Here is a 117,108-nt window from a genome sequence, read left to right as displayed (position 1 = left end):
TTTTTCTTAAGTATAAATAATTAACTTATAATTTAATATTTTATTTACTTTTAAAAATAATTTTTATTCTTAAATAAAATTTATTAAAAATTATAATAGTAAAGTTTTAGGATTTAGGGTATTAAAAATTATAATATTAAATAATGTCATTAAAAAAAAAATAATTTAATTAAAATAAAAATTTTATTCAAAATATTATTTTATTATACTAATATTTAGAAATATTAAGTCAAATTTACATATTTAAATAAATAAATAAATAGAATAATATTTGATATATTTATTTATTTTTAAAAAATATAGTTATTATTCTTTAGGTATAAATAATTTAAGCATTAACATTATTATCTAAAATAATATACTTATTATTTAAATATTTTAATTAATTTTTAAAAATTATCTAAAATAATTTACTTATTATTTAATTATTTTAATTATTTTTTAAAAATATAATTATTATTGTTTTCTAAAAATATTATTTATTATTTATTATCTTAAATATATCAAATAAATTTTAAAAAATATTTAAAATTAATAATAATATTATTTTTATTTATTTTTAAATAATATAAAAATATAAACATAATTCAAATAATAAAACTTATTTTATTATATATAACTAATAAAATATTTATAAATATTTATTAGAATAACATATTATAAATATTTATTTTAATAAAATATAAATATAATTTAAATAATAATATTTATTTTATTATATAAAAACACAAAATAAAAAAAAAAGACAACTTATAATTCAGTTCCTAGGAACCAAATTTTGGTGGCCAAATTTCATCTATGGGTCTATTTGGGTTTTTTTTTTTAATTTTACTGTAAAAATATCTCACAAAAGACTTTATTCTTTCCCTTCTCTAAGAGAAATTTCTCTATCATTTACGAGAAATCTTTATAAAAAAAATTGTATTTATGTTGTATTAGTGAAAAAATCAAAAAGTAAAAATAAATTTGTCGAATTGCTTAAGTAATATTGCTGTAAAAGGGTATACTGCTAGTTGCTTAACCTGTGTCATAAGGGAGTATTCATTATTCATTTGTCTATGACACATATCTCAATCATTATAGTCAAACTTTTGACACTCCTGTTATGAGAATACACGTTTAATATTGGTCACATGTTAAATTTTAGGTCTATGTCAGTAATTATGAGATGATAGTATATTAAAATAATAATAAAAATATATTATTAGTAATATAAGTAATAGTAGAATAATAATCAATTAAAATAATAAAAAAGATATACTAATGTACATGTGCACATTATTATTTGTATAGAAAAAAATTTGAAATTATTAACCTTATTTTTAAAAATGTATTATTTAAAAAAATTTTAAATTAACGTTTTTAATTATGATATAAAGAAAATGATGAAAAATAGTAAAAAAAGAGAGAAAACAATATGTAAATTTACGATCACTTTCACAAAAAAGATAAATGTAAAATAATAATAATAAAAAAGACTATAAACAATAAATTTCATTAATATTACAATTATTTCATAATTTTTTTACTCTTTTGATTCTTTATTTTTGCTAGAAACACAAAAAAAAAAAAAAATTTATATTTCATGGTGTATTTTAGAAGAAAAAAAATGAAACCAGCCCCATCTTTATTCTTATATTTTTACTTTCAATAAAAAACAAACAAATAAAAAAGTTCTTAGGTTTTTCTCTTGTTTCCAGGATTTTACAATATGATCCAAAATTCTCCCCCATTTCTATTTGTTTTGTTCTCAAATGTGATCATATAAAAACCAAGGAACACAAATTTCTTTAAACATTTGAGTCATCCAAATAAACTTTTGGAGGTAAAAGTTTCCTCCCTCGTAATATATTTTGAACAATCAATTATATATATCTGATCTCCTTAAAGGTTGAACCTTTTGATCAAATAAACATGTCTCGAAATACCTGTTTACTATATTGGCTGTGTTGTTGCTTTCTCCACCAGTGTCCAGTACGGTGATTCGTTCTGCATTGTTCTCCTTGCAATCAATGGTCACCTCCTTACGCCATCTCTTTCTCAAAAGAAGCTTTTATGCGTTTATAGTAAAATAAATATTTCATTAAATTCTTAAATTGTTCTTTTAACTATTTGTAAATAAATAAACATAATTTTCATTTGTTGACGTTAAAGACGTAGCTCTCTCTCCCCTCCCTTCCCCTCTCTCTGTATATAGTGTGGGGACCACTTACCAATTAAATGTCAACATTTTTTAAATAATACGTTATATCATTAATTCCACATCATCCATGAGGTGGATTCTATAAATAATAAATTTATTGTTTATTAATTCTCATAAAAAGAGTATCAACACCTCTTCAAACACATTGGTACCATAAAGATTATCGTGTTAATGCTTGCATTAAATGGTAAATACGACTAATAAAATTTAACATAATTAACAAATAATTACATTATTTAAGTACATTGATTAATATTTAATTTTTAATTGTGTGTATAAATATATATTTTAATGAGAAGGGTAGAATTCATTTCAGTAATCCTATACTGTAAAATATCAACCATTTATTTTATTCTAGTTTGCTCACAATGTACAGATTAAATCCATTAAAACCCATCTTAATACCTGCTTAATTTTGATCACACTGTATACTGTAAATTGTTTTGCACCTAATCTTACCGCGTTTATAAAAATAAATACAGTACGATGAATCAAGTAATAATTAAATGAAACGGCCTTTGAAATGAAATGAAAACTCACACCGAGTGCCTTTGAAATGACACATTTATTTTATTTTCACTATTCAAAATTTTTATTTAATTCTGTGTTGTATATTTTAAAACTACACATTAATTAATTACATATAGTTTTTAGTTTTTATTTGTTTAAAATTATATGAATATAAACTATTCGTGAAATACATAAAATATTTACTCCTCCCGTCTTTAAAAAATGGTCGTCTAAAACTGTGACATAGTTATTAAATATATATATATATATTTATTTATTTATTTATTTACTTTTATTATAACTTTCTTATTGTATTTGTTTTTGGAATTTGCTTATACAGTGAATGAATAAATAATAAAAATGGAAATTAAAATTTAAAAATGATAATCATCTTAATATTAAAATTATATATTTTTTTAAGTTCACCTTAAAATTATAAAGTAATGTTTATTAAAAAAAAAATTTCCCTGAAGAATTTTAAAATAATAAATAGAGGGAGACCTAATTTTCTTACAGGTTCCAATTAAGGTCATTATAAGGCATCTTATTACATACCTTACTTTGATCACATTACACACAGGATGCTGTTTGTCATCCTATCTTACCAAAAATAGATTATTTATTACTTAAAAGACACAATTAGAATTTAGAAAAAAATTATTAATAATTATATAATATTATTAAATTTAATATATTGATAATGTTAATTGTTATGAATTTTAATAAAAAAATTTATTATGTACACATATTAAAAATACTAAATTTTAAATCATTATATATAGAGTTTAAATTTAAGTTCTTTTGATATATATATATATATATATATATATATATTCAATTATTATGCATGTTAATATAATATTATATTATGATTATAATATTAAAAATATTTATTTTTTATTGTAATATACAAATTTTATTATATCAATAATTATAATATTTTATTATAAATTTTTAAAATATAATATTTCGTGATGATTTTAAAAATTAAATAATTTATAAATATGATTATAATGTATTCATAATATATATGTTTTATGTTATCAGTCAATTGAAAATAAATCCCTAATATATTAATCTGTAACTAGACAATAATATAAAAATATTTGATTTTATCAATAAATTTTAATTAAATTTATAATTAATGAATTAAAAATATTTTGAAATATAATAGAGTGTGGAAACGAAACATAGTAATAATAACAACTGAAGGTTTTGTGTGCAATACTGATATTGGTTTGATTTTCACGGGAAAAAGAGAACGTAAGAAGAGAAAAGCGGGAAGATGCGCCACGTGTATGCCACTTGGAGTATCCGTGGAGGCCGTAATTCATTCATTCATTCATTCACATCATCATATCATTTCTCTTTTGTTTTTCTCTCTCACACCATTTGCAAATACCAAATACAAAATAGAGAACACAAACTTTCTACTTCTCAATCTCAATCTCAATCTACCGTTTCGTTTCACATGGCGAAGAAGAGAAAGTCCGTGGCCACGCGCCTCGACGAAGTGGACCGTACCATGTACTCCACCTTCTGCAGCACCGCTAACTCCCTCTCTCACCTCTACACCCACGCCATGAATCAACAAAAACTCTCCTTCCAAGCCGGTGAACGTCACGCTCTGGTCTCTTTCCTTTCCCTTCATCCACGCCCTCCTCTCTTTTCCCCTTCCTCTTTTCCCAATTTTCATTTTTTTGATTAAATACCCTTTTGTTTTTTGTTTTCATTTTTTTTGTTCCGTTTTTGTTCTGTTTGCTCTACCGTTTTAGGGTTACCGCTTACGATTACCACTCAGAAATAAACAATTTCTGATTTTCTTTTCCGTCAATCTATGACTTTACTAATTCATTATTGAAGTAACTTGGCCACTTTTCAAATTGCGATTTCAACTCTCTAATTTGTTGATTTATTTGTACATCAAAAAAATTATATATCACTCATTTGTGTGTTTGAACTTTGGATGTGTTCCTTAACGCAGGAGAAATTGTATCAATGGATTCTTAGACAACAGCAAGAAGGATCAAGGGTGACGACGATTGATATAGTTTCCCATTTGCAGGTTTGGTTTTGTTGTTTCTGCAATGTTTTCTGATTTTTCTTTTGGGCTCTTTTTCGTTTTTATTTGTTATGCTGTATTATTAGTATTACTTGTTTCAATGGTAATACTCTCTTCCTTCTCCCTTTTCCATCCAAATTGTTACTGAGCTATTTTACTCCCTTTTGCATTTTCTTTTAGCTTATAGGTTCCTTTGTCAATTGCTTTGAATGTGAAACTGCAATTTAATAGACATCATCCTTAAACCATTGGTCTTATAAGTACTCATGTGTGTAACAGAAACCCTTTTAACTTGTCTCTCTGATTATTATGGACACCGAATACTATTAGTGTCTGCCTTTTTTCCCTGTTCATGATTTTTATTCTTATGCCTTTTGCCATGTGTCAATCGGTTTTTTATTGTTGAATTACGGCCAGAGAATGATTTTTTTTTATTGGGTCTTACTAACCGGACCGATGCCCTCGTTGGAGATGCATTAGAAATCACCGTGAAAGTGCATTAATAACACTATTTAATAATTTTTTTTTAATTTTTGATTTCTTAGCTAGTCTCCTTAGAGTCCTTAGATTGCTGGTTCGGATTTGCCTTTTCTTTCTTCAGGTCACTTGGAAATAATTTCCTTTATATATATGTGTGTCTGACTATTATATTATTTCAGGATATGCATCACAATCAATAAATCCGTTTTTTGATGTATCTTAATAGTTGAATATAGATATAACCATGAGCTATGTGTGTGCATGTAGAATGAACTTGAATATGGAGGAGAGGAGTCACCAATGTCCCCAAGGCAGAACACCCAGACTGCAATGCACCCTAACTTTGGTGCGTCCATACCCTCTAATGCATTTGGCACAACCATTGTAGGGCAGGGAATACGTACTGGGCAACCTGATCAACAAGCAAAGAACTCTGTGTTCTCAAATGCACTTTCTAGCCCCATTCGTCGCAGCCTTCAGCCTTATCATTTGGCACAGGGAAGCTTTCCTTCAAGTAATCTCATGTCTTCTGGGAATGGAACCCGGAACAGTGAGACGTCTTATACCAGTGGACAGAACAGGGACACAAATTCTTCTAACTCAAGTGATTGCATGGAATACTGATGCTGTCATAGTTAGAATAGGGAACAGATTAGGGGGGGGAGGTTCATTTCTGCAATTTGTGGTCATAAATGTGTGGTGAAAATTGTCAAAATTTATTGTGGATAGACTTCAATTTATTTGTGTAGCATTATCATCCAGTTTGAACCTTGAACATCATCTTACATATTAGCTGATAGTTCTGAAAAAGTGTTGGCCATTTCCCAAGCATATATATGTAGTCATTCTAGAGTGTGATATTTGCATGGGATTTTGCGAAGTTAACAACTAAAACAAATATTCTGATTAGTAACGCGATGCTTGTATGCATAATATTATTGTAGTGTTTTTAAGTTATATATGAAAGGGTTTGAGATGAGCAGTTGAAGCTCTGCATTTTGCAACTTTAGGTCCTTGACTTTTACTGCAAAATCTTGCAAGGCAAACCAAAAACAAAATGGATGCATTTCGGTCTATAAGTTTAGTGTGTTTGGAAAACAAGCCAAAAAATTTATAAATATGGATGCAATACAGACCTTACTAGTTACAACTAGGGTTGGTGTAGAAATTGTGGATCTATCACTATTCGTAAATTCAAATGCTCACTTAAAAGATGTTATTAAAATTAATTTCAGTGATAATTATATGGAATCTGGTCTACTATTTTAAAGTTGTCAACTAATACCAGTGATTAGATAGATTCTTTCAATTAAAACCTCTTTGTGTGTGCTTTTAATTTTGTAATTAATGTGTGCATAATTGACCTTATTTCAGCAATAGTTATTATTATTTTTTTAAGAGAGCTTTTAAATGGAGATAATCATTTTTCAAAAAGGAAATGGTTATCGAGCATGACATTAATGTAGACAAATATTTTCTTTTGGGATCCACTATTCTCAGTTTTTTCTTCTGTGGAGTCATTCATTGGCCAAATCTAGGTGAAAACAAAATTTAAAGAAAACTCCTGTATACTTTAATCGTAATATCTTAAATATGATGCAACCTGAAAGATTTTAATAATTTTGCGAGTCTTGGAATTTATAGTGCCGGTTATTACAGTTAAAAAAAATTATTTTTCACATTTATAATAAAAAAAATATGATTTAAATTACTTTTGATATATTTTAAATATATTTAGTTGTTTAAAATTAATTTTATCAAACTTATTAAATTAATTCTATTCAGTTTAAAAATAGTCAATAACACTTACAATGAAAAATGTTAAATAAAGAGAATATTACAGTAATGCATAATATATATATACAAAAAAGTTTACTTATTCTATTCATATATAAATTAATGAGTTTTGTTAACCTTAATACTAAAGGTGGATGATAAATAGCTAATAATAATAAAATTTTATTAAAAATAGAATTATTTATTTATTTTTATAATTTCAATACAATAATTATGTATTTTTTTCATAATTTTTTTTTATTTGTAGACTTTATTCAGCCTTAATAACTAAAGTTAACAAAATCTTAAATTAATTTAGCATTCTTAAAACTTTAAAATTCAAAAATAAAAACTAAATTCACATTCTACCTTAAAAAAAAGGCTTTCTTCCTTTTGTTGTTTGGTCCAAAGGCTTTCTTTGTTTTAAGAAGTTATTCAAAACATGGGATCGAGAATTGGGGCATAGTTGTCTGAGGCCCATATATAAAAGTCTAGAAGCAGAACAGAAGGAAACGTAAATGAAAGTGTCCCTTGACCAAGAAAAGAAAAAAAAAAAAAAGTGATTGGCGCCTTGGCCTTGAAATTTTGGTGCTCGTTTCTTTTCCCTCTATTTACTAACTTTCAACATTCATTCATTGATTCATTCCCGCGCGCACTGTTACTGTTCCTGTCTTCCGCACTCTCCCTCCGATTCCATTCATTCAGATCAGTTACCCCTCAGAGCCTTCTCGAAGGTTCTCAACTCAACCCTCCTTCTCACCTTTTCCTTCAACTTTTCCTATACTCTATTCATCATTCTCCGCCGATCAAACTTACGTATCCCTCGCTTTCGCCTTCTTTCCACTCTACGCCGCCATGTAATACAATTCTTCGTTTTGTTTTTATTGCATGTTCTGTTTCGATTTTTCTGTTTACTTTGTAATCCTAATCACCTAATAAATAAATTAGGGTTTTGGTGCGCATGGACATGTTATTTAGTGTTAGGGATTGTGATTCTAATCTCAATTGGAGCTGCGTGATTGACTATTAGATCTTTCAATCGCCTCCAACAAATCGATGATTGTGTAAATAAGGATGAAAAGTGAAACTGCATTTTTTTATAATTCTAGTGAAATACAGAAATATTGTTGCTTATGGTGATTTTCGTTCTCAATTGCAAGTTTAGAGTTTGTACGAATTTTGAATCTGATTTACTGATTTGTAGTGGATATAATGTCCGCATAATTATTCTTATAGATTTTACAACGTTGTTGGGTCTGTTGGTTCCCATATATGAAATTTAGTTGCGGTAATATGATCTGATAAACGCTCATCTAATGTTATCTGTTTGGTTTTTTTTATGTCAGAACAGTAGGTGCTGAAAGTAAGCCTGGATTATTTTTATTTGATGAATTTTCAGGTACTTCAAATTACCCTTTAGTCCTTAAATCCTTTTTACCTTATTGTTGTTTTAGATTTTGGTGCCTTCTTTTTTGTTTTTGGCCATTCTTTGGTGCTCTCTCGAGAAGGATAACAACAGAGATTATGTTTTTATCATCATTTTCAGGAAGCTTAAACTATAATGAAAACTGGTAGATCACTAGACAGCAAAGCTGTAAAGGCTTCTGGAAAGTGCAGTCTGAAGACAGGCTCTATTGGAGTGAAAAATTCTCCCAAGAGAACAAATAAATGGGATCACAGAGCAAGAGGTTATATTTTCCTCAATCTGTTGTCTGTATTAATTTAATAGTGTTTAGTTTCTTATTGTCCTCTCTCTTGATGACTTAATTTGCTGTGTCTTAGAAGAAATGCATCTTTTTATTTTCTTGGATGAGGTGACACTAGGTTTGTAATGTACAAAAATGTTCATTTGCCATTATGTTATACATTTTGTCAAATATAGTTAAATGCTTTTCTATTTAGGATGTGAGGGGTTGTTGACCGATAAAGAGAATCAGCATTTCCCATCTAAGGAACATGTGAGAATGTGCCCAGAACTTCCCAATGAAGGTACTTTTCTTACAGAAAAGAGAGAGGCTATTGAACTTCATTCTGGACAAGCGCTCACTTCTTCTGCAAAGATTAAGTTACAACTTTTTCCAATCAATGAAGGAACTCGGATAGGACTTGAAAAGGTCACATGGTGCTTTGTGTATCATTTGAAAAATTGGATATACTTTATATCTGTCCTAGCTTGCATTCTGTTAGTCTTAATGCTTGGACTACTTTCCTTTTCAGGATGGGCATAATCCTTATTTAGAACTTACACTTGGAGGTCGAAAGAAAATATCTTCAGTTCTTAAACACCTTGGAAAGAAATGGGGAAGTTCAAGGATAGCCAAAGGGGAGCCTGTACTCTTTCCATATAAGATAACTGGAAACCTATCTGACTGCAGAAGGTGGACAACTAATGATAGTGACACAACAGCCTCAGCTGTCCATGCTGCTGTTGGAAGCCCTGCAATTTTCCGGTTGAAGTATTATATCCAATCATCTATTATATGTATCCTTTTCTTTGTGAATATTGGTTGGTTTATAAGTACATAGTTTTGTAACTTGTTCTCTCTTTCAAGGTATGGCTGGTTCTACATACATGAACTTAGGTCTTTTGGCATAGCTTCCACACCAACTCCCCATGAACCTGGTGTACTTGGAGGAACAGAGGGAGGTAGTGATGCTAATTTAGAGGAGACTTTATGTGTTGAACGGGACAAGGTTGAGGTAACAAGCAAAGAATATAAAACAATTGATGTGGGCAATGCATCAAGTGAAATTGTGGCTCAGAAAATGGATAATGAAGCTACTGATCCTACGGTAAACTGTTATGTAGATATTTTGGTGTGCAATATTATAACTTACAGATAGTTTCATAAATTGCAGGCCAATTTTGTATTAGGAGACCTGGGTCTTGCTGATGGATCTGGTTACAAATATTAGTTTAATGTGTAATTCAAGAACATTAAAGTTATTTTTATGATGCTTTGCTTTATTGACTGATAGAATTATGGGAAATGTTTTGGAATATATGTTATAGAAATTTATAAGAGAAGTTCAAAAAGTGATGAATTAATTTTATTTATGATAGCATAAGCATAAAAGCACTTGGGCTCTTTTCATGCAAATAAATGTCTATATTTTTCTCGTCTATTACATGTTTGAGAAATTTTTGTTGGTTGGTCCTCAATTTTATGAATTTTGAATGCCAGTCCTCTGACAAATTTTGATATGTTAAATGCCTGTTATAACTAGGATAATGAGCCAAGAGTAAGTAGTAGCCTTCAACAGTCATCATTTCCATGGATTGATAATCTAAGCAATATAAGCATTGGGGGCCTTCTGTCTGAAGCATCATTACTTGGTGGACTTGATACAAAATCATTTGGCTGCAATTCTGCCATACAATCTGACTCGCTGGATGCTTTTATTGCTGCCCATCTTAATCATCCTCCTGTTCCAAGACTACCAGCTGAAAACTTGCGTACATCTATATTGGATGCTGAAGAAACATGTCATGCATTTCCTCTTCAAAAGTTATCTTCCTCAGCAGACGTGCAGACAGCTCGTGGAAAGGATTTTTTTGTGGCATGTAGTCAGGATGTTTCTTCAAACTCATTAAAGTTGCCAAAAATAGACAAGGTTAGTTTCTCTCAGTCTTCAATGAGAATCCAGTATTGAAATGCAAAAAAGTTTCATGTGGATGTTGTGTATGATGTAAAAACTGAGTATGGAACAAGTACTTTTGGTTTTGATGAGGAACATCTACTTTTGATCCCTATATCTTGGTCTTTAACTTTTCTGGAAAAATATGGAGGCTTCTGTGAAAGGAATATCTGAAGTTTCAACTGCACAAAAAAGCCTTGCTAATGCGTGTTTCTTTCATATCAATTGTATTTCTGCTTAGAATTTTTTACCTGTGCATATGCACGGGGCACTGTTACTAGTAATTAATACAATGACTTATAATATAACGTAGCATTGGGACGGAAATTGGGGTTCAAATTGATGTTGGATTAATATTATGTTTCTTTTAGAATACCATGGAGTTGTATGGAATGTTATCCATTATTACTCTGCCCTTAATTGTCTCTCGTGGTGTTGTAAAGGGTAATGGTGGACTTCCACAAAATCCTCCATCTGGGAAGTCTCAGACAGACCTGTCGCTTTCTTCACGCTCATATGATGATGAAAGAAGTCTTGGGTTAACAGACATCAAATGGGTATTTAATTTTTACTATTGAGATATTCAGTTTTTGTTATCCATTATCATTATTTCTGATTTAAGTATCTGAATGCAGAATGACTCTTTGGGACCTTTTGATCTTGGCATGCCAACTAAGAAGTGTATTGGCGGAGATGGTGTTAGCATTGGTGGATTTGTTAAATAGCCTGTAGCAGCTTAGATGCATAATTTGTTGACCAAATGACTCCATTTTAAAGATACGTTCTTAGGAAAGAAGAAAAAGGAAATTGTACATAATAGAAATACTTGCCGAAGAGACAAGGATTAGAAAAGGAAAGAAAGAAACGAGCCTGACAGAATACTGAGTTGTTCTAGTTTAAGAATCAGAGTTATTGAGGGGACTAATATTTAGCACTTTAGCATTCGTTTAGTTCCGTGTCAACTATCTTCAGTTGCTAATGTGCTGAAATGTAATTAAAATGATCTATGCTTTTTAACCTTTCATCTTACTCTGCAATAAGCTATGTTATGTGGTGCGAATGGGAAGAAAGATAAGTGTTAAGAAAATCATTGCTATTGAAAATAGAATTAGTTTCTTGCATTTGTAAATTCAACAATTTGAATGTCTGCTGTTTTTACGATTAGCTTGCATCATGTATCGCTTATTATATCCTGCAATTATTTGTTCTAAACATCCGCAAGCACGATGCAAATAAACTTGTGGGTTTCTTCATATATTTTCGTGAAATTTGACTATAATAATATTAATGAAAAACTTTTGAAAGAATAATGTGTTTACTAACGTTGATTTAAAAGTAGATTGTAAAAACAAATGTTTGAAAAAAATATTAAATTGGTATTATGAGGTAAGATTTTTATATTTTAAAAGAAAAAGTCAAGTTTTTACTATTATTAACTTACAAACTTCATTCAAAATTTATTTTATTTTTAAAATATAACAGTTAATTTTATGAGTTTAAAAGTAGCTACAACTAAGAATTATAGACATGAAAAAGTTAATCATCTCTCAAATAACGAAATATGACCAACATGATGTGTGCAGTACAAATGTTCTAATTTGTATACTTTTTTTTTTTTTTCATTTTTTATTATATTCATTATTTTTAACCTTCTTATTAATATGCGGAGTGTAATTTTCTTAAAAAATATATAGTGGTCACACACACACACACACACACACCATAAAATGGCCAAAAAAAGAACAATTATTTGGATTATAGCATTGTAGTGTAGCTAGGGTCTTGTGATGATGCCGCTTCGTCAAGAACATAGTTCCTATATTGTAATTGCTGATGAAAATAGTAATCCAAACATTGGTTTTCTAGTCTCATAATTATCGTTGACGGAGAAAGCCGAAGTTTAGTGATCCATAATTCCAAACATTTGAATTCTCAATCGTGCCGGCTATGGGAATAATATCCCTTTATTTATTTGATGATGTATGATACTTTTTTATATATCCTCAATAGCCAAGGTTCCATGCAGCTTCTTTTCTCCATCAAACGCTTCTATATTTTCTTTAACCACGTTTTTTTTGTTGTTTGGGTCTTCCTAAAGTACTGAAAAAGAATCATATAATTATTTTCTATCTTTAACCTAAAATAACATTTTCACTGTTCATATCTATAGACATAGTACATGCTGTGTTGATACCGAAACAGAGATAATTTGGAGTTTAGAGTGGCCATATGGGATGCGTTAACAGCACATACACTCCCCCTCGAAGCCTAAACGGCAACTTTGAGAGGTTGAAACGAAGCAAGGAACATACAAAGAAGGAATACTATTCAAAGACACATTCATCAAATTATGTGCACGCTGGAGTGAGGTTGGAAAAGGTGAGAGTGGTGAGTGAGAAGGGCCATAATAATATTAAGGCTTCAGCTGGTGGTATTGTTGAAGGAAAAGAAAGAGACAATAATAAGGTAAAGGGTGGCAAGAGTGAGATTGGAAATGTGTCAGAGAGATCTGAAGAAAAGAAGAACATTGCAAGCTATGAACTTGTCGAAGGATGGCCAAAATGGCTCGTTGATAATATCCCACAAAGCGTTTTGGCTAGTTTGGTTCCCAAGAGTGCCGATTCATATGAAAAACTTGGAAAGGTAAATAATAATATCTATATATTATCGATTAAGTAGACACTCTTTATATAGATTTTTACATATGCAAAACCTGGAAAGGTAAATTTATTGATTGATTCATTTTGTTAGACATCATCTAAAAATGTAAAAAAATTATAGCAATAAATTATTAATGATATTTTGAATAAAAAAAAATCGTATTTTTAATTTCTTAGTCAATGTAGTTGTGGAGTTATTGTACTAAATAGCATTCTTTTTTCATTCACTAAACATGAATAAATTAAAGTTGTGCATGTCCGCTTAGTTAAAGATAATGATTAAAAAAATAATAAACAAAAAAGTTTTATAAAAAATAGATATATTAACAACATTGAATATTATATTTTTGAGTAATCTTTAAAATTTGTATTCCTCAATATTATGAATTTAGTATCATAGGAATACTCACGTTTAATTTTATCTTAAATTTGCTCTAACACCAACACACAGGATTTCACATGCATGTGAGTTGAGAAAGGGGTTTTAGTTGGAGTTATTGTAATTAACTTGTTTATTTGGGTTACAGGTAGGACGTGGAACATATAGCAATGTATATAAAGCCCGAGATAAGGACAATGGGAAGATTGTTGCTTTGAAGAAGGTACGGTTTGACACATCGGATTCTGAAAGCATAAAGTTTATGGCAAGAGAGATTATGATACTTCAAACGCTTGATCATCCCAATGTCATCAAACTTGAAGGATTAGCAACATCAAGGATGCAATATAGTCTTTATCTTGTTTTTGATTACATGAAATGTGACCTTACAAGAATTATCTACCACAGTGGGGAAAGACTCACCGAACCACAGGTTTCAATTCTTTCCAAAAATTTATTTTGAGATGTTTGTGACATTGTGATTTGTTGCTGCTACGAGAGGCTATAGATTGTTACATGATAGATTCTTGTTGACGAAACACCCATTTTAAAAGTTATGCTCTATGTCAGTGATTTGTCTTTTAATTACTTTTGATTTAGTTAAGCACTTTATGATAAATGGTGATGATTATGGAGTGGTTTGGTTGTAAATTGTAATTTATGCAGATAAAGTGTTATATGCGACAACTACTTTTGGGGCTGGAGCATTGTCATGAGAGGGGAATTATGCATAGAGATATTAAACCTTCTAACCTGTTAATAGATAAAAGAGGGGTGCTAAAAATTGCTGATTTTGGGTTAGCAAATTCTTTGGCAATAAAACCTGAAGGGCCTTTCACAAATCGAGTGGTGACACTTTGGTATAGAGCTCCTGAACTTCTTTTAGGTTCAACCCATTATGGATATGCAATTGATCTTTGGAGCATAGGATGCCTGTTAGCTGAGATGTTTCTTGGAAGACCAATTATGCCCGGAAGGACAGAGGTAAAATTTCATTTTATTTGTATAAAATTCAATAAATATTTTAGTTTGGACACCATTCAAAATGATGATTGATTTGATCATTTTAGGAACTTATATTTTAAGTCATGTAACATTCATGTTCTAGTATTTTATGTATTTTTTTATGTTTTGTTTAATTAAAATTAGAGTTTAATTTCAATAACTCGTGATCACTTTAAATGCAAACATTTTATTAAAGTAAACTTTTAATTTTAATCAAATATAAAAAATTTGCTTATAAATTTTATTCTTTATAAAAAAAATAAAGAGAAAGAAAATATTTCATTCCATTCTATCCCAATGTCACATTGTATTTAAATGTTATTTTCTTGACATTGCGAGCATGCCCTTCTCTGGAAGGTATCTATCAATTAAAGCTACCAGTGGCAATTTTTTGAGTCTGATTAGCTACCAAGCATTTTGTGTATATAGGTTGAGCAGCTTCATATGATTTTGAAACTTTGTGGTTCACCTTCAGAGGATTATTGGAAAAAAATGAAGCTAGTAACAAGCTTTCGTCCACCACAACATTATAAAGCTAAGTATGAAGAACATTTTCGCTATTTTCCTTCCTCTGCACGTGCCCTCTTAGCTACACTACTTGATCTAGACTCTGAACGTCGTGGCAGTGCTTCCTCTGCTCTTGAAAGTGAAGTGAGTTTTTCTTATTGCTAGTCAACTATAATGACCCTTCTTGTTGCTTAATGTGCAGTTTCATTGGTTCCTCCATTTTGCAAAATTAAAATCTCTTTTAGAAACTTTCTAGATAAATTTCTATAAAAGAAAAAGAATAATATAAAAATAAATAAAACTTTCCTCATAGAAAAACTCTCTCTCTCATAACTATTGTTTTGTAGTATTAAAATAAAGTATCACAAATTTGCTTTCCAAGCAACCTGGTATTTGTATTTTTGTTACTAAATTTTCAAGTTTCACATTCAAACATTACATGAAGAGACATAAACTTGCTTAAATTTAGTGAGAATTTCATAAATTTTTTTGAATTTCATTAATTTTGTGAGTCCTAAAAACAAAATTTCAAATAACAAATTGCTCACTGTTTACAGTTCTTCAAATCTAGTCCATTAGTTTGTGACATTTCAGCGTTACCAATAATAATCTACAAAGACGAGGATGAACGGTCACAAACTAAGAGACTCAAAAGGTATGCTATGAGTTGAGTGTTGAGAAATGTAAGAGCTTTCTTTATCTTTAGCACATGTGCACTACTTTTAGAGATGGAAGTGGAGATAACACATTTCAACATTGCGGCTTTCATATATGACATTTCTATGTAACTAATGACCAATGTGGACTAATTATTTGTTTCTTTCCACAATAAAGGCGCAAGAGATTGAAAAATAAAGGACAAATATATCGAACAAGTACTAGCAATCCAAGCTTGTTAGGAAAGAACCAAACTGTTGAACAAAGTAGGAGAGATTCACAATCATCAAAGGAGGTGAGTTTCATATTTCATTAAATATATCCTTCCAAAAACCTTTTAAAAAAATTGAATTTTACTTGTATCTTAACATGATAAAGTCATAATCCAGTTGAGTCATCATTGACGAAATATTTTATTCAATCAATATTTTAATAATAAGTCATCAAGATACCTATATCTTCTCATGTTTTACATCACCTTGTTTCTCAAAACAAAATTGTGTTTGTCTCTCTTCGTAATAGAATATTAAAAAGAGAGTTTAAGTATACAAATAACTAATGTGTATAGGTTATGTGGTTTTTGGTTTTGACAGGAAAAGAGTGTGGCACAAAACATGAAAGTTCTAAAAACAGGGAATAGTGGAAACAGCATATCGTCACTGTTTATGAACGAGAGGAGCATGAGTATGAGCATGAATGGATCAATATCCCCAGTTTTTGTCTCTAGTATGAGAAAATCCCCCAAAACTGAGGGCCATCCTAATGCTCTTAAGAACATAAAAAACTATACCCTTTTGCAAGCTTCCATAATTGATATGATCAATCACAACGAAGGCAATGAATTGGGCCATTTGCGTAGGTCCTTTTCTACGTTGGATTTTCGGCTTGATCCAGACAAGCTATCAAGTCTCTGGATCAAATAGGAAGTTTGGCCATGAAATGCGATTTTCTCTGCTTCATTCTGTTCTGTAGTTCTTGTGGTTAGAAGTAACGTTTTAATACGAGACATTCTCGGAAGCTATGTGATGAAATAAATGCTCCTTATTTTGGAGTTTGGACATAATGATAATATAACTTACCATTTATCAAATGTTTCGAAAAAAAAAATTATAATATTGTATGAAAATGTATTTTTTATACGAACTTAAATTAAAGCTCTTTATACTTGAATTTTTAGTAAGTGACGTAGTAGTCTAATTCATTAACGTTTGACCTTATATAATTATAGAATAGTTCTAAATTTGTGTACCTTTTTCAAACAAACTCATAATTACTAAATACTTTTTTTTCAAGATAATGAATACATGCACTTACTACATAATATAATTTTAACATACAAATGCTGAATGGTAACATTCCGTATGAAATGTTTTACTAAACATTGGGACTGTTCATTTATTAATTTATAATCTAATGAAAATCGTAAAAACAGAACTAAAAAAAAATTAAATAAGATGAAAACTTCAAAAGTTAAGACCAAAATTTTTTATTGAAATATAAGTTTTGGTTAAAATGTGTAATAGAGAAAATATTTGTTTATTATCTAACAAAAGAAAATCAAAACCGATATAATACAAACTGCTTTAGATTATATTAAAATTAGTTGCAAAACTATACCAATTGAATAAAAGAATTAATGAGATAAATTAGATGATTTTTCTACTCAAGACCAATCCAATCTACCAATATTCCTATAAAACATATTAGCACATGCGTATGTTGACACCCTTTCTTCAAAACGATTTACATACTCGACCAAAAAAAAGCGATTTACATACAATGACAAAGCTCTCTAAGATTAACGCTCAAAGAAATCAGCACCATTCTCGACGTCATCTGTTCTAATGCTTCCGCTTTGCGCCATTAGAATTCTATAAACCCGCTTTGAACAGACCTCACCTAATCTTCTGTCACCACCAAGCAAACCTTCTGTCATCAAGTCCTTTAGTAAAAATTCCTTCTCATGTACCTGCGGCGATAAAAGTAGTCTTATTTTTTATATTGCACCTTCTATCAGTAAGGATAATAAAAATTTCTGGCCATTCTTTTTTTAATTCAGCAGATTATTTGTGACTAAAGCAACTAAAAGATGTCAAAATGCATTTTTACTGTCCTAATTTACTGCAATCAATAAGTAAGGTCAAAACAAAGAAAGTCAATCTTAACAATACGCACCGATTTACTTGGATCCATATAAGAACTCAACAGGGACTTCATGGTTGGGTATTTCTTCCAAATAGCTATGGCAAATCGTGGCTGTACCTTAGGGATAGCCACCAAAGCTTTTAACCTAGTCACGAAAACCAAGGTGAGGAACACAATGCAATGATTGCAAAGCATAACTGAGTGAAATATTGAGTATATATTTACTTCACAATCAAGTCAAACTATACTGATTAAATTGTTAGCATCTTGGAAGGCATAGCATTTAATACCACTTTCAATCTGTGTAATCAGCATTAAAAATGAAAAATAAAAATCAATGGGTGTTAATTCAGGTATCTAGATAATCAAAGTATTAAACATACAAGTGCAAAAGACAAAACAAATTTGAAAAGTACACAACTAGATAAGAACAAGATAAAACAAATGAAGCAAGGTAAACAGAACTTATGCAGTAGAGCCAGGTATTGTTTCAAAGAGCTTATGCAGTAGAAAAATATAAATCCTTCAAACGAGTTTGCCTAATAAATCTCTAAATTACCAAAAAAAAAAAAAAAAAACCTACGAAATGCTTTTTGGTTTGCAAGAACTCAAATGCTTCTGTATTTTCTTATAATACTTTTAAGAGGATGCTATCATTTCTCCGAGCAATATATTCATATAACAATGTAAAATCACTCACCACGAAGATTTCTTTATTAAATTCCGGTCAACACTGTCCTTTGGGATAAGGGATCCATTTGCACTTACAGATAATCGGGTTAACTTCTTTCTGCAGTTTAAATGAACAAAAATGGCATATTATTTTAAAATAAATAAATTATATAACACAGAAAAACAGGTGTTGGGTCTTCCAAATGACACCAATTTTAGTACATGTAACTTCTTGCAAACAGAAAAAAATAAATGCTTCAAGATAAATTTTGAAGAAACAGATTATATGCATGAAAAATGATGAAAACAGGGGGGAAGGGGGGTTGTACCCTTTACTGTTTTCCTTCAAAGATTGACAGGACTCTAATTCAATATAAAAAATAGAGGCACCAAGTACCTAAACTGACAAGAAGCTAGACTGCTAGTCAAACCAACAACATGTTCAGCCAGTTCAGCCTCATCCACGCACTGCCTGGAGTGTACTTTGTTGAAATTAGTTGTTAGTTTTGCCAGAACCTACATAACAATGTAGAACAAAAAAGATACACAAGTTTAAACAAGATAATAATTTAAAGCATGACTTGTTCCTTGTAATTTTGAAAATGAAAGGCCAGTTATTCAACCTCCTCAACAGGTGGACGTCTCCAACAATTATTGTTTTCAGGGTGCTTATATTTCTCTTGTTCCCTGACGGATCATAAAAATCAAAGTTTCAACAAAATAATATTGGGAAATGAAGAGAATAGAGGTTATCAATAAATTGTCCAATGTATCAGAAATCATTGATAGACATTTAAATAAAAATATATCAAGAAGGAAAAACTAGTATGCATGGATTTTTATGGTCAAGAAGATAGTATACACTATGAAGCATCCTCTTGGAAAATTTTCATTACAAACTAGATGCAGAATGAGTGATGATTAGTATTTCTTTTAATAGATTTACAAGTAACAAATATGAATATGAGTTTGCAAGTTAAGGTTTATTCAAATACATATATAATGTAAAAAAGTTATTGAGTAATTCTAATACTTTTTATTATATTATATTCCTTTAATTTGTTTTGGGAGAGTGATAGAAACTCTATAATGCTGTGGTGGAGATGAACTAGCTAACATTCACACACAGATATGTGTATGTACATACAATAGCAACATATCACAATACGCAAAAACATAAATGTGGCTAATTGCTAGTAGAATTGATGTACTAAGAAATTTGTAATATATTACTCACCTTTTATTTATGTAAGCCAATAGCCTATTGGTGATGTAGCAAACTGTATAAGCTGGATAATGACTTCGAATGCTAGAGAGTTGGTAAAAAAGAGAATCATTCATGGTGAGGTTACAAAATTGTTCAGCCTCATAAACAAGCAAGATATATGGAATATCAATTCTTTCAGCAGAATGCTGCAAATAATAAATGAAATTGATATCAGTGAAAAAAATAGAATCCTCAGAAAAATATTCATCTAATTGTATGGTTACTGAGACATGATGTTGGTGTCATGAAAACTCTCTAGGCATGTCCATAAATACATGTGTGCATAATTGAAACTTTAAACTTCCATTTCAACACTTTGAATTGAAAAGTGCTGATGAAGAAACATATAAGATTACTCCTGAGGAAAAAAAAATTATGTACAGACAACCAATTATGAGATTATAACCAACAAAGCAAAAGCAGGCAAGGCAGCATAGAACCCATGTAACAACGTGCTCTCCACTCCTCCCTGAATTTAGCTTCATTTTTTCATTGCTATTCATTAGACTTCCCACCATAACACTTTTAAGCTTTAAAATAAAATCTATTGAATGTCACAGAAAATAACTAAAGGATACTGTGTCAGTTAACCCAAATAAAAACAGTATAAAAGAACAAATCAATGTAGAAATTTCACCAAAAAATAATTAATATTGTAAATAGCAAGCAACTGATGTGGATAAGGAATAGACCAAAAAATATAAGAAAACATTTAAAAAGATTACAGACAGAAATGCTTAATGAGTTCAGTGCTTAAAGACAATAATATATATACAGGCATTTCTTACCTGTGAAATATGTTCTGGAACTTTCATAGACCATAAAATTGACCCTGTGATTGGATTTGATGTTATGTGGTATGCAAGCCCTTTTTCAGCAAACCTAGAAAGCAGATGTCCTGAAGCATGGAATAGAAGGACATAGAAATTAAGATACTAAAAAGTTTTATGAGAAAACAATCATAACTACATAGAAATTATCAAGTAGTTATGGATTCATATATCAATAACCTACCTCCAATTGAACCTGATTCAACTACCTTTGCATCAATTTCTGCCACAATAGATTTTATTGCAAACTTGCCTTTTTCCCACTTTTGCTTTTCTTTCTCAATTTTTTTCATTTCTGCAGCTTCAGCCTTCAGAGCTGCTTTTCTTAACTTTTCTTGCTGAAGAACAGATTTTCACGAGCTATTATTTCTGAATCATGATTGATATAAAGTATAAACAATTATCAGAGATGTAAACTGAAACATACTTCCTTCTGTAATTTCTTTTCCTCCATCAGGCGACTTCTTTCTTCTTTAGTCATTTTTGTTTTTCCCATTGCCTTGGCTGTGCCCTTAGCAGAAACTTTGGATCTTTTCATATTTTCCACGCTCTCCTCCTGCTCTATGCTCATATTTTCCTAATCAGGATGACCATAAAACTCATAAAATAGCAAAAGAGATTCTCTCCAATTCATGGAGCAAAATACAAGCACAGGAAAGTCAACGCAATCCACTTTTTCATTTGAAGCAAACACAATAGAAAAAACTAACTTTATATTATCAATGAAAATCAAATAGAGAATAAATAATTAAATACATGTGACACAACACAATAAACAACTAACCACTTGTGAAGAGGTTGGATTTGAAGGATTGTCGCCAGACATTTCAGTTCGTGCAGCATTTCCACCTGAAACATGCCTTGCTGTAATTATCAACCAGATAAACAAATCATTTCAGATGGTAAAGAACAAGTGTAACTTGTCAGCAAGCATATACCAGGAGAACTTCCAGACGCTAATGAATTTGAAGACCATCTTGAATCTCCAGCAATATCCATAGACAATCCTCTTGTTTCATTCTCGTCCAATTTTCCCGTTCCACAATTTTCTGACTCGTTATCTGATTCCAACAATATCATTTGACTAATTCCTGAATAACAAACAGACAATTCAATGCCGTTCAGTGAAATTCTCTCTTCTCGAGTTATAATGAACATTTCAAAATGAATAATAATAATAATAATAATAAGTAATTCCGGGAATGCTAGGGTTCGATCAGGAAAAAAACAAAAGAACTATGGAAAATGATGCATCCACAAGCATTTTTGAAAAATAAGACATGAAAACAAAAGCAAACACAAGGAATATATAAAGTACGATAGACAGAGTGAGAAAATGTAGTGACCGGAGAACTTCTTCGGGGAAACCCTAACGCTGTGATGGGAAGGAGAGGAAGGATATGTGCATTTGACGATAGCGACATCGGAATCCAGTAGCGCCGACATTGGAGTTTCGGGAACGATAGAAGGTGTGGATGACTTCTGTGGGGTTGGGTCATCGTCGAGGATGAGGACGGTGGGGTTTTGGTTTGGGTTGGATTGGGTTCGGCGTTTCTTGGAATGGAGGGGGAATGGTGTTGAAAGGTCTTCCTCGTCGGAGAGGATGATGGGATCCATCATTGGGAGGAGAGAGGAGAGAGCTTCAACTTCTGCTATGCTATGGTGTCCACTGGAGTGAAGTCTGCTTCTTTCCGTCTTCGAATTAGCGCGGGATCGTTCTCGCCGGGGTCTGTTTGGTCACCTCCATATCATATCCTCGTTTTCTCATAACATCAACCCCAAACTCAACAGAATTCTCTCGGCATTTAATGTAACACAAACTTTAAACTTGAGAGTATCAATTGAAAAAATTGTTAACATTAATCTTATTAATTATTAATAATAATATTTTATTTTAAAAAATTATCATATTTTTATAAATTTTAATATGATTAATTTATTATTTAGTAATATAAAAATATATTGCTTTTATATACCTAAACTCAATTCAAGTTAAGGAAATTTTTAATTAAATTGAAATAATCCAGTGGTGATTAATTTATGTGTTTAATGGTTGAATTTACATTTTTTAATTGAAAACAAAAATAATAGAAGAATTAAGAAACAAAGCCTATACTATCTATGAGCAGTAACGTGTCAATTTGCAAACTCTTATTTTGACGAACACCAAGGTTGGCAAAGTGATGTGCTGCAAAATTAGTTTCTCAATGCATGTAAAACAAAGGTAACAGGCCATTGTTTGAGCCTTAAAATTCAAATACAAACGATAGCAGAACAACATATTTGTGCATATGAGAAACAGTCTTGAAACGCAACGAAGTAACTATTTAAGGCTCAAAGATTATGTTAGATAGCTTTTTCAAAGATTAAGTTGAAAAAATAAAGCTTACATATGCAAAGTGTCTACTGCATTTGAGGCAGCCATTGATTCCAAGCTTGAGTTGCCATGATTCAGGCTGGGATTTTATAATAAATTCATTTGTTGGTGGTGTAGGTTTCACCCTGAATCACTGGCCACTCTTTGAACATTACTTTTAAAAGGTAATCTTAATTTTACATAATTTAAATTACCTTATACTGATTGATTTGAATTATTCTATATTAATCTTGATTTTTAAAATGATTAATAACAATTATTATAGATCAAAAGAAAAATATTACTAAACATGTTTATAATGCTAATAATTTATCATATAATAAAACATCCACTAAAAAAATAGTTAATAACTTTGAATTTTGTAAGGAGATTAATTTTTATAACACTTTCTCACAGCTTTTGAAATTTAATTTTTGAAAGTATGTTTAATACATTTTAAAAGCTAAAGTTTAATATAAATAAATTTTAAAAATTATTTTTCAGAAGTGAATTTATATATTTCAAAAACTAAATTTTAAAAGTCATTTGTAAATAGCTTTCAAAATTTAATTTTTGGAAGTACAATTATACATTCCCGAAACAAAATTTTAAATGTAATAATAAAATATTTTTAAAATAAAATTTGAAAGCATTTTTGCAGCTTTCAGCAATTAAATTTGGAAAGTGATTTATAAATCAATTATACAAATTAAATTTTAGAAATAATTTTATATGTTTAGGAAGGTATTGTTTTCAAAAATTAAATTTTAAAATTTATAAAATAAATATTTAATTAATTATCTGATAATAAGCAAATTTAAACGAGTGCTTTTATTTTTATTATTTTATTAATATTATACTGCATATTCTTTTTTGGCTACTTAACAGAATTCAATTAGTTGAATAATTAATTTTATTTACTTACTCTAATTTAATCAATTAGCTATATAAGTACAGGCTTTCAATTAATTTTACAATTACAAGTTATGAACTTGTAACTTTTAGTTACTCTTACTAAACAGATTCTTCATTCTCCTTATTTTTTTATAGCTTAATTCCCCTATTTTGATTATTCCAAGTGAGATTTAAACTAATTTGTTTTCTATTTCTCCTTTTGGTACACAAGTTCTTTGGCTTTTTGCACCGGTACCAACAATTAGTTATAGTCTATTCAGTTTAAAATATCTGTTGTTGTAGAAAATTGTTTTAATTTAATTTATTCTCTTGAATATATATATATATATATATATATATATATTGTGGTATTCTATATTTTAATTTGATTATTTTAGTAGATAATTTGAAATTATACAATAAAAAAGTTATGACAATTGTAATAATATAATATGTTTTTAAATAGAATTTATTTAATAATCTTATATCACACCATGCATGTATGATGCCTAAATATGAATATTTAGCCAAAATATCTAGGTGATTATCTCAATTCTGCCATTAGTCAAGATCGACGTAGAACCGAATTAAAACCCGTAAGATTGAACCAATTCAAATATTATTATTAAGTCAAATCAAACCTAATCTAATAATCTTATGAACACCTTGTATATATAAAATTAACGTCCTAAAAACATCTTCTTGTGAACTTTTTTTTTATTTTTAAAAGGACCATTACTAGTAATATTATAGTATTGCAGTAGGGGTAATAATTAATAAATTGCAATGGCAAATGGGAAAAAATTACTGGTTGGGAGGTAATTCAATGTTTTTAGAGGATATTTAGTTGCTTAACTCGAGACCATATTAAGTTAGATCAATTCTCAATCAATTGATTTGTGTATTTAGTGTTTGTATACAATCGATTTTAATTACGTTTGGACTGAAGATTCAGTGAGTTTAATTAAGAAAAATTAGACCACACCATAGTGAAAGTTATCTGTTCGATTTCGTGTTCATTTAGCTCATGACACTGAGGAGTTATAACGATAGAACGTTCTCTTTCTTATGATATGCCATTCATTATAAAAATTCATACTACAGGTATCCTTTAAAATTTGTTACATGAATATAAAATGTTCAAAAATAAATGTGAAGAATAATAACAACAATTATAATTTATGGTATTATTTTTTTTTCTTTTATCAAACAGCTTAAAAGAAATAATGTTTTCTTTTTTTCCTTTCATTTTATTTCTCAACCAAAACATCATGTAAGGGTAAATTCTACAGCAGTTGTCACTGGGTGCAAGTGTTGGAAGTTTCAAAGAAAAAGGCTTAGTAATTCATCAACTGGTTCAACATGTATTTCTTAAAAAAATTTCTTTTGTTTTTCTTTCCATCAAAACAAACAAACTGTGGTGTCTACCATGAATAGAAACCAAGACAACTTTTGACCCAAAAAAAAATAAAAATAAAAACAAGTGCTATAGTACATATTATGCAGTCAGATCCACTTTTCGTTTAGAGGGCACTTGGAATCATATACATCTCTCGTTAAGGCCTTATAGCTATAGAGAGGAAGTTGGAGTGGAACATCGTGTTCATGGGTACACCTCTGTCGTACATATCTTTGCAGGATTCTTGACAAATGCAAGTCTTGGTTGAATTAATTTGTAGCAAAACATTATCTAATTTTTTTTCCCCAAGCATTTGGTTTTATGTTAGAATAAATTGCGATAGCAATGATAATTTTTTGCAGGATTTAATGTATGGTATTGACACATCATTGAGGTTTATAATTGCGGGAAATGTTAAGTTGGTCGACGTCACGGTCACGTTGACGTAGCGTAGATGATGAGTGGACGGCCAACAAAAGCACGTGAGCTTGTACCCTGCGTCGCTACTCCAAGCAATGAAGCAAAAGCAATTATGCACTCTGATAAGTGATTCATATCATATAAGATGTGATTACCTTTTCCTAATCCTCTTAACCACACACTAATGTGTGAATAATGATAAGCACAGCAATTAGCACCAAAGGCGCTGAGAAAGCACGTGACGGCTCAGAGGGCCCAAAAGCGCGGTTGATGCCGGGCCACGCCAAGGTTCGTCATCGACCACACCCTTTTTAGAAAAATAAATTTGTAACGTAATATATTTTTAGTTATTAATTAAAATTTGTGTGAAATTTAATTTTATAATTTTTTATATTTTTATAATTTATAATTAAAGAAATGTTAAAAAAATTATTAACCTTGGTCCAAAGTTCAATAATCAATTCTTTCCATTAGAGAAAAGGGATGTGACCACTGGCCCCTACCCTAAAACCCGGATGCAAAACATGCTCACATTCTATACCAACAATTTGTTGCTCAAATTACTTCATTAGTAACGGGGCTTCCCTTCCCGTGGCACTACCAATCATGTACAACTTGGACCATCACCTCACCTATTTTATTCTATATATATATACATACATCATAAGTACAAAATAAATACTTAAAAGCAATTTTGGTTTATTGGCGTATGTGTTGTCATATGATAGAACGAACTATTGTTCATCAAGGTATTGTGATTACTCAGGACTTAAAGGATAGACTTATCATTAACTTAATACGTATGCTTAATTATTTTTGTATATAATTTTTAATTAATTAATTTATCCTCTTTTTTAACTGAACAAAATATTTCTTCCTTTCATTACTTTTTTATTCTTCCTTCTCTTTCATTGAATTTTTTTTCTTGTCTTTTTTTATTTAAAATAAACAGTGAACGTAACAAAATAGAAATTGGGAACCGTTGGGAGAAGGGTGATGTTGAAAAAAGGAGATCCTGTCCATTCCTTAAAAATATGGAGTAAAGTGATATTTTAAAGTTATAATGATTGGATAAGGAGATTCGGAACTTAGGTGACGTAAAATCTGGTTAACTTGAGTCTTGAATGGGAACGGATCCTGTTACCACTACATGAAATCCTGTCCATCCAATATTTCAAGCGCATTTGCATGGTTTATTTTAAATTTAAGAATTAAAAGAATTAGAGGTCAATTTTTAACATTATAAATTTATAATATGCCAAGCTTTTCGTTTTTTTTTAATAATCGAGAGAATATGTTCCCGTTGACTCGAGTCACATTTTAGAAAGCAAAATTTATTATATAATATTATACTAAGATTGAGGAGAAAGCAGAGATAATTACGGTAACAAAAGTTTGAAAGGGAGAACTCAATTAGAGCTGGTAAAATAAACATACAATATATTCATTAAAATGTATGGTTTAAATTATTAAATTTAGGATATAAATAAATTTAAATTTTTTTAACGTAGTTTAATTAAGTTTGTATAACAAGTCTAATTTAGCCTAATTCATGTAAACTCATTTTTCCGATGATAATAGTAATAATAATACAATTTATATATTTTTTAATTCTTATAAATTTATAAATTTTAATTTTAGTTATTATTTTTTTTGTTCTGATATTTCTTTTTTTTTGAAAAATTAGTCCTTTTAACATGTAATACTTAAATGATAACATAATTAATTAAAATTTTATTACATGTCAATTTTTATATCACTTATTAGTTTTTTTTGTTAAATCAAATTAGTGAGAGAGATTAAAATTAATAGTTTAGATAAATGTCAGGACTAAAATTAATAGAAGGAAAAATATTTTTTTGTTAAAATATGGAGATTAATATTTATTTAAGCCTTATTATTATTTTTGTAATTAGTACATCTTATTCTTTAGAATTTAGTCCTTTGTATAGATAATTTTTTGTTGAAGTTATTTGTTGTTTGTTCTCTAGTCTGAGTCAAATAACTCGATTGACACTCAGAACTTCACACACATATAAACAAGTGTTAATCACAGTTCAATTAGGTGAGGAAAAAGTGTTTATTTTCAAAGAAGTCAGCATGGCTTTTTGTGACGGTGATAAAAATAAATGAGCATCTCTCTTTCAAGATTGAGAACTTAATTTTACAATATAGAAGTCAATTATTGCATGATACAATTCTTTTTTTTTTTTTTTTTGAAGTGATTGTATAAAATGTTTCATGGAAATTGCTTATGTATATCGTTAGCTTTCTTAATTTACTTATTATTCCTAATCTTTTATTTTCCACAACAATTATCTCAAATCTTAAGCATCACTTGGAAAATTAAATCAGTATTAGGTTTATGTATGGGAAGTTAAGGGACAAAGCAGTCCCACATTTAGATAGGTTCAGTGACTTTTCCATGCACAACAGTGTTCAACGCCCTTATCTGAAAATGATCGAAGCCCCATCAATGTGGGTCATATATTTTCGTTCATTAATGCTTGGTTTCCTTTCTTGCTTAACTAAGTTAAAAGTAGGCATGGTTAAAGGGAATGATTGGGGAAGAAGATAGAGCTATTAAATATGTGGTGCATAAATTAGATGTTACTCTTCCTAAGCTATTGCTGGTACTCATGGACGCATATCGACCACTCTATATAGTAGTAGGGGAAGAGCCATGTGCATGCAAGAGAGTTATTCCGCAAGTCAGGGCAAAAAGCTTGTATATAAGATCAGGTTTTACACTGAATCAAGAGAATTTCACGAAATCTATGTAGTTGTGTAGACAGTGGAGAGATGATAATACATCATATATATATCTTTGCATGCAAATATAAGTGTGTGTATGTGTATAAAAAGGTTTTGTTTGAATACTCAATACGCAAAATTTACTTTGGTAAATTTTATTCATCAAGATATTTTTTTTATAATTGCAGTTAAGAGATATCTTGATTTATAAAAAAAGAAGAAAAACAAGATATTGATAGAGATATGATAATCCATCATATTTCCATTCAAGCCAATACAAAGAAGAGAAAGACAATTTTTTTTCATCACATAAGCATTTTCTTGGTGTCACCGCGTATATATGCACACACAAACAAATATATATGTTCTCACTCCCTCTCTCTTATATCTAGAACTAGTGGTTTTTAAACACCACATTGGTATCTATCTTATTGGAGCTAAGTTGGGTAGGATGGGTATAAATAATAAAGTTCTTCTTACAAAATTTTAACATAATTATATTCTCGAGACTCAGACTTCACTTGAGATTCCCGAATAAGTTATAAATTTCTGCAAAATATTCTACACATTTGATGGTACACATGCATGTTATGAAATTTTAGTTTTCTAAATAAGATTGAAAACGGTGAAAGGTGTTTGAATTTAATCGAATCATGAGAAATTCACAAATTCTTTATTTGAGTGCACAGTGATGGAAAATATTATGCATTTTCTTGAACAAAATTGAAGAAGAGGGCATTTTACAATCTTGAATTTTCATAAATTCAACTGCAGGTGATCCATCCGAATTTTAGATGTAAATAATTGGTTGATATTTGATCCAGCGATCGAATCTATCTATAAAATACAAATTGAGATAGTTTGTAGCTAATTTTGTACACTAGTAAGCAAAATAATAGGGTTATATAATGTGTCATTGTATATACTTAATGAAAGAAAGAGATGTTTCATAAATTGCATGTGTTGGCATCCATGTCTGTCAGTATATATAAGTGAGGAATATAGAAATTCACTCTATCTTGTGATATTGGATGGGGGCCATATGCTTGCTTCACACCTCATTTCATAATCATACATTACAGTTCAAGTTTCGTGTACGCAGGATATTCCACAAAATAAGAATGGCCCCTCCCCAAAACATGCTTCTTCTTATTTTCCTCTTTGTCTTCTTTTATTTTGTGATTTTATTTTGTTTTTGGGATCTTTGGTTAAGGCACAGTGGCAAGTGTTGAGGGACACCAAAGTGCCAACTAAGTAGTATTGAGGAAATGGAACCATTTCTGCTTTCAACTTGGATCCTGTATTTGAAGCAAGTGTTGTCACTTTCAGGGAAGACAAAGCAGGAGACATTGATTTGAACCTAAATCACAACAATATTTTTCCTTGTCCTGAAGGAGTGTACCCTCTTGGCAACTACATAATTTCTTGCCTATAAAAAGAGGGCAACTAGGCCATGTCTTTGGCAAGTGCATAATTTCAAAATTATACCATATTCTCCTAGAGTTGAGTAAAAATGGCTATCTCACCTAGCAAGCGCTTACTTCTTGTTGCTGTTCTGTTGCTTTTCTTCATCACCATGACAGCTAGAGGTGAGTTTGGTTTCATGTTTACATGATTACGATGCTACCAAATTAGAATTAGCCCATTTTTGGTAACAAATTATTTTAGATAAATAATCAATCATTTTTCAAAACTTGTCTCAAAAAGTTGTGAAAAAGTAAGCAATTATTTCTATAAAATAAAGTTGAAGGAAACACACTTAATATTGTATACATAATATTTTAATTTTTAAGCCTATTATTTATGTGATGCTTCTTTCGGTTTCTTGCAGCCAGAAGTTTGAGAGAGAGCAGGGATGAAGCTAAGGGTCAAAGCAATAATTTGTTTAAGCCAAACCATGAAGGGGCACAAGATAGCAATGGTGACTTGGATACAATGGACTACACGCCTGCAAAAAGGAATCCACCAATCCATAATTGAAGTCCCCAATTTTTTTTTCTTCAGAAATTTTTTGGTTAGAAATAGCACCAATTCACAGTGCTTAATTACTTTGCAATTCTATCTAGGACCTTCAATGTATAGATATCGTTTGAATCACCAATTTGTGTTCAGAAAGCACCAGTCTAGCTGCTGCATGAGAACTCACATATAATTGTGTAAATAGTTTTTGAAGTTATGACTATGAGAAATGTGAAGGGAGCATGCTGAGAGGAGTTTTAATTTCAAAGTTCTAAGCAGAACCATATACTGAATATTGTTGTTCTGTAGACGTGCCAGTCACAAAAAACAAATGCTTAATCTTTATCTTATCCCTATACAAGAGAATGTGAGAATTACAAGATTACGTATTATACATGTTTAATGTATATGAATAATCATCAAGATATTATTATTATTATTATATGTTCTTGTAGCAGGGGGATTATTTGAAGTCAATTCACAACTTATAAGCTGTAGAAATGCACGATGGTAAATAAAACAGTGACATAGGCATATACATCTGAGGGGTCCTTCGGTGCTCATACATAAACGACAACTTGGGCTAACCAGTAGTACATGTGAAAGACAAGAAAATGTCAAAAAGTTCAAGAAAATGTCTGAATAAGAATAATATTTTTTACTCCATAGTGCATATGACGTTGACAGATTTTAATAAGTTGATAGGCTACCACGTTTTAGCGATACTGTAACAAGTGTTCTCCTCCATGAAAGGTCTTCAATCAAAGATACCTGACGTTGAAAAGGAGCACAAAAATAACCATTCTTCAAGATATCAAGCCGCAGCGCAAACTAATAAAGGAAAACATTTAAATAAGTTAACGGTTTCTAAAAATATCATATTTTTTATTTTAGTTTTTATATAAATTTTATTTTATTTTAGTCCTTAAAAGATCTAATATTTTTAGAGACTAATAACTTATTTAAGTTTAAGAAAAATATTTTTATATGCTATATATTAAGAGAGAGGAATAATAATATGATGATAAAATAAAATGTTTGAGTTAAATTTTGAAAAGAATGAAAGAGGAGAATTATTTTTATTTTTAATTAACATGATTTAATTTAGTCCTTATTTACTATTAAACTGGGAAATCAATTGTGTTAAAATTATTTTATTTTAACAGAATGTCTCAAATTAATTATAATAAAAGTTTTATTAATTTTAATCTTTAAAATTGAGTATAAGTATTGATAAATAAAATCTTTTATAAAAAGTATATTTATTAAAATATAATAAATATTTCTCTTTTCACTAAAATTTTATTACCCTAACACACATTCAGGCCCAAACACTTTACCTACCCAACCTAATCTCAGCCTATTAATGATTCTTGGAGCGTTATCCATCTCAAGAGTTATGCCCTAGCAAACACTTATCCTACGATTTTCTGATCGTTGTTGCACACATTTGGGATCATCCCAATATAAAGGGGAAAACCCTTCATTGATAGTTATATGATATTCTCTCTAATTATCTCACTAATCTAAATTTCTTTGTTAGATAATCATCAGTTAATACAATAGACAATGTATTTTATAACATTTAATGAATTTATCTAAATACTTTTAAAGATAAAAACTCTTCAATTCAGTTAAGTCTTTTCGTTAGAGAAATAAACAAAGATACGAGGGAGGGAGAAATAACACAATTATACTCGTTTACCCTACAAGCTTATAGTTATATCCAGTGTAAACTTATCATGAATTTTACTATGAAGCACTTTAATTAGATACAAAGTTTATAATTTCTCAAGTATTTTTTTTTATAAGTCTCTTCAAACTTAATAATTGAAATATTCTTTTTAAACCTTTTTAAGTGAGACTTTTTTTTTATAATCTACAAGTTCTAATCAAGGGTCACAATGCTAATACGTACCTATATATGTAAGTGTAACTTTGAATTAATTAATTAAGAGAGAGCACGATAAATGAAAATAACTAATCTTTATTCTTATCATAACAAATTCAAAGAATACTAGAATGTTGAAGTATAGACTTAGTTGTTAGTTCACTTGCACATTTTGCAGGTGAAGATGTCTCGTTTTTTATTTTTAGAAGTATTTTTTAGTTGTTTAAGATATATATATATATATATATATATATATATATATACACACACACATAAATACATAGTAATTTCTTATAAAAAAAAGTTGTTGATTAAAACAACAATTATATTAACAAAAGTGTTTTTAAAACTATTTTAGCACGTAGAATAAATGAAAAGATATTTTACTTTTATCATAAAAGGATAATATTTTATTCTACAAGGTAAATCTTAGTGTTAGGTCTCATATACTCTTTAGTAATATGCTTTTGTATACATAATATTTTTTTTAGGTGTCAATCATCTTAATTTTAACAAGAGTTTAAAGTTAGGAAAACAAGCTACTCCACTCATTTGGGCTACCCTATTGTAGGCAACGAGACTTTGGTAGGTTAAGCTGAAAAACTTAAATTTAATTCAAGCTTGCAAAAATAATGCTTAAGTTCATCAAAGTTTGACTTTTTTTAAAAAAAATTATAGACCTAACATGGCTAAAAAAATTTAAATTTAATTCAAACTCGAATAAATATAAAAATCAAGTCCTATATTGTATTATAGACTTATCAATGAATTAGTAGAATTGTTTGATGTACAATCAAAATAAAAAGAGTTTATAATTTTTTCAAACGAACTTACAAAAAATATTCAAAGTAATATTTAATTTATTAAAAGCTAGCTTTTAATATGTTTTATTTATTTATTTTTTAACTTTTTAAATAATTTAACTCATACAAAATAACTTTAATCTTATTTCTTTGATTATTTAAAGTATTTGAACTAAGTGTATAACTAGTTTTACCAAACAGTTTTAATATAACGAGTAGTTATAAACTAGAAATTTTTATATCAACTACACATTATAAATTATAAACTTTTAGCTAATTTTATCAAATAGAGTTATTATTTCAACTAATATTGAGTTTACAATTGTTTATTTTTTAAAATTTTAAAAAAATATTATTTTGTTAATCTCTCCGTGGAAATGATTTATCCCACTTTTCTCCTTTTTTTTCACAAGGCTCAAACTTTTTTTTTTCTCATTCTTCTTTATTGCATAAAAATAAAAAATATATATATTTACATATATTCTATATTTCTCTCTATTGGTTTTTTTTTATTCGAACAATTAATACATCTTTTTATTCATCATTTATTCATTATATATATATATATATATATATATATATATATATATATATATATCTTTTTTTTTTTCTTCTTCCTATATTGCTTTCATCAACTACGCAAAGCACGAGAGGAGTTCTTTATCGGATTAGGCCGTTAGGTAGTTGTAATTTGACAAGACGAATAGTGGTTATAATCTATCTTTCAAGAGATAGAATCCGCATATCTGATCCTAAAAGCCACAAAGATCTTGGCTTTTTATATAAAGTTCATTTTGGGTTAAAGGGAAAAATAATGTAATAATCTTTAATTAATCAAATAATGACTATGTTAGAATACAGAATACAAATAAAAATATTATTATTTAAGCAATGCTTAATGATCTAAAAACGTGGATATATAAAACAAATATTATGCTATCGTATTTTATTTTACCATAGTCAACTTTTGGATACCTGGGAGTGATTTAACTATAAATGAAATTTAAGAAAGACACATGTAAGAACAATAAGAAGATTAAGGTGATTATGTTAGTTTGAAATTAAACTATAATACTAATTATTACAAATAAAATTTTTAATACTCTGAACTCTCTTTAAAAATTGTTTACTTTCTTATAATAGTTTTGATCTTACTATGCCAACACGAGCTTTTGTAGTGTAATATTAGATAACGGTTAGTAAAAATCGCTTTATATAAGAGATTAAAAGAGCAATTGTAAACGAATCATTCTCTAATATACACTTATCAAAGCAGTTTAGTTAGAACCGCTCTCCTAACTTAACTTGGATCTTAACCGCTCTCAAAACATCTAAATTTTAAGGAGCAGTTCTAAATAAACTGTTCTCTTATATATATTTATAAGAGTGGTTCATCTGTAACTGCTCTCTGAAGTTAACTTGGAGAACGGTTGCAATCGCTCTTAGAAGATCCATATTTCAAAGAGCGGTTGATACATAGAACTGCTCTCTTAGAGATTACAAAGTGGTTTACACATGGAACTACTGTAAGAAGTGTACATTAGAGAGCGATTAAGTCTTAACCGCTTTCGAAAGTTGATTTTAAAAAATAACCCTAACTCCCAAATCTCGTCATCACTGTCCTCGCGACTACTCTGTACTTCCAAATTTCTCTGTGATCCTAGTGTTCGCTAAGGTATTTGCATCATAGAACAACCACCGTTGACATTGCATTGGCACTCAGAAGGATTTTTCTTCATTGTTTCTATGTTTCTTGAAGCAATGTATGTACTTTCGCACTGAAATTTTCTCTCTATGCTGACTGGCACACACTTTTTTTTAGGTTATTAGTTACAAAAACATTCCTTCTTTCATCTTTGGCTTTAGGTGAACTGCGACCAAATTTGTGCCACAATATTATTTCAAGGTTAGTTAGATTGTATCTTTTATTTGTATTTTTTGAATACTATTGTCGCCTTACAGATAGCTTGAAATTTGTTTTTTAGTTAGTAAAAGTCTAATTCAAGCCATGTGGAACTTTAAGTTAGTTAATCTATGATATTGTTGGTTTGTTTTAGGGTTTAGAAATTTTTGAACATGATACGACATTGATTTTCTACAATGCAGCCCACTAATTTGAAAGTGCATTTTATTGATATGGAAATTGATGTTCTGAAACTAATTAAAACCTTAGATTATTTATTTTTTGTATTTTCTGTTCTTCCAATATCAACGTTTTGCTGCCTTACATGAAATGAAATTGCATTGTGTGGTATAAATGAAATTGATATGAATGAAATTGATGTTATGACTTATGGAATGTTCTAAATGCATTATTATTGTTGATGTTATGTTGTTAAAAATTATGTTTTGAAATTTGAAATTGAGTGAAATCTTAGTTTTCAATAATGATTGAATAAATCATTATTTTCAATCTTAAATTGTCCAATTTGGACAGTTTGTGAACAAAGTTATTCATTCAGTGGTTAGCAAATATTGTTAGATAATGTTGTATTTAATACTTAACAATAGTTTGGTTTAATGCATTTTTCATTGTCTCTTGGTGCATGTTTGATTGAGGTAAATCATCTCATTTCAAGTTTTGTATTAAGAGACTAATGCAAAATGCTGCCGAATTTTATCAAGTATAAAATACAACATTTAAGCAACAATTATTAATCAAGGTATGAAAAACTCTATTTTCAAATGGGATAGGGCCCTACCATATGAGACTTAATAATACATTCACATTTGTAATTATCGTAACCGTGGTTAGAGCAAATATGGATCAAAGTTGGATGGTAGCTGATCGTTTGAGTGAAGAATATGAAGATGAAGTGAAGGAGTTTATTAGATTTGCGATTAAACATGTAACTGATGTCAACCTTATTTTATGTTCTTGTTGGTGTTGTTTGAATATAATGCAAGTAAATGCGGAAGAATTGGAAGAACATCTAATGTGCAATGGGATTGATGAAAAATATACCTGTTGGACAAAACACGGTGAGATACAAGTTATAAGTACATTACATCACATCATATGGAATCAAATCTCTATTACTCAGAGACATTAAGAACAGATGAGAGAGATCATGTTGAAGATATTCTAAATATTGTTGAAGAAGATCTTAGAGATTGTCCAAAGATGTTTGAGAGGCTAAAAGATGATGCGAAAATACCATTGTACAATGGATGCAGAAAGTTCACAAGATAAGTTTTGTGTTAAAGCTTAATAACCTCAAAGCTTTGAATGGATGGACTGATAAAAGCTTCACAGAGTTACCAACTTTATTAAATGACATGGTAATAGAGGATAATGTGCTACCTACAAAAATATATGATGCTAAACAAATATTTGCTTCCATTAGATTGACTTATGAAAAGATACATGTATGTCTTAATGACTGCATTTTGTTTCGAAAAGAGTATGTATCACTAAGTCAATGTCCAAAGTCTAATGAGTCATATTAATTAAAGAAAGAATCTACACCTACAAAGGTCTTGTGGTATTTTTCGGTAATTCCCAGATTAAGGCGCTTATTTCGCACTGCAGAAAATGCAAAGCAGATGACTTGACATGCTGAAGGCAGAGTTAGAGATAGGAAGCTTAGGCATCTAACAAATTTTCCTCAGTGGACAAAATTTGATGATGAATGTGAAGACTTTGCAGCAGAAACAAGAAATATACGTTTTGCTTTGACAACCGATGGAATGAACCCCATGACATGCAAAGTAGCACCCATAGTACATGGCTTGTGATTTTATTAATATATAACTTACTTCCATGACATTGCATGAAGCAAAAATATATGATGCTTTCTTTGTTAATCTCTGGTCCTAAACAACTTGGAAATGACATTGATATCTACCTGTCTCCTCTAATTGAAGATTTGAAGTTGTTGCGGGAAATCGACACTGAAGTATATATGATAGGTTTAGAGACGAATCTTTCATGTTTAAGGCAATGTTGTATGGTACAATTAATGATTTTTTTGCTTATAAAAATCTTTCTGGTTATAGTATAAAGGGTCAATATGCATGTCCAATATGTTCTAAAAATACATATTATATCAGACTTGAACACTGTCACAAGAATGTTTTCATGGGGCATTATAGGTGGTTGCCACGAAGTCATCCTTTCAGAAAAATGAAAAAAGCCTTTAATGGAAGTTATGAAGAACGACGATGTCCATATTCAAAAAAAGGAGAACAAATATTTGAAGAGGTTAAAGACATCAAAACAAATTTTGGAAAACCATTTGCCAAATAAATTTCAAGTAGAGGTTGGAAGAAGAGGTCAATTTTTTTTGAGTTGAAATCATTACACATAAGACATTTTATTGATGTTATGCATGTTGTAAAAAAATGTATGTGAAAGTGTTATTAGTACGTTATTGAACATCGAAGGAAAAAAAAAGGATGGTATCAATGCAAGGCTTGACTTGGTAAATATGGGAATACGATCCGATTTGGCACCAGTGAAGAAGGGAAAACACATATTTTTACAACCAATAGCATGCACCCTTTCTAGAAATGAGAAACATGCATTTTTTGAGGCTCTTTCTTCAGTTAAGGTTCCTGAGGGGTATTCATTAAACATCAAAAGTCTCGTATCATTGAAGGACCTCAAGTTAAAAGGGTTGAAGTCTCATGATTGTTATAACTTAATGGAGAATTTGATTTCTATTACTATACAGTCTATTCTACCAAAAAAGATTCACATTGCAATCACCAAGTTATATTTTTTCTTCAAGGCAATATGTAGCAAAGTGATTGATTCTGCTAGATTACTAGCGTTGCAAAACCACATCTCTGATACTTTATGTGAACTTGAGATGTATTTTCTATCTTTGTTCTTTGATATCATGGTTCATCTGACCATTTACTTGGTTGAAGAGACAAAATTGTGTAGTCCAGCATATATGAGATGGATGTATCCCATTGAACGATATATGAAAATTTTAAAAGAATATGTAAAGAATAGAAGCCGAGTAGAGGGGTGAATTGCTGAACGATATTTAGTTGAAGAAGTTGTTGAATTTTGCAATGAATACTTATCAAATGTAGAATCAATTGGTCTTCCAAAATCAAATTACATACGAAGGATTTTAGGAGAAGATAGCACTGGTTATCAACAAATAGAGGTTCTAAGAGTACAACAGGATCAAATACACCTGTATGTTTTACAAAACACTCCTGAAATTGAATCTTTTATAATAATGCACAAAGAAATATTGAAGTGAGCAAATCCTAATAGAGGTAATTAGATTACAAAAGAACATAATCAGATATTCATTCCATGGCTACAAGAACATGTTTATGAGTAATTGATTGAGAATAACAATTCTGCTACAAAGAAGATTCAATGGTTATCAAAAGGTACTTGTGTTTATGCTTTTTCATACATTTCTTACTTGGTGAACGAGTTTACCTTTTATACAAAAGAGCATGACGAATAAAGTACTATGCAAAATAGTGAGACCACTCTTGTTGTTGAATCGCTTCATATATCGAGTGCAAAGGATAAAAATCTCATATATGCCAACATGTCATACTTTGGGGTAATTGAACACATATGGGAATTAGATTACACAAAGTTTCAAATAGTAATGTTTGGATGCAGGCGGGTTGACAACAACAATGAGGTTCACATTGACAACTTGGGCTTTATAAGAGTCGATTTTAAAATGAAGAGTTATCAAAATGACTCATTTATTCTTGCATTACAGGCATAACAAGTGCTTTATGTCCCTGATCTTATTGACAAGTCATGAAATATTATGTTGTTGTATAATAAGTTTAATGCTTTAATCGATGACAAATTAATGGAAAAAGAAGTTAATGTGAAGGACGAACCATCAAGAAGTGTACAACAAATATCAATGAGAGATATAATAATAGATGATGAAGACTTTTATGCAAGACATGATCATGAAAATGATATTTGGTTAAATCTATCATTTCATTTCATTAAAGGCCATAGGAAACTTATTGAGGTCTCTAAGAAAAGAAAAAGGTTAATCACAAATCTATTTAAACTTAATTTTATATTTTCTTATTTTACAAGTTTACTATTGATGCACTATTTATACTATCATAAGTTCGTTTTTGCACAGATGACATCTTCTGATAACATTGAAAGAGGTTCCCCTTTCAAGTCCCAACAATTGAAGAGGAAGAACACTCGAGGAATAACAAAATTGAAGGGCATTAGCAAATTAAGGAAGTTAGGACAAAAGTTATAGGTATTTGTTGAATTCACCAATGTTTTTATGTGTCTTTTAAGTTTATATTATTAATTTCAATAAGTGTCATCACTTTAATTATATTTTGTAGGTTGGATGAAATTATAAAGGGCAACCTATTGATCCTAACAGATCAAAATTCTCCTATTTTATTGGATTTGTTACTAGAAGTACAATGCCAATTAGTTTTTATGATTGGACAAATGTGTCTACTAATCTAAAGGATCATATTTGGGAGCAAGTAGAGGTAAACTACAATTCTTTCTCTAAGTGTAGTTTTGTATGTAATATATGTTGAATTTATATGATATGCAAATTTATTTTTCATTGTAGCAAACCTTTGAAGTGCAAAAAATGCACGAAGATCTCGTCTTGCTAATGCAAGTACAAAGTCTTTGTGTACAGATGAGGAAACATATCTTTGATAAAGACAGTAATTGTCTTTCCCATCCTCCAAAGAAGTATCAGAAATTTATTATTGTCACTTATCACTAGGTAGAGTTTGTAAAGTAAAGCTGCACAGAAGAGTTTAAAGTAATGTAAATACACTTTTATTAACTTCAATTATTATCTGTGTTCCACTAGGTAATTTCCCTTTATTTGTTTTTTTTTTTTTGAAATACAAAATTTAGAAAGAAAGTGAGGCCAATGCTGCTAAGGCAAAAGGAATGTCGTATAGATGTAGGCAGTCAGCTAAGGGATATGCTTAGTTGGAGTAGGATTTGATATGTATTATTTTAGGATATGTAATATTCAAAGGTTTTTGTTTTATGTAATCACATGTTCAAGAGTTGTAATTATTATATGTCTTTGTTTAGCTTGTTTCCTCTGGGTCTAATGTGACTTTTATACCTCGACATGTCCTATGGAAGGCTGCTAGGCTTAATAAATGAGGTGGTATTGATGATGAAGAAGTTCAGAAAATGGTGGATGAATTTATAAGTAGAAATAACTACATATAGTACTTTGATTGTTTGTCCTTCTATTTGAACATTGCAAAATTATATTAATCATTGATGTTTTGTTTGTTATAGGAAACCCTTTCACAGGCTGGTGCTGAGTTTGAATCAACGACTAGAAACAACATTTGGGTCAAGCTCTTGGTATAAAAGAGCATCCAGGTCGTGTAAGAGTTGCAGGTTTTGGAGTAATCCAAAAGGCTGCATTTGGCTCAACAACATCACATCCATAGCCATAATCTACTGAGTGGCAAAACATGAAGTATTGGGTAGCATATTTGACAAGTGTTGTGGCACAGTTGCCATAGGTCAAAGACTACCCATTTTCATGTCTGGTCAAATGCCGTTTAACTCTACTGCCACCCCACCACCATTCATGCTTGGTTCCATGTCACCACCTTTGAGTATTCTTACTCAAATACTTCAAGTGGTGGAGGTAGGTCACTATTTGTAGCCATGTAACAGCTAAAGAGATAGTTATACACTAGTTGCATCTGTAGAGATTCCAGAAGTACTTTTTATTACAAAATTAATTGACCTTTTAATTCAGTGTTAATGACTTACGATTAAATTTTGATGTTATCACATGAGTATGCATGTATTTGTAGGGTGATAATGACTACATGTTATATTTGAGTACCCCATATCACATGGTTGCAAGAGGGAGATTTTCACATACAGTGGTTGGGGACTTCTTACACAATACTGCTCTTCTTCCGAACCATGGTAAGGTCTCAATAGAGGTAGTGCAAAGACATGAAGAAGAGACTACATTGCCTGTTCCTAATGAAGAACAAACCTTAATTGTCTTAGAGATGCAATTGGAACTTATGTTGCCTGGCCATTGTCCCTAATCACTTTACGACACAAGGTAAGTAACCACAATTTTCTTTGCAAGATTCTCATGTATGCATTTAATTTTTCATTCCATAATCAAACTTTGAAATATTTCAGGTTGCCCCATCATCTAGTAGAAGGTTAGGGAAAAGGACAGGTCACACAAAGGAATCTATTGCTGGTATAAGTAATAAATGTGTTATTTTTATTTCATCTAAGATTTCTGAGTTGGCACAGGCCCAATGTGCTGCGTGCTTTGATATGATGAAGCTTTATATAAGAAGTAATTAAGCCATTGATAATGTTACAATTCATATGATAAGTTAGCATTGGAGAAAAGAGTTTTATGACATAGTGAGAAAAGAAAACATACAAGAGGTCATACATCGCCATTGGTTGAGTGCCTCCAGCATCAACCTTTACATTAGGTAATTCTTTAATTTATACCAATTGTATAATTATACCAAGCCATAGGAAACTTAATGTTAATTTCCTTATTTAATGCAATTTGATTCTTCTTTTGAATTATAAGATATTTGTGTGAAGCTTACTTGGAAGGGACAAATAAGGCAAGTAGATTTTCATTTATATCTCTCTATGAAATGGATGGAAACCTCAATCAAACCCCATATCAACATATAGTTAACATGTTAAAGCGTTATATGGGTGAAGATCACTTGGCTTTCACACCTTACAACGTTGGTTAAGTAAATCTTATAACTATGCATATTTGTTTTATAATTTTCATTATCATATTTAATTATTGTAATCTTAAACATTTATGTTCACTATTTGGTAGGGAACATTGGATCCTGGTTGTCATCAACACCTCTGATGAGACAATGTATTATATGGATCCCCTCCGCAAACAGCTGAAGACCATACCACATATGCAAAATGTATTTAATAAGTAAATATACATGATTTTCCCTGCTAGCTGGTCTATCATATATGAATGTGGTTTAATTGTAAATTTGTTCTTTCATCCTCCATTGTTAGTGCTCTTGTCACATATCAAGTAGAGAGAGAAGTGCAACTCTCTAGGACAAAGATGCATCAAACAATATGGGTCACTGTATAAGTATATATATATATATATATATATATATATATATATATATATTATACAAAAACTTTTTTTACTTGTAACTTATAACACTGTATAGTTTACACTCAATATTGTTCTGCATTAATCATGCTTTTTATGTTATTTTCCTCTACATATATAGTGTCCTAAGCAATCAAATAATGATAATTGTGCATATTATGTGTCTCTTCATTGGAGATGCTTTGCACCATGGACAAACTACAATCTCACTTAATGTAAGAGGACTGCATATCCAAAATCTTGATATATCATTTCAATTTCTTTTAGGATAGTGTGTGGCCATTTGGATTATATTTAATATAACTAAGATTTGTAACTTGTTTTCTTTTCAGTATTTTCCAGAGTTTCAATTACCAACCTTTCTTGACAACAGAATTCATCAAGTGCAAAGGGAGTGGTGTGCATATTTATACCATAGATATTTAAAGGACACATTAAGCACAATTGATTCTTAGTGCTGTTTTTTTACAAGACCTAGTCATATTTGTAAATTCATAAGGCAAAACTGTATAAATTGTTGAGCCTTTTTAATTGTGGTTCTCTGTAATTGTATCTGTACATATTCATCATTTTTTATGTATTAATATTTTGATACTTTGGAATGATAGATATTCGTATGTTTCAAAATTTATTTGATTTTTGATTAATAAAATGTAATGTGGATGTGGTTTATCTTTGTGGTATATCAGGTTGTTGTAATCTGTTTGCACTATTTTGAATAATATGGTTTATTAGATATGCGAAAAATTGGGATAATGTCAATTTTATTAAAACTCAGACAAAATTATTTTACATTTAAGAGAGCGGTTCAACAAAAACCCCTCTCATAATAACACTTCAAAAAACAGTTCTCCAAAAACCGCTATAAGAACTACACTTTAGAGAGCAGTTCATGAATGCCCGCTCTCAGAAGTAGACTTTAGAGAGCGATTCGTAATAGACCACTCTTAAAAGTGGACTTTGGAGTGCGGTTATCTTGGAACTGCTCTAAAAAGTCATAGATAAGAGAGCGGTTCCTTTTTGAACCGCTCTCAAAAAGCTTGACATCTGAGAACGGTTGACTCTTAACCGCTCTCTTTTCTTGCCTTTAAAGAGCGGTTAGGTTGAAGAACCTCTCTCCCAAACTATTCAAGTCTCAGAGCAGTTTGGCGCTTAATTGCTCTCTAAATGCTACTTCTGAGAGCAATTAAGGGCGGAACCGCTTTCCAAGGTTAACATATGGGAGTAATTATTTAACCACTCTCTTAAATGCAAGAATATTGAATAGCACAGGATTTTAGAGTACTAATAACCGCTCTCTTAATTCAAGCAGAACTGCTTTTAAATTTTATTTTTAGCGTAGTGTCCAATACAAGGTTTGTTTATAAAATTTCATATATAATTTTTTAACAAATAAACTATGACTCTAATAAGTTATTTTTAACTTATTTTAATATATTTTGATAAATTTTATCATTAAATTTATAACCTACATCATTATATTAAAAAATTAAATAAACGACTATCCAAACTCAAAAACATGCTGAGTAGTTCAGGCTAGACCTAGTTGGTAGCTTATTTAATTTTCTCTATGAAGAATGTGTCTATCATAACCTTTAATATCAGGTTTGGTTGATGCGCAATATGTAAGGGACAAAGAAGGCCTACATAGTAGATGATCAAAGGAGTCTTCCCATGTGCTATATTGAAACACTGTCTATTGTCTTAATCCCCTCCAAACAAGAAAAACATTGTCCATTGTCTTATCTGAAAATGATCGAAGTCTCACCAATGTCGGGTATTGTCCCTCCATTCATTAATGCTTGCCATCCTCCATTATTAATTACTCAAATCTCCTACTTACGTAAATAATACAATCAAAGCAAACAAAATAACCATTATATATGACAAAGTGATACAGTGCTACATAGTAAAGCATGTTTGGCATCATCTTAAGCACCAAGGCTATTGAATTAATGATTGCCACTTGCTAGCTATCAAATAATGCAGAACGTTTATCTCTTAATTAAAAAGCCCTATAATGAAACTTTCATATTTAAAATATGTAGTGCCTTTTCTCATTCCAAAGTCCTAATCAAGGGTCACTATGCTAATACGTACCTGTATATGTAAGTGTGACTTTGAATTAATTAAGAGAGAGCACGATAAATGAAAATAACTAATCTTTATTTTTATCATTTTTTTTTAAATACCAGCTAAATTTTCATTAAAAAAATATTTTATACTTGATAATAGATTTTTTCGTTACTGACAATTAAATTAGTGGTATTATATTTTTTTGTTTAATTGGACTTTTAACATTTTTTTATTGTGTGTGATTTTATTTCTCTAATTTTATATTTTTTTATATATTTAATCTTTATAGTATCTTACTTATCAAAATTAAGTTTATCAATCAAAATTCTGTCCAATAATTAATATATACAATAATGTATACAGAGGTATCAAGTGACATTGATTTGAATGAGTTGATGATATATATATATAATATTATGTAAATAAAAATATTTAATTTAACATATTATTTAGTTCAATAAAAAAGAGGAATGAAAGAGATTTCAGTAAAAGAGAAAAATATTTTATTTGATTCACAGGAAATGAGAATACAAAAGAATAAATAAATTTATTATTATATATTTAAAATAACTAAATATATTTATTAAATTAAAAAAATAGTCCAATCAATGAAAAAATTTGAATAAGAAAAGATTTTAATCTCTTCTCCTCTAAAATTTTAAACTGAATAAAAATATTTTATAAAACTAATTTTCTTTTTTTTTTTTCTGTTCTATTATTCTCTAATCAAACACCTTGAATAAAATAATTTGAAAAGTTGATAATATTAATTTCAATTAAGGAATATATATATATATATATATATATATATATAATCATAAGGATCATTAATTAATAGTTTTATGGAGCATTATTTAAAATTTAAACATTACTACAAAATTCTCTTTCCAAATAATTTGATTAAAAAATTAATTATAAATTTTAGTGAATAAAAGAGATAGAACAAAAATATATTTTTTTCAATTATAGTATACTTTACAAACTTTCAAAATTCTTCATATTTAATTGATATAACATTTTATAACTTAAAGAATAATCTTAATTAATTAACGATGTCAGGAACGAAATGAATGTGCTGTAACGACTTCAAACTATTCATAGTTTATAAGTAATGTGAACGATCGATTTCTCCTTATTTTGCTAATGGCACTGAACACTTGCCAAAATTATCCAAAGTTATCAAAAGAAATAAAATATATAAAATGTATGAGTATGATTTAGGATGATTAAAAAAAGGAGCTGAAAAGAAACAGCACATGGTGTAATATATTTATTTTTTTATTGTTTTTCGTCATCATAATTTTAGTTAATAAAAAAGAGAGAAAGAAAATGTTTGCTTTGTTGTACACCATATAGTATAACTTTACAAAGTCTCAAAATTCTTCATATTCAATCAATACAATATTTTTATAGCTTAAATAATAATCTCAATTAACGACGTAAAAAATGAAATGAAGGGTGCAACAACTTCTCATTGTTTTGTAACTGCCGTCGATCGCTTGCAAAATATTCTTATATAAAAAGGAAACACCACAAATACTTACTAAATGACTATATAATGGGCTAAAAATAACAAAATTATCATTAAAAATAGAGGAAAAATAGACAAGCAAGAGTTGACAAGTGTCCTCATACAAACTGAGATTTAATATAGATAGATAGACATAAAATACTTAAGATTACATCTTCTTATTTCTCATACTTAATGTGATTTTATTATTTGAATAATTACTCAAATTAGATAGTTATTATCTCCACAAGGGCCCCTGATTACCGAAGACGTTGATGGGTACAAGACAACAAAAATTTACGTAATTAGAAAATGTTTGAGGGGAAATTTTTGATATTTGAAGTCCAAAAACAATGTATGTGGTTGGTGGGAGTATACATTTATATTGGTATGTGAAGAGATTGACAAGGTCAGGTAATATGCTTCAGACTGCAAAGGGTATATAAACAGTAAAACACACTAAAATGGGTAGCAATTGTGAGAGATGAGATGACCCTGCATCAATTTAGAACGCTTGAATGTATTATTAATTTTGTCAGTATTTTCCGGCACAATTTAATGAATCAGATAAAGATTATAGACAACATTTCCTCAATCAAGTTTCAGTTAGATATTGATAGTTTGACACGAATCACTGATGTTATTATCAATCTTGTGGTAAATTAAAGAGGTGGGTGCATTTCTTAACTAGCCGGTATTTTGTTACTTAATAACGTAAATTAAATTGCAAGGAATTTGTTCACTTATGGAAAATTGGTGAGATTAAGAAGTCAAAGAGTCTGCAGCTGGAGTTTGATTATCTACTGCTCTAAAAGTATTATTTAAAAGTGTGCTCATATGGATTTTTCCTCTTTTTTTATGTTCTTTCTTAGACATGGGATTGTAAGTAAATAATGGAAGTACTGGAATTGGAGTGGCTTTTTATTTGTGTTCTTCATATGTTCTTCCTCTTTAAGGTGAGTTTATTGTCATTTTAAAGTGTTTAATATCACTCTTTTAAATTATTTTTCTTTTAAATATTTTTTATTTTGTTAATAAAATTACTAATGGTAATAATATTAAATAAAATAACAAACAATAATCATTATATAAAAATGATAATAATAGCTCCTATTTTTCTACCACAAAATAAGATGAAAAGATAAATCCATTAATAAATTGTTTAAATAAATAAAAAAAGGTACATATAACAGTGTATTCTCTTTTATTTAATTAAAAGATAACATTAAAAACAAATTTGAAAAAATTTTCCAATTTTTAAACTTTTATTTTTTCTATTTTTACCTCATTTTCTCTCCTCTCTACCAAAAGTACTAATTTAGCTCTAAATTTTCAGAAAGAAAAGCTACATATGGAAGAGTTGGAGAACAGTATTTAATACAATGTATAGGAAGTAGTTGACAAATAAAAGAAAAACTGAAATGGCCCAAATACACGTAGGGTGACATTCATGAATGTCATGGATTTCTATTTTTCTTGTTTAAGCCTTTCCCCAAAAGCACATACCCGTCTTTTCAAGGCCAGACAGCAGAAGACATTGATGTTAACCTTCGTAGACCATTTCTTTTATATGTATAAACTACCACTATGATACTGAATATCTTCCCACAACTACAACAAGCTAGGTGTTGCTAATATGGGTCTATATAAGGGTCCGAAATGACATGTATATTGTATATTCAGATCAATAACTTGTTATACACCACACAAGAGTGAACTATTTAATATGGTTGTTGTACATAACAAGCGTTTTATACTTGTGGTTTTCATACTCCTATGCTTCATCTCTATCCAAGTTAGAGGTATATATTTTGTTATGTAGATCATAGTCTTGCATTGGATTCAAAAGACTCTCAGGTTGTTTCACTTTATATTGTATGAAATTTAATTGTTATTTTTAATCTTAACACATGTTGTTTGTGTATATGCAGCACGAACACACAGAGAAAAAAGCAATATAGCCACTAGCACTAAGGATGCTAGTTCAGCTAATCATAAGGAAACAGTACACGATCACGTGTTATTCAAGCCAAAAGATGCAGATAATTCGGGTGAAGTGTTCTCAATGGATTACACTCCAGCCAGAAGGAAGCCACCGATTCACAATTGAATTGATTGCAATTTTGTGCTACAATTTATTTTATACTAGCAAATTTACAACTTGTAATTATCTAGAATACCCGATAAGAAAATCACAGTCTTTCCTACACGAAAGAATAGGGAAAATACTGTATATTAAAGATGACAGGATAAAATATGCATCTGTACACGTGTGCGAGATCACTAAGCAAATTTTAGAAAAGTGATACTTGCATAAATTTACAAACACATACTCCATTTGCAACCTACTGTATAACATCCTAGTTATAAAGTAACTTTTAAAATTATTCAAACTGTGTGTACATATCTCACCAAATTTACCCAAATATCTTTTTTTTATAAAATTATTTGTCTTCTGTTCCTGTCATGATTTTATTTAAGAAATAACAAAACAAATTGAACTGTACCTCCTCATATGAAAATCATCCACTTCTCAAGGAGTGATACAAATTACGCAAGCTTAAAAGTAAAATATTTTCCATGCAAGAAGTGTTTCCTCCACTTCTTATGGCAAGCACAAAATTATTTAACATTTTTGGGTTTTTTCGCTGAATTAGAAAAATATGGATTTCTTATAAAAGTGTGAAAACTCCCCGTTCAAATTACTGAAGTGCCTATTAATAGAAACATGAATGTCTCTAAAAACGTATGCGTATTATGTGAAGAATTTTATGTTAAAAATACATATTTTATTTGTATGATACCCTTGTTGGTTTGTAAGGAGATTATTATGGTAAAACCAGTTATGATAAAAAAAAAATTGGTAATAAAGTTGATTTTCCAAAAAGATCATTGATTTAACATTACAAATTAGATTTTGACCAAATTTTACTTATTAAGATTTTTAGAATTGATTTTACTCTTAAAAAAATATTTGTTTAGAAGTTAAAAATGTAGCTTCCGCAAATTGAGAATTTTATGCTAAATTTTATTACAAACTTTCATTGAAGATAAAATTTTTCAACAAAAATCACTTCATTTTAAACGCACTTTTAATTGAAATTAAAATTTCCTAAGTAAGATAATTTAAATCAAGTTTGCAAACATTTAAACCCCCCCCTCCCCTCAAACACACACTAAATGATATTAATAGTGGAAGAAAATTCTGACTTGTGCACGTAAGAATAATGTTACTCAAGTCCCTCACTATTAACCTAATCCTAGTGGCTTAGATTATGTTTTATTTGATTCCAAAAAGACCAACTTTTACAAGAATAATATTTCTCACTGCAAGCCTAAATATGATGCTAAGAATTCCTAATATTTTGCAAATGCATTTCCAATGCTCAAGTTCGGATTCACATAAAAAAAAGAGAATGAGTAAATAAAAGACTATATATCTGAGTCCTTTATTTATAATAAGGTAATTGCAGGGGAGACAATCTATCTAGGATTTGACTTTTTTACTCATTTCTTCTCATTTATAGGCAGCGTTTGGTTACCGTTCCTGGACACTAGAGACAGAGACAATAAAGACAGAGATACTAGTGTTTCTTTTTTTACAAATTTACCCTCTGTGTCGAGCTGAGACACTAGTGTCTCTTTTTTTTGGAAGTACATTAGTGTCCTTCGAATTTGTATCCCCTATGTCCTTTGTGTCTTTGTCTCTCTAGCGAGACACTAACCAAATATGATACGCATACCTCCATGTCTTTGTCCCGCAACCAAACGCTAGCATAGGAAGATCATATTCAGACAAGAGACCTATAAGAAACATGCTGCCGTCTTAACGAGACCCAGATTAATTATGTGAATTGACGGACCAGGTAGGCACATCCAAGATCCAAACCCATAATGTTTACATACCCAAATAGACCACACAAGATTAACTGAAATTTAATATATCACCAATATATATATATATATATATATATCGGCCATTATTCATAAATGAAATTGTAGTCTAAAATATTTTTTGACATCATAAAACTGTAAAATCTTTTTTTATTTAATTACTAAATGTAATACTGAAATTGAATGGCGCAATCAACTTATATATATATCGGCCATTAATCATAAATGAAATTGTAGTCTAAAACATTTTTTGACATAATAAAACTGTAAAATCTTTTTTTATTTAATTACTAAATGTAATACTGAAATTGAATGGCGCAATCAACTCCATCACAGGCAACATAGTTCATAACTTTCTTTATCCACTAGCATGTTAGTGCCCTTAACTTGAAATCTATAATTTTACAGTGTTTCAGATATAATACTTAAGTACGCTTTATTCTACTAAGTTCTAATCAATGCCTTGAAAATTCATAACTCCCAAAATTTCGATGAAGGCTGACACGCAGTTATACGATAAGAGTTTTGCTCACTAATGTCCTTAAAATTCTAGATAAAAATTCAATAAATAATTATTTTTATTAAAAATTATGTAAGAATACAAAATTACAGGATATTTGTATTGTTATATCTTTTAATGAAAAATATTACTTTTAATTTCTTAATGTGGTAGTAAGCATTTTCCATAAAATAATTGGTCAAAGGGGTAATTTATCGCAGGCATTTCTAGGGAACGGTAAGGACAACGAACATTCAGCAGACAGCAATAATCCCAGCACTGAAAACCACATTCCCTACGCATGGCTCCCGGTCAACCACCCTTTCAAGTTTTAACATAAGCTTAAGCTTTCCGCTGCAACTGTAGCGGTTGGGACAATCACTTTTTAGGGATACTTTAAAGAGCTTTTGATGGGTATAACTACAACAAGGGGACAAGTGAATAACCATTCTGAGTACACAAAAAGAACCGAATAACCATTCCTGGTGATTGTTTATACCTTCATTGTAATTACCCTTCTCAAAAGCTCAAACGTGGCTGTTCTTTTTTCAGTGTACTGAACCTTGTCTAGCATTTTGGAACGGCTTCCACATGTTCTTATACCGCTTCTGGTCTAAGAATGCCACACCATGGACTTTCGAAGTCTCGTGACTCTGAACATGTCAACCAATGCACTTCTTGAAACAAGAATTTCCAAGGATTTTTTTCAGTTCTCTGGAATTCTCTCATAGAAAAGTAAGCTGGCCTCACTGGAAAGAACATCTTCCTCTGAAGCAGCCTGCACTTGAGAATCTGAAACACAAAACCAGTGCATTGGAGTTTGATTGGAGTAATCATCAGAGCCAGCTTCTGAGGGCTCCACTCTCTCACATCTGTAAACAGTGTAATGCCCGCTTCCAGCTCTTCCAAAGTGTTCCACAACAGAAACAAGTTGATACAAACAGGTTTCTTGAGAAACTAAATTACAAGAACCATCCACCTATATAAAGCAAAACATAGATAGAAGTTAAAACGAACTTCCACTACCAGTCACTATCATATTACCCTCCTTCCATTTTTAAAATTATTCCAGAAAAAAAAAATTCATTTCATGTTCAACAAGCACTGCAACAAGTGTTGGGCATAGCCGCAAAGGAGAGTAGAAAGGATACATTAAAGGTCCAATGAACTCACTTTATATAGTAGCATTATCCTCCTAATTAATTAGTAGAATGCTTTGGGTTTGATTTTAGCACAATCTGATGAAAAACACTGGCTTGCCATGAAAATTCTTGTTTACAATCATGGCATGAGATAAATTACCTAGAGAGGAAATAAAATTATAGTTCATACTTGACAAGTAAAGTCACAGACAGATTGATATATGAAGCCTATGAGGATATAGGATTTATAACTTCACTATAAACTAAATGCATCACTATAAACCAACCTTGTCAGTGCATTGCATATGTGTGTCTAAGTGAATGCTTTTGGAAGAGCCAGAGCAGGGAAATACAGCTTCACTACGAAGTGTCTGTCCACTTGTAGAGGAGTCTAATCCACTGTCAATTAGATCATCTGAATACATCTGTTCCTTTGATGCTCCATAAATGCTACTGGATTTCAAACTTCTCATCTCAGATTGCAGAATATAATGATTTGGCAAAGTGTTTCTTTTGTTATACTTCAGATTTAATGGGAAACTCTGTACGTCTACCTCCTGTATCTTTAGTCCCAGCCTAGTTGTCGTGAATGACAACACATCCAAAATCAATGGAAAAGAAATATGGCCCTGCATCACCATCATCATGACAAAAAAAATCTTCTGTGAAATTCAATGAATACTCATATACTGCTCTGGGGAACTTTTGTTTGGGAGGGGACTTCAAAAAAAATATAGACAGATCCAATATGTCAGAGATTCAAGTACCTGCAGTTTGACTAGCTCTCCAAAATAATTCATATGAACTCTTTTCAATTGGATGCATAAAATCTGCATCCAGATAATCATGTTTCAGTATTTGAGACATTGAAATGCAAAAGAACAGATTCTTGAGAAAATTAGAGATGCCAAATCAGAATGTGTGTGTGCATACCCTTGGACACCGAGCAATACTTAGCTGCTTCAAAGTATGTGAAAACCTATTTGACCAGGGTAGTTTCTCAAGATTATTCATTTTTCGACAATCACAGATTTCATGGTCAGAACATCTCCTTAGCTTTTCAAGTTCTACCTGAGCAACAACAGCACAAAAATCACATAGCACCATAAATAACAATCAATTGCTAGATTCAGCAACCAACGTCTATGCATATCTAAGCTGCCCTTATCCATCTCAAAATAAATAAAAGATTCACTCAGGGACAACCTCACTTCCTTCCATTACAGAGAGATACTTGATTGCAGCATTATGCCAACAGTGGCTGCAGTGATAATTTTCAACATGTTCAGCAGCAATGAACTGTTTCAGGCAATCCACCAGTGTACAACCAACTCTCTGTAACATGTCACATGTAACAATCAGGATGCCACGGAGGCATACAGCACTTCAATTGTCAAAGCAATATCATTGAAACTAAAGTATAAGCGACAAGAATTCTTTAAACTTACTATGGTCATGGTGGAACTATCACTAAGCAGAGGTGAAAGAGGCAAACAATCAAAATGTTCAAAATTAATTGAGATCTGCAGTGAACAAACATTTAGTTGAAAAATAATAACAGTACATGGCTTGTACAAAGAAACATTATCACACTTAAAACTGAAAATATCTAAAGAGGAATGCTATATACCAAAGTAAATGTTTATGTACAGTTAACTGTAATCAACAACTAAATATCCAACACCAGCCTATCATGATCAAAGAAAAGCAATTAACATCAACACACAGACCACAGACCTGGACCAACCAAAAATTACACTATCAGGTAATTAGTATTTTGGATTGCATGTTTGGAGTAATTAAGTGACTTTAGCATTTCAGAACCTGCAGGCAACAATAAGTCCAGCAAACTACTGGGCTAAGTCAGCTAACATCGTGGCCTCAAAATTTATCCTTTACAGCATTTCCATTTAGCATTCACTGTCTCAACATGTTAATGCTAAAATGCCAGAAAATCAAAAGTCATACATAGGTAGAACCAAATTTGAGTTTTTTCTTAGATGCATAATTGTTAAGTGATAGTTTTCAATGAATGCAGTCCAATATTAGAAATAAGGACCATGCAGCATATGTGCAATTACTGGGAAAAGTTTATTACATTCCAAAGAGAAAAGCCTTGTGTACCTGGGATGAACAGCTTTGACAGGTTAGGCAGCTGCTAAGAATCCCATCAAAAGGTCCAAGGAAGAGCTGCTGCCATCTCTCCTGCTCACTCAGCCATTCCCTATGTATTGGAGTAAGAATTCTATTATTAGAAGCAAAAATGTCTGCTAAAGAACTCATCTTTGGAGCATAACAACCTCCAAATTCTTCTCTCAAAGAGCATAACAGATGAAGAAACGCTTCAGCAGCATCCTACAAGACAAAAACTAAACAAGAATGAGAGTGAGACAGAGAACAAAAGCATGATTCAGTTACTAAATCAAGAGGATTATACCTGCTGGCTAGTCAGATTAAAGTTTGGAATGTAATTGGACATGGCAATCATCACTTTTTGTGGACTCAGTATAACCGTTTCTGCACTAACTGAACTCAGCTCTGCACATACAGAACACTAAACTCACCAGTGCAGCAGTGCTTAATAAATTTCATAATTTGTTTTAGGGTATTTTTGGTAGTAGGGTTTTGGAAGAAAAGTGTAGGAAGGGCAAATTTTTCATCTATAATTTCATACAAATGAAATAAATAAAATGATAGATTATCATAAACTTAGTGTCTCAACCTTTCATTTTTATTATAAACATTATATTTATCTCTTAATCTGAAAAAAAATTAAATTGTCCTCTCTTCCGTTCCACTTGAAAATTTTACTCGCAAGCATGCCCTTAATGAACCCCGACAGATCGACTAATAACCATAATTTTCATTAAGCACAACTCCTAAAGGGAACTCCATTGCATCAAGTAATTCAAAATGCTAATTGCAAAACGAAACACAAACAGACTCAATAAAGCGCCAGAACCTTCCACTAAAGCAGCCAAAGAAATTGCAAGGGGCATGTTTTCATCCACCTCCTTAGTCCCGCACTCTCCAATCACGCTGCAAAGAAAACTCTTAAAGCAAGAACAGCTAGCGAGAGCCTGCAACGATTTCAACTCACCGCATGTAACAGAGAAATAACAATAACGATTCTGTCCAACAAAAAAAGCATAGAAATCCATAGCGAAACCTTACCTGCAAAACGACGTTGAGGAAACAGTTGTTGTGTAGGTTTTGTAAACCGGGAACCAACAGCGATTTCTGGAAGCTATTGTCTCTACCAAAGGACCATGACAAGGTAAACGGAATCGCCATTTTGGAATCTCTGAGTGCGAATATGGCACCAACTATGCCAACGAGGCCACCAACTGTTACGCCAATCCAATTCATAGCGTTCTCGTTCAACCTCATTTCAAATTCGTATAGCGCGAGTTTATAAATGAGGGGTTGTTTGAGGAACCAAACACTTGTTGAAGTGAGAAGTTAAATAACAGTTCCAACGCTGCTCGGTTTCCGTGGTGTTGTTGCTCCTCCGACTTTATGGATATTTCGGACTCGGAGGTAGAAAGATTCTTCTGAACTCGTTTTTCATTTTCTCGAAATGAAAAAGAAAATGGAAAAGGGTTTGTTGTTTGTGGAACCCTTCAAGTTTCAGTTGCTTCTACTGCTGCTTGGGGGAGAGAGACGGGACCTATAGAATATGAAATTAGCCTTCTTTTTTATTGTTATTAAATGTTCTTAAATTATAAATCTTATCAATCTTATTTTCAATTGTACAACAAAATTAATTTAATTTATGAACCAGACTTTAATTTTTTGCTTTGCAGATAATTTATTTAATCCATGAGTTTTTTAAATAATACTTTTTTATATAAATTACTAACAAAACATTAAATTAAAAGGTAACTTTAAAAAATGGAGATTAAATTTTTTTTATAACTTGATAAGTTAAAATGAAATATTTTACTTCCAATTGTGAATTATTTTTTAAATGTGAAATAAATTTCATTTATTTATGTTTTGGGTCAAATTAAATTTGAATGGTTCAGTTATGAGGCTTGAGACGTTTATGGGTTTTTTTTTTTTTTTTTATGGGTTCTTGTTGCTTCTCTAGCCTAATGTTTAAGCATTGCTCGTTCTTATTTTTTGATCCAGATGCATATGATCATTTTTCACACTTTCTTTTGTTTCCATGGGCCTTGTTGGGTTTGTGATAGGGTGATCCTCTTTATTTTGGAGCATGGTATATTAATTTAATATTTTCATATTGTTTTAAAATAGAATTAGTCTTAAATCCTTTTAAACTTTGAGACACTCAGTCTCTAATCTTTAACTTAAGAAAAGGATTAATTAATGTAAAAAATTATAGAATTATAAAAAAAAAACTTACATATTGTCTCTATTGTTCTATTATAATTTAAAATGATTTATAAAATAAGTACAATAACATATTAATTTTTAATGTTTGAAATTGTCAATTAATTTCATTTCTATTACCGCTCGACAATTAAAGGCATAACATAATAAATATCATTTAAACGTGCTATATAAAATATAATGATGACGTATTATCGAGACATAATTAACTTTCTTTTCAATTAGGTAAATTTTTGTGATCTATTTTCATAGTTAATTATTTTTCACTTGAGCTATAAACGTGTCACATTTCACTGTTAAATACACAAAAACAACTCAATTTTGCCTCGCTAAATCTACCCTATTAGCTTAAATTTGTCTTGCATAAGACCGTAAATGGAGAGGATTGTTTTGCAGTATTTATTGACATGCTTTATATAGATTATCTTACTAGTCAACTTCCAACTCCCCCAATGGCGCGTTGTTTTGTTTTTTTAAGGTATGCACATTTTTCACAATTTTCTTCTGAAAATATTTATTTATTAATAGACACATTTTCTTGTCATGGTTATATACACATCATTTTTTTATAAACAAAAAATAAAGTTTTGTAGTTTGGTCCAGAAGCCTTGCTGCTTATGAAACTAACGAAGCCCGATTGGGCAAGGCTGCTAAGATTGTTGGGCCTAGGTGGGCTTGTGGTATAAAAGTAGCGTCCATTGTTTTCTTCACCCTCTTTTCTATTCACTTTCACTTTTCCTTCCATTTTCAATTTTCAATAATTGACGACTCCTTCGGAGATCTCTCTCTCGCCCACAACCCAACCATGGTACCCTCCTTCATGCTGTTTGCCCCTTCACTCTATTCATTCATCGATCGAACTCATTCCAGATCTCTATGATTTCTTGCTGCATGCGTTTTCTACTATTTTTTTCCGTCACTTCCGCTACCAGTTTTGCATAATAATTGTTTTTTTTTTTTTTCCCTTTCTCTTCACTCTGCTAATAACATCTGCCATAGGGTTTTTTATTTTTATTTTCTCTGAACTGAAATTCAGCGATTCCGATCATTGGAACTAACGGTTCTTCTGAAATATTGCGTAGGCGAATACGGGGAATTTAGACGCGGCGATAGAGCAATTGCTGAACGTAGAGAAGCAGATGAGACTCGCCGGTGACGTCGCCGGTACCAGGAAGGCCGTCACTGACATTTTGCAACTCTGCTTCGAAGCGCGAGCCTGGAAAATCCTCAATGACCAGATTGTCGTTTTGTCCAAACGACGTGGACAGCTTAAACAAGTACTCACTGAACATAATTATGTTTGTTTATTTATTATGCGGAGAAACCTAATAGGTTACGTGAATCGCTCTGTGCAAAGATGTTTAGGGTTTTAGTTCACTTAAAAAAAATGGTGGTTGTTTGTTCATTTAGAATGGAAATTGTTTAGTGTTTGCTTACAAACGATTTGTAAATCAGGGTGAGAGTATAGGTCTTTTTTATTTTCATTGATTTTGACTTCACTGTTTTCAATCAGAATTGTTACTTGCCTATCATGTAGAGTTATATGTGAGTTGGATATCTAAGGAACACATGTGTTGCTCTTCAATGGCAGGAGTTTAGTCGAGATGTTGTATAGTTGTTTTTGTCAATGGTACATGGAATGTGGTGTTGTATGTTATTAACGAGTCTATTGGAATATTGGATGCTCACAGGCTGTAACAGCTATGGTCCAGCAGGCTATGCAATACATCGATGAGACACCAGATGTTGAAACTCGTATAGAACTCATAAAAACGCTGAACAGTGTATCTGCAGGGAAGGTGAGAATGTGGAGTTTGAACTTACTGTTTCCAATTTAAAGAAGTATAGCATTGTCCATCTTATTAGAAGCATGATTTATGTTTATGTGTTGCATCATTTGTTAGATATATGTGGAAATCGAGAGAGCTCGATTGATCAAGAAACTTGCAAAGATCAAGGAAGAACAAGGGCTTATAGCTGAAGCTGCTGATTTGATGCAAGAAATTGCGGTCAGTGGGAATGTCTCATTTCAATCGTTTATTGATATCTTTGGCTTTTGGATGTAACTAATTTGTTTTCAGTTTATTTATGGCTAATGTCAACAGGTGGAAACTTTTGGTGCCATGGCAAAAACTGAGAAAATTGCGTTCATTCTCGAACAAGTATGAGTCGTTCTTCTCTTTGTTTATGGTATGCCATTAATTTTTTGTGTTACAATTGAGTTGCTCATTTGAGAATCTTCTACACCAAATTGTGTAGGTTCGTTTGTGCCTAGACCGTCAAGATTATGTTCGTGCACAGATACTGTCAAGAAAAATTAGTCCAAGAGTATTTGATGCTGATACATCTAAGGAAAAGAAAAAGCCTAAGGAAGGTGATAATGTTGTTGAAGAGCCTCCTGCAGATATACCTTCTTTGCTGGAGTTGAAGGAGATCTATTATGAACTAATGATTCGGTAATTGAATCTGAACTGTCTATTGTCTGTTTATTTTTTTTTTCTCTATCTTGAAATAGTTTCTAACATAATAGTCGATCCTGGATAACGAAGGGGAGTGACCCACACCAAAAATGCTAATAGTAGGATAGCGTATAGCAGGATGATTGCTATTCTGAAGTTTTAAATCTACCTAATATAAATTAAGTTGCACATATATATGCTGAAAAATATAAAATTGATACACAAATTAAAGACATGCATAATTAATGATCAAAAGTAAAAGTTTGAAGGCGTAACACATGTTTGAATGTTAATAACAACATAATAAAGAAACCAGAGGTATCTCCCTGTGACTGATTGGGGGAGCAGTCATTGCTTTTGTATTAGGCCTTTAAATTTGGAACATAACAGAGAAGGAAATCCATAATAAACAGCGAAGGTAAGTAGAAAACAGAGTGTTCAGTCATTGGAAAAAGATTGGGTTACATTGGAAAATTCGCCGAAGATGAAGAAGACAACTGGAAATAAAAATGACTAGAAATGTCTGGGTCAAGTCAAAACATATCGCCAAAGAAGATGACAAGAAGTTGGTCGGAAAATGGTGCTTTCGATGATGCACCAGAGAAGCAAGAGGAAGCGAAAGCATGTCGCACAAGAAAAACAGAAAGGGAGGAAATGTTAAGGCTCGACCAGGGAGAAGATACCATAAATGTAAAAAAGGGGTGAAATCCCAAGATTACCCCTCTTAAAAATTGTCCAACATTTAGAAAGAAAGGGTAAAGTGGGATTTGACCTAGGAAATGAAAAAGCCGCTGCGATGGCCACGATTTTTGGCGCAGCGGCCTCTACATTGAAACTCAACACGACAGGATATCAGCACCCTGTCACTCCACTTTGCACCTCCACGATAGCAGCCACTATGACCACTATTAACTACTATGATTTATAATATTGAGGCTTAGCTTTATATGTTTGGTGTCTCTTTCCTGTTGTTTGACATAAATCCACATCAATTAATTGCTGAAAATTATCCTGGCATTTGGGCTTTTCCGTTTTGGTAGCATTTGGGAATATGCTTTTGTTGTCAACCTAAATTATGAAAATAAAAAAAATGTTGTGAGTGGTTCCAATATGTGCATTTGAGATGCCTAATAATAAGGCATAATTCTAATTAAATCAGTCTTGTTACTAAATATTGAGCCGTAAATGGAAGACAGTGGATGTGGAGTACTTTCAGTCAGTTTTAGTTTGCCTAATAGTAAGACATGGTTCTAATTAAAATCAGTCTTGTTACTAAATATCAAGCTGTAAATGGGAGAGTGGATATAGAATACTTTACTTTAAATGGGTATTAGTTTGCAATGCATTTATGATTAGGTAGACTTGGAGATCATTAAAATTTCAATTGCTGGTTTGTTTACATTTCTATATTGTGTTTTATGACGGGATCCATCTTCATAACCTTTTTTGGTGCATGGTTTTCCTCTGAAAATTTAGAGATAAAATCTGGAGTGTTTGTGGATACAGGCTTGTGATTTGTAAATATTTGTCTGAGTTTCAAATCCTTTCCTACCATTGTCAAGTTTAAAATATGGGGCAGGTTGCAAGGAATTTCTTTATGAGTACTTTAGTCTCAGACTCTCAGCATTGATTGCATAGCTTTTTGACCAAATGAGGGAGGTAGATGTGTTGAATCTCCCGTAAGCTAGCTGGACACCTTATGACAGTGATATTAAATAAATGCACTTTACTTAAGCTTAAAAACTAGAAAAAAAGAGTTTGTGATATCATCATAAATAAGGACATAAAAGCATACTTGTTATATTTTATTTCCTATTTTCAAACATTTTTATAGGAAACAAACAATCGAATCTTGATTTTGCAATTTTCTACAGAAATCCTTAAAAATAGGGGGAAAATGGAAAAAAAATTGTTTTTTTGTAGTTTTTTGTGAAAACAGTATGAAAATGTAAAATGTTTTTCCGAAGGAATCAAGGCCTACTTTTTCTTTTGTTGTTTATAGCAATGGAGCAGCCTGCAGCTGTTATTCCCAACTTGTACCAGTGTGTTTTCATGTAGCAGCAGGGGTCACAGCTGTAAATTGCGGCTGCTGTTCTTGTGGAATGCTTAACCTACCTTTCAGGGTACTTTTGGGACTTAAGTCTTCATTTGAAATGAAGGGTTTAGGCCACAAAATTCATTGTTTCTGTAAAGAACAAACCTGAAAAACCATAGTTATCAATAGCAGGTGATAATGGTGCGTGGGGAAGTGGAACAGCCTTTGCCTGTCTCAGATCTTGTGGGTTTTTTATGTTGTTGTTGTGCCACTGTAGAGAAATAAGTTGATTTCTTCTTGCCCTATAAATGATACTGTTATGAGATTTTTTATGTTGCTGTTGTGCTCACTCTATTTGACACTACCTTTCTTTTCTCATCTCTGTTCTGCTTTTTCTGTTGTGCAACTTTCTTTGGTGGCTTTTCCTGTGATATCCATCTCCCATCTTTGTATTCTGCAGTTCTGCACTACTATCTCTGTTCTGTTATCTGTTGATTAGATTGGGGAAACATTTGGAATGTTTTCAAAAGACTTAATATATTTTGTTTCCTTCACATTTGTTGTTATTTACTTGGATAATTTGCACAAGGGTCCTCTGATTTTTTTGTTGATAATTATGCATATACTATGAATTATGAATTTGAGGGCATTATATATGTAATTATGTACATATGTATATCTTATGTAGACAAAATTTAGGTATTGTTAATGTTGTTTACTAATCACAATTTGAGTTTTAACTCAGTAATTTGCAATAATATTAAATGTGAACCTTTTACTTAAATGAAATTCTAATTTTAATTGATAAACAACACTAGTAGCACCTACCAATCAACACTTAAGTTTTGTCCATTTTTATATCTCTGTAAAGGATGTTAAAATAGCAAACATCTGGCGAAAGTGTTTTTGGGCTCAGTTTTGCTATGCACTGTTATCCATGATAGATAAATACGTGGACAACAACACTGCAACCATTTCCTGTGAACTTTCTACTCTGTTTCTGGTCAATACAAGTTGTTTCTACCATATCCACTTCTCTGGAATAATTTCCAGTGTTGTTTCCAACTTTCCAGCACCCCCATCTCTGTTCTTCCCATTTTGTTCTGCTCTCTTTGTGATGCATCTCTCTGTTCTCCTTTAGAGGCTTAAAGTTATTTGATTTCTTAACTTCTGTTGTTATTAACATGTTTTGGCTTCAAATTTATGGGTTTGGATTATTAGTTATGAATGACTTTTTGAGTATTTATTATTATTATAGACTGTTAATGTGTTGTATAAATTTTTTAACAGTTTTGTTAACATCAATCCTTAGAACTGATTTTAAGTTTTTTAAAGTAACAAGTTTTTATTGGAATATAAACATTACACTTTTTTATTCTCGATGTAATAAATAATTTCTTTTCCAATAAAGTTTACCACTTTTAATTGCATTAATTCAGTTCATGGGACTTTTGTTTGTGTTGACATTTTTCATTATTTACTATGTATAACAACTTCAAAATAGTGTCAATCCTGCAACCCATCCTTGTGATTTTGGGGTTGGCTGCTCTGCACCACTATAGGGAACTCATAACTGGCTATTTTTAGCTTATTAACATATTTGGATAGGATTATCTTTTGGGAAGTGGGATTTTTTAAGGAGAAAACCCTTTTTAAAAATTCTTGTGTGTTTGGTAAAATAATCAAAGTTGAAAAAAGCTTTTCTTATCATAAGCAGAATTTTAAAGCTTATGGTTATAAGTTATTTTCTAGTTAACTTTTGCTTTTCCTTTTTGTTTCCAAAAATTGATTATTTCAAATATAAAACCAACTACTGCATCTGCAAATAACATTTTTTTATTGTACTTCAAAAAATGATTTTTAGACAATCCAACTGAAATAAATTATCTTACTTTCACTTATCACATGATATATCCAAACAAAAAGTATTTTATAGTTTGCTGTAAGAATTCTTTTTTAAATATGATATTAAAAAAACATCTATTTTTCAAAAAGAAAAATGCTCAAACAAACGAGCCCTAAATATAGTAATAAGGAGATATTTTACCCTGGGTAGTTTATTTGAAACTTTACGAATGGAATTGTGATTAATCTTAACTATTTTTTGCCACTGTGAGAAGCATAATTTTCCTCTCAGAACCAAATTAAATGATTGTAACTAGCTATTTTAGTTCCCATTAAATTTGTCCAATTCTCTGACAGTCATTCTCAATTTTTATCAAATTTTTTTTTCAATCAAATCAAATTTCCATTGCTTTCTTTTTTAACTGATTCACCCCATTTCTTACAATCTTGAAGTCAAGCATTTTGTTGTGCATTTATTTAGTTCAAATATTCTGACTTGGTGGAAACTTTGTGTGCTGCTTAGAGTTGTATGAATCAAGATTATTAAAATCAAGTGAACTAGCAGACATTAGATATATAAAATGAGTTTAAAGTAAATGGCATGCAAGGTTACAGTTATCCTTCCTGACATTAAGATTCCTTGTTTTTTGCACTTTAACTTTTATTTTAAGAATGACAAATATGTCACCTGTAAATGTGTTCTACTGCAAAGGTGACTCTTTTTTTGTTAAAACCTTTTGATTCCATATAGAAGATTCATAACTATTATTGAGAATGCTTTATTTATTAATTGTCATTCAGTCAGTCATGCTGTTATTAAGTTGAGTTCTAGACCTAGTTCATTTCTGTATTCGAAAATTATTTTATATTGCGTTTATGTGCTTGGGGAATGGCTTGTAAAATGTGACTATGATAATGCGTATGGAAATTTTCATAGTTGATTTTATTGTACCCAGTAAATTGCCCACTGCTTACTTAATTTGGTGCAATGGTTCTGTATCACTTTCAGTAATCTGGAATGATATAGATGACTGTTTGTTTATTTACCTTCATGCTACATAATTTTCAACTACTTATCTGTGTCAATTCTTACTGCTGGTCTTAATATCTTGATTGTCTGATGTTGGTTTCTGTTTATGTTTTAAGGTATTATTCCCATAATAATGATTATCTTGAAATTTGCCGTTGCTACAAGGCAATATATGAGATTCCATCTGTCAAAGAAAACCCTGCCAAGTGGATTCCAGTAATCTATCCTATTTCTCTTTTTGCTTTCTCTGCTACAGTGAGATTACGTTGTTATATAATAATATGCTTTTCTGAATATCATCTTTACATGTAGATCCTGAGGAAAATATGTTGGTACTTGGTTCTATCCCCACATGATCCAATGCAGTCAAGCCTTCTCAATTCCACCTTGGAGGATAAGAATCTATCTGAGATTCCAAACTTCAAGTATGTCATCCTAATTTTTATCCCCACATCTTCTTGGTTGTGTTCAAATATTTTATTTAGGATCTCCTTGTGATGTTGTGTATCTGTTACTGGTGTGCCTAGGCTACTTTTGAAACAGCTGGTCACCATGGAAGTTATCCAATGGACAGCTCTTTGGGATACATATAAGAACGTGTTTGAGAATGAGAAGACTTCTGGGAAATCTTTAGGTGAAAAAGCAGCAGAAGATCTGAGGCAAAGAATAATTGAACATGTAAATAACTGATGCCAATATATTTCTTTCTTATCATCCCTTCCATTTAGTTGGTTGGTATCACAAGATATGCACTGTTTCACCCTTCTTATGTGAGCATTAATATGGAGTATCTTTGTTACCTTTCAGAATATTCTCGTTGTGTCAAAATACTACGCAAGAATTACATTGAAGAGACTTGCGGAGCTTTTGTGTCTCAGTGTGCAGGTTTGTAATGCTAGTTCAAGTTGTGTGCTTTTTTAAGCCTGTTAGTGCGTTACTGTGGTAACATTTTTAAATGGTGCGTGGGCAGACTTCCTAGTCTGTCACTGGATTTTGGTGTTTCAAAGAAAAACCTATGATTTAGGGGTTTGGTGGGTTCTGTTTATTTTGGTGTGCTGCTGTAGTTCACTTGCCACCTCAAGTGGTTTACTTTTCTTTTTATTGTTTATTGTGGAGCTGCATGTTAATATGGATGTTGTAACTGAACTTATTTCATTTTCTTCTTAAAATGTTATTTTTTTTTTAGTGCGATGATCCTAAGTACTTCTTTTTACATAAATCAGGAAGCTGAGAAGCATCTCTCAGATATGGTTGTTTCTAAGGCGCTGGTGGCAAAGATTGATCGGCCAATGGGAATAGTCTGTTTCCAAATAGCAAAGGATAGCAATGATATTCTTAACTCATGGGCAGCAAACTTGGAGAAACTGCTTGATCTTGTGGAGAAGAGTTGTCATCAAATACACAAGGAAACCATGGTTCATAAAGCTGCTTTGAAGGTTTAATGTCGGTCCATATCTGCAGTTACAGTCATAGGTAAAGCTTGCCTCTCAAATTTTCTTATTACCATTGTTTTAAGAGAGAATTGGAGACAAGGGAACTGAAGTCTGGTTTATGGAAAACGGTAAAATTATGTGTGTTTACATCTGTATTTTCTATTTTATCATAATGCTTGTTTCTGGCAATTGCAAGGGCATCTCAATATTGATGTGATTGTACTGAAATTTCCTTTTCAGGATTGTTCTTTTGAAATGTTACCGACTGAGTTGGTGAGGAATTGCATTAAACGATGATCCTTTTTTCATTTTATATTGTCATTCATGCGTTCAGGGTAGAGCTGGATATATGCATCTTAGAACTGGAAGTAGCATTGTTGTATACTACTGGTACATACCTTACCACTGATTTATGACAGGGTCCTAAACGATCTTGATTGTAGCAGTGGCTAGAAATTGAGTGCTTACTCATTTATATTCTTTTGGCTGGTTGAATTTTCTATTGTACCTTTTATTCGCTATTTCATTTTCTTGTGCAATTGGACGTGTCATGTTATTTTCCTTCCATGTTAATTTGCGAGGTGCATGCAATCATCTATTATTTTAGTACATAAAGTTGGAGTCTCTCAAGGCCACGTCAGATGGAGCTTTGAGGGAAAAGAAGGAGAGGCAAATTTTTAAGTTAACATTTTCCTTATTTGAGATTTTCTTTTAATGAGATATTATGTATCTAGAACATCACTTTATTTTTATAGACATCTTATGATTTAATCGGTTTAGAAACGAAAAATTATCCTCCGATTTCCCTACCAAACTCGCCAATCTATAAGTACCCAAAGCAACTTCGAACCTTGTAGTGATCTTTTTAGTTTGTGGGCTTGATGGTCGTCGCGAGACGATTGGTTATATGACGTTGAGAACTCGGGGGGTTTTACCATCGTGCATTGACTCTAGTAGTGAATGACGACGATTCGAGTGCTGCAGGGGGTTAAAGATGATTATTGAAATAGATCTGGTGTAATTATTTTATGGAAAAGGATTTGTTAAATTAAGTATTTAGTGTATATAAAAATTATACAATTTGGATTTAGTATTAACAAATTTTTTTGTTAAAATATAATTTTTACTTTTTACGAATTATTATTTTTAGCACTTTTAACTAATTAATGTGTAGCAAGCAAAAGTTAATACTTTATAGTATCTTAATATATTGTTTCTGGGAAAAAAGGATTATATTCTTAAGATCAAATTGTGTAATTTTTATAGTGATTAAATAATTAATTAAATTAAAAGGATCTAGATAAATTTTATGGGTAAAAACCATAATTACTCCGTTATTTGAGACAAACGTAAAACGATGAAAGTATATTTAAGTCGTTCGGTTGTTAGTCTTGAACACAGCAATTTCTATTGCTTCAAAAATCGTAACTTTTGCTTGCACAACATCGTCTTTTCCCTGGCGTTTAGCACGTCATTGAGTTAATATTTAATTGTAATCGTGTGGTGTAAGTTTGCCTTCAATTCCTCGCTTGAAGTAAACTTCAAAGCAATAAATTGAAATTACTTTGCTAAGACGCAAGTCATCTTTAAATTGAAAGTCTCTTGGACCTCACTTCAATGTATCATCATTTGTTTCTTCTCTAGAAACTTTTATGAAAAGTATGATAGTGTGTTTTTCTATGTGGTTGTTAAATAAACAACTTTTCGGCGAATCTAGCCTTTCTCCATTCAGGCTGTCAATTTTCCTTGTTATAAAGTCTAACTAAACTAAATGTTGCTTACATAGCAGGGCAATGTCAAGATATTTTTTATTATTAACTAAAATTTATTATAAAATTAAAAAATATTAATTTAAAAATAAGAAATAGTACAGTTCACATTTTTTGTTATAATTTTTAATGAATTTTAGTCATTAAAAAAATATTACAAAAATACGTTAAAAATTATATTGCTATCGTTGCTCATGTTAAGATATAAAATGATATTCAACATCTGAACGTTTCTGTCAAATTATTGGACCGCTATAACACGCCTGGAGCTTCTGCGGGGTACGTCACGACACAGTGTATTTTCAAAGTGGGGCTCAACCTTTATTTATTTATTTTCGGGTGGTTCATACTTCATAAGGCGGCACAACATTTTTAAACAATTGTTTACGTTGTTCACCATCAAGAGTTTAAATGAAAACCTCTAACCAACCAACCAAACTATACTGAACATTGAACAAGCCGAGAAAACATGAACAAGAACACCTCCCAAAATCATTTGTTTATGAAATGGCTTTTGTAACATTTAGTATCTTTGAAATTAATTTTATTTGTGACAATTGATTTTAAAAATCTAAAAAATATTCAATCCTTCAATGTTACCGTTTAAATCTACTTTTCACACCTCAAGTGTGATCTTGGAAAAAAACGTATATATCGTTTAGCGTAGGAAACGTCAAACCCTCTTTAATTTAGTAGGAAAATCAACCTTGGGTTTCAAACTTTATTTTGGTCTCTTTAAGATAAAAGCAACGATTTCTTACTTTTACATTAAATAAAATCATGTATAAACGACTAAAATATCTTAATGTTGTAATGCTAATTTAACAAGATCAAATATGAAGCATATTCTTATTAGCATAGTAATTATATATTTAAAAGTAATTTTTGTCAATATCATTTAAATAACATTCATTGTCTCACATTACTTTTCAAATATATTTTTCAAACATAAATCTATCTACTGAAATTCACTTTTAGGTCATATTCATTTAAAAAAATATCAGTGAAGATTAGTTCAAGTGGTATATACTTGATCTCCTGGAATAAGATTTTGAGTTCAAACATTATGTATGGAAAAAAATCTTAAAAAATCAACTATACGTTACTATGGATGTTTTTAACTCAAATAAGATTATCTCTAGTAAAAATATAAAAATTCATTTAAAATCAGTTGACAAAGCAAAATCCATTCTAATACTAAACTATTGAAATGTGATATGCATAATTCCCTCTTGTCGAGGAAACCTATAGTTTAAATAAATAAATATTTAAAATAAATTTACAAATTGTAATCCAGACTAGTACTAATTTGTTGCAGCGTGCTGTGATCGCAAAATATAAGTAGTTCAGAAGCAATTTCTTGCAGTCAATTAGCAACCTCAATAAAATAGGAATGTAGAATAATTGAATGCGTTTAGTTAAATTCTTTGGTAAAAGATTTGATTACGAAGCTACTACGAATAAATTTTTAAAAATGATTATATTGTATGCTTAATTATTTTTTTAAATGTGATTCATAAACTTTTTAAAAATATATTTATTATTTTCATTTCAAAAAACTTCATCCCATCATTTCAACTACTAAAGACATGACAGTTGAATAAAATTAATTCTGTCAAAAGTAATTTTAAATTATTAAATATAATTAAGAGTTGCGTTCAAATTAATCTTAATTATGAATTACATTAAAATGTGTAATTTTCATTGATTGATTTTCCAATACTAAAATCAACTAACAGTTTATCACATACACTTTTAAAATTAAATAGTAAAACTCTTTAAAAAATTATTCTCGAATATAAATTAATTTTTTAACCATAATGCTTTCACAATTCTCCAAAATTTAAACGAGAAAATTTCAAATTCAATTTAGAAAAAAATTATCTTATCAGATTTACAGAAAATGAACGAGAGGGGTTTAAAAAAATAAAAAAGCATAATAATTCAATTTCAACTAACATCATCATAAAAAAATAATGAAAAGATTGACAAACTAGTCGTACAAGTGCAAATCATCCAGAGGGAGAAGAGCTATAACCAGAAGAAGACCATGCAGGTAACTGTGTAGGATAAACAGAAGGTGCCTGCGGAGAAGTCATGGTTGAAGAAGAAGAATATGAAGCTGATGAAGACGATGAAGATTGAAGATGGGAAGCCACAGTAGATGGCATAGTTATCTGATCATATAGGCTCATGGGAACATGCATAGAATATTCATAAAAGTTGTTTGAGCCACGTGAACCCTGAGAAGTGTGAAGAGGTTCAGTGTGAACTATTGGATCAGTGTTAGATGGAATGGACAAAAGGGTACTCCTAGAATTGGAAATGGTGAAATGGGTTGGTTGTGGATTGAGTTGAGGTTGTCTTAGCCTAACATTTTCAGGGAAGTTAAGTTTTGCTTTGTTGCCTCTGAAACGCAATGAAGCTTGATCATATGCTCTAGCTGCTGCTTCAGCTGTATCAAATGTTCCTAACCACACTCTTGTTGCTTTGAACGGGTCTCTTATCTCTGCAGCCCACTTCCCCCATGGCCTCTGTCGCACTCCTCTGTATTTTCTACTTGGTTGCACTTCCTCTCTCATGTTCTCTGTTCTGTATTCATACATTGTATTTTCCATTTGGCTTGTTTCTGTTGTTGTTTTTGCTGTTATTGTGCTGGTCTTGTTGCTTGAACTTTCTGCTCCTGGATTGCATAAAATTAAATTAAACTTAAAAAAAAAAAAAGTTTTTGTTTCCACTTCTCAGTTTAAAATTCACTAATACAGAACAAGAGTAAAAGAAATAGGTTCCTTGGCTAAATTTTCTTGTATTACTTCAAATATTATAAAATTAAAGAAACATGAGTGTGGATTATATTTGTTTACCATAAAATTAATATTATATTAAGATGTCTGTACTGTTTAAGATCCTACCTAACCTTGATTTTTGTTTGTTCTTTATAAGTTCATGCTTATTTTCTAGCTACGTCAAAAAATTAGCAGCCACACGTATTAAAATAACACTTCATTTTCATTCCCTAATGATTCACATTAAAAAATTCAGATTACTTACTTGTGGGAATAGAAGGGGATGCATCACTTGCTCTTCTTCTCTTGAGAGCAGAGCTGCCACCATTAGATGAAGGAGGAGAAGATTGTGTAGTTGAAACAGAAGGCAAGTTTGGTGTCACAGAAGCACCACCACCACCACCTTCACCAATTGAACTATGGTCCATATTCTGATGAAGAACCGTGCCATGTTCCTCTCCACGTACAACATGGGTCAAAGCCGAGATCATGGCTGACATCTCCATCTCTCTATTCAGACCTTGAAACATCATTGGCATTGACAACGTGTGATAGTTCTCTTCATCAAAGTCAACCTCGTTTTCCTTTTCTCTATGATTCGCCACCTTTGACATACACATATAATTCAACCCACCATGGCCCTAACTTCAGCACTTGTTAGCTGCATGCAGACCCTTCAAAACCCACTTTAATAAACACCCAAGAATGAACCTTTTTCACACACGCACGATGGAAGAGTTCAAAATGATTATAGCCGCCATGAATAGTCGTCGCTGTTCGACTTAAGAACTTGAACACGAACTATCTGAAAATAAATGCAACAGTAATAAATGTATAACCACTTAGAAATATTTGACTACTTAGTTCTCTTTGCATGCCCTTCTATAACATGTTTCACAAAACTATGATCCCAACGTTGATGTAGCAAACATAGCATGGATCTAAAGGATTGATTAATAATACTGATGGGTCAAAAGTGCTGAAGTGTGAATGCTGAAATTCGGTGGCGTTTGTGTGGAGAGAACCAACTTGACCTTTTCGATCAAGTCGGTGCTAAGAAAAAGGTCAGAACAGTTAGGAGCCGACATCAAAATACTGTATTTTAATATGTTTTATACATGGAATCGAACTTATATATTTTAATTATTAGCTAAATTAAATTAATAACCGACTTGAATTGAAAATCCCACACGGATAAGTATGTTTGGTCACGTTATTCTCTGTAGTATGTATACAATTTTGGAGGCATTAAGCTTGATTCAACAATGGTTGGATGAATCTGCAAGTTGCATGCTTCCACTATGGTTAATTGGTTATTCCATTCAAATTCAGATATTTGATGTCAAATTGGCAAGTTGCATCCGCAGAATTTCATTTGTTCATCAATTTGTTGTTATCCATCTCTTATGATGAACATGTCTTATTACCAGTACACATCCATTAATTAAACATAATGATTTTAATTAGGTTACCTCGAATAGGGAAAAAAAAAAAAGGTGCAATTGAACTTGCACATAGGAGTGTTCAAATCGAACTTATCTTATTTTTTGGAGTTATCCAACACCAAACGAGGGACCACGATTTACGTTATTCTTTGTTAAAAATTGGAAACAGTAAATTGCCAAATTTGTTTCATTTATTAGTATCTATTATCAATGGGTATTCTTCACAAATTGCATCGTTTAACTTAACGGATATCTTCCATAAAAACAAATAAGTGTGTAAAGCTTATCCAATTTGTTTTTCTAAGAAACACTAGCTTGCAACACACTGTTTCCTACACTTGTTATAGGGCTAAACGCATTTTGATCAAGCGTCTAAAATATAAGCCCTTAAAAATTTAAATGATATTAGATAATAAATTGGAGAGAATTTATCATCCGCCATAATTTTACTTCACTCGCTTCAAATAGATAAGATATTTAATATATATTCAATTAGAGATGGTTGTAACCTAAAAAAAATTAATATACTAGTAATTAGTTAAAAATTATATAAAATTTTTATTGAATTAAGAGTAACACTAAATAGATAGAAACTAAAACACGTCTCATTTAACAAGTTTTAAATAAATCTCAACTTAATTAGTGATGAGTGTAATGGAAGGGGGGAAAGATGATTTCAAAATTAATTAAATGATAGTCTATTGTTATAAATTTGTTGACTTGAAGTGGAATAGCCCAATTAGGATCAAATTTAGTTTTTCAAATTGGGATGTAGATAAATAGTGATACAAGATAGTTCAAGTGCCACTTAAATTAGTATTTTAATAATTTCATTTTTATATGCTATACCAAGTTCCAATCTAGATCTTTTTGAGTCAACGCTAGCTTTTTGGGTCAATGATAGATTCACATCCACGCGGTATTGATCACTAATGGATAAAACTGGGCCTGTCCCTTTGTGTGTCTAAAAGCCTAATAGTACTTCCTACAAATTAATTTGACTATGAGAAATGCCTAATGAGTGAATAATTATTCCAATATTACTTTTTCTACCACCCACATAATAAAAGTATGAAAACGAAAGATCAAAAATTTCAATGTAAATAAATATCAAGACAACTTCTAAAAATATATATGAATGAAAAATTATGCAAAAATGGCTTTTTTTGGATTGAATATATTAAAAATAAAAGAATTAAGGGTAGTTTAGAGGGGAGAAATATTGCATTTTAATCGTTTGGTAGGGTAAAGAAATTAGAAAGGAGAAAAAATTAACATTTCACATGTCACTTGGACAAGCTTGTGTGCTTTCATTTATATTGCAAAAGTGATTTTCCAATTGTGTCTTGCCTTTTTTTTATGAATTTTATTTTAATGTATTGTGTTGAAAAAAATAGTGTTACTATTAAAATTAATTCGAATATATAATAGACATAATTTTAGAATTAATAAATTTTATTAATATTAAATTTTATGATTCAATGATATTATAAATAAGTATGTTCTATCATTTTTTTTATTTCGTAATTGTTATTACGTTAAACGATTGAAAATATTTCCAACTTATGGATAAAAGTTGATGGAATTCGATCAAGGAAAAGAGGAGGAAATTTTCTTTCACTTTTCATGTTCACTGGTTGGTTTGAGGCTCTCAACTTAGACTTTAGTATATGTTAAAAATATTTTATAACAATTAAAGGCTAGTATTTAAGCCATATTTGTTGACATTTGACACCAATTTAAATACTTAAATTATTTAATATTTTTATAAAATATAATATTAATTTACTTATTTTTTACTAAATAGATTAATTTTACAAAGTTTTATATAAAATAAAATTAATAAATATATTATTTTATTTTTATAATAATATATTTTTAAAATATAAAAATATTAAATTTAAATAATATACTTATAAATATTCAAATTACCTAAATATTAATATATAACTATAAAAATAATATTAAATATTAATATATAACTATAAAAATAATATAAAATAATTTAATAAGTAAATTTATTAATTTTGTATTTTATAAAAAGTTATTAATTGAAAGAGATGTATTTCAACTTATATTTTGTGAGTAAGAGAGGGAGTACGGGAAAATGATGGAGGTTACCTCAAATTTTCCAAACTTACAAAGGATAAGTGCTGCCGGCCATAAATTGACAAGTTCCGTTTTCACGTTTTACACATTGAAAAAATAAATCTTTATAATATTATTTTAAATATCATTGTGCTATTTTAAAACATTCGATTATATAATTTTTTAAAAATTTTATCATATAATTTTTTATAATTTTTATTTTTTTAAAAAAATATAAAATAACGATTTCATTAAAATATGTCCTTTGAAATTATGGAATAAAATATTTTTAAATTATTAGAAAAGGCCTTTTTCTTTTGTAAGAGATTAAATATTTTTATTTATCTTTTTAATTTCTTGCGGTTTGACGTTTGCTTTAGAATTCTGCAAAACGTTATCATACAGTTTGGTTTAGTTACATTTCATTTAGTGAGTGATAATGTGTTTCTCGACACAACTTTTGTTTTTCGATGTAGACACTAATTTTGATATTATTCGTACTAATGACAATCCCTTGCTTTACGGTGTATTTATAGGCATAAGTTAAACTAATAAATATTCAGTGCAGTGCATGAGTGTTTTGTCAATATATAAAAATTTAATTAATAAAATATAAATTAATGAAAAGTAAAAAATTTAATTTTTTGATTTTAAAATATAAAAAAACTAATAAATTTATATTGTAAAAATTGTTTATAAATATATTGTTATTTTAATGTTGATTGAAAAAAATTAAAGTATTAATTAAAAAATTAAGAAAAGAAAAACATCTCAGCTAATTAAAGGATTAATTTAAAAGTTAATATTAATTTTTTTATTCAATGTGAAAGGTCACGATGAGTCATATATCATTGAAAAAAAATATTTTATTTCATAAGAAAAAGGAATGTGATGAGATTTCATGAGAATAAAATATAAAAATTCGAATATAACATATATGATTTTATTAACAACGACTGGTATAGTTTATAATTAAATGAGTCCCTTAAAAGAAATTAATTTTTAGCTATTTAACTAAAAATTACTTTTATGCATACAAAAAATGAAGTTAAGTATAAACTAAAAATACTTTAAAATGATAAAGATTATGCTTAATTAAACTGTAAAAAGAAAAAAGAAATATGCAAGATAGGTCAAAATAAAACAAAACTAAGTCTTGAGTTTCTCTTGATAGTACCACATTGATCTTTATTCTAACAACCAGTTTAAATTTCTTATGAGTGTTGGAAGGGGGTTTCAATCACGATAGAATCAAATGCAATAAAATTTGCTAGATTTGTTTTAAACTATTAAAATGCAATTAGAAATTTGAAGGGGAGATAACCTTTTAAACTAATTAAAATAAAATACATCTTTAGTTTCGTAACTTATATATTATAATAAATTCATTGATTTTCTCTCTTCCTTTATTCTTGTAAATCAAATAAAATATCTTTTGTATACCTTCTCTCTGTTGAATAAAGTAATGTTTAAATGTTGAATTTAAAAACTTTACACCTATAATATTTTTAAAATATATTAAAATCTACTAGTTTATCTATTAAAGCATAACATTTACTTGAGAATTTTGTGTGTTAAATTTTATTTTATTAAATTACAAATTTATAAATATATAATTCTAACAATAAAAAAATCACTTATATTTTACCTTAAAAGAAAATAACATAATAAAATCAATCAAAATTTAAAATTATATAAACTTACAAATCGGATTTATTTCATGAGAACTAGTAATTAAATTAATAAAATTTAATATTTATAAAAGATAAATAAATGTATAAATTTACCAACTTAACACATGTCAATTAATATTGTCCCATTTAACTTAAGACCATGTTCTCTTCCTTTTTACCCAACATAGATTTCCTTTCCACATTATCAATTTAATTTACTAGGTTCCCGTCCTTCGCCAAGGGCTAGATGTTCCAAATTCGAATTAAATAAAGGAAACAAAGCAACTGACTTGACAGCTCACTTGGTTACATCTCAATATTTTCATCAACTTAACTTATAATACTAGAACGGGCACATACAAACGAAATTAACACCATAAATACTATACAAAACTCTAGATATAATTAAGAATGCTTAAGATTATCATGTATGAATTGAATCCTACTCTTATGACACCAGCAGTGCCTTCTAAAATAAATTGTTATGTTTGCACGTGAGGGTTTTTTTAGGCCCTACACTAATCCGTGAAAATGAAATTATAATTTGGAATACTTTCAACTTCCACAAGCCAAACACTCTTCTCGGTTCGTTAAAGAGCACACCATCTGTGCCATCTTGCTATTATCATCCTCCTCCTCCACCTCTGATGTTTCCTACATTCGTAGAAAAATATTTAATATCAAAATATGTAAATTACATGAATAAGGAAGATTATTACATTGAATTCTCATTACCTTGAGGACAGAGGTATCAACAGTAAACTTGATAGCATCAGCTGCAGCACGTGATCGCAGATAATACATCCCAGTCTTCAAACCCTTTCACGACAAAACAGAAAGCAATAAACATCAATCAGCAAACAATTCGCTAATATTCACCACAACACGAGACAAAGTTTCCATATCTAACATTTAAAGTTAATTTAGTGGTGTATCCAGAAATCAGAAAGACCAATGCAAAAGAAATAAACCCAGGCAGTGTGTAGATTTATATCTTTTGAATGTTTACCTCTCTAAAATTCATATCACCAATAAGATCCAATTGTGAAAGCAAACAAAACACAAAATAATCCATTGACAATAACTGATTTAACTTGCCCCAGTGAAAAAATTGATACCTTTGACCATGCATAGAAATGCAAGGAAGTCAACTTTCCAAAGTTGGGTTGATCCATGTGAATATTTAAGCTTTGACTCTGATCTATGTAGCATCCTCGATCAACAGCCATATCAACCAAAGTCTTTTGCTTTATCTCCCATACCGTCCTGACAATTTCAAAAAGAGTTAGAATAGATATGTAAGAGCCAAGTTTGGGTAAGTTACAAAATCACAAAACTCATACTTGTATATGATTTTCAGCTCATCAGGTATTTCTGGGATTTTCTGAACTGAACCATCCTCATAGATAATCTTATTCTTGACTGTAGGTGACCACAGTCCCATTTCAGTCAAGTCATGAAGCAGATGCTTGTTCACTACAACAAATTCTCCACTGAAAGACAAACAGTTAACACGCAAGACATATTGGATACCAAGACAAAATAACATGGGATGGCAAAACACCTTAGAACCCTGCGACTGTAGATATTAGAAGTATATGGCTCAAAACACTCATTATTGCCAAGAATCTGACTAGTAGATGCAGTAGGCATGGGGGCAATAAGAAGTGAATTTCTCACACCCAACTTTGATATTGTCTCCCGAAGTGCATTCCAATTCCAACGACTTGAAGGCATCACACCCCACATGTCTGGTTGAAGAATTCCCTGCACAATACAAAAATTGTCTAAGCCAGTACATACAATTACAAACATTTTAGATGTTTGCATTCCTAACTTTAAGCCTTAAAAATTAAGTTGAATATATATGTGCATCTGTGTTCAACCACATTATATAGAAATTAGATTTTTATAACTTCAAAATTTTACATGAAAGTAGCTCAAGACATTAAAAGGAAAAAAGAATGGTAGGTAAAATTGCCTCTCACATTACCTTGCTTATAGGACTACCACTATATGTTTCATAGGGACCTTCTTTTGCAGCCAATTCAGAAGAAGTTTTCAGAGCATGATAGTATATAGTCTCAAATATATCCTTGTTTAACTGTTGAGCCTGCATCTCATCCATGTAAACCATCAAATCAAAGAACATCTACCTTACAGAGTAGATAAATTAACAGTCTAACAAACATTATTTACCTCTGGTGAATCAAATGCCATGCCAAGTAGTATGAAGGTATCAGCAAGACCCTGAACTCCAATACCTATGGGTCTGTGTCGGAAGTTTGACCTTTTAGCATTATCAACTGGATAGTAATTAACATCAATTATTTTATTAAGGTTAGTTGTCACCATTGCTGTAACCTACAATTGTCACAAAAAAAAAAAAAAACACAGGACCATCACAACACTAGTCATATAATTATAATGCCAAATTGCCAATCGAGGCTACACATTAAGAACATCCACTATTCTATGAAGTTAAAGAGTATCTAGAAATTGTACCTCTCCCAGTTTGTCAAAGTCAAAATATCTGTTTTTTGAGCCTCTGCTCCCAACAAGCTTAGATGGATGAGATTCCATGGGCACACCCTATAATAAGCAGGTAAACATTCCAAATCAGGAAGAACAAGTTAGCATAGCCACCTAGAAATCAAATAAATGTGGACCTAAGACATGAAGCATGCCTGAGATGTCTTACCTTCTCTCTCACATATCGTGGTAGTGCAATTGATGCTAGGTTGCACACAGCTGTTTCTGTAGGACTTGTATATTCAATTATCTCAGTGCACAAGTTTGATGACTTAATTGTGCCCAGATTCTGTTGATTGCTTTTCCTATTGCAAGTGTCCTACAATAAAGAAAGTGAAAAGTTTTCAATGCAAAATAATAAATACAAAATGTATTGAAAAAGAAACTTGAAGAAAGTCAAACAAGTCTTTGTGAACCACCTTAAAAAGCATATAAGGGGTTCCAGTTTCTATTTGGGACTTCAAAATTTCAAACCAGAGATTCTGAGCCTGAACAACCTTCTTTGCTTTTCCCTGGGCACACATGAATTTGGTTGAAAAACAAGGGAGTAATCAGGAAAAGGCACATTAACATGCAAAACAACACTACATATGTAGACCAGACTTACATCTCTTTCATACTGATTGTACAGTTTCTCAAATTCTTCACCCCAACAATCAGCCAAACCCGGTGCTTCATTGGGGCAAAACAAAGACCATTGCCCATTACTCTGAACTCTTTCCATAAAGAGATCAGGAACCCAAAGAGCATAAAACAAATCGCGAGCACGATGTTCTTCCTGCATAAATAACATGACCGCATACTTGTGTCAACAAAATAGAATTTTTCTTCAATTATCATAAACTAAGAACTAGGGTCATAACTAAGTAATGGGAAACAAAAAAGCTATTTCTTTTTAAAGCCCATCAATCATACCTTTCCATGATTTTTTCTTAAATCCAAGAATTCAAATATATCGGCATGCCATGGCTCCAAGTACACAGCAAATGCACCTACCAAAAGCACATAAGAAGTGTAAGTAAAGGAATTGACAAATATTCATTAAAATATAGAAATTACCAATTAGGTACAAACAATTAACCTTTCCTCTTGCCTCCTCCTTGATCAACATAGCGAGCAGTATCGTTGAACACACGCAGCATTGGAACAATGCCATTTGATGTCCCATTTGTTCCACGGATGTAACTGCCCATGGCACGAATGTTGTGAACAGAAACACCAATTCCTCCTGCTGATTTGCTGATGACAGCACACTCCTTCAAAGTATCATAAATTCCCTCTATGCTGTCATCTTTCATGCACACAAGGAAGCAACTACTCAACTGCCACATCACATAAACAGATCCAATCAAATGAGTCATGGTTTACCACTCTTCGACAGAGTATTACTATAAATTAATCTTAAAGACATTAATGTCAAAAATCATTAATCACTTCACAGGCTCACAAAAAGAAACAAACAAGGAGGGAAGAAGCATTAACAGAAACCATACTTGAGGCCTAGGAGTTCCTGCATTGAAAAGAGTTGGAGATGCATGTGTGAACCATCGCTGAGACATCATGTGGTAAGTTTTTACAGCAGAATCTATGTCATCCTTATGAATTCCAACAGCAACCCTCATCAACATGTGCTGAGGTCTTTCCACAACCTTCCCTTGAACTTTCAAGAGATAGGACCTCTCAAGGGTTTTGAAGCCAAAGTAATCATAGTCAAAGTCCCTATCATAGATTATCTCACTGTCCAAACGAGCAACATTCTAAAACAAAACAGGAAATGATAAAAAGTTAAATTCACTTCACACCAAACAGAACAACAATACTAAAAGCATCTTACACCATAAACCAAGAAAATCATATCAGACGCACAGTTTAATAGTCAATAATCAATAACTATACTAAAAGCATTCAAAGTCCTAAATAACAACAGATCCACTATGCATAAGAGACATTCACAAACAGAGACCACGCTTAACCAATTAAGCCAAGAGAACATAAACTAAAAAACACACCGAATATGAAATAGCAACTATAACAAATACCGTGATGATAATTTCATAGACATCATCAGCAATCAAAGGAGCCTTCATGCCAGATCTCTCGTTAAAGTGATTGTACATAATTTTAATCCTGAAATGACCACAAGTCAACCACAGTAAACACAAAATCACCTCAACAAACAAACCACAAACACTATCCTCCATCACACTTACGTCTCGGAAAACGACTTCTTCGTGTTCTTGTGCAAATTAGAAACGGCAATCCTGGCAGCCAACTACACCAAACGCAAAACAAATCAGCGTTTAATTTCGATCCATAAGAACCTCAAAAAGACCACTAGAAGAAGAAAAAAAAAAACTAACAGACGCATAGTCAGGGTGGTTCGCTGTCATGGCTGCAGCGGTTTCAGCGGCCAATTCATCAAGTTGGCTCGTGGTGACGCCTTTGTAAACGCCAGCACACACTTTCTGAGCCACCAAAACGGGGTCACAGTGTTCGGTGCTTAACCCGTAACTTAGCTTCTTAAGGCGCGCCGTTATTTTATCAAAATGAACGGCCTCTTGCCTCCCATCTCTCTTCACCACATACATTGTTTTTGTGTGTGAATCTCAGTGAAGAATTTCTACGAACAGTTTTAGCGCAGGCGCGAATGTGTATTTATAGTGAGTGTGGGCTTTGAGATATTATAGTGTGTGCCGGCCTAATGATGAGGGTTCCCTCGCAAATGTGAGTAATTCGAAAATTTCCCGCGAGAGCGTGATTATATTTGGTATTTGCAACTTGATTTGAAAAGGTTGAAGCAGGAGCTTGAATTGTATCCACCTTTGAGCGAGGGTTGCGGTAGTGCGGGACCACGTTCTCCTTTAAAATCAAGTAGAAGGCGCCCATGTGATCTCGTTTTGGTGCTTTCATACAGCTTCGTGTGATCGTACTTCTCTTCGCGCCGTTTTGATCTGTTTAAGTGAGGACCGTTCGATTCATCCATGATAATTCAGATCGCATTTGATATACATTCATAGCTAAAAAAACTCTCTTCTAAAATAAATTAGTTTATAAAATAAAAATATATATATATTTGGATGAGAGTGGAAAATATAGTGAAAATAATATTACTGATGATGTATTCTTTTTGTTTTATTAAAATAATATTTTGTCCATTCTTTTTTTTTTATGGAAATGCAACATATTCATCTATAACCATGATAATAAAAAATATGTAACAACACTACTTTTTGAAAGTCAACAATATTTATAAAAAAAAATTGTTAAATTTGCAGTAAACACGACAAATTCTTACTACTACGCGTGTATTTTTTAATTTACATTTTTAATCTCGAGATTCACGTTAAAATTAATGTTCGCATAGCATTGCAGATACAGTTATCTATGTATGCTCTAAATTATTTTCCAAATAAAACTTAAAAAAAAATTGAGATAAACACTCGCAATATTTTTTCCCTCCTTTGCCGATTTCATATCACAAAGAAAAATATTATGATAATAAATAGCGTTATCAATTGGTTTAATTGGTATGAGATTATAATCTTGATAATAAAAATCGTTCCATTTAAATGCAATATTCCTTTATAGCAAACACTTGGAGATTTTATTACAGACCATTGAAGTAGAGGAATTTTATTCAAGAAAGTGTTATAAGTACTTATTATTGAAAAAATATTAAAAAAAACATAAAAATATACTCACTTTTATGTATTTTTAATGCATGGTAATGTGTTTTAATAGAAACAAAATATTTATCATTTATTTTTCAATATCTTTAATGTATTAGTTAGCAAATTAAAAATAAACTCATCTAAATCAGAAGTCATAAGTTTACAGCATTCAGTTATGTTTTGTGAAAAGTGCAAGCCTGTAACTTTTAATTGGACAAAGTATTTAATAAAACTAAAATGATTTCATAACTATTATATAACTTATTTGTATTAAATAACTTAAAATAATATATAAATTATATTTATTTATATTGATATAATATTAAAATTATATTTAATTTATTATAGTTGTTTATTGTCAAATGATTAATTAATTAAATGTTTATATACAAATATTTTTTCTCGTATATATTTGAACATTTAATATTTTAAGTTATAATTTTAAAAATATATAATATATTTTAATAGAATAAATAAGAGAGCAAATTAAAAAAAATAACTATTGTGAAGGTAAAAAAATAAAAAATTAAATAAGATTAATGTATATATTTTAATTGTATGATAAATAAGATCTATTTTTTTAATTAAGGATAAGAATATAGTAGAAATATTAATAGTTAGTCTTTTGAAAGTTACAAATTATTTTACAAGCTTGTTGACTAAATTAATAAACTACAAGTTATTGAATAAGTTAAAAGTTACCTTAAACAAACATAAACGTTTTTTACATAACCTTTAAAAAGTTAAATTTCAAATATTATATATATTTTTTAATTTTGTATAACCAAGTCTTAAGTTACAACAAGCTATTCATTTTTTAAAATGACAATTTATATATTTCATAATAAAAATCACACGTATAAATGTTTTTTTTTTTACCTTCACCATGATATTGCTATTTTTTTTTCATTTGCTTCTTTACTTATTTTATTTGAATGTATTTTATATTAAAATACATAGTTTCATTGGTAGCAAATAAATAAAATAAATAATGTCTAAACTTAATACTATCTGCCATTTTATACAACTAATTTGTTAAATAATTTTTAATTTTATAAATTATTTATACAGTTACAACGGTTTTAGTATAAATATAAATCTATAATTTTCAACAAACTTCAAAAATAAAGAATATAAACTCATAACTTCTAATTTATTTTATTAAAAATGATCTCCCTTTATCTCTATAATACGGTGTATACAATAATAACTCCACCTCTATATTGCATTTTATTAAAAGTGTATTTGGTACTCTGAATATTTTTATTTATAATGTAATTTTTAATTAACAAGTTAATTAAACTATTTGATAATCAAATAGCAAAAGAAGGCAAGGGTTGTCTGGGCCTTTGAGCCCCATTTATGAGGGGAAAAAAAAAAAGAAAGAGAAGAAGGCTATAAAAAAAAAACTTACGAGAAACAATTCTAAAGTAACATTCAGTTAGAAGTTAGTTTCAATAAACTTTGTTATTATTAGTCTTCTAAATAATTCATACTCACATAAAATTATTTTAATATATTTTAACCATTTCAGTTAATTGTATAATTAATTTTATTAATTATAATTTGATTATTCAGTTACAAACTAAAAATTCTTTATTGTTATATATTATTCAGTTTTAACTAATCTAGTCATAAATTACAAGTTTGTAATTAGTTCTGCACCTAAAACTAGTTTCTTTTTGTCCACTTTTGACCCTCCACTTAATGCTAGAGATCCAATAACTCTGCTTTCAGAAAAATATTATTTGTTATGGATCCAAAAAAAATGTTTTGAGAAAATTAAATAAAATTTGATTGAAATTATATATTCAAGTGAAATATACGGATATAAAAAACTATTAAAACTTATAAAAAATACATGACTTTATATATTTTATAGATGAGTAAAAAAAGTAAGCATTTTTTTTTCTTATTGCAACTAGTTTAAACGATTAAATTCGTGACATAAACTATCTGTATAATAATTAGGATATTTAAACTAAATTATTATTTTTGCAAAAATATCCTTTAAAGCAGACAAGCTGAACCATATTATTTTGTTTTTATTATTAATAATTTATTTTGGGTAAGAGTTAAAGCTTCTAGAATACGCATACCGGAGGAACCAACCGAACCCCTGCTCCTCTCTGCATTGTGGAGGCAGTAAAAAAAACCCTAAAACCCTAGAAATTGAGAGTCTAGCTCAACAACGTTACACAGAACACACAAATGGACTTCGACGAGTATGAATACCTGGAGAAGACAGTGGAAGAGCAACAGGAAGACAGAGATTCCTCTAAGAAGAAGAAGGATAACAACGACAAGAGCGAGAGGAGTTACCGGAAGCACGACGTTGACGAGGATCTCGACGCCGACGAAAGGAGGAGCAAGAGGTCCAAGGGCGACGACGAGAACGGTTCCAAGAGAGATCGTGACAGAGATAGAGAACGCGAGCGCGACCGTTCCTCTGCCCGTCACCGAAGTGAGAGGGAGAGAGACGGTGAGAGGAGTAGCAGAGACAAAGAGAGGGATAAGGATAGAGAGAGGAGGGACAAAGACAGGGATAGGAGAGACAGGGAAAAGGAACGCGAGAGAAGGGACAGGGAGCGAGAGAGAGAGCGAGACGAGAAAGAGAGATCCAGAAGGAGTAGGAGTCGTTCTGAGAGAGATAGAGACAGAGAACGAGATTTCGAGACGCGGGATGGCCGGTAATTTCTCTTTCCTTTGTGTTTTCAGCAATCTATTTTTGTGAATTTCGTTTTATTTATTTCAATTCAGCGTTGGATCAGTTTTCCTAGCGAATGGTTTCCATTACATTAGTGCTCATAAGTTCGCGTTCGTGATTTGATTTTATTCTTTTATGCTGGATTGGTATTTTTCTCTCAGTTTGTAATGTGTAGTTGTTGCTTTTCAGCTACAAGTTTACTTGGCTTCTGTTTTTAGAATTATTTTTAAAATGTTTTTTTCACGGTGGTATGGCTAATTGTGTGCGTATTATTCGTGCTGGTTGGAACTATTTGGTGTTTTATGCAATTCATTTTTCTCATGAAAGGAAGGGATGAAGTGGGAATTAGACCTCTATTTGGATTCTCCGAATCGTGACAGGGTTTGTAAGCCCAAACAGGGTTTACGACATACTCTTTGAGAATAAGATGTAATGCATTTTGGCTTCTTGTTGGTGTTATATCAAATGTATGATTGTGTTGTTGGTATAACTTCATCAACGACCTTGAGGTTGCTGTAAAGTGCAGATTGATCATATGATCACTATTGTAAGTGTTTAATTACTCTTCCAGCAGTTTAGGTGACATATAGTTTATGCAGGATAGTCAAAGGTGAAAAACGCTCTTAAGGCACAAAGAGGTTTTAATGCCTTGAGGTGATAGGCATTAACATTTTTCCTGCTGATAAAAGTCTATGATGTGAAATTCACAAACACTAAGCTTCTTGCTGTTGAGAGTCCCATTGGCCAATAAGTAGTTATTCTTTTAATATGATAACTATTATACACCCTTTAATATAACATTGTAAATTACTAAGTTAGTTGGCTAGGGTTTCAGATTTTTTGCCACTGTTATGATTTATGAATAAGACATAAGTGGGTGTATGTCTCTTTTGAACCAGAAAGGCACTCCTAAGGTGCCAGGAGGTGGTGATCCCTTCTGATACCATGCCTTGGGGCCTTAGGCATTCCTTTGACTACTCTGATTCTAAGATTGAGCAGGATTCATGATGGAGGTATTGTTTCATTAATTTATTGTATTTAGTTCGAGGTATTGGTAATATTTTCTCGTTAATTTTTTTCTAATGGGTTGGAAAGCTAGGTTGGTGTTATATGATGGGATCCTGACTCCAATTTTTGGCTTTATTAATTTAAAGGACGATAAAACCATAACCCTGGGATATATGCATAATATTATAATGATATTAAGTGATGTTTTGGAGGACTTTTATGTTAACAAAATATACTTTGGATTATAATCTCACAACTTAATTTTAATTTGAGTCGCAGGAGATTTAGGGATAAGAAAGAGGCTGTGGAACCTGAGGCAGACCCAGAAAGGGATCAGAGAACTGTTTTTGCCTACCAGGTTGATTGGATGGCCTGATTATTTTTTTAATAATATAGATTTATAAATTCTAGATGTTGGATATTTGGTGTCCTTTTCTGATAATTTTCTATTTGCTTTGCGGTGCTTGCAGATGCCCTTAAAAGCAACAGAGAGAGATGTGTACGAGTTCTTCTCAAAGGCTGGCAAGGTCAGTTGTTTTTAAATTTGACATACTTATGGATTTGGAATTGTAATGTCTACCGATCCATGTAATTTATGCCTCCGTGAGAACTATAATGAATTCTATTGCAATTAAGAGTATTAATATTATTTTATTTTATGTTTTATATATTGTTGCTTCTCAATTATGAAAAGTGATAACAATCATATTTAATGGTTCAGTTTGGATAAATTTTTAAAGAAGTCCTTATAAGAGAAAAAACTTAGTATAAAAAAATGAATACAACTTTTTTAAAGTTGAAAATAACTTATTTCTTCACATTATTTATAAAAAAAATAGAGAAACATACTTTGATTTTAACTTGTGAAATGAGTTTGATTTGTTTTTTATTGATTTTTTTACTCCTATATGTACTTATTGAGAGGTTTATCCAAAGTGGATCAATGTACAAGTTCTTACAAGCATACTGAATGCTTCTAATTCAGAACATTTGGTTGCTGTTGTAGGATATTATCCTCTGCCGTCAGTTTCAAGTGGGAGAGCAACTTTATTATATCTCAACATTTTGTCTGCGTGTGTTGAGTGAATTCAGGGTCATATGATGCTATTTTCAATACCACAAATTTGTTGTTTGGTTTGCAAGCTTAGGGTGAATGTCTTATATCTGTCTGTGTGCGTGATACTTCCTATGTCAATTTTAACGTTCCTTCTTTTCAGGTGAGAGATGTCCGTCTGATCATGGATAGGAACTCAAGACGATCTAAGGGAGTTGGGTATGTGCTTTATTGTTAAATAATTTCTTTGTTTATATGGATGTGCTATTGTGGTATTAGGATATCAACTTCCAAGAATCATGTTTAACTGTATCTTTAAATGGACTAGCAATGCGATAATGATGAGGGATGGTGGGAATACCTTGCACTCATGTTTAATCAATTCATGCTGCGCACTCAAGGTAGATGACATAATCTTGGATTTTTGTTTGGTCCTATTCCCAATTTTCTTCCTCTGCTTGTCATACAACGAGGATTTCATTTGTATGCTGATGGCCCTTTCAGTTTATTTTCCTCCCTTCATGAATTGGGATATGGAGGGAATTTTACTGTCTTTTCCCATTTTTTCTAATTTTGTGTGGGATGAATGGCTATAGGTGGCTAGATGAGATGCTCATGGATTTTGTTCTATTTTGGCTTTTAGAATTATCTGACAAGTGAGTTACTGTACTGGGCCAGCTACCAGCTTTAAGTTGGCTTCTTTCTTAGGATTTGATTTGCACGTGTACATATATAGGCCAAGGATGTGTGTCAAAGTTGCTAATCCTGCCTCTGCCTTTCTCAGTGGTTCCCTTTCTCTATATTATCATCTTGTCTTATTCTCTCTTGATTGAATTGTAAATTTAATTATTAATATATGCTTTAGTTTCTTTATTTCTCATTATGACTGGCTAACATTTTCTTTTAAGAGTCAGATACATCAATTGAAACTTAGCTTGAGCTGTCTGCATTAGAGATTTTTTCTCCCTAGATCTCTTTGTTGTATGCTTTGTAAATTTTGATTGCAACTATTTGTTTTTTGTGGTTCTGAAAACTTGATGCGTGTTCTTGATGAGGCTGCAGGTATATTGAATTTTATGATGCAATGTCGGTGCCAATGGCTATTGCTCTATCTGGCCAACTTCTTCTTGGGCAACCTGTAATGGTGAAACCTTCTGAGGCTGAAAAGAACCTTGTTCAATCTAATGCTTCTGGTGGAGCAGCCGGTGTAGCTGGGCCCTATGGAGCTGTGGACAGAAAGTTGTATGTAGGGAATCTTCACTTTAATATGACTGAAAGTCAGCTGCGTGAGGTATTGTTTTTCTTGCTGTCTTATTGGCTGTTGTGGTGAGGATGCATATGTTTGGCTAATATATTTTTTTTTTTTGGCATTTACTACCTTTATCAGGAATATGAATACTCTTGATTTTACTGAATGGCAATAGTTTGACAATATTAATTTCTTCTTAAAACCAGTCAATTAGTTTTTTCTAAACTAGATATATTTTGTTGGTATGCTGTCACCATTTTGAATCTTATTGTGACAATTTTGTAATATTTTATATTTCTTTTTGTTGTTTTAGATATTTGAGCCATTTGGTCCAGTTGAGGTTGTTCAGCTGCCTCTTGACTTGGAGACAGGACACTGCAAGGGTTTTGGGTTTGTTCAAGTTCGTGTCTGATGCTTTATACATGACTTTGAGAAAAATATTGCTTTTGGTGATATTGTTATTTATCTTGGTAATTTGCACTCTTTGGACAGTTTGCCCATCTTGAACATGCCAAGGCTGCCCAGAGTTTAAATGGAAAATTGGAGATTGCTGGCAGGACTATCAAGGTAGAAATATTTGTGTTAGTCATTTTGTTTTTCACTTGTATGTTTTCAATTCTGTTGATGATAACTTTGCTAGTTCTTTTGTTTGTGACTGATGTTGTTCATCAAATTCAGGTTTCGTGTGTAACAGATCATGTTGCAAGCCAAGATACAACTGCAAAATCTGCAGATTTGGATGATGATGAGGGTGGATTGGTAAGTGTCTTGTTATATAAAATATTGAAAGATTGGTTTTCACACAATGGCTTGTCATTTAAAATTTTAAATCTATATCTTTTCATGAAATATTGTAATTTACTAACTTGGGGCTTTTTTGTTTGTTCTTCAAGGAAAATGCGTTTTTTCAATAAAAAGATTTGGTTAAAACATTTATAATCATCTAAGTTTGTTATTTTTTTTGGGAAGAAAAAAATAAGAACTTTTAAAACGTTGTTCTTGTGCCTTCTTTTAGAAGTTGGAAATAATAGCTTCTAGGCAAAAGCTCTAAAAATACTGCATCATAGATATGTGATTTATCCTGATTGCTAGAAGCATGATTGGCCGAAAGTTTAATGTGCTATTATTTCTTTAGTATGTACAAGTATACATATTTACGGATTGATGGCAAGATTAATTACTATTTGATAGATAGGTGCATTGAAGTTTTAGTGCCTTTGAGGATCTTAGGTTATAACTTACAAGTAAATTCTAGACATAGCTTAGAAACAGGTGTTTGGCATTCCTTTTTCCTTGATCTGGTTTTAGATCATACCTTTTATTTCTGTACCTTGTATCTCTGCTGCTTTCTCCTTGTCTTTGTGTACTGTCAGAAACTCTATTTCTTTCTAATTGGGGATGGGCCTGAGGGTGATTAGGAAGCTTTTTGGTTCCTGCCTTTTTTTGGGTATAGTGAAAGTAATCCGTCTTCTTCACAGCAAGTACCTTGCTTATCTATCATGCTTTCCTATGCAGACTTTAAATGCTCACTCAAGAGCATTGCTTATGCAGAGGCTAGCTGGTGCTGACATTCCTGCAAGGTTCGTGTTAACATTATTCCTCATATATTTTGTAAATGTGTTCATTATCTTCACAGTTTTCCAATATTGCAGTATAGGTATGCCCATTGTGAATGGCTCAGTTCCTGCTCAGCAGGCTATTAGCTTGCCTATTGGTAATTCAGGTATTATACCTGCACCAGTTCTACCAGCACAAGTTATGCCTACCCCGGTGGTAGAACCAGTTGGAAGCCCCAGCGAGTGTTTGTTGTTAAAGAATATGTTTGATCCAAGCACTGAGGTCTGTGGTTAACTGATTATATACTTCCACCATTTGATGTTTCATTTAAATATATGTACTGATGACAAGTATTACAATGCAGACGGAACCAGATTTTGATATGGACATTAAAGAGGATGTAGAGGAAGAGTGTTCTAAGTATGGCCGGGTGAAGCATATTTTTGTTGACAAGTAAGTTCATACATGTTTAACACTACGATAATCATGAAAAATTTTACCGGCTGCTTTTCCTTTTTTAAAAATTAAATTAAATCTCTTACAACTACTTAATTGTTGTATATACAGACATAGTGCAGGATTTGTGTATTTGCGGTTTGAAACTGTGGAAGCAGCAAGTGCTGCTCAACGTGCAATGCATATGAGATGGTTTGCACGCAGGTCAATTTCAGCTGTCTTCATGGTAATATTTTAATATTCATGAGTTCCCTGCCATTTTCTTTTTTTCTTTCTTGTCTATGGACTTGAAAACATAATTAGAATAAATTAAAGGTGATATGGAATAAATTAGGGGTTATTTGATTTCAGAATATGTTCTATTGTTATTTTCTATTTTCATATCTAGTTATTAAAATGTCACTTTGTTTTTATTCTATTTCTTGTTTTTAAAGATTTTTGAACAGGAAACATTGACATTATCAAAATCCTATTGTGTCTTGTATATCTCTTTTCTCCCTTCTCTTTCTATTTTTTTTTTCCTTTTGATTTTAACAACACCTAATGTTGTACAACAATTTTTTTTTCTCTGGATGAGCATATTTCTAGTTGTTCGTTTTGCAGCAACCGCAGTCATATGAAGCCAAGTTTAAAGGGGAAGCTTGAAGTTCATACAGGCCTCCGGGGTTCTAAATATACAATCTGCATAATTTTGTGGTCTTAGTTTTCATAAATTAAGTTCTAGTTTATAGATTTTGATTCTTGAATTGTATTAGATGTATGATTACAGAAATTGTAATGTCCAGATGTTGACGAGCTTCATGATCAGTTACTAATCAGTTTCCGTTACGCATGCCAAATGTATTTTAACAATCTTGTCATGCTATTTCATCATGTTTATGTGTAATGGAGAATATCTTCTATTCCTCTTTTTGCGTTTTTGTTTTAGGGCTCATTGACCTTTCTATTTCAACTTCGATACGTGATACGTGCAAGCTTCATTGGATTCCGCCCTTCCCAAGTTCTCAAATTTGAACCCTATTCCTCAAAAAATTATACGATAATACTAAATGATTGGAAAAAGTTTTCATGAAAAAATTTACGAAAGCGGTTCCGATGATTTCTGTTAATTCTCTATTTTCTATATTTTTAATTACCCTTTTTCTTGTCAAGATTATTATTTACCTGTTTAACCAATAAAATACGATACCTTTGTATTTGTCTAAATTCGTACCAATGTTTTCGTATCAAAAAGCATTGTTGAAAATTATAATGCTATGCAAAAAATATAAATGTAATAAAGTTAATGATTTTCTTTAAACTTTATTTCAAGTTTCAGGTTAGCTTTAATTTTTTACGGATTTAATTTCGACTTTTAACTTCTTCTTTTCAATTTTTGTTCTATCACCATTATTGTGGATCATAAGGGAGCTTTTACCTAGCAAGTGATTATAATTTAATCTTATGTTTAAATACCACGGTCACGTTTGAAGTTGTTGAGGAAGTGAGTTGGTTGTAGGGATGATAATGATTAAATTGTGTATGGTACTTATTTTTATATTTGTATTTTTAATAATTATGCATATTCATTTTTATATTTGTTGGATAATTATTTTTATCTTTATTTTTTATTAATTGAGTACTTAAATTTTTGTATTCATCTTTATTATTTGTAATTTAATTAATTAAAATATAATTTTTATAGGATTTACGTTTTTATTTGAGAAAATGCGGGGGATTGAATAAAAACTCAATATGGTAGTTGGCTCCATTCCAAGCCTAAATAGTGAGAAATTATGTATGGCCGAATTACAAGCAAATGAGTGAAAACGGGCGCTTGCTTGCTTGGATTAAATTTTTAGTACTTCTACAGTACTTTCTCGCTTGTAGTTAACTTTTTTTGTTTAATTATTATCTATATATTAAAATATTAAATTAAGAAAAAATTGTCATACTAGGGCGAGTATTAACATTTTCTTTAAGGAAAAAAATGTACTTTAGGAGGAAGAGCGAAAAATGCATGGTGGTGGAGAGAGTAAGAGTGAAGAATGCATGGTGGTGGAGGGAGGGTTTGGCTCCCTTTGCAGTGAAGAAAAAGAGATGAGCATGGAAAATCTTCCGCGGAAGGAGGCAAACGTGCTTGAGGGTCACGAGGATGCGGTGTTGGCGGCGAGGTTAAACTCCGACGGCAATTATTTTCTCAGTTGCGGCAAAGACCGTACCATACGCCTCTGGAATCCCCACCGTGGAATCAACATCGAGACCTATAAATCCCATGGCCACAAGCTTCGCGATGTCCACGTCACGCCGTACTCTCTCTCATCACTACATTCATTCATCATATCTCTATACTCGTAATGTCATTCGATTACTTAGTGAATCATTAAATTTATGCATATTCAGAATGCAGCAAACATGCCTTAGATTGTAGAATTTCTTACTTCAATTGTGGTTATGAACTGTGATGATGAACTCTTAAGTGCCATAATGCGTTATTTAGCATGTTATTATAGTGACAACTTCCAAGTTGTGTTCGTGCGGTGGAGATCGACAGATATTTTATTGGGATGTTGCAACTGCACGTGTAATTAGAAAATTTCGTGGCCATGATGGTGAGGTGAGTTATCCTTTCTTTGCATTATAACGTATTCATTTTTAAGTCATTTTCTCTTTGGATGGTGATATTGATGATTTCTTTTGCAGGTAAACGGTGTAAAGTTCAATGAGTATTCATCTGTTGAAGTTACAGCCGGATATGATCAATGGTTGCGTGCTTGGGACTGCAGATCCCACAGCACTGAGCCAATTCAGGTGCATTTCATCTACTCACCCCCCCCACCACACACACACACTTTTTTTTTTCTCTAACAATTATTTATTACGCGCCATGCACTCAATTTCTTTCTACTGGGTTATTAATCAAAAGTTGCAATTGACGTGCAGATTAGTGATACATTTGCAGATAGTGTGATGTCTGTCTGTTTAACAAAAACTGAAATTATCGGAGGAAGTGTTGATGAAACTGCTCGAACATTTGACATTCGTATTGGCAGGTTTTATGCAACTTATTTGGAAAATTTTGATGATCATTTTTTATTCTTTTGTAATTCATGAATTTATGTTTATAATAATCAACAAATGTTTCGGGTGATATTTCAAAATGAAAGAGATATCCTACTGTTGGACAATTTATTGTTGCCCTGAAATTTATTTGCATTATGAAATTCTACTAATGTTCTCTTTTCTGTTCACCAGAGAAATATCCGATAACTCAGGGCAACCTGTCAACTGTGTATCAATGTTAAATGATGGTAACTGCATTCTAGCCGGTTGCTTAGACTCTACTTTGCGCCTCTTTGACAGGTATGTTATGGAACATTTTGGGAAAGTATACTGTGGGTCTATATCCCTTTGAGCTTCACCATCCTTTCTTGTGTCAGATCCACAGGTGAACTACTACAAGAATATAAAGGACACACTAATAAGGTTAGTTTGCAGATGCATAAATCTGGTTTTAGCACTTTCTGATGTTCCGCGTATAGCATTATTTACTTATAGTGGAAGATACCAGGTGCATGCTCGCTAGAAATTGTGGGATACAAGCTGAAATTCACTTTCATTTATATATTTGCATTTCGGGATTACTATTTACTGATTTCTGCAATTATTCATTCCTAAAGCATGTTTTTTGTGTTTGAAGTAACTCTAGGGTGTGCTTGGGAACACGAAGCTTTTATTTAATAAGTTCTTTTTATACGAGGGCTTGTCCTATAAGTCTTCTTGTAACAAGCTGAAAGTACTTATTCTGATAAATTATATAAATAATCTTATTGAAATACATAAACTAAAATGAGCTTATGAGAGTTACATGTTATTTTCATAAACTCTTCTAAATGTTCCCTGGCTATGTTACAAATACTATTCATTTTTATGAAATTTTGATCATTTATATTGAACTTTTCTCAGTCTTACAAATTGGATTCCTGCCTTACCAATACGGATGCTCGTGTAACTGGTGGGTGGTGGCTCTGAGGATGGCTTTATTTATTTCTGGGATCTTGCAGAATCATCTGTTGTTTCAGGATTCAGGGCTCATACGTCAGTGGTAAATATCTTTTACTTGTTCATTCTTTCTGAAAAAAAGTTGTGCAAGTATGACACTAAAAGGACATTTAGACCTTTCTTTCACTAAAATAATTTGACATGAATCATGATTATGGCTTCTTCAAATTTTCAATTCTTCCTCAACAAAGGAAAAAGTTGTTCCTCTTGGTATTGGCATGATACCCCGTATGGTTTTGCTCGTTCATTTATACCATGTATGATTTCTCATGGTGTGGTTGAGGTTTGAGTGGGGAACTCTTTTTTGGCATTGTATTGACAGCCCAGTTTGAAAATTGTTATCACAAAAACACTTGGTCCAAATAGTTTGGTAATTTTACAGGAATTTTGTTGCTTTAATTAATATTCCTTACGTCACATTTTATTGTTGTTAACTTAATGTCTGATGATAACGTCATCACTACCTTAACCTATGGGATTTAATGCTTCATTTTGTTCCAAAATAGTCTGCGTATTGCAGCTTGGACTGATGGCATTTTGGGTTTTATAATGTAATTATTGTTCTACTTTTAGAGATGCAATTTGTGCATAATTTGCTTCTAAATAACAATTTTTGGAAGGATGTGAAAATGATATAAATGCATATGGGTTTTCTGTCAGGTAACAAAGTGTTAGTTATCACCCGAAGGGAAACTGCATGGTTACTGCTGCTGTGGATGGCACCATTCGAGTATGGAAGACATAAGAACAAAATGCAAGGACGAAGCTTATCTGGTGTGTCGGCGCGGCCCATACCAATGCCAAATAGCGTAACGATGATTACATGTCCAATTTGCAATTGGAATCCACAGCACGGTGTTACTTAAAGTTATATATATATATATTTTTTCAGCAGGTTTGACCTACATGTGCTTCTGACGTGGAAGATAGTAAACGAGGGGTGAGTCTGTTCGGTGCTGCATCTCTTATATACGGTCAAATCACAAACAAATTTTGTCACCAAGAGGGATTGCGTACTGAGTAACACTTGTAAGGAAAATGAGTTTTGTTATAATCCATTATGTTGTGAAATTTATACGGTTCATTCTATCATTATTTCACCTGTGTTCCCTGTCATTGGATTAAGTTAATTATGTCGTTTTCAATCATGGGTTTTACTAATAGAGGCGATGAACAAATAGATGTGATGCTGATATGTAGCTACAAATCTATGCTGTGATTTTATCCTTGGCTGGTGTTTTTCCAGTGATCTAACCGCAGTTCCCATGGTGAAAGCAGACAGCGAAGACTTGCAGCAAGTTTCGGGATTGTTCATTTCATTAATCCTTTCTCGACTTGACTTGATAATTTTTTAGAAGTTGATTAGCGTTTTTCGTTATAGTTAATTATAGAGGCTTTATTAGTTAAATCAGTGTGAATGATTGTTAATAGACGGATGAATTAAACCATGTTGAACAAAGTTGTCTATTTCGAATGTCACGAGTGTAATTTATGCATATTATTACGTTAAAAAGTACACGCATTTTATATATAAGATATTATGAAAGATAAAAAAGAGTAGAGAAAAAAGATTGAGAAAAAGTATTTAAAAATAGTATAAATTGAGAAAAAATAGATGAAAGTTTAATATTAGTTATATGATTTTAGTTGTGAAATATTTTTTACACGAAATTAAAGATATTTAATTGCTAAAAAATTTGGGTGAAAGTTCTATAAATAATAAATTAAGAATTATGAACTTTATAAATTTAAATATAAGTATTTATGAAAATTTTGAAATTTATGAGGTAATGAGAAATTTTTTATAAGTATAAATATTGGTATTTAAGAAAATTTAAAAGTTTATATAAAGTAATAATCATAATATTTTAATAAATATAAAAATATGTATTTATGAAAAATCTAAAAAATTTATTTAAAATAATAAACAAGAGTTAAGTTACAATCTCTAAAATTTAGAATGTAATTGACAAAAAGGTTGATAATAAATAAAGTGTTGAAAAAAAAAAGGAAGAAAAATTTGTACATTAGGCAGTAAAATGTCCACACGATAAATGAATGGTTGAATACTTCACTTCTCATGTTACTTTCATTTATAATAAAGAGTTGGATTGTCTTATTGCTATTATCATAATCATTAAATGAATTTGAATAAAAAATTTACATAATTTAAAATTAAAATTTAGATTCAACAATTATATCATTAATAAATAATTTTAATTTATAAAAATTTCAAAATTCACAAAATAAGCTAAAGGAGCGTGTTTTAATGATAATCTTAAATTATCTCATGTTGTGAAATTTTATTTTTCGTATTCAACTTAAGTAAGTTTTTTAAAAATATTTGTAATGGAAAAAATGCATTTTAATTTATATTTAAGGAAAAATATTAATATTTAACTAAAAATTTAAAATATAAATAAAATGTCAACAGTTATTTCAACTTTAACATGTAATGTAAAAAGTTATATTTAAATATTATCTCTGATCTAAATATTAAAAAAAATTAAAACATAATTTCAACTAATATAAAAAATTAATCATAGAAATACATGCACCAAATTTTGATTCTAACTATAAAAAAGTTATCATTTATTAATAACTCAATATTAAAATAACTGTGTTAGTATAGTTTTTTGTAATCGAAAATAAATTGTTTATATGAATATTTTAAATTTTTGTTAATAATATAAAATTAATACATTATCAATATATAAACATTAATACGATGCATTATTTATTAATATAGACATTGAAATTATTATTATTTTTTTAAAAAATGATATTAACACATGTCAAAGTAATACTTATGTTTTTAATTGTTTAGTAAATATTAAATTTTTTGGTAATATAGTTTATATATATATATATATATAATGTGAACTGTCATTAGATAATAAGTTTTTAGTTATTAACATAATTTTATTTTTTTAAATTAATTATTTAAAATTATATAATATTTAAATATTTGACCTACTTATAATCAAATAATACCAATAATTTGAAAGTTGAATACTACAAACATGTCCTCTTTGAGAGTATTTAGTTAATATTAGATCACTATCTCTTAGTTCAGAAGTAAAGGTCTTTACTTAGGCCTCAAGATTTCTGCCTTAGAAAGATAGTTGTGTGGGTCTATGTCTCCGATTTGCCCCTAAAACTTTATAACGAAAAATTTCTCTGGAGGTTGGTGCTGCCTAAGAATTATGTTAAAAATTATATCTTCATACCTCCTTGATTTTTAGAGATGAATTTGCTAGGCTCTGTATTGAAATAAATATTAATAAAAATTTGATTCCATCTTTAAAGGTCCTAGGTTCAAGAGTTCAAAGTGAAGTGTATAAGGGGCTTCACTTGATCTATTTTCATTGTGGGAAATATGGACACAAGGTAGAGTCTTGTAAGGAAAGTGTGTAGCCATCACAAGAAACTATTGAAAATAACTCTGTCCCTAATAGTCCTAATACTATGAGAGTTGTTGATCCTAGTAACATAGAAGTCCAAGCCAAGGGGTAGTACTCATGAAATTGTGAGGAAAATTCTAGGGATGAGCAAGAAAGATTTGGCTCTTGGATGCTAGTGAAAAAGCCTCGTAAAAAAAATTATGGTTAATTCAGACATAATAGTAACTCTTCCAAAACTAGTAAAAGTAAGAAAGTCCAAACATAGTCTAAGTTTGACATCTTGGGTAACTCTAATGATAGCCCTAGTAAGGATTCCCCCACTGATAACAGGGATATGGAACCCATTAGTGGTAGAAACTGTGTAGAATTCAAGAGTGAGGCTGGTTTCCTTAAATCTAAGCAATTTAGCAAGAGTATACCTAATCATAATCCTCAACCTACTACAAAAAAATCACTCAAATCTATATTGAAAAGTAAGATAGAGATCAATGGGGTGAACTTGGTGTTGACCCTATAAGCAGAAACCAATTTTCTCCTGATACTTCCATTAGTAACCCTGCTAACACTAGCTAAGAGGATGTTTTTCAATTAATGAGAATTATAGAACAAGGTTTAGGGAATAGTCACTTTATTCAAGACTTAGTGGGAGAGTCCTTTACAAAGTCTTGTCCTCACAATTAGGAGAACCTCCTAATAACCTCTCTTAGCTGGATACTGGCCTAATTTCTAGGTCTGTTAGTGACAGACCCTATAGGCTCTTTAAGAAATCCTATGTCTTTGGACTATACCTTTGCATAAGACCAACATTTTAAGGATGTTCTTTAAATTTCTCATCTCTTTTAATGAACTACTTTTTCTAAAATTGTAGGAGCACCAAAAATAGAACTTTTGTTAGGTTAGTTAATGATTTAATTAGAAATTATAATATAGATTTCCTTTATTTGAATCCAAATTTAGTCTAGATAAGGCAGACAAAATTATTAAAAAAAATTAACTTGGATAGTTAAGTAAAAGTGGATGCTATGAGTTTCTCTAAGGGTATTTGAGTTTGTTGGAACACTAGAAAGATTAGAGCCACTATTATCCTAAAAACTAATTTTACTTTTCACCTTAAAATTAGTAAGTTTAGGCAGTCTGATTGGGTCTTATCTTCTATTTAAGCTAGTCCACATAGTAAAACTAGCCTTGATTGTTAGAAATAGTTAATGGACTTCAATAATGATGTCTACAGTCCTTGGTGCTTAGCTAAGGACTTCAACTTTGTTATGTATGATTGGAAAAATTGTGATGGCAACTTTGTTAACCACCTGAATAGGAAACAATTTGTTGATTGTTTAAATAGATGTAACCTATATGATTTGGGCTACAAGGGTAACCTTTTTGCTTGGCATAGGAGTTGCCTAAAAGAGAGGCTGGGCAGGGCTATAGCCAATGATGATTGGACTTCCCTTTCTCTTAATAGCTCAATCACCTATATCCCTATTTCTAAATCTGACCATAGTGATCTCTGGCTTAGAATTAGGTCTAATAATACAATTATGAAGCCTGTTAAGCTTTTTAAGTTCCTAGCCTCTTGGATCTCTCACCCAGACTTCCCCAATCAGGTAAAGAAATCTTGGATTACCTCTAGTGTCTAGAGAAAAAACATCCAAATATTCAAAGATAACATCTTTTATTAGAATCAGTCAACTTTTGATAGTATTTTTTTTTAGAAAGAAACGAATTTTGAGTAGAATTAAGGGCATCTCCTACAAACCTATCTCTATGGAGAATCCCTTTTTATGTAACCTAATGAAAATGTACGCTTTGGTTTGAATACTAACATATTCTGGACCTAGAGGAGGCATACTGGTTCCACCACTACAAGTCCAAATGGATAAAACTAGAGAATATGAATACATAATTTTTTCATAAAGCGACTGTTCTTAGGAGAAATAAAAATGTTATTGAGTCTTTAAAGGATGCGGATGGTAATTGGGAATATGATCTCTTTAATTTGAAATCTATGGTGGTGACTTTAAAGATTTTTTACTTTGACCCTGATTCCTCTGGCTCTTATCTGACCACTACCAGTTCCTTTCCCCCTTTAAAGGAATGTGATAAGCTTAGTCTATTGTTCCCCTTTTCTTTGAATGAGGTTAAGGCTTCTTTTTTTTTCTACTGGAAATTTTAAAGCTCCTGGGCCTGATGGAATCCATGTCCTTTTTTACAAAAATCAGTAGGACTTCCTTGATTCCTTTGTTCTCAGATTTGCTCTTGATATTTTTCAAAATCCTAGTTGAATTAGGGAAGTAAATGAAACTAATATTTCTCTTATTCTCAAGATGGATAAACAGGAATACATTAGCAATTTCAGACCCATTTTCTTATGTAATGTTAGTTACAAACTGATCACTAAAATAGTGGCTAATAGATTAAGAGTCTTCCTGCCTCACATTATTTCAGCTAATCAAACTAGCTTTATACCTAGTAGACAAGGCATTGATAATGCCCTCATTCTTCAAAAATTAAACCATTCTTATAACTCTCTTAAAAATAGAAACAATTTCATAATTATTAAGTTAGATTTTGAGAAAATATATGACAAACTTAGATGGAGTTTTATTATTAATACTTTGTAAGAAATAAACCTCTCCCCTTAAGATGAAAAATTTAATTCATTACTGCATATCTTCCCTTTCCATGTTAATCAATTGGAATGGTGAGATAACTGATTCTTTCTTTCCAATCAGGAGTATTTGTCAAGGGGACCCTCTCTCTCTTACATTTTTGTGCTCTGTATAAAAAAACTTGCCCATTTAGTTAAAGATAAAGTTCTGAGTAATGACTAAATTCCTTTTTCCTTTAGTCATGTTGGCCTTAAAAATTTTCATCTTTTCTTTGCGGATGACATTATTTTAGTTGCTCAAGTTAGCCTTAACCAAGCAGGTATAATAAAATAGATTTTAAGTGCTTTTTGTGCTGCCTCTGGTTTGAAAATAAATAATGGGAAGTCCTCTATTTTTTTTTCTCTAAAAACACTGACATATCTATTAGGAATTCTATCTTGGATTACTTAGGTATCACAACTTGTAGTTAGATTGGGACTTACCTTGGCATCCCTATTGATACAAAGAAACCCAATAAGAACCAATTCTCTTTTCTCATTGATAAGGTTAGGAAGAAATTATCTCTTTAGGAAATAAAATCTTTATCCCTAGCAGGTAGGGTTACGCTTACTCAATCCTGAGCATTCCTTCCTATGTGATGCAATTTCTCACCATTCCTAGCTCCATTTGTTATGAGATCAATATTTGTAAAAAATTTATTTGAGTCGTTAAATGACAGGAAACGTCACCTTATAAGTTAGAAGAAAATTTACTTGCCTAAAAATGAAAGGGGTCTTGATTCAAGGATATGCAGTCTTGAAATATAATTAATATTTAATTTATTATAAATTTTAATATAAATATATTAAAAGTTATAATAAATCAATATTAATTATATTTCTTAATTTATGTATATCTTCTTAACTTGACAAATAACAAAATGAAAGAAATGAAAAAATATTAAGATATTTTACTTTTACAAATATGTTATTTATATTCATATTTTATAAATTTAAAATATTATTTATAATGATGTCTCCTCATTAGTTTTAATGTCATCTTAGAAATCGGATAAGCAATTGCTTTCGTGCAAAGATTAATTTCTTTGCAATTTGTATTAAATTATTCTATGCCTAGCAGCACTATTCAAAATTGATATAGTTTTTTGTTAAATTATTAAACTTATGAAGAAAAAATAAAAAAGCTGTATTTTATATTACAACTTTATTTAATTTAGTGTTTAATCAAACTAAATTTATAATAAATTTGTATTATTTATATTATGTTTGTATATAAAAATTAAATTTTCACTCAAATTTTGTCATAAATTATTTACATATATAATATATCACTTTTATTTACTTTAGATAATTATTTGTTTTATTGAATATATATATATTTTTATAAATTTATCTTTTTAAACATAATTTTTCTAATAATTTATTTTTAATAATTTATTTCTTTATTTTATATATAATAGTTGCGGTGAGTTCAAAAGGACGGGTATGAGTTGACAGGATTAGGGACAGTGTGATGGTAATTTGTTGGGAAATAAGCATAAAGTGTTGGGCTAAAAGATTAAAATAATATATTTTTAAAAACAAATTACTAAAATAAATTAAAATTCAAACAATTTTCCTGTTTGGGGTAAATTTTTACTAACTCAGCATTAGTTTCGTATAAAAGTCAGACAAAACTAATTTATATTTTTTTTATTTAAGCATTTCGTATAAGAGTGAGACAAAACAGTCTGTTAATTTCATCTACCAGTGAGACGTAATTGTAGGATGTTGACACGTGTCCGTATGTAGGTAAATTCATCTGAGTTTTGGACGAAACTACTGGATATTGACACGTGGTCCAATCTTGTTAATTTCGTCTTGAAATTGAACGAAATCACGTCCAAATCATCTCAACCTTCGACGAAACCATAAGATTGTGCAACGTGCCACAATCTGCTCAATTACTCCCAGGTCCCTCGTCCGTTGTTGCCCCCAAAAATCCAGCATGCCATTTAGTATATTATGTATGCACATGGGCAACAAAATTCAAGTGCTGAAGTGTATCCAAACTTTCCAAGACTTCTTCTCCAGGTTAGTAAAGTTTAGATATTTTATGGCTTTTTTTGTTATTAATATTTTATTAAAATTATAATTTTTTAATTAATAAAATAAATAAAGATAGTTAAAATTTATGAATATTTAGTAAATATATTAGTATGAATGTTAAAATGAAAATGTAATTATTTAAATGTTATTAAAAAAATATAAAAGTTAGGAGATAGTCAATATTAACTTGTGTAATAAATAAAAATGATGTTATATTTGTTGTAAGAATTTATTTTATATATGTGAAATATGTATATAAACTATTAAATTATTTATAATATAAAATGATATAAATGTTGTAATATGTTTGTGTATGTTAATAAAGATTTAATAATTTATTATTTATATTAATAAGTATAGTTAAATTGTTTATTGATATTTATTTTTGTTTTTTATAAATGCAGGATGAGTGAAATTATTATTATTGTATATTGGAATGGAAAAATTGTTGTTGGAAACGAAGGTGTGACATTTGAAGGTAACAAAAAAATGATAAAGATAAAAAGAGGGATAAGTTTTATGAATTTAAAAAAAAAGATTCATGACAAGTTGAATCTTAGTAATAATAATTCCATAGCTAGAATAATTTCTCATTTTATGGTTGATTCAAGTGCTAAACAATATACTGCATTGGATATTTGTGATGATGAAGACATTGATTGTATGATTAGTGCGTATCAACAACAAAGTATTATAATTGTTATTGAATTATATGTGGAGATTGCATTTGGTGAGAGTTCAAGAGGTGGGTCAAATATGTTGAACTTAAGCTTATCAATGTCACCGCCTAACCTTATGGAAATGACAAATATAAATATTATAGAAGGTATAAATTAAACTATAATTTTAATTTTTTTTTTATTTTTAGTGACTACACATATTGAATAAGTGTATGTATTTTGAAGGATGTGCAGAATTATGCAGTTATGGAGATGAAGATGAAGTCAATAGTGATTATGATGATATTGATGAAGGACATATTCCGTTAGACAGCTCATCGAACACAAATGTAGATGGTGATTTTGATTCAAATTTAAATTTACAACAAGAAAGTGTTGGAGGTATTATTTATAGAGTATATTGATTAAATAAATTATTTTTTATGGATGAATATTTACTGTTTATATATAGTTGTAGGTGAAATACCTTTTTGGAATATAAGCTCACACTACAATTATATTAATTGGGACCACCCAGACCAAGAAATTGAAGCAGAAGAAATTAGTGATGACAATTCATGGGTTATTGAAGATGCGTTACATGTGGGTTTATTATTTGAATCGAAAGAGGAAGTGAAAAATGCCTTAAAACAACATGCAATGAAAATACATCAAAGTTATTATGTTGTTGAGTCAAAACCAACAAAGTTGTATGTGAGGTGTTTAAACCATAACAATGGTTGTCCTTGGAGAATAAGAGCATCATTGCTTAAAAATGCAACAAAGTGGAAAATAACAAGGTGTGGGGGTAAGCATACGTATCTCAACCCAACAATATCTCAAGATCATACCAAGCTAGATTTAGATTTGATTTGTTCATGCATCATTGGTAAGTTTTCCATTAAATGTTATTTCATGAAGGCTTTTGACAATAAAGGGACTAACCTGTTTTGTTTTTTGTTATGTAGGTATGGTAAATCTTGAACCATCATTGCCTATAAGTTTAATTCAAGAAAGGATGACAAGCCAATTTGGATATAAAATTTCATACAAGAAGGCTTGGAAGGCAAAACAGAAGGCAATTGTAAGAATATTTGGTGACTGGGATGAATCATATGCTACCTTGCCAAGATGGTTAGAGTACATGCAATTTCATGCTCCAGGGTCTGTTTATAAGATTGAAACAAAACCATTTGTTGTTGGGCATCAACAAGATAACAGATTTAGAGTATTTGAGCGATTGTTTTGGTGTTTTCATCAATGTAAGGAAGCATTCAACTATTGCAAACCAATTGTTCAGGTAGATGGAACATTTTTGTATGGTAAGTATCGTCACACATTGTTGATTGCAACTACACAAGATGAGAATAATTGTGTCCTACCAATTGCTTTTGCAATTGTTGAAGGAGAGACTCTGTCAGCGTGGGAATGGTTTTTGGCAATGATTCGTATGCATGTGATGAGAAGGGCTGGTTTATGTTTAATATCTGATTGACATCAAAGCATCAAAAGTGCTGTAGTAAACTCACATATTGGTTGACAACCTCCTAATGCATATCATGTTTATTGCATTCGTCATATAGCAAGCAATTTCAATCATAGATTCAAGAACATTGATTTGAAAAAATAGCTGACGAAATTAGGTATGATGACTCTATTTTTAATTTTGTTGTTCTCTTAGCTTATGACAAAGTTTAATTTTCAAGTTATGATTGAATAATCGTTATTTGCAGCGTATATACCTTCGAAGATTGTATTCGAAGAGAAGTTGGGAAGATTTCGCAATGAATCACCAGAAATTGAGAGGTGGATCGACAACATATTGAAGGATAAATGGGCTTTGAGTCACGACGACGATGGACGTCGTTATGGGCACATGACTACGAATTTGTCAGAGGCTGTTAACAAGGTTTTAAAGGGAGCAAGAAACTTACCTATAACTGCTCTGGTCAAATGGACTTATGGACGCTTGGTTGAATATTTTGTGAAGCGTGGAGAGGATGCCTTGAATGATCTGAATGCTGGTAAGAAGTTTTGTTCAAAACTGCTGTACAAAATGCAGAAGAATCAAGAAGAAGCATCTTCACATCAAGTCAGACGATATGATGTAGAAAGAACAATATTTGATGTTGAAGAGGCCTTCAATCCTATTACACAAAGGGGTGGAAACAAGTGGACTGTTGTTCTGTGTAGAAGATACTGTGAATGTGGGAGATTTCAAGCATATCGATTTCCATGTTCACATGTAATTGCCGCTTGTGTATCGGTAAGTATTGACTTTTTGGCAATATGTTGATGAAGTTTACTCTGTACAAAATGTCGTCAATGCATATTCGTCACAATGGTTCCCCTTGGGAAATAACAGTAATGTACCCACAGATAGTGAGTGGAAGTTAGTTCCTGATGAAGAGAGAATCAGAAGTAAAGGAAGACCAAAATCAACTAGAATTAGGAATGAAATGGATTGGGTTGAGTCACAAAATAGACAAAGATGTAGTAATTGTCATCAAATTGGTCACAATATGCGTCAATGTACTTCTATATCGCCTAACCAGTAGTATGGAGCCCTTGATGTATGAAATCGTATGGTGTATAATGTTATTTATCATCGTCGTTTTTCATGTGTTTTTTGTCGTTATGGTTATATATCAGCATGGTTATATATGAAGTCCAACGATGATAAAATTTAAACGCAGTAAAATATGTCATAGAAACATTCTTCCGATTACATAATATATATGTACAAGTAGTGGTCTCAGTGTTGTCAAGGTCAATCTTGGTGTGGCTGGTCAGGTTGATGTGGGGTCAATATACACTCCCTAGGCCGATCTCTGGCTCCACGATATGGGTTACGACGTACCTCTACAGGTGGAACATCTAAGGCTGCTTCGAAGTCGGCATTCAAATCAATTACATGACTATATGGGGGGTATCATATGAGGTCCCAGTAGCAAAACCTGGTTCTGGTGGTGGTGGTGTCAGAGTAGAAGGATCATAGGGAGGCAGAGTGATGAATGGTGATGGGCATGAGATATAACACTCTGTGCTGATGAATTGTGATGGAGGGGTCTGTGGCAGATGTTGGGTGGCCTGAGATGAGTGAAAATATGTAGGTGGGGTGACATGCTGTGTGTGGAAGGGAAACTGTGAAGGAACGTAGAAGACTCCATCAGGTCGCTTAGGTATGGGAGGAAGAGACCATTCCGTTGCTTGAACCTCAGTCCATCTACACTGTAATCCCCTGCCTTCCTTACAGTCCCTAGGTTGACTGAGATTTATAACTGGATCCTCAGTATTGCCACTCTGTATCGGAGGGTCGGATGAAGAAATAGGCTCCATAATGCGATTCAAATCATTCTTCAACACTAGCATAGACTGACATAAGTCTCGCATTTCATCGAAAGTGAAATTATCATGGCCATCAGTCATCAAATAGTGGGCTCTCTCAAGACCATCACCCTACAACACAATAGCATAACAAATCAACACCACACAACATAATAATAATGATATAACTGTGTGTTGATTACACTTACAAGTAATGATGAGATAGCTGCTTCTCTTGTCATCCAACGTCTAGTGTGAGCTTTATACCACCGCATATACTCAGAGTTAGAACTTAGCTGACCAATCTGGGGGTCATTAGTCATGACCCAATCTCTCCTTCTCTCCCAAATGTCAAAGACATCCCTAAGCTTCTCTTGCCAATTCTCTGATGTCTTCCCTCGTAGTGTGAAGTCATGTAGTGCATCTGGCTGGAATGGGGCACGAGGTATATGTTGGGACATACCAAATTGACGCATTACTCGATCTGGTTGGTGCCACTCACACACCTGAAAACATATCAAAGGGACTACGACCCTCCACAGTTCCATCCCCTCATAACATATAGGTGGTAACGAATTAATCAAATCAACCGAATATGGTTGCCAAATTATCTGTAAAAAAGGATAAAATATTAATGTTAGTTTTCATAAATGATAAAAAAAAATCACAATTTAACTATACTTTCATATCAAAATCAATCAGAAAGGTTTACCTCTTCACGACTAAGCATGTCAAATTTATATCTATAATAACATATGTCCTTCCTCCCTTTTCTATTTCTTTGGTTTGCCAACCACCTGCACAAAAAATTAAGCTAATGTTAGTACCAAATTTATGTTAATAAAAGTAATTCAAAATGAGTCTTACTATTACCTGCTAGCATATGGAAGATGGAGTCGTGTGTGGGGGGGATTATCATGAGCTAGAAATGGAAACCTATCCCATGCCCACATGACAAGTAAAGCAGCTAATCCACCTAAACCATGCCGATCAATGTTGGTGGCCATACATAACTCTCTATACAATACGGCCAATACTGCAGATCCCCAACTATATTCACCAGTAACAGCAAAGTCCTCTACTAGAGGTAAGTACCGCACTGACACTCTACTACTGGAGTGATCGCTCAACATAAAACCCCCAATCAACCGCAACATGTAAGCCCTAGCAAACCGGGTGATCTGTAAAGGATTCTGTGCATACATCGCGACATGGGTAAAATGTTGGTCTAACCAACTCATCTTCAGGAAGCTACCAACAAAAGCATCACGTGATGGTCTAATCCCTAGACTGTCCTCAACAATATCAACATAATTACCTCCAATAGGTGCTATCACAGGTCTTCCATCAATTCGTAACCCTAACAACACGGATATATCTTGCAAAGTGATCGTACACTCACCTTGAGGCAAGTGAAAAGTGTGTGTCTCTGGCCTCCATCTCTCTACTAATGCAGTGATCAACGGCAGGTCTAATGGAAATTGACATACATGAGCAATCCCAGTAAATCCCGCAAGCTCCAAATGTGGAAGGATCTCCTGTGGAACACCATCCAAACCAGCTGGAATAAACTGACTCTTCCTAACCTTCAAAATGAGATGTTCACGACCATCCCAAATATGTTCAGACACGTGAATATTCTGTAAGCGTAATAATAAAGGATTCTCTGGTCCTGGATGAATAATCCTATTCTGTCCTGAAGATGAAGCCATCTTCAGGAAAACAACATGGTCAAAAAGTAAAATTTAAACATTAATTATACAACAAAATTAATAACATTGTCTCCTAAAGAATATCAATTTTAATTATTCACACTTAATTTTAAAAAAATTTGTAAATAAAGTTTCTATTTGCATATATTTTAACATTTCTCAATTAATTGTATTTTTTTACATTAAATATCTAAATCAAATCTTAGTCCTAAATATATGAATGACCTTTATAAATGAGATTTATTTTTTCCTTTTATTTTTTCATAACTAATTACTTTAAGTTTACTATATATTTTTTCAACTAATGACATAATTTAAGATTACTAACTTTTTTATTTTATTGAAAATTATATTATATGACAACATTTTTTATTCTCAAATAATTAATATCAATCTAAAAATTTTATTTCACTAACTAAAATTGTTATTTTATCATAAATTAAATTATATATTTAAATTTATTTTTGTTAAACATTTTATTTACATAAGTAAATAAAACAATTTCATCATAATTAATTAATAGTCATTACATTATTTATTTTTATATTATTTCTAATCTTAAATATTTAATAGTAGAATTTAAATATAATTTAATATATAGTCAATTATAATACATTTATTTTTTTACTTTTATCATTTTTTTTAATTATCTATTACTGTTTTTTATTCATAAATTGAGTTATCATTTTACATTTTTTCATATTATTTAATATTAAAAAACGAAATTTTTATGTATTCTAAACATCATTTATTATATTATTAATTAACCAATTTTATACAACTATTTTTATTTTTCTATTCTAAATATTATTCAACAATTTAATCTAATTTATTTATTTTATTTTTATTTATTTTTCAATTTACACCTCAAATTATTATGATAATTTTACATGTAAAATTTTATTTTATTTACAAATTAAGATTGTTTTTATGTTTCTACAGAATTACTAAATTAAATTAAAATCAATCTTTAATCTAAACTACTGTATCTATATTTTTCTAATCAAATAAATTTGAATTATAAAAAATTAAATTACTTACAAAAAAATAAAACTAACCTGCTGCCGATTTTCCCAGCCAACCACACTTTTTCCGCAGACGAGAACCCCAAAAATGCTGGCAGTTTGTGCAATGGCGTCTCTCCACTACCCAGACCTTTCTTCTCTGGCAAACGTTTGCAGTTTTCCCAAATTTCTCAGACTTCCGGTCCAAGAATAGTCCAAATCAACAATCAAAATGGATGAAATCACAGATCTGTAATGGATTAAGAAAATAACCACTTCCTCTCTCAAAAATTGCTCAAACAAATGGTAATGGCTTCCACATCAAACCAGACGGGCGGAAGAAGGAGAAGACGATTTGCGGTGCCTGTTCACTCCGCCGACACGTGGACTAATGGTATAATTTGCGGTGCCTGAATCAGAGACGAAATTATACCATTGGTCCACGTGTCAGCGAGCGCCAAAATTAAATTCAAAACTTTTTGTTTATTTATTTTTAAATACGGGACACATGTCATTATTTTGATAATTTCGCCTCACTCTTAGACGAAATGCTTAAATAAAAAAAATAAAAATTAGTTTTGTCTGACTTTTATACGAAATTAATGCTGAGTTGGCAAAAATTTACCCCAGACAGAAAAATTGTTTGAATTTTAATTTATTTTGATAATTTATTTTTAAAAATATATTATTTTAACCTTTTAGCCTAAAGTGTTGGATCGAAAAGAAAAAAGAAAAAAAGAAGAAAAAGTGTTAAAATACGGTGTATAGTCTGATGCATATAATTGGCGATAAAATAAAAGTAGATAATAGAAGTTAATGGGGCAAATAGGAAGGCAATCAATCATATGGAAATGAAGATCACAGTTGTTTAGGGTGACGTGGACTAGCTTTCATAAATTGACGAAAACGACTTTTTATTTTAATATTCAATTAAAATATAGGCACCGACAGGGGACGCTGCTCATGTGGCATCAAAGTCGTAAATATTATTCTAATAAAACAAAACGTTCATTATTTATTCTATTAATTTTATTTGTTCATGTGAAAGTAAATACACTGCTCCACAGTCAAAGCATGTTGTTATACTAAACTAAATCCATATGATTATTTTTGTTTAAATTTCTAACTCTCTCCTTGCCATTATAATAATGTGACAAAAAAATCCATAGTCAACATGCACAGCTGGAAATTATTTACCCAACAATCTTATTGGTTTTATGGACATGAGAACAGAGAACAGAGAACAGTTAAGAATTAAGTGAGTGGACCCAAAGTCAATTGAATATACGGATCTAACCCTTCTCGCACACACAGCTCTGAATAGGGCCTTATGATTTTACTGCCTTATGGATTACTCAATTTGCTTATCAAAGTTCTTGTACCATTCTTTTTTGTTTTTTTAAACATCTTCCTAAATCTTTAGTTTTCGGGTCTTTTTCTTTTTATTTTTTTTTGTCAAGTTGCAGTGAGTAAGTTTTGTTCTGACCCGCCCCACCAGCAGATACCATTTATCTACCGCATTATGTTTAAAAGTAACGTGTTCTTCTTGTCGTGATGGCATATTAATATTAGGGCTAATAAACTATTGGCATGCTTCATTTTATTAGAATTTCTAGCATTCTATGACTTGCTGTGATGTAATATTTATTCTTGGTCAATGATTTATACTTTATATGTCTCATGCTCATCGTCTCAAAAGTATTAATCAGCAGTAAATGTAAGTTAGTCAGGTTGACGAAGCACAGATTAAGTAGATGAAGCACGATCCATTGCCCAAGCAAGAACAAAATAAATAGTAATATTCTGATAGAATTAGTCAATAGTTGAAGTTAAACTTGATCGAAATGAGTTGAGACTACGTATTCAGAACATGATTTTATTAATGTTGTTTGGCGTGGAAATATTTTCTACATTTTTTTTTCATGTGCATACTTGGTGATTTGATGTTATACTAGTCATATCAGAAAATAAATAACAAGAATAATTTCTAGTATTATTTAATTGGACGGTTGTGATTCTCGTAGATTTTGGCCTGTTTAATAACAACAATAAGATAGAAAATATATACTTTAGTCTATTCTATATTTAATGCATATTAAAACGATAGATTAAATATATTTTTATTATCTTATCTCATTTATTTTAGCTTAAATCTCTTATATAATAAAATTTATATAAGAAGAAAGTGTGATAATAGGTCTATAGGGTAAGTTTACTATATTTATTAGTTAAATAAATACTAAAAAACAACATAAAAAATTCATATTTATTATAAACTCCCGCTGCCGTTCTTCAGTGTCATCCTCGGATTTTTCAAAGCTGTGATGAATTTGTTGAGGGGATTGAATGAAAACCCAATAACATTTGTGAAATTTCCTGCATTACAGAAGCATATATGATCATCTCCAATAAATCAGCACCTGACAATTTTCTGTTTCTCAAAAAATGTCTCAATGTTGCACCGAAATAGTTCAATACTTCAATTAATGCAAGTCGTTCCTACCTTCTCTCTTATGTTGTTTTTCTTTAATTATTGAAGCACCAAAACAAAGCAAATTAAAACTACTAGCAGAAAATGTCAACAATAAAGATGTACCATAAATACCCCAATAAGCTATCAGCAATTTCTGATTTCATGTGCATAACAATGTGTTAGGATTTGGAAAATGATCGTAAACCATAACAATGTGAATATTTTTTTTATCATATTAATTAATATCTTATTAATCTTATTTTAAAACATACGATATAATTAAAAAGTAAACATTTTAATCTTAATTTTCAATGAATATCATAAAAAAACAAAAAGAAGAGCGTAAATACACTAGCGAGTATAAGCGTAGAGAGAGAGAAATTGACGTTTTAAAGACAATATAGGCCGCGTGAGCTGATCCTACTTGCCAGTTCTTAGCTTTTTCTCTCTTTCTTTGTAGTTTCTCTTCCAATCTCACAAGTGCCACTGAATCCTAACCCTGCTGTTGCTGGACCCCACTCACAAATAATACTAATAATTAATCAGATTCCGTTAACTAATATACCAAAAATGCTAATTAAAAATCCATTAAATTTATTATAAATTGTATAGAGCACATTAATAATATTTCTTTATTTAAATTTTTAGTACACTGATTAACTTTTAGATAATAACAACAGGAAAGTGTAGAAGTGTGGCAAGATTTTCCAATTTTAAGACAGCAACAGGATCCTAAAACAAAACCCCCTCTGCCGACGGAAATTTATCCCTTTTCTCTCTCACATTTTCCATTTTGAATACAAAATAGATTAATAATAATAATAGAAATATACCGGAAAAAGAAAAAAGAGGTATTGAATTTGCTTTATCATTATTCACCAAACTCCGGTGGGTCACAGCCATCGCCACCACCGCAAGCTGGGTCCCACCTCCCACCTCACTCTTTACTAACTCTCACTCCTAACTCCTAACTTGTTCATTTCTTATATATTTTAAAATTTTATAATTTTGATGTTTGGTTTTATTAGTTTTTTCCCCCTTTTTAATAATCTCAGTTTTCGTTGCTTTTTCCCTCGATCTCTCTGTCTCTCTGTCCCCCCAACCCTTATTGTATTGTATCTCCTTCTCTCTTACGCGTCTTAGCTTCTTCTCTCTCTCTCTCTCTCTCTCCTTCTTATTTGTGTTGTACCACTTTCTCTCTCAAAGCATTGCCATAGATTAGGACCAGCCGTCGGTGGCTACCTTCTAAAGGAATCAAAGTCTCTTTCTAAAAAAAATTGTATTTTTATTTATATTTATTTTGGCCCGCAATTGCAAATTACGTGTATTGAGGAAAGTTGTGATTTTGGATCCGTTTTTGGTTTTAGCTTTTATGTGGGTGTGGTGTGGTGCTGTTGGGCAATGCAAGAGTGGATCTTCTTCTTCTTGTGAAAGGAAGAAGAAGAAGAGTTGCAACTCTTAGAACAAGTTATTTTTTTGTGAGTGTCAGTTTCAGTGATGCACACCGGAGGTCGACTTGTTGCTGGTTCCCACAACAGGAACGAGTTTGTGCTCATCAATGCCGATGAGAATGGAAGGGTAACTTCTCTTTCTCTCTCCAAAATCTATGTTTTTTTTTTCCTGTTGATCTCTTCTTCTCCGCCAAAAGTGTTCTTTTTTAGTTTTGGGGTTTTCACTTTATTATCTGTCGGTGGTTTCTTAAATTTAACAGTTTTGCATTTTGTTTCAGCTTCTGTGGTTGCCTTTTTTCGTTATTAGTTTGGGAGGGGTTATGTTATGTTGTGAACAAAAATGGGTTGTGAGCTTTTGCTCTTCTAAATTGGAGTTTTGGTTTTTGGTTTCTCCGGGAGATAGGCTTCTGAAGTTCAGATTTAATTGATTGTGGTATGGATGTTTGAGGTTTAACCCTTCTGGAGTGTGTTCAATTGTCTACAATGCATTAACGTATGTGCTTGTAATGTGTGGTTTAGCTAGTGATATTAGTAGAAGAATAGTTGACTAGTGAGGCTGGAACAATTGCTGGTTATTTTGTCTCATATTGGACGATTTGATGTTGATGTGTGTTATGGTTTGCTTGCGATTAGCCTTGAGAAGATCGACGAGGAGTGTGTGAGTGAATTTGTCACTTTCCTTGCCTGTGGAACTTTGATTTGTAATTTTTTTATAGGGTATGATTTGATTAGTGTGGAACCTTGTGGGGAAGTTGAATCGTTTAGTTTCTTAAAAGAATTGTGAATCAGGTGCTAATAACGCTTCAATCTTGGTTTTCTTGCTTTGGTTTTTCTCAGATTAAGTCTGTCCGAGAACTGAGTGGGCAGATATGTCAGATTTGTGGGGATGAGATTGAGGTTACTGTGGATGGGGAACCCTTTGTTGCCTGCAATGAGTGTGCTTTCCCCGTTTGCCGGCCTTGCTATGAGTATGAACGGCGAGAGGGGAATCAGGCCTGCCCTCAGTGTAAGACCAGATACAAACGCATCAAAGGTGAGATTGATTGTGGATTCATTTGTTTTTTACTGTTTTAGCTTGCTTGTGTTGTAGACATTTTCTTATGGTTTTATCAATGAATGAATTGCAGGTAGTCCAAGGGTTGAAGGCGACGAAGAGGAAGATGATACCGATGATTTGGACAATGAGTTTGATTATGGGGATGCCGATGGTTTGGGCCCACAGCCAATGTCAGAATCACTGTTTTATGGACGCCTTAACACCGGGCGTGGCTCTAATGCTAACGTATCTGGCATCCCTGCAAACTTGGAACATGGCTCACCTCCTCTTAATTCTGAAATCCCACTCCTGACTTATGGGGAGGAGGTAGTGTATCTTCAAATTTCCCTTTTTGACAAGTCTGATTTTGCGTCAATATGTGCGTTACTTCATCCTAGTGAGATAAGACTTGGCTGTTGTTGTTCGTATGTGCGTTGCTTCGTGCTGACAACTCTTGTCCTAACATAATACTTTTATATTATTCATAGGATCCCGAGATATCATCCGATAGACATGCTCTAATAATTCCACCACATACGAATCATGGGAACAGAGTCCATCCCATGCCTTATAGTGATCCATCAATTCCATGTAAGTTCTGCACAGTTGTGTATTTCTACAATCTGCGTTTTTACATCTCTTATTATCTGTACCGTATATATTGTCACCTTGGTATTTCTCTTGTCACAGTGCAACCCAGACCAATGGTACCCAAGAAAGACATTGCAGTGTACGGGTATGGAAGTGTGGCTTGGAAAGACCGGATGGAGGAATGGAAGAAAAGGCAGGGTGACAAACTTCAGGTGGTGAAGCATGAAGGCAATAATGATGGAAATTTTGGTGATGATTTTGAGGACGCTGATTTACCCATGTAAATTTCCTACTCCATTTTCCGTATTTTTCCCCTTTAAGTTATTTTTTATTCTCCATGATTGGAGTGGATATGGGAGCGTCACACTATAACATCAGGGCAAAACCATTTTGCATAAGGACTACATTTAAGACCTGATCGCTTGAAATCAACTTAATTGTATATAGATAGTTGCCGGTGCATCATGCATGCACACATATTAGCCAACCAAATGTGTTTTATTCTTTATATTTCTCTAATTGTCTGCCGTATATTTTTGGTTAGTTTATCAACATTTTTTTATCAATATATTATATCAGGATGGACGAAGGCAGGCAGCCACTCTCTCGGAAACTACCCATCCCTTCGAGCAAGATAAATCCTTATAGAATGATTATAGTACTCCGGCTCGTAATCCTTGGGCTTTTTTTCCATTATAGAATTCTCCACCCGGTTAATGATGCATATGGCTTGTGGTTGACGTCAGTCATCTGTGAAATATGGTTTGCTGTATCATGGATAATGGATCAGTTTCCAAAATGGTACCCAATACAGCGAGAAACATACCTTGATCGTCTATCACTTAGGTAACATATCTGGTGTTTTTTGTTTCTTGACTTGCATTTGTTCTGCACCCAATTATATGTCCAGTATATCTCATTGTACTTTTCATGCCCAAAATCCTAGTATGTTGCTCAACATTGGCTTTTTACATGGCTGCAGATATGAAAAAGAAGGGAAGCCATCTGAATTGTCCAGTGTAGACATATTTGTCAGTACTGTTGATCCCATGAAGGAACCTCCACTGATTACAGCAAACACTGTTCTATCAATCCTTGCTGTTGATTATCCAGTTGATAAGGTTGCATGCTATGTCTCAGACGATGGTGCTGCTATGCTTACTTTTGAAGCACTTTCCGAGACATCTGAATTTGCTAGGAGATGGGTTCCATTTTGTAAGAAATACAATATTGAGCCCCGAGCCCCAGAATGGTATTTTGGTCAGAAGATGGACTATCTGAAAAATAAAGTACATCCGGCATTTGTCAGGGAAAGGAGAGCAATGAAGGTTTCAACTTTCTCTGCTTGCAGTTTTTCTTTTTATGTAATTTGGTACTTGTGCACTATGCTAATGGTTTTCTTTTTGGCTTCACAGAGGGATTACGAAGAATTTAAGGTGAGGATTAACAGTTTGGTGGCAACAGCACAAAAAGTTCCTGAAGATGGATGGACCATGCAAGATGGAACTCCTTGGCCTGGAAACAATGTGAGGGATCATCCTGGCATGATTCAGGTGAGAGGATATGTCAGTTTCACAGATACCAAAATTAGTTTTTGCAGATGGTGATGGGCTTCTCGTGAGATGATTTTATTTAGTGTTTTCTGCTCAATGAACAATATTTTAGTTTCTTTTAAAGCTTTTAAAAAGTTGTCTGGTGGTGTTTTACTCCCCCTGTACACTTGTAAACAAATTCCTTTGCCTGATGTTCAAACTAATTTGCATTATGTAACGCAAGCTATCTCACTTTGCAAATACACTTGCTTTTGCTTCCCACCTGCTTTTGGCTAGATGATTTTTATCCTAGTTGTCACATTTAACTGTCGAAGTTAGAAACAATGACATTCTTTTTGTACTTTACAGGTCTTCCTTGGACAGGATGGTGTTCGTGATGTTGAAGGAAATGAACTACCTCGCTTGGTCTATGTCTCTCGAGAAAAGAGACCAGGCTTTGATCACCACAAAAAGGCTGGGGCAATGAATGCTCTGGTAAGTATCAAATCTCTTTTATCTTGGTTCAGGTTCAACTGATTATCTGGTGACCTTAAATAACTTGTGTTTGTAATGATAATAAATATCTGAAGGTACGGGCCTCAGCAATTATCACAAACGCACCTTATCTTCTGAATGTTGATTGTGATCACTACATTAACAATAGCAAGGCTCTTAGAGAAGCCATGTGTTTTATGATGGACCCTCAACTTGGGAAAAAGGTTTGCTATGTGCAATTTCCTCAAAGATTTGATGGAATCGATCGACATGATAGATACTCAAACAGAAATGTTGTGTTTTTCGATGTAAGTTTTTTGCTTTGCCGTTCTTCACGTGTTTTTGTGTTTTTCTTTCTGTTCTTTATTATGACGAATACTAACTCCCCAATTGAAAACAGATCAACATGAAAGGATTGGATGGTATTCAAGGTCCAATATACGTCGGAACTGGATGTGTTTTCAGAAGGCATGCTCTTTATGGATATGATGCACCTGCAAAGAAGAAGCCGCCAAGCAAAACTTGTAACTGTTGGCCAAAGTGGTGCTGCCTGTGTTGTGGCTCTAGAAAGAAAAAGAATGGCAACACTAAGAAGGAGAAAAAGAGGAAGGTGAAGCACAGTGAAGCATCAAAGCAGATACATGCACTTGAGAATATTGAGGCAGGGAATGAAGGTTAGAATATTGGGCCAAGTGGCTGTCTTTACAAATCAAAGCACTTTCTCTGAGAAATTTCCTTGTTAACAGTACTTAATATTGTTTTCAGTATCCAACAATGAGAAGTCATCCATTTTGACCCAAACGAAGTTGGAGAAGAGGTTTGGACAGTCTCCAGTGTTTGTAGCCTCCTCACTTTTGGAAAATGGTGGAGTTCCACAGGGCGTGAGTCCTGCATCACTTTTAAAAGAAGCCATCCAAGTCATCAGTTGTGGTTATGAAGACAAAACTGAATGGGGAAAAGAAGTAAGCATCAAAGGAAGCAATTTCTTTTTGTCAATTCTTTTTGAAAACTTGGTATTCTTGTTCTTGCATTTCTTTCTTCTGCTCATAATTTTTGGCTTATTACCAGGTGGGGTGGATATATGGTTCTGTGACAGAGGATATCTTGACTGGATTTAAAATGCATTGCCATGGTTGGCGGTCTGTGTATTGCATCCCAAAGCGGCCTGCATTCAAGGGGTCGGCACCTATCAACCTTTCAGATCGTCTGCACCAAGTTCTCCGGTGGGCCCTTGGGTCTGTCGAGATTTTTTTCAGCAGACATTGTCCAATCTGGTATGGCTATGGTGGCGGTTTGAAGTTGTTGGAACGGTTTTCCTACATAAACTCAGTCGTATATCCCTGGACTTCCCTCCCATTGCTTGTCTACTGTACTCTTCCAGCCATATGCCTGCTGACCGGAAAATTTATTGTACCTGAGGTACGCTTATTTGCATTATGCTTTAGGTCTCAGTGAAAAGAAATTCCTTTTATACTTTCCCTTCAACTAAGGAATTTAAAAACAAGTAAATGTTGTATTTGAGTTGTCAAGAATCATTTTTGACCGGTCAGATGGATTTTTGGTAAATGGTGAATTTAATATTTTATTTACCATCTTAGGAGTAGTAATTTTTGGAAAGAATTATTCCAAGGTTTGATTTTTCTAGAGTGATAGGGTGCACTTTAGAGGTAATAATGAGGAGTTATGACAGTTTACTTGAAAATCAGGTCAATAGATTTTAGTAATTTGTTATATATATATGCATGGATTTTATCATGATCTTTGCCTTTGATTTTCTATTTACTGGTTACGACACATTTTCCCCCTCCTAAATCCATATAATGCTATGTGTGGAAAAGCTAGAATGAAAATGGTTTCGAGCAATTAGATACTCATTGCAGTGGATTTTACCATCTTGAATCTATTTTGAAGGTTATTGGGATTGCATGTTACTGCATCATTTGTGTCCCTTTAATCATCTGGATTTTACTTGAAATAATAAAAGCAAAAGGTGTAGACTTTGGTACTAACATCCAAT

At 31.4% G+C, this 117,108-nt stretch overlaps 12 protein-coding genes and 1 pseudogene across 22 annotated transcripts in view; 9 read left to right on the top strand and 4 right to left on the bottom strand.

Annotated features, from left to right (window-relative positions):
* Positions 1-4,076: 4,076 nt before the first annotated feature.
* LOC113872709 lies at positions 4,077-6,184 on the top strand. The gene is made up of 3 exons (XM_027510468.1): positions 4,077-4,343; positions 4,698-4,778; positions 5,523-6,184. Exons 1-3 carry the CDS (start codon positions 4,185-4,187, stop codon positions 5,877-5,879), a joined length of 597 nt encoding a protein of 198 aa, XP_027366269.1. The 5' UTR covers positions 4,077-4,184; the 3' UTR covers positions 5,880-6,184.
* Positions 6,185-7,586: 1,402 nt separating this feature from the next.
* Positions 7,587-11,794, top strand: LOC113873094 (TSL-kinase interacting protein 1). 5 transcript variants are annotated; one of them, XM_027511072.1, is made up of 9 exons: positions 7,587-7,888; positions 8,383-8,430; positions 8,578-8,719; positions 8,934-9,145; positions 9,249-9,487; positions 9,584-9,824; positions 10,260-10,646; positions 11,114-11,227; positions 11,306-11,794. In XM_027511072.1, the coding sequence occupies exons 3-9, from the start codon at positions 8,593-8,595 to the stop codon at positions 11,393-11,395; spliced, it is 1,410 nt and encodes a 469-aa protein (XP_027366873.1). In that variant the 5' UTR covers positions 7,587-7,888; positions 8,383-8,430; positions 8,578-8,592; the 3' UTR covers positions 11,396-11,794. The 5 variants fall into 5 exon arrangements, with proteins under 5 accessions (XP_027366873.1, XP_027366874.1, XP_027366872.1 ...); XM_027511073.1 differs by having other exon boundaries at positions 8,396-8,430; positions 11,306-11,551; XM_027511071.1 differs by having other exon boundaries at positions 8,378-8,430; positions 11,306-11,551.
* Positions 11,795-13,956: 2,162 nt separating this feature from the next.
* LOC113872198 (probable serine/threonine-protein kinase At1g09600) lies at positions 13,957-17,542 on the top strand. Its single transcript, XM_027509547.1, has 6 exons — positions 13,957-14,142; positions 14,376-14,693; positions 15,144-15,365; positions 15,779-15,876; positions 16,056-16,173; positions 16,472-17,542. Exons 1-6 carry the CDS (start codon positions 13,972-13,974, stop codon positions 16,799-16,801), a joined length of 1,257 nt encoding a protein of 418 aa, XP_027365348.1. The 5' UTR covers positions 13,957-13,971; the 3' UTR covers positions 16,802-17,542.
* On the bottom strand, positions 17,487-22,604 carry LOC113872197 (crossover junction endonuclease EME1B-like). 3 transcript variants are annotated; one of them, XM_027509545.1, is made up of 12 exons: positions 22,139-22,604; positions 21,731-21,883; positions 21,577-21,641; positions 21,220-21,369; positions 20,977-21,130; positions 20,751-20,860; positions 19,933-20,108; positions 19,319-19,382; positions 19,093-19,211; positions 18,727-18,813; positions 18,054-18,168; positions 17,487-17,847 (listed from the first exon to the last, which is right to left on the bottom strand). In XM_027509545.1, exons 1-12 carry the CDS (start codon positions 22,410-22,412, stop codon positions 17,677-17,679), a joined length of 1,638 nt encoding a protein of 545 aa, XP_027365346.1. In that variant the 5' UTR covers positions 22,413-22,604; the 3' UTR covers positions 17,487-17,676. The 3 variants fall into 3 exon arrangements, with proteins under 3 accessions (XP_027365346.1, XP_027365345.1, XP_027365347.1); XM_027509544.1 differs by having other exon boundaries at positions 17,503-17,847; positions 18,724-18,813; XM_027509546.1 differs by having other exon boundaries at positions 17,542-17,847; positions 18,724-18,813; positions 22,111-22,259.
* Positions 22,605-30,007: 7,403 nt separating this feature from the next.
* LOC113873632 lies at positions 30,008-30,883 on the top strand. The gene is made up of 2 exons (XM_027511835.1): positions 30,008-30,204; positions 30,447-30,883. Exons 1-2 carry the CDS (start codon positions 30,129-30,131, stop codon positions 30,593-30,595), a joined length of 225 nt encoding a protein of 74 aa, XP_027367636.1. The 5' UTR covers positions 30,008-30,128; the 3' UTR covers positions 30,596-30,883.
* Positions 30,884-47,610: 16,727 nt separating this feature from the next.
* Positions 47,611-48,398, top strand: LOC113873525. Its single transcript, XM_027511680.1, has 2 exons — positions 47,611-47,784; positions 47,914-48,398. The coding sequence occupies exons 1-2, from the start codon at positions 47,709-47,711 to the stop codon at positions 48,090-48,092; spliced, it is 255 nt and encodes an 84-aa protein (XP_027367481.1). The 5' UTR covers positions 47,611-47,708; the 3' UTR covers positions 48,093-48,398.
* A 2,141-nt stretch (positions 48,399-50,539) lies between these two features.
* LOC113871148 (ubiquitin carboxyl-terminal hydrolase 27) lies at positions 50,540-69,968 on the bottom strand. Its single transcript, XM_027507983.1, is given in 12 exon segments — positions 50,540-51,354; positions 51,805-52,146; positions 52,285-52,347; positions 52,451-52,588; positions 52,724-52,888; positions 52,890-52,901; positions 52,966-53,040; positions 53,642-53,872; positions 53,955-54,055; positions 54,480-54,597; positions 54,692-55,157; positions 69,959-69,968. Coding segments are annotated over 11 exon segments (1,734 nt in total). The 5' UTR covers positions 54,908-55,157; positions 69,959-69,968; the 3' UTR covers positions 50,540-51,081.
* LOC113871149 (26S proteasome non-ATPase regulatory subunit 12 homolog A) lies at positions 56,601-65,436 on the top strand. Of its 2 annotated transcripts, none has more exons than XM_027507986.1 (12): positions 56,601-56,681; positions 56,956-57,150; positions 57,565-57,672; positions 57,778-57,882; positions 57,979-58,035; positions 58,133-58,329; positions 63,359-63,458; positions 63,555-63,667; positions 63,770-63,920; positions 64,050-64,127; positions 64,466-64,715; positions 64,916-65,436. In XM_027507986.1, the coding sequence occupies exons 1-11, from the start codon at positions 56,679-56,681 to the stop codon at positions 64,682-64,684; spliced, it is 1,326 nt and encodes a 441-aa protein (XP_027363787.1). In that variant the 5' UTR covers positions 56,601-56,678; the 3' UTR covers positions 64,685-64,715; positions 64,916-65,436. The 2 variants fall into 2 exon arrangements, with proteins under 2 accessions (XP_027363787.1, XP_027363786.1); XM_027507985.1 differs by having other exon boundaries at positions 56,606-56,681; positions 64,871-65,434.
* Positions 68,345-70,156, bottom strand: LOC113871150 (ethylene-responsive transcription factor RAP2-6-like). Its single transcript, XM_027507987.1, has 2 exons — positions 69,496-70,156; positions 68,345-69,127 (listed from the first exon to the last, which is right to left on the bottom strand). The coding sequence occupies exons 1-2, from the start codon at positions 69,848-69,850 to the stop codon at positions 68,457-68,459; spliced, it is 1,026 nt and encodes a 341-aa protein (XP_027363788.1). The 5' UTR covers positions 69,851-70,156; the 3' UTR covers positions 68,345-68,456.
* Positions 70,157-74,671: 4,515 nt separating this feature from the next.
* LOC113871171 (ribonucleoside-diphosphate reductase large subunit) lies at positions 74,672-79,848 on the bottom strand. Its single transcript, XM_027508040.1, has 17 exons — positions 79,329-79,848; positions 79,179-79,240; positions 79,008-79,095; positions 78,462-78,725; positions 78,050-78,290; positions 77,884-77,960; positions 77,576-77,746; positions 77,388-77,480; positions 77,138-77,287; positions 76,942-77,028; positions 76,636-76,800; positions 76,430-76,549; positions 76,001-76,203; positions 75,780-75,929; positions 75,555-75,702; positions 75,172-75,255; positions 74,672-75,090 (listed from the first exon to the last, which is right to left on the bottom strand). Exons 1-17 carry the CDS (start codon positions 79,554-79,556, stop codon positions 74,992-74,994), a joined length of 2,430 nt encoding a protein of 809 aa, XP_027363841.1. The 5' UTR covers positions 79,557-79,848; the 3' UTR covers positions 74,672-74,991.
* Positions 79,849-82,680: 2,832 nt separating this feature from the next.
* Positions 82,681-89,581, top strand: LOC113871048 (RNA-binding protein 39-like). 3 transcript variants are annotated; one of them, XM_027507746.1, is made up of 14 exons: positions 82,701-83,329; positions 84,634-84,712; positions 84,825-84,881; positions 85,572-85,627; positions 86,471-86,699; positions 86,971-87,057; positions 87,150-87,224; positions 87,336-87,416; positions 88,173-88,237; positions 88,310-88,496; positions 88,579-88,667; positions 88,782-88,896; positions 89,105-89,151; positions 89,274-89,574. In XM_027507746.1, exons 1-14 carry the CDS (start codon positions 82,851-82,853, stop codon positions 89,371-89,373), a joined length of 1,746 nt encoding a protein of 581 aa, XP_027363547.1. In that variant the 5' UTR covers positions 82,701-82,850; the 3' UTR covers positions 89,374-89,574. The 3 variants fall into 3 exon arrangements, with proteins under 3 accessions (XP_027363548.1, XP_027363547.1, XP_027363546.1); XM_027507747.1 differs by lacking the exon at positions 89,105-89,151 and having other exon boundaries at positions 82,681-83,329; positions 89,274-89,581; XM_027507745.1 differs by lacking the exon at positions 89,105-89,151 and having other exon boundaries at positions 87,150-87,416; positions 89,274-89,571.
* Positions 89,582-90,749: 1,168 nt separating this feature from the next.
* Positions 90,750-93,554, top strand: LOC113873590 (annotated as a pseudogene).
* A 17,412-nt stretch (positions 93,555-110,966) lies between these two features.
* The window catches only part of LOC113873759 (cellulose synthase A catalytic subunit 2 [UDP-forming]), a 7,236-nt gene continuing 1,094 nt past the window's right edge, over positions 110,967-117,108 (top strand). Inside the window, exons 1-14 of one of the 2 annotated variants that reach the window (XM_027512059.1) lie at positions 111,484-111,564; positions 111,716-111,736; positions 112,281-112,470; positions 112,565-112,800; positions 112,962-113,064; positions 113,164-113,344; positions 113,644-113,910; positions 114,047-114,392; positions 114,480-114,617; positions 114,966-115,091; positions 115,187-115,399; positions 115,492-115,765; positions 115,857-116,053; positions 116,160-116,510. In XM_027512059.1, the coding sequence (XP_027367860.1) occupies positions 111,484-111,564; positions 111,716-111,736; positions 112,281-112,470; positions 112,565-112,800; positions 112,962-113,064; positions 113,164-113,344; positions 113,644-113,910; positions 114,047-114,392; positions 114,480-114,617; positions 114,966-115,091; positions 115,187-115,399; positions 115,492-115,765; positions 115,857-116,053; positions 116,160-116,510 (2,724 nt within the window). Of the gene's footprint in view, positions 111,565-111,715; positions 111,737-112,274; positions 112,471-112,564; positions 112,801-112,961; positions 113,065-113,163; positions 113,345-113,643; positions 113,911-114,046; positions 114,393-114,479; positions 114,618-114,965; positions 115,092-115,186; positions 115,400-115,491; positions 115,766-115,856; positions 116,054-116,159; positions 116,511-117,108 lie in introns of both variants that reach the window. The other variant, XM_027512058.1, reaches the window with a different exon arrangement.

Source organism: Abrus precatorius, unplaced genomic scaffold, assembly GCF_003935025.1.
Source record: "Abrus precatorius isolate BTA unplaced genomic scaffold, Abrus_2018 Scaffold7, whole genome shotgun sequence".
Taxonomy (NCBI): domain Eukaryota; kingdom Viridiplantae; phylum Streptophyta; class Magnoliopsida; order Fabales; family Fabaceae; genus Abrus; species Abrus precatorius.
This window is presented reverse-complemented; position numbering and strand designations above follow the sequence as displayed.

Bases quoted from the DNA above. Each gene is read 5' to 3' on its own strand.
- LOC113872709 (XM_027510468.1), top strand. From the start codon at position 4,185: ATGGCGAAGAAGAGAAAGTCCGTGGCCACGCGCCTCGACGAAGTGGAC. The intron at 4,344-4,697 runs GTCTCTTTCCTT...TCCTTAACGCAG, and splicing joins CCGGTGAACGTCACGCTCTG to GAGAAATTGTATCAATGGAT. The intron at 4,779-5,522 runs GTTTGGTTTTGT...GTGTGCATGTAG, and splicing joins ATATAGTTTCCCATTTGCAG to AATGAACTTGAATATGGAGG.
- LOC113873094 (XM_027511074.1), top strand. From the start codon at position 8,593: ATGAAAACTGGTAGATCACTAGACAGCAAAGCTGTAAAGGCTTCTGGA. The intron at 9,488-9,583 runs GTATTATATCCA...CTCTCTTTCAAG, and splicing joins CCTGCAATTTTCCGGTTGAA to GTATGGCTGGTTCTACATAC. The intron at 9,825-10,259 runs GTAAACTGTTAT...TGTTATAACTAG, and splicing joins ATGAAGCTACTGATCCTACG to GATAATGAGCCAAGAGTAAG.
- LOC113872198 (XM_027509547.1), top strand. From the start codon at position 13,972: ATGGCAAGAGAGATTATGATACTTCAAACGCTTGATCATCCCAATGTC. The intron at 15,366-15,778 runs GTGAGTTTTTCT...CACTGTTTACAG, and splicing joins CCTCTGCTCTTGAAAGTGAA to TTCTTCAAATCTAGTCCATT. The intron at 16,174-16,471 runs GTGAGTTTCATA...TGGTTTTGACAG, and splicing joins ATTCACAATCATCAAAGGAG to GAAAAGAGTGTGGCACAAAA.
- LOC113872197 (XM_027509544.1), bottom strand. From the start codon at position 22,412: ATGATGGATCCCATCATCCTCTCCGACGAGGAAGACCTTTCAACACCA. The intron at 21,370-21,576 runs GTTAGTTGTTTA...CATCCTGATTAG, and splicing joins ATCCAACCTCTTCACAAGTG to GAAAATATGAGCATAGAGCA. The intron at 18,169-18,723 runs GTGAGTGATTTT...TTTCGTGACTAG, and splicing joins TTAATAAAGAAATCTTCGTG to GTTAAAAGCTTTGGTGGCTA.
- LOC113873632 (XM_027511835.1), top strand. From the start codon at position 30,129: ATGGCTATCTCACCTAGCAAGCGCTTACTTCTTGTTGCTGTTCTGTTG. The intron at 30,205-30,446 runs GTGAGTTTGGTT...GGTTTCTTGCAG, and splicing joins CATCACCATGACAGCTAGAG to CCAGAAGTTTGAGAGAGAGC.
- LOC113873525 (XM_027511680.1), top strand. From the start codon at position 47,709: ATGGTTGTTGTACATAACAAGCGTTTTATACTTGTGGTTTTCATACTC. The intron at 47,785-47,913 runs GTATATATTTTG...GTGTATATGCAG, and splicing joins CATCTCTATCCAAGTTAGAG to CACGAACACACAGAGAAAAA.
- LOC113871149 (XM_027507986.1), top strand. The intron at 63,921-64,049 runs GTAAATAACTGA...GTTACCTTTCAG, and splicing joins GGCAAAGAATAATTGAACAT to AATATTCTCGTTGTGTCAAA. The intron at 64,128-64,465 runs GTTTGTAATGCT...TACATAAATCAG, and splicing joins TTTTGTGTCTCAGTGTGCAG to GAAGCTGAGAAGCATCTCTC.
- LOC113871150 (XM_027507987.1), bottom strand. From the start codon at position 69,850: ATGTGTATGTCAAAGGTGGCGAATCATAGAGAAAAGGAAAACGAGGTT. The intron at 69,128-69,495 runs GTAAGTAATCTG...TATGCAATCCAG, and splicing joins ATCCCCTTCTATTCCCACAA to GAGCAGAAAGTTCAAGCAAC.
- LOC113871171 (XM_027508040.1), bottom strand. From the start codon at position 79,556: ATGTATGTGGTGAAGAGAGATGGGAGGCAAGAGGCCGTTCATTTTGAT. The intron at 79,096-79,178 runs GTAAGTGTGATG...TGGTCATTTCAG, and splicing joins AAGAAGTCGTTTTCCGAGAC to GATTAAAATTATGTACAATC. The intron at 75,091-75,171 runs GTAATGAGAATT...CTACGAATGTAG, and splicing joins TTGATACCTCTGTCCTCAAG to GAAACATCAGAGGTGGAGGA.
- LOC113871048 (XM_027507745.1), top strand. From the start codon at position 82,851: ATGGACTTCGACGAGTATGAATACCTGGAGAAGACAGTGGAAGAGCAA. The intron at 88,668-88,781 runs GTAAGTTCATAC...TTGTATATACAG, and splicing joins AAGCATATTTTTGTTGACAA to ACATAGTGCAGGATTTGTGT. The intron at 88,897-89,273 runs GTAATATTTTAA...TTCGTTTTGCAG, and splicing joins CAATTTCAGCTGTCTTCATG to CAACCGCAGTCATATGAAGC.